Here is a 144,179-nt window from a genome sequence, read left to right as displayed (position 1 = left end):
GGGCTCCCTTTAGGAATGCTATATAGACAGCTCTCCCTGCAAACTTGGGGGTGAGTTTCCTCCAGTGTTAACTCTGAAAAATTCAGGAGGAGAGCATGAGCATTTTAAGACTTACACATAGGCTTTCTGATCTGTGACTCAGATCTGTGTTTAAAAGAGGACTTACTCACTTTAAAAAGAAGTCCATAACCCTAGAATATTCTGATCATCATAGAAGAAGAATTTGCACTGTTCTCACTGAGTAGACATGGAAAATCATTAGTTTTGCTTCTAGGGAAGAATTTAAACAATTGAGAAAGCTATGGATTTTGCAGTCACAGCAGGGAGAAAGTGGAGGAAAAACATTTAAACAAGCAAAATTATTGATGAGAAATGGGCCCCTGTCTGGTTTCTATAACTTAGTTCTTATGACTCATAGATGTTATAAAAAGCACCCTGCCTGAGTCAGAAATTTATTTTGGAGATATTACAGCTGCTCCGTTACTGTTGAAAGGCACTTGTGAAAAAACTGTATATGACTAAAGACTTATATCAGCATTAGAAATGGTCGAGGCCAAGTGTACCCGTTATACTAGCACTTTGGGAGACCAAGGTGGATCACTTGAGGCCAGGAGTTCAAGACCAGCATGGGCAACATGGCAAAACCTTGTCTCTACAAACAAACACTCCCAAAAATAAAAATTAGCCAGGCATGGTAGCACACACCTGTAGTCTCAGCTGCTCAAGAGTCTAAGGTGAGAAATTCACTTGAGCCTGGGAGGTCAAGGCTGCAGTGAGCCATGATTGTGCCACTGGGCAACAGAGTAAGACCCTGTCAAAAAAAAAAAAAAAAGAAAGGAAGGAAGGAAAGAAGGAAGGAAGGAAGGAAGGAAGGTAGGAAGGGAAGGATGGAAGGAAGGAAGGAAGGAAGGAAGGAAGGAAGGAAGGAAGGAAGGAAGGGAAGAAAGAGAGAAATGGTCCAGAAGAAAGTTGAAAGTACAAAACAGAAGTGTGGGCCCTCTGGCTATTATCAATACTCAGAAAACTGCCTATTCAAGAATTAGGCCAATTCCTGTTATATATCCAAGAGCTTGAACTATAGTCAATGGATGTTCTATATTTGTTTAGAATGATTGGTTGAGTGAGGAATTTTTTAAGAATAAGAAGATTTCTTTATGCTCCCAGTGCTTGACAAGCCCCATTTTTATCTCAGGTCTCTAAACAAATTTTAAACGTAGACACAAACAATGGACAATTCATTATAGTATGCTCCATTATAGTACTTGATACAAAGGTAGATAAATCCTGTTCTAAGGAGCAGACAAACAGACCAGGAAAGTTAAAACATACAGCTCTAGGAATTGTGCTTTACTTAAGCCTCAAATGAGACAAATTAGACTATATTAGTTAAGTTAGGAACAATAATATATTCTCATCACATATGAATCTTCTGTAAGCTGTTTTGAAATAGAAGGTTAATAAAAGCTTAGAGGCCTAAGCATTCAATTCTGTTCTGGTATTTTCAACACTTATTAACTATTTTTACTGGAGCCCTTCATATGGGGTTTTCTTAAGACATTTTGGTGGTAGTAGAGGTGGTGAAATTTAAGGCAAAAAAGAAAAACAAGTTGCTATTTCATTATAGGGGTGGGGACAGAACGAGACTGAAGGGGTAGGGACCAGGGGTGAGGAAATGGGGCAGGCAATGACCACTCGTTGAGAACATTTTGGTTAAAAAAATACCAATAGCACACAAATGGAGTAGCTGGGTAGTGTGACTCAGGGAACTCTGTGTGTTGAAGGTTTGACTTAAAACTGCCCAACAGGAAGAGCATGGGGCTGGGGCAGGGTTGGGGGGTGGGAGGCAGAGGCGTTGTGGGGAAACCCTGAAGGCTGAAGATGTCTGGAAGAGGGTGAGTCCCGAGGAAATGAAGTCATGAGATGCAGGGCACGGGTGGAAGCTTTAATCCTGTGATCAGGAAAAAGGAGCAGCTTGTGGGGAAAGGCTTGGTCTTAGAGGCTGGGAACCCAGCACAGGCCTGCGCTGTGTGCCCAACAGACCACCCAAAACGCACTTGGACTCAACTCAAGTGTCTTCCCTTCTGAAGCTCTGTGCCCTTAGAATCCAGTTTGGACCAGGTACGGCAGCTCACACCTATAATCCTAGCACTTTGGGAGGCAGAGGCAGGTAGATTGCTTGAGCCCTGGAGTTCAAGACCAGCCTGGGCAACATGGCGAAGCCCCATCTCTACAAAAAATACTAAAAATTAGCCAGGTGTGCTGTCATGTAGTCCCAGCTACTCAGGAGGCTGAAGTGGGAGGATCACCTGAGTCTGGGGTGGATGAGGCAGCAGTGAGCCATGATCATGCCACTGCACTTCAGCCTGGGTGACAGAGTGAGACCCTATCTCAAAAAGAAGTCAATTTATGCCACATAGATCTGGTCATAAGCTTTTCTCCTTAAGTACTTTATTGCTGTTGTTTGTTTGTTTGTTTGCTTGAGATGGAATCTCACTCTGTCGCCAGGCTGGAGTGCAGTGGCACAGTATCAGCTCACTGCAGCCTCCACCTCCCGGGTTCAAGCAATCCTCCTGCCTCAGCCTCCCAAGTAACTGGGACTACAGGCGCACGTCACCACGCCCAGCTAATTTTTGTATTTTTAGTAGAGACGGGGTTTCACTGTGTTGGCCAGGATGGTCTCGATCTCCTGACCTCAGGATCCACCTGCCTCGGCCTCCCAGAGTGCTGGGATTATAGTGTGAGCCACCGTGCCCAGCCCATTGTTTTTAAATTATAAAGTCTAAACCTGCCAGCTAGCATATGAAGCCCAGTCCTGTTTCTCACCATTTTCCTCTAACCAATCCCACTCACTATGCTGTGGCCTCCCAGTGGTTTCGGAGTGTGGTCCCTGGACTAGCAACATGAGTATCACCTGAGAACTTGTTTAAAATGCAAAGTTTCAGGCCCCACTTTAGATTTAATGAATCAGACACTCTGGAGGAGGGATCCAGCAATCTGCTTCTTAACAAGGCTTCCAGGGCCTTCAGGTGCAGGCTTAAGTTTGAGAACCACTGGGCAGATTCTGCTGAACTACTGGCTCTTCCCTGCGCTCCACTGTAGGACATCTCCATGCCTTTGCGCATGCTGTTCTCTCTGACCAAAAGTCTTTTCTCCCTTCCACTCCTTTTTTTAAAAGTTAAATCAAGGATTATTCCCTCTATAATTCATTTCCTGTTCAGCTCTTTCTTTCCTGATTATGGTGACTGCCGCTGTCACCTTTGCATCCACAGAAACCAGTGAAAATGTCTATCATTCATATGCCATGCTTTGTTGTCCTCATGGTTTATGTGTCTGCTTCCTCAAAAGACAGCAAGCTCCCCAAGGTAGTGACCATATTTGTCCTGGCACAGTGCTGGAGCTCAGAAAATGTTTGTTGAGTTGACGTGTTACTGAAAAGCAAAGTGCAGAGAGGGGAGGGAAGAAAAGGGAAAATGAAGAGTGTGCAAACGATCAACGACTACCACAATTAGAAAAGCTGGCACTGATTGAGTTCTATCTGTGTGCTAGGTTCTGTGCTAATGCTTCACAGGGACTGTGTCATTTTAATCTTCCCAACAATTCTGTAGGTTTGATTATCCTCAATTAACAAGAGATGGAAATTAAGGCATAGAGAAATTATAGAATGTACCCAAGTTGCCCCTCGGTGTACACAGTAGAGCCAAGATTCACACACACGGTTTTCCTCCAGAGTCTATGCTTTTTCTGTTTTTTGTTTGTTTGTTTGTTTTGTTTTGTTTTGTTTTGTTTCGCTTTTTGAGGCAGGGTCTCACTCTGTAGCCCAGGCTAGAGTGCATCGGCATGATCATGGTTCACTGCAGCCTTAACCTCCTGAGCTCAAGTGATCCTCTTGCCTCAGTTTCCCAAGCAGGTAGGACCACAGGTGCCACCACACCTGGCTAATCTTTAAATTATTTGCAGAGAAGGGGTCTCACTTTGTTGCCCAGGCTGATCTCAAACTCCTGGCCTCAAGTGATCCTCCTGCCTCTGTCTCCCAAAGTGGTGGTGTTATATGAGATAGAAAGAAATTATGTAGGTAGACAGTTAGGGTAAAGTGAGTCCCAGCAGAAAACTTTCCTTCTAACAAAAAGCAGCTCAGAAATAGCTCCCTTTCTAACCTCATGCAGTTCAAAGAAATCACTTCTAACAAAGAACAGCCTGAAAGATCAGGCTGTAAAAACACAGATAAACAACTCAGGCTCAGAAGGAGATGGGGAGTCTCCTAGGTAATCACCAAACATCACGCTTATACAATGGACCCCAATAAAAACAGTGGGCCTTAATAAGCACATTCCTTTCCTTTTAGGCACCCTAAGATAGGGAAGCTAAAAGTGGACTGGGGGCAGACGCCTGCAACTGCAGGAAGATGTCTGGGAACAGACACAGAAATTCTCCCTCCCAGATAAGCAAAACAAAGCAGCACAAAGCAGCACAGACTGAGTCTGCCTACATGATCAAGGAGTGAGGTGAGAGCTGATAGAAAACTCTGCTCTATGTACATAGCACACCTGGTTCCAACTAAATCTTTGGGCCTCAGTAAGATAAGACACCCCCTCCTCACTAGCCCATTTATAAAAACCCTGACATTTTTACTACAACTTGGCAACCCACTCAGGATCCCTCTCTGTGACAGAGAGCTGTTCTTTCCTTTTGCCTATTAAACTCCTGCTCCAATCTCCATCTGTGTGTGTGTCTGCGACTTCAATTTCCTTGGCCATGAGACCAAGAACCTTGCTATTTACCCCAGACAATGAGGCTGCTTCATTTGGGGGGACCGTCCGGGATTTGAAGGTGAAATCATTGGAATGGTGAGTAAAGGAATGGACTCTCTGCTTTCATTTCTGAGGCTTCTCGTCCCCAGTTTTTATAATCCCAGTTTTTATAATAGAACTATAAAAAAAATCGGGCATCTGTCAGCTAATTAACGAGTCACAAGGGCTAGCCGCCAGTCTTAAAGACACAGATGTGAAGCTTGCTGGGGAGGACTTAGTCAATCCTCCAGTGCCCTCAGGGTGCTAGGAATGTTGGCTCTGTCCAAACCAGTTTCCTCTCACGGAGAACTTTGCCATTACATGGGGCTGGAATAGGTCCTGGGGCAACTGAGGATTTCTGGCCAGGGCTACACCCTGGTGTTGTCCAAAGGCTCCTGGACTGACACCAGCCTCCGACTGCCTGACTGGGTGTCGGCCACAAGATTGCCAAGCTTTCCTATTGCAAATCTTATTTTCCTCCTTTCCTTTCCGAGGTCACCATGTCTCCCATCCCCTCTCTGTACGCAATGCTACGGGAGTTTTTACAGCCCAGGGAAATAATTCAGTTAGGCAGGCTTAGCAACCACCTTAGCAACCAGGAATGCAGGTCAAGGGGATTGCCGTTTTTGTGACTTTCTACCGACGGGGATTTCATGATCCAGATCTGAAAGACTATTTAACTCCTAATGATAGCACTTCCTGGGGTTGGGCAGAAGGTTATCTCCCCACCAATGAACATCCCTCTCTCCACGTAGGCCCTTTCTTTTCCCATGTGAAGAACCAGCACTACCCAGCCAGACTGGATAGTCCCTCTATGAGGCGAATTAACTCTCTCCTGCTAGGAGGCATGCTGTAGGAATGGCCTGCCACATGTCAGACTTCCCTCTCCGTCCGTGTGGAGGTCAAGTTACTGCCTGGTATTTCAAAGCTTGCAACGCCACCTAGTGGAATAGGAATCCTCTCCATCGGCAACCTCCTTTGCCCTTTGCCAAAAGCCTCTAGCTTTCCACTTTTTCTCCCTTTTACATCCCTCTAAAAGAGATCAAACCTTATGTCCCTCTGAGAGCGGGAGAACTCTGCTTTCAGCAGTGAGGAAAAAATGTCCTCCAAAACCAAATTTTAGTCTCAATAATCTTTCCATTAGCAGGAAGACTGCCATTTGACACATATTCTCTTGAGACATCTGTTCTGCTTGCAACTAGTATTTCATCTAAATAGAAAGGGGATTTTATGTTTGGAAGTTAACTGGAACGACCATCTAAAAATAAATTCTCTAGTCCGGTCCATAATAGCAGACTATAAAGCTCAGCCCAGTACACTCCCTCCATTAAGGGGCCTTGCTGAAATGCAACTGTTACATAATCTCTTCCCATACTCATCCATCAAGGAGCCACACAGATCACACAATCTGAGAGGTCAAAGGGCAATTATCAGGCAGAGGACTAAGGTCACATAGGTAAGCGTGACTATCCCCATTACTTAGCTCCTCTGGGACCATGGTTTGAGGGTCATGCCTGCAACCATGGGGAGGCACCCACTGTGCTGGGACCCAGGGATCGAGGAGAGAGAACAGTCAGGGGGACACTCCCACTGTCGTCCCCTCCACCCTGGGTCACACCAAAAAGAACAAGGAGACTGAGGGATGCTTCTCCTCTTGTCTCTTTTCCAGGATGGGTAACAAGCCATTTTGGCTTGCACTCTGCTGGAGTACATTTTGAATTCCTTTGACACCCAAACTCTGAAGAAAAAGCGGCTCATTTTCTGTTGCACAAGGGTGTGGCCTTCTTACCCCCTCAGCAGTGAACAGACCTGGCCAGCTAAAGGGAACCTTAACTTTAATCTTATCCAGCAATTAGATCTCTTCTGTAGATGGAAGGGCAAATGGTCCAAGATTCTCTATGTGCAGGTTTCCTTTGTCCTGCGAGACAACCCAGACCTTTGCAAGCATTGCACAACCGACTCAGCCCTTTTAGCAATCGTATCAGACAGGTCTGTGGAGAGTAGTTCCCCTAAGTCAGAAGAGCAAGTTTTGGAGGAGCCATTAGAGGCCACTTCTAAGTGCCCCAGTCCTTCCAGTCCCCTTTATCCAGGGCCCCCTCTAACTGCACCATCAGCTCCTCCAGCTCCACCATCTCCAAAGCTCCCCACTGCCCCGGCTTCACTCCTACCCCTACAAGAAATGCCATATGGAAGGGGCACCATTAAGGTACTTATTCCCTTCTCATTGCAGAACCTTAGGCAGATAAATGGGCTGATTTCTTGATAACCTTAATAGATACATAGAGGCCTTCCAAAATTTAACTGAAGTGTTTGACCTCACATGGAGGGATGTTGTGCTGTTTCTCAGCCAAACCCTCACTGCAGCTGAAAAGCAGACAGCTCTGCAAGCAGCAGAAAAGTTCGGAGATGAACATGTTCCCTATAGTAGACCAAAAAGGAGAAGGGGAGATAAGGAAGGTGAGGAAATAACAGAAAAACCATTCTCAATAGGGAGAGAGGCTATACCTCTTGACAATCCTGACTGGAATCCCTGTGACCCCATAGATGAATGGAAAAGGAAATACTTTTTAATGTGCATATCAGAGGGCCTAAGAAGGACTAGGACCAAACCTTTTAATTACTCTAATCTGTCCTTATTGAATCAGAAACCAGATAAAAATCTCCCTACCTTTTTGGAAAGGCTGAGAGAAGCTTTAATAAAACACACCTCCCTGTCTTCCAATTCAACAAAAAACAGGTTCATTACTCAGGTAGCCCCTGACATCAAAAGGAAGTTGCTGAAACAGACCATATCTAAAAATCTTTCTAGTTTTTCTCACTCTCAAGTTGAAACTTTGCAGTATGTAAATGCCATTCTCCTCTGTGCCCCAATCAAGGAAGTCTCAGGAAGGCACTAAGACTCTCCTCAATTTCTTAGCTAAAAGGGAGTATAGAATCTCAAAATCTAAAGCTCAGCTCTGTCAAACTTCAGCAAAGTACCTAGGCCTAATCTTATCAGAAGTGTGGGGCATCGGTCAGAGTGGTGAAAAAACTACAGGGAAAGGACACAAAACTTCTGAAAGGTCAGAAGTTTCTGCAGAGCCCCAGGGGAGAATGGCTGAAGGCAGCTGTTCTATAACCCTGAGGCAGAGGGCAAGGAGTAGGTACAAGCGAGTGTGGGGGAATTTATCTTAAACTGGTTTGTTTACTTACATTGACCAGGAACTGACCGTGGATCATCCCCATGTAACATTCCCTGAAAGGGGAACAATAAATATTAATTACCTGCAGGTTGTGTTGGCTCCAGGTTTTTGGCATTGTGCCTGCACTGAATAAAAGCAAGCAGCTCCAGCTTCTCGGGGCTGCTGTCTGGCCACTGGAGCCAGGCAGTCACCTAGCTGCTGCTACACTGCATACCTGTGTCTGAGTACTCATTTCATCCATCGGCCAGGGTCTGTGGGACAGACACGGCACAGAAGGAACCAGAGTACCAGATGAGGAAAGGATTAACCCCGTTTCCTTTAACAGTTAAGAAAATTATTGGGCATTACTGAATTTTGCAAAATGTGGGCACCAGGGTATGGTGAAATAGCTCATCCTTTGTACCAACTCATAAAAGAAACTCAAGCAGCTCCCTAACTTGGGAACCTAAAACACAAAAGCCTTAAACCAGCTAAAGCAAGCCTTGCTTAAAGCACCAGTTGTCAGCCTTCCCATAGGGAAGGCATTTAATCTTTACGTATATTAGAAAGGAAGAAAATAGCCCTAGGAGTTTTGACTAAGACTGGAGGTCCAGCTCTACAGCCAATGGGTTAACAATGGGGAAAAACTTAACTGTTTAACTCCACACAATATAACAAAACTACTGTCCTCTAAGGAAAGTCTCTGGCTAACAGACAATTGCCTCCTCAAATATCAAGCTTTGATGCTAAAGGGATCTGCAGCCCAGTTGAAAACCTGTCCCTTCCTGAGCCCAGCTACTTTCTCCCAGAGAAAACTAGAGAACCTAAACATGATTGTGAACAAGTAGTGGTGCAAACTGGGGGAAAAATGGTAAGAATCACTGTTTATCTTCACTGTAAAGTTTTATTTGTGGAAAAGGATTTTCCTAAAGAGCACTCAGCTTAATTCAAAGTGGATATCAAACCTATGGGTATATTTAAAAGGCCTTTATGTTTTTCCCTTTATAGATCTTGTTTTCCTGGAAAAGGTCTTTTTTTTCTCAGTCAACTGAATTCCTTTTTTCACTGTGTCTTACCACTCTTGGTGCATGCATGAAAGACCCTAGAATGACTTCTGGTGGCCTGGGACTCCTTGGGAAAACAGAAAAGGTGCCACAAATCCCATTTTGGGAAAAATCTGTTTTCCTCATGGAACCCCTGGAATTAAAGGTGAATAAGTAGTTCTCAAAATCTATCTTTGTATTCCAGCTTTGCTTGTTTATTAGGCCCTGGAAACTGTATTCTTAGCTCTGTTCTTACAGGGTCTCATCAGGAGGCCAATAATACAATTGAGAAATTAGCAAATGAAAAATTTTATAACCACTGGATATTTTTCTGTTTGTCTGTGTGGTTATATATGTGTTATGTGTGTAATGTCTGTTTGAAAAGAGCTCTAATTAATTGGCCTAAGAAAAATAAGCACTTAAATAAAATATTTTTAAAGAAAAAGTAAAAGCTGTGGTACCTTTCAGTTCATACAACTTTAATCTTCAAAAATAAAAACAGTCTTAGAAACTATTGGTAAAATACAAATATCTTCAGGGTGTAAAAATGTGATCTAAATTATGCAGGTCAGATACTACATTTGATAAATGTTTTAAGGTTGTAACTGCTTTTTTAGCCTTTAAAAATTGTCAACTTGCCTGCTTCACAATTGGTAAGGCCTGGGAACATACCTAAGTAACCATGCCCCTAACGATGCTGAAAGCAGTCAAATTTTATCTGCATCTAGCACATAATTAAAACAATCTACCAGGTTTTACATCAAAGTTAAAAATTGCTAAGTGTTACCATTATGACATGTAATGAGACTACTGAACATGGATTTGCATGCAAGGTGTATAAAAAAAATAATAAAAGCTGTTTTTAATTAAAGATAAGAAGGCATGGAAATGTACATTTTGCCTAGAAATAAAGGATTGTCTTAAATAAAATAAAGCAGAAGGTTTAAGCAAATTGTAAAAAGATTGTAAAAACTAATCTTGCAAAGGAAACTATGTGTATGAACATATTAATTAATTTCAAAGGGGTATTATATAGTTTTATAAATTAAGGATTAAAATACAAGCACAAGGTTTTCTTAAAATGCTTATCTACTCTTTAGCAAAATTTGTAGAGGGTCATAAAAGGTTTGTGTAAATCTCACCTCATGGTCAAACTGGTTAAGATTGAATAGGATTGTCTATAAAGTTTCATTAAAAATCAGGGTTAACATTAATAGCAAACAAATGCAAGGGTGAAATTTAACATTCTCTCTTGAATAGGATTTTCATGTAATAGAAAGGGCTGATGAATGGTTTTTGCTTTTTCAAATTTTTGACTCATAATTTTGGCAAAACAAAAAACTTACGGTAATCTAATATCAAGTGTTTTAAATTTTGGATATATTTAACAGGCTTCCCAAAATCAAACTTTAGTTTCAAGGTTGTCTTTCCTAGCCCCTAGCTTTTGGTTCCGCACAGGGCTCCTGGACATCCAGAAGAGAGGTAAATAGGACTATTTAACTTGTTTAGGTACACGGAATTGCCAAAATGATGTCTAATACTCTTCAGGTTATATTTTAGGGAATAATATTAACATATGTTCCAAAACTGTATGGAATGTCTAAGGTTCTAGTGTCTGAATAATACATGCTATTAATCACAATTAAGGTTGTTATGTTAGGTTATTGTAAGCCACAGAAATAACCAAATTTGTCAATCATGTTCTTGACTGTAACCACCCTGGACATTTTGTCATTTACAAACAATTGTTGTCTTGTTTGAATCTTTTTCTTAAAAAAAAAAAATAGTTTTTAGTGGCAGGGCGCAGTGGCTCACGCTTGTAATCCCCGCACTTTGGGAGGCTGAGGCGGGCGGATCACGAGGTCAGGAGATCAAGACCATGGTGAAACCCCGTCTCTACTAAAAATACAAAAAATTAGCCGGGCATGGTGGTGGGTGCCTGTAGTCCCAGCTACTCGGAGAGGCTCAGGCAGGAGAATGGCATGAACCCGGGAGGCGGAGCTTGCAGTGAGCCGAGATTGCACCACTGCACTGCAGCCTGGGTGACAGAGCAAGACTCCGTCTCAAAAAAAAAAAAAAAAATTTCTAATCAGCTGTGGAACTTAAATAGGTGCTCTTAAATGCAGGTTTTTGGTTAAAAAAATGTATAGGACTCATACAAAGCTGAAATGTTTATGAATAACAAGCAGACCAAGAGTTAATGGAATGGACTGAACTAATAGGAAACTAAAGCAATATTCTTGATTTATGCTTGTAACACTGGTGATCCTTATTTTGTTTTTCAGAGTCAAGGAAACTTTCTTAAACGCCTTTAAGAACTCAGTAAGCTATACTCCTGTAAACAAGGTTTGGAGCATGTTTGTTTCTCTCTGCCTAGTTCCCCTAGAATTTGGAAACTAGTTATACGTATTCTTGAATTACAACTATACAGTTATTTGCATCAGTGCAACAAGAATCCATTTTCTTTTGCAACAAAACACAATTGGAAAAACTGGTTGTTTTTCCAAGGCTTTGACTGCAAGGCTTTGACTTGCAGAGCCAATGAAAGCCCTTTGGGAAAACTGGCTGCATACCTTGTCTACACAGTCTCTGTACAGTGTTCCTGACCTGTGGTGAGTAAAGAATGTCACTTTCTAACAGGCCTGGAAACCCCATGCTCCTGGAACCTCAAGAAGAAAGAAGTTTATCCAGCTCACAGGTATTTGAGGGTACAAACTCATGGCTATGCTTGGCTTCAAAAAGTCCTATCCAAGATTCCTTGTGGAACAGAGTTCTATCAAAGCCAATCAAATACATAGAGGTAATTATTCTTGCTGCACTTTTTGCAGATGATCAGGCCAAGTATAGGACTAAAGTTTATTTTGCAACCAGCTCAGTCCTATCATAAGTTGTTTTTCATAAAAATGAGAACTGGAGAGAGAGAAATTATGTTCCAAACTTATTGTACATCTGTGATATAGTTTGGCTCTATGTCCCCACCCAAATCTCATCTTGAATTATACTCCCAGAATTGTGGGAAGGACCCAGTGGGAGATAATTGAATCATGGGAGCAGTTTCACCCATACTGTTCTCATGGTAGTAGACAAGTCTCATGAGATCTGATGGTTTGATAAAGGGAAACCTGTTTTCCTTGGCTCTCATTTCTCTCTTGCCACCACCATGTAAGACGTGCCTTTTGCCTTCCACCATGATTGTGAGGCCTTCCTAGCCACATGGAACTGTAAGTCCATTAAACCTTCTTCTTTTGTAAATTGCCCAGTCTTGGGTATGTCTTTATCAGCAGCATGAAAATGGACTAATACAATCTGTCATTGACTTCTAGTCTCATTAGTTGTTTTTAAGTTCTTGCCAACATTTTAAACTAATCATACTTATTCCTGTAAACCAATCATCAATCTCCAGCTGTGGCTCAAAGGAGACAGAAAGGAATGGGTAATGTAAAACTCTGGAACAATGTTCTAGTTCTGGGCACTTATCCTACAAATCCTGCCAGGTAACCTATAACCCTGAGGTTTCCTTTTTTGGCGGGGAAAGTAAGACCAAGGAAGCTAAACAAAGCCAAGCCCCATATACCCACTTACAACAGCACAACCCATCTAAATGGCTCACAGGTATCAAACAAACTCCGTTGTCATGGTTATGGCCTATAGTGCCTCACTAATAATGGTAGTCATATATATTTGGACTCTATATTCTAAACCTCCTTGTAAAGTTTCTCTTCTCACCTAGAAACCATCAAGCTTCAGACGGTGCTGCAAACAGAGCCAAAAATGAAACCACCCTTCTACCAGGGACCCTTAGATTGACCCCAGGAGAAGCCCTAGCTGCTGTTCCCATACCACGCCCTCTCCAGCCGGAAGTAGCCAGAAGAAGTTGTTGCCCAATTCCCCCTAACAGCAGTTAGGGATTCCATTCCTGAGGGAGAAACATGTTATACAAGACAGACAGAATTTATCTAGGTAGACAGTTAGGGTAAAGTGAGTCCCAGCAGAAACTTTTCTTCTAACAAAGAGCAGCTCAGAAATAGCTCCCTTTCTAACCTCATGCCATTCAAAGAAATCACTTCTCTTCTGACAAAGAACAGCCTGAAAGATCAGGCTGTAAAAACAGATAAACAACTCGGGCACAGAAAGAGAGGGGGAGTCCCCTGGGTAATCACCAAGCTTCACACTCCTACAATGGACCCCAGTAAAACCCATGGGCCTTAATAAGCACATTCCTTTCCCTTTAGGCACACTAAGATAGGGAAACTAAAAGCGGATTGTGGGGAGATGCCTGCAGCTGCAGGAAGATGTCTGGGAACAGACATAGAAACTCTCCCTCCCAGATAAGCAAAACAAAGCAGCACAAAGCAGCAAGGACTGAGTCTGCCTCTGTGATCAAGGAATGAGGTAAGAACTGATAGAAAACTCTGCTCTATGCACATAGCACACCTGGTCCCAAGCAAGTCTTCGGGCCTTAGGAAGACAAGACACCCCCCCTCTTTTTTTTTTTTTTTTTAAGACAGAGTCTTGCTCTGTTGCCAGGCTGGAGTGCAGTGGCATGATCTCGGCTCACTGCAACTTCTGCCTCCCAGGTTCAAGCAATTCTCCTGCCTCAGCCTTCCAAGTAGCTGGGACTACAGGCATGCGCCACCACATCCAGCTAATTTTTGTATTTTTAGTAGAGACAGTGTTTCATCATATTGGCCAGGATGGTCTCGATCTCTTGACCTCGTGATCAGCCTGCCTCAGCCTCCCAAAGTGCTAAGATTACAGGTGTGAGCCACTGTGCCTGGCCAACCCTGACATTTTTACTAAAACTTAGCAACCTGCTCTGGACCGCTGTCTGTGATAGAGAGCTGTTCTTTCCTTTTGCCTATTAAACTCCTGCTCCAATCTCACTCTGTGTGTGTCTGTGACCTCAATTTCCTTGACCGTGAGACCAAGAACCTTGGTATTTACCCCAGACAACGAGGCTCCTTCAGTGAGATTAGAGGCATGAGCTACCACGTGGCCAGAGTCTACATACTGTTAACCCTCTGGTCTAAGAAAGGAGGCAGCTTTGGAGCCATTATCAATATTCACGAGTTCTACAAACATTGCCTCAGCAACTCCACCTTGCCAGACTGAGAATACGAATAGAAATGCAGAAAGGGTCAGATGCAATGACAGCTGCTTATATTCCTGTTCTCAAGGAGGGCACATTTTATCAGGAAAGAGAGATCTGTAATCAATAAATATGATTCCTCTAAGAATGTTAACCAAAGATTGTTCAAAGTGCTACTCAGAGCCAGCAGCAACCAGGATGGATTTGCTTTGCTAGGGATGATGTTGGATTTGGATATTGAAAGAGTAGCATAAGCTCACAAAGCAGAGAAAGGAGGGAGGGAGGAAGATAAGATTCAGGGCAGAAGGAAATGCAGAAATGACTTAAAGGAAGCCTTACCATCTTGGCAAGTCTGGCAAAGAATGACTTGTCTCATGAGGCTGGATTGAGGGATGTTTGCCAGACACTCTGGATCGAGTCACTCAACATCTGTTCCCAGTGTTTTGCCTGTTCTACAGATCTAGAAATAAAGCCACATTTCCAGAATTCCTTGAAGCTATGGTTCTGGATGTGATTCTGCCAAACAGATATGCTTTGCAAGGCCTACCAGTCTGTGGTATGCAGGGGCAGAATAGTTATTTAAATTATCACTTGCAGGCCAGGCATGGTGGTTCATGCCTGTAATCCCAGCACTACGGGAGGCCGAGGAGGCTGGATCACCTGAGGTCAGGAATTTGAGACCAGCCTGGCCAACATGCGGAAACCCCGTCTCTACTAAAAATACAAAAATTAGCCAGGAGTGGTGGCAGGTGCCTGTAATCCCAGCTACTCAGGAAGCTGAGGCAGGAGAATCTCTGGAACCCAGGAGCCAGAAGTTGCAATGAGCCAAGATCACACCATTGCACTCCAGCCTGGGCAAGAAGAGTGAAACTCCATCTCAAAATAAATAAATTATCACTTGTAGGCAACTGGGAGAAAAAGTATCCATGGAAATCAAAACGTTGGAAGGCCAAGTGGCTATGGTAATAAATCTTCATGGCAAGAGTGAAGAATTCAAAGATTGTGGGGTTGGCTAGCTTCTTGAATTCTTATGAACATAAAGAAAGAAAAACATAAGCATGGAGTGACCTGTAGCATCCCAGATCTGGTACCAAATTCTGTGTCAATTAAGATTAGGCACAGCAGCAAGGGACAGATACTCAGAATAACAGTGGCTTGACCAAGTTAGAGGTCTATTTCTGTTATGGAAACACCAGGGGTTCAGTCTAGGTCCTGCTGCACAGAAAGCCAATCACTGAGATGATAAGTATTGCCAAGGAAGAAGGCTTTAATCAGGTGCTGCAGCCAAGTTATGAGAGCTCAGTCTCAAATCCATCTCCCTGACTGACTAAATCTAGGGGCTTACATAGCAAGGAAGATATTTAACAATGTTTAAGAAAACAAGACCTAGGGAGGGGCAAGGAGACATCTGATGTCAGTTCTCTGATACTTTTTTGAGAGGCCTGAAGGTCCTTTCCTGAGGAGGGAACTCAGATAAAACAAATGCAAATTTCAAGCTAGGGGCCATTTCTATGTTTATCCCAAAACAACTGTTTATGGAACTATTGGGCCCGTTTCATTTCTCACAGAAAGTTCCAGAGGTAGGTAGTCAGGCTGTGGCAGTTCTGCTCCATAGTACCTTCCAGCTTGCTGCTTCTCCTTCCTTTGGGTGTGATCCTCATGTTCATAGTCCAAGATGGTAGCCATCATGTCCGTATTCCAGGCTATAGGATGGAGAAGGGAGCAAACAAAAAGGGAGGGCAAAGGACATGTGTTTGCTCCCTCCTGAAAAAGTTCTTGGAAACTCTCACATGATACTTCTGTTTACATTCCACTGTACAGAACTTTGTCACCTGGCCACATCTAACTGCAAAAGAGAGTAGGATATGTAATCAACAATCATTATTTTAATCAGGAAGATGAAGAGAATGTAAAATTGGGAGGCAATCATAGGATGCATGGTAGAGAGTATCAGAGGAGGTAGCTGGGATGATGGGCACCAGATGGGAAAGGACTTGATATGACAAGCCAAGGTGTTTGGACTTTATCCTACTGGCAATTAAGAATCATCAGATAGGTTTAAACAGCAGAGAGATACAACTGAGCTGTTTTACTGCCATCTCTCTGACAGCTACATGAACGGGTTCTGGTGGAGTAATACCAGCCCCAGAGACCTGTTAGAAAGCAGTTACCCCAAAATGACAGTTTCTTCAATAAATGGTGCTGGGGAAGCTGGATATCCACATGCAGAAGAATGAAACTAGACCCCTGTTTCTCACCATATAAAAAAATCAACTCAAAATGGATTGAAGATGTAAATGGAAGATCTAAAACTATAAAACTACTAGAGTAAAACATAGGGGAAATGCTTCATGACATTGGTCTGGGCAAGAATTTTTTGGATAGAACCTCTAAAGCACAGGCAACAAAAGCAAAAATAGACAAATGGGATTACATTAAACTGTAAAGAGGCAACCTACAAAATTGGAAAAAAATGTCTGCAAACTATGCACTGGTGTAATGGGTTAATATTCAGAATATGTAAGAAATTCAATCCCAGCACTTTGGGAGGCCAAGGTGGGTGGATCACCTGAAGTTAGGAGATCGAGACCAGCCTGGCCAACGTGGTGAAACCCCGTCTCTACTAAAAATGCAAAAATTAGCTGGGTGTGGTGGTGGGCACCTGTAATCCCAGCTACTCGGGAGGCTGAGGTAGAAGAATTGCTTGAACCCAGGAGACGGAGGTTGCAGTGAGCCAAGATCACACCACTGCACTCCAGCCTGGGTGACAAGAGCGAGACTCCATCTCAAAAAAAAAAAAAAGAACAGAATATGTAAGAAATTCAAACAACTCAACAGCAAAAAAAAAAAAAAAAAAAAAAAGCCCATATAATCCAATCGAAAATGGGAATAAGACCTGAATAGACATTTCTCAAAAGAAGACGTATATATATATATGAAAAAATGCTCAACATCAGTAATCATTAGGGAAATGCAAATGAAAACCACAATGAGATACCACTGCACCCCAGTTAGAATGGCAAAAAAAAAAAAAGACAAAAAATAACAATTACTGTTGAGGATGTGAAGAAAGGGGAACTCATATGCTGTTGGTGGGAATGTAAATTAGCATAGCCACTATGGAAAACAATATGGAAGTTCCTTAAAAAATTAAAAATAGGACTGCCATATGGTTCATCAATTCCACTACTGGATATATATCCAAAGGAATTGAAATCAATAAGTCAAAAGAGATATGGGTACTCCCATGTTCACTGCAGCACTATAGTAAGGGCTTAGCACAATAGCCAAGAGATGAAATCAAGCTAAGTATCCATCAGTGCATGAATGGATAAAGAACATGTGAGATATCTATATATCTATATATCTATATCCATATATATGCAATACTATTCAGTCATAAAAAGGGACAAAATCCTGTCATTTGCAACAGCGTGGATGAACCTGGAGGACATCATGTTAAGTGAAATAAGCCAAGCACAGAAAGACAAATGATCTCACTCACATGTGGAATCTATAAAAGCTGATCTCATAGAAGCAGAGGGTAGAACAATGGTGACCGAAGGCTCCAGAGGGGATGTTACAGTTAGATGGGAAAACTAACTTCTGGTGTTCTATACATAGAAGGGTGACTATAGCTAATAACAATCATAATTGCCTTGTACATTGCAAGATACCTAGGAAAGACCTTGAAAGTTATCACAAGAAAATGATAAAGGTTTGAGGTGATGGACAACTATTCTGATTTGATCATTACATAATATACACATGTATTGAAACATTACACTGTGCCCACAGACATGTAAACTTATTATCAATTATAAGTAAAAATTTTTAATGGAAACAAAAAAGCAGTTGCCCTAGTCCAGGTGAGAAGTGAGGAGAGCCTGAAATAGGGCAGTGACAATGGGATGGAAGCAAGAGAATGGAAGGGTGAGATATGCTAGGGTAGGAGGGGACAGACTTTGGTGACCATTAGACAATGGAGGTGAAAGAAGAGTGTGGCGTTTAGGCTGACACCAGCATTTTTGACTTGAGCAGTTTGGTAAATGACACTGCTACTAACCAAAATAAAGGAATCAGAGAGTAAAGAAGGCTGCCAATAGCAAGCAGAATGTGATTAGTTTGATTTGGAATATGTTGAGTTTAAAGGGCTTGTTGTGTGGAAGATGTTTGGTGAGCAGAAAAATACATGTGTCTGGAGCACTGAAGAGAAGTCAGGGCTGGAGGTACCAATTTAGGAGGTGTGTGGCTCTAAGTGACAGCTGCAGCCACAAGTCTGAGATGGCCTGACCTAGAAAAGAATGAGGGAACAGAGTCACGGATGAAGCCTACGGAAGAACTAATGTTGTGTGAATCTTCTGCGAGTCCTTTCTGATGGAAGGTTCTTTGAGAAGCGCAGTTCAAGAAATCTGAGGCTGCAAATGCATGCCATTCCCCCAGACATCCAGGACCTGGATCAAAGATTTCCATTTCAAGACAAGATAAAACCGCTAAAAGGTTTTTCTTTCCCTGGTTGAAATACTTTAACACCAACTAATTTCAAGTTTGGAAAGAAGGTCATATGTAAGATTGAAGTTGTTATTTCTAATCTGTAATACAGTAGAGCCTGTGCCCAGAAAACCTCCTGCCTGTCTCATCATCCAGGGAACTTCCTTGTATTTATTCTACCAGGCCTGCGGGCGGGACAATGTCAGCAGGTTGAGATATGAGCTATGCATTGCAGGCATTGACAGATCAGGAGAGCTCTCCTACAAACCGCATGCCCTTCTTAATTGCTTTTAAGGCATGGGAAAATGAATGTTGTCCTAGTATCTGATTCAGTTTTGAAAAGGTTAAAAAAATTGTTTGTATATAGTACTCCTTTCATTTCAATTGATTCTTATTGTGCTTCCCCTCAACTCATTTAAGTTGTGGCTAGTACAACCCACCTTCAAAGCATTGCTTTCTTGAAATTCAATGATTATAATTTGGAAGAGACTTTAGGCCAAAGAGTATGATATCAAAATTCTCAGTTCTTTGGGTGGTCACTAGCAGAGTGCCTTCAACAGACAAAAATCCAAGTAAAAAGACCTTCAGTTATAATACCTAGAAAGTACTGTAAAATTCAACAGAAAAAAAAAATCTCATCTAAAATTAAATGGTAGTATACATGTCTAAATTAGAAAGTGTGGTTGCAGGATTAGTATAAGATCCTAGAATTAGTAGGAATTCAGCCAAATATCTAACATTTCTCACCTCAGTGTTCTTGATACTGTTCACTGATACTCAGCATCATGGCCCTAAAATGTTAGACTGGTTCCCATCAAATAAAGATACAATTATCATCACTGGGCTGTAGTGACTAAGCCAGGCAAATAGGCAAAATGCAAGTCGGTAACATTTTCATTTTGGAAAAATGAAAAATTAAGGAAAATATGGCAAAATATTCTATAAGGTGATTTTCTTTTTTAAGAGGCAGTCCTTTTTTCTGAGATCATGTCCATTTCTTGTGGTCTACATGTCTTTCTTTTGTAAAAAGAGTAGTGCCAGTAGATGGCAGGTTCCTAACAATTTCATTTGACAAACCAAAAGCTGGCATACCATTGCCGATTCCTACAGTTGTTTTGGAATTTTACTTGTTGGTGAAATGTTAAAGTCTGAGAAAGTCCCTGGTGTAATGGCTCCCTGCTGCTGATCATACTGGCCCGATGAAGTAGATACTCTCCAGGAAGTTACTAGAAATGGCTGATCTGCAGGGAATGAAAGGCTTACACAGGGCTCTTGTTTGTTTGCTCCCTCTGTTACCAAAATGTTAAGCATTTTAATTTACCTTTAAAATTGTGATTTAAAAATACATGTATTTAAAATAAGTCACTTACATGTACAAAGTCAAACCAGAACACTCCTGCCCAGCAGCACACCCAGGGGAGTCTCTCAGGCTTTGCACACACGCTTCTCACAAATGCCCCAGTGTAGGCTTTGGTTTAGGGTTCCATGTGCTAAGAATACAGCATCAAAGGCTTTTCTGCTGGGAAGGAAAGGAAGAGACTTGTAATATCTATATAGCTCCCAAAGACAAAAAGACTCTAGGTTGATTAGAACAAGCTTCAAACCAGAACTTGGGTTTTCTGCCTTCAAAAATCAAAGAAAATTTTCAAAATTGCTTTTGTAGACTCAAAAAGAAACAACGTGGCCGGGCACAGTGGCTCATGCCTGTAATTCCAGCACTTCGGGAGGCCAAGGCGGGCAGATCACTTGAGGTCAGGAGTTTGAGACCAGCCTGGCTAACATGGCGAAACCCCGTCTCTACTAAAAATACAAACATTAGCTGGGCGTTGTGGTGGGCGCCCGTAGTCCCAGCTACTCCGGAGGCTGAGGCAGGAGAATCACTTGAACCCGGGAGGCGGAGTTCGCACCTGCCAAGATTGGAGATCATGCTCCTGCACTCCAGCCTGGGCAACAAAGCAAGACTCCATCTCGAAAAAACAAGAACAAAAACAAAAACAAAAAACAAAACAAAACAGAAAAAAACAAGACAGAAAGAATGCCCCTTTGTAAAGGTTTTTTTAATCCACAGAGACTTGATAGCATCACCATTGTGTTTGTTATTTCCCAGAAGCCAGCAGGGAACGTTCTCTGATTAATCTGCTCCTGGAGCTGGTACAAACACAGGAAGTAGCCAAGGGCATTATAGTCATTAGTCACTGAGATACAAACCTTTTCAGTTCTGTTACCCAGGGGACCTAAAGTGCTGCTTGGTGTAGGTGGGAGATGATGAATCTCTCCGTGCACGATAAAACGACTCAGAGCTGCCACCCGGAGTTAGTCTGTTTATGTAGAATGACGACAGCCCCAAGAGTAGATGGGATTTAAAAATAGTAACAATTCTCCCCCAACCCCAAATACACCATTTCTGAATGTTGTGGAACATTCAGGAAACAAGAATCATTCATAATTCTACCCCTAGAAGTTACCAATGTTAACATTTTGATTAATACTGTAAACAGAAAAATCAAAGTCTGTAAAATATCTCAGAGAGGCTTAGTCAAGCCAGTATGAGTAACCTCCGCCCCCGGAAAACACAACCCAAGAAGCCTTGAGTAAGTGGTCCCGAGGCAGCCGCATGTGTTTGGTTTTATACATTTCAGGAGGGCAGGAGTTACAGGCGAAGATAGAAATCAATACAGGGCACACATACATTCGTTCAGCAGAAAAGGCAGGCTATCTTGAAGCAGGGGGCTTACAGATGTAAGCAGGGGTTTTATAGATTATAGGCAGATTCAGAGATTTTTAAAATTTGCATTAGAGGAGTAAGGCTCTAAAATTTGGAGTCAGCAGAAAGGACTGAGTTTTTTATTTTTATTTATTTATTTATTTGAGACGGAGTCTTGCTCTGTTGCCCGGCTGGAGTGCAGTAGCACAATATCGGCTCACTCCAACCTCCGCCTCCCGGGTTCAAGCAATTCTCCTGCCTCAGCCTCCTAAACAGCTGGGACTACAGGCGCTTGCCACCACGCCCAGCTAATTTTTGTATTTTTAGTACAGACAGGGTTTCACCATGTTGGCCAGGATGGTCTCGATCTCTTGACCTCATGATCCGTCTGCCTCGGCCTCCCAAAGTGCTGGGATTACAGGCGTGAGCCACCGCTCCCGGCCGAGGACTGATTTTTTAAATATACACGTTATTTGAAATTTTCACAACTACATATTATTATGTATTATCTCCCTCCCTCCCTTTCTCCCTCCGTCCCTCCCTCCGTCCCTCTCTCCTCCTCCCTCCCTCCCTCCCTTTCTCCCTCCCTCCCTTTCTCCCTCCCTCCTTCCCTCCCGTCCGTCCTTCCTTTCTTTTTTGCAAAACCAGTGCAATCACTCTTGGGGTCTTGGGGGCAATGGGATCACGTCAGTCTCAGGCGCTCCCCTGGGCGCGCGCTGGGTGAACAAGCCGCCTCCGGGCGATGGTGGAGCTCCAGCGGGGAGGTTCTGGGCGCAGGAGGCCGGCCAAGAGGATTCCGCGGCAGCCCGGGCCTGCCCCGGGCTACTGGGATCCCACCTCGCGCTCGGCGAGGCGGGCCCGCGGCGCCCTCCGCAAGGAAGCGGGTGGCGCACGCATGCTGGGCGCTCCAGTATTTGTGGCGGGGTGCGCTTCTGGTTAGGGTAACATCTCCACCCCCGCTTCACAGCGTACAGGGTGCCTTCCACTCTGCGCTGGCTCTCCCGCGGCCCTGGGAGGGCTTCCGTCCTCCACCGGAGAGGACGCTGAGAATCGCCGTTCCTGGCGAAGGGCGAGAACGCACCGGGGCCCGGCTCCATAGCGCCCTCTGCCGGGGCCGAGGGGCGGGGCACGCGGGCGGCCGAGCGGGCGGACAGGGAGGGCCTCAGATCCACCCATCCCCGCGGGAGGGGCTGCCAGCCTGGGTCAGCCACGCGTGGCTTCCTGAGACTGGGTTATGGCTATTTCCCACCTCCTTGCCTCTCCCTCCTTATTTCCCTCCACCTGTGTGTGTGTGTGTGTGTGTGTGTGTGTGTGTGTGTGTGTGTGTGTGTGTGTGTTTCTAAAGCAAAAACAATTATTTTTTTCTACTCTCCAAAGTAACGCTTATACATTATAAAAATTTTTTGGGGCGGGGAGAAAACACAGAAATCATAAAAAAAAGAAATATCTTTAATCTCATCATTCAGAGATAAACACATGTTTATGATATGTTCTCCTAGTGTCTTTTTCTATACACAATTATATATCATGCTAAGTATATATTTAAACCAACTAGGCAATGCTGTTGAGGACTCAGGCCCTGTGTCAAACTGGCTCCTTTGAAGAGAACACAGAACGGCCAAATGGCAGGGAGTAGGGGCTCCCTGGCCTTAAAAACGGGGCCTTGCTGCTTCTTGGTTTGATAAACTGCTCTGGTTAGCAAGGAAGCTTGTCTTTTCCTCCTCAGCTGGGGGTGCCATAAGCTGAAGTTACCCCTTGGCTGGGGGTAAGTAGGTGGCGGTGGTCAGTGGGTCCCCGGAGGAAGAAAACTTGGTCTCAAAGTTCACTTTCATAACTAGAAGGCTCGGGCCAGACGCGGTGGCTCACACCTGTAATCTCAGCACTTTGGGAAGCCGAAGGGGGGAGGATCACTTGAGGTCAGTAGTTCAAGACCAGCCTGGCCAACATGGTGAAACCCCATCTCTACTAAAAATACAAAAAATTAGCTGGGCTTGATGGTGGGCGCCTGTAATCCCAGCTACTCGGGAGGCTGAGGCAGGAGAATCGCTTGAACCTGGGAGGCAGAGGTTGCAGTGAGCCAAGATTGTGCCATTGCACTCCAGCCTGGGCAACAAGAGTGAAACAGCGTCTCAAAATAAAAAAATAAAAAACTGGAATGCTCAGACAGAGTATTTCATCGTATGATGGAACTTCAGCCCCCATCCCAACCCCTGGACCCATGCATCTTCCTGCTGAGTTTCACTGACTATGTGCCTCCCTCCTAGGCTGTGAGTTCCCGACTAGGGGAACAGTCTGGGCCTTTGCACCTTTTTCCTTCACCTGGCAGAGTGCTGAAGTCTCTTTGGTCACTGTCTTTGTCTTTTTTTTTTCCTCCACACAAACACTCTTTCATATAGTCATGTTTCTGATTTGCCAATGTCACCTCAGATAAGCACACAGGCTAAACAAAAACAATGTGTTTGCTTTGCACATGCAGTGTCAAAACAATGCATCCCTATTCCTTCCAGCTAGATTGGGTCCCCTAAGTGACACTCTTCCTCATGGAAATTCTGAACCTGCCCCTTTCTGCAGGATGTGGTTAGAGTTTGGATTACAGTCATTGATTTGGGAGTGGTGTATCTACTTCACTGTTTATATGATGCATCTTAGGCTCTGCCTCTCTCTCTCTCTCTCTCTCTCTCTCTCTGTCTCTCTCCTTCTTTCCTCCCTCTGTCTGGTCATCTGCAGCCTGATGGAGGCTGAGGCAGAGAGAAGAGCCTGTAGGAAAAAACCCATCTGTGGTGGTGACGATGATGTGATGTGTGGAGACACAAAGTCAAATTCTCCAATCTTTCTATCCCCATGAAATGAAGTCTTTAGTGAGATCAGCATTGCTCAGCAATGCTTAGTAGAGTATATTTTCCTGTGTGGAAGCATGAGGAAGGGGTACATTCCCCTTCCGCTTGGTAAAAATAAAGGCATCAGGAAGTATTGGGTTGGTGCAAACATAATTGCAGTTCTTGCCATTAAAAGTAGTGGCCAAAACCACAATTAATTTTACACCAACCTAATACAAACCAGCACCTGGGTGACACTGGTAAGACTGGTGGACTATGCCTGGTCTGGCCAGTTTGCCTTTTTTATAGAGTCAGCGAGTGGGGTAGAAAGTCTGCAGTATTCAGTTAAAGGCCCAAGTTCTTCTTAGGCTACTTATTAGCTATGTGCTTCTGAGTAAATTACCTAACCTCGCTTAAGCTTAGTTTGCTCATCCCAAAAGGAAATAAAAATATTACCTGACAGTTATGTTTCCTGATTGCTGTGGGATTCAAATGAGCTAGAAGGAGGGAAGTTGTTGCCTTGAAGCTGCATTAGTAAATTTTCTAAACTTGATAGCATTACACCTCCTTACGTTTGATTCTCCCAAGCCTTCTGGGTAGCTTGATGGAGGAGACATGACAGAGCCTGACTGCACGTAGTGGCAGTAACTCACACTTGCCCAGATTTTGAACTGGAATCATCTTTATTGCAGTTGAAAAACTAGGCTTAGAGAGTTTGAACAACTTGCCCAAAGGAACACAGCTTGGCCATGAAAGGGCCAGTACCAGAATGTAGCACCTAAGACTTTTAGATGGTCCCTCCACCATCTCCAATAGAAGATGGGAAAGGAGTGTTCCTTGGGATTGCCCAGGGCATGACTGTCCCCTTGCAAGGGACACAGAGAAATGGGTGGAAGATGTCAGATTCTTCAGTGTTCACTAGTGGGAGGGTGAGCCCATTATTCTCTATGCACTTAGAATCTTTTTCTCTTTAATAATGTTCTTCACATGCCATAACAAAGCTGAATATGCACTTAGAAGGCTTTTGAAAATTTTATAGAGTGAAATTTCAAAATGGACAACTTAATAGGCTGCTTTTATGTTAAATGAGTCACTTAAGATACAAGTTTTCTCTACAGTTCTCAGACCTGGCGGGATGATTCTCTCTCTCAGGGACTGTTTAGAGAGAAATACTCTGACCTGAACCTCTGTAACTATTAATTGACCAGTTTGATGTGCAATACTTTCTGGTGCAGCTTTATTTACCAGTTTCAAAGCCTAAGCGCTGAGCTGAGTGGGGACACAGAAGCAGTTTTTAAGACTTGGGTACTTATACTTGACCCCATAGAAGATGGTTATCTAATTCTGACCTGGCTGAGCAACCAGTATGAATTTTTCCATTAAGTCACATAGTTTACATCTTGCCTCGGTCTTTTTTTTTTTTGCCGGGGGGATGGGGTGGGGCGGTGGTTTCCCTCTTGTTTCCCAGGCTGGAGTGCAGTGGCGCAATCTCGGCTCACCACAACCTCCGCCTCCCAGGTTCAAGCAATTCTCCTTCCTCAGCCTCCTGAGTAGCTGGGATTACAGGCACCCACCACCACACCTGGCTAATTTTGTGTTTTTAGTAGAGACAGGGTTTCTCCATGTTGGTCAGGCTGGTCTCAAACTCCCGACCTCAGGTGATCTGCCTGCCTTGGCCTCCCAAAGAGTTGGGATTACAGGCGTGAGCCACCATGCCCGGCCACATCTTGCCTTATTCTTATTTGTGCATTTCTTGGCTGTTTAAAAAGTATACACTCAAACGTAAGAGAATTGCATCCCTCCTGTTACCCTAATTTGGCCATGTTATCCTAAAGGGCAAGGGCAGAGTCACCCCTTCTAGGATCAAACTGGACTGCAAGGACACCTATCCTCTGGTGCCCCCACACCCAAATTTCTCTTGGGTTACACATGAGTGAAGAAAGATAGGCCCTCCAAGCTTGAAAATAAGAAGCAGGAACATTTAGAGATGACTTTTGAGGACAGGATAAGGTGAAATAGCTCACCTAAAGGCAGAACTTTCATATTAGGATTTATTCTTCTCTTTTGCCCAGGTGCAGAGGATGATAAACAGCTTTCTCACTGCCCGTGCTGTGTTCATTGTGTTCAGGGGTGAGTCTTGCAGGCTGTGGCTCCTGTGACTATGAGCACCGCTCAAGGACCAGTTTGGACACCCAGCCACTGGGAATAGAGCTCAAGCCACCATGCAGTTAATTGCTGTAGCTGAACCAATATATCCAGACAAAATGAACTATCTAAGATGATGTTCATGTGCACACAGGCACACACCATGCTGTCCCCGAGGGATAGCCCTTTTGCCGTAGGCTTCTTTGAGAACCCCTTTTCCAAGCTCCCTTTCTCACTGCAGTTGGTGACAGTGGGGGAAAAGAACTTTGTGGGGCCAAGGACATCATGCACATGATCCTGTCCTCAGGGAGAGAAGAAAATGAGGCTCCTAGAGCAAGCCCCGCCAAACTGAGCCAGTGCTAGCTCCGTTTACCCAGATATTAAGTTAAACCAATTATATGGTACAATAATTCATCTTCTGAAAATTCACTCTCAGCCTTGGGGAGCTGCGAATAGGATTTCTCCAATGGTTATTGTTGAAGGAGAGAGCCTTCTTCTCTCCAGTAGGTATGAGCAGAGCAAAAGTAGGTAGGGCCTGGAAGCAGCATTTTCAGAGCTTCTACTATCTCTCCTGCCGTCAGCACTACTGCCCCCATTCCCCTCACTTTCCTTTGTAGTTTATTAGGGAAAAAAGGGGTTTCTCAGAAGGTGGACATACATGCACAGGCAGCTTCCAGAAAGCACTCAATGCAAACCTAATATTCTGATTTGGGGTACCTCATGTCTGATCACCCTCCCCCAGCCAGGGTCAGGCAGCAATGGGTTAAGCTAACTATTTTCTGCAGGAATTCCAGGAGAAACACTTTAGACAACTCCTTCCAAACCTCAATGAGAAGAATATCCTGGGACTTCAATGCGGAAGTAATCAATTTCAACCTGCAGGTAAAAAGCTGCTATGGTTTGAATGTGTCCCCTAAAAGTTTTGTGTTGGAAACCTAATCCCTCTGTTCTCATAAATCGATTAATGGTGGCTCCGCTCTCATGAATGCATGGAAGTCACCATCGTGGGAGTGGCTTTCTTGCCCTCTTAGCATGTCATGCCCTCTGCTGTGTTTTGATGCAGCAGGAAGGTCCTCACGGATGCCAGTGCCATATTCTTGGACTTCCCAGTTTCCAGAACTGTGAGCTAAATATACTTTTTTTCTTCATAAATTACCCAGTCTGTGGTATTCTGTTATAGCAACAGAAAACGGACTAAAACAAGAGCCATCCAGTTCTGGAGAAAACCAACACCAGCAATCCATCAGTAGCCTGTGATCCAGGGATATGTGAGATGTAGAGTTACTTCATTGCCATTACCATGGTCTCTGAGGTGGTGAGCTCTGGGCTCCTACAGGACTACTGCAGTGGGTCACTTCTGTCTCTTGTTTTTTGTTTTGTTTTTATTGAGTGGGTCATTTCTTGATAGCAGTCTTGCATCTCAGGTGAGTGTTTTTTTCCTCCAGTCCTCACCTGGTGATGTTTATGTGCACAGCACATATCTTGCATGCTAATAGTTAGACCATACCTATCTCTCTCAAAAAACAAAACACAAAAACAATGAATAAACTGCAATTGTGTGGGAATAACAGTAAGGATATGCTTGAATTGGGCCTAAATCACATTAGAAAAATAATGCATTCACAAGCATTAATACTGTATTGTAGTTAATTTCCTGCCATACAGCTGTGGGTGAGAACCACTGGCCTGGTCCATGGGATTGGGCTTCTGCTCAGATGCTGTGAGGACTAGAACCTGAACATCGCCTGAAGTCCTCACCACTTCCATTGCCAACTCCATCTCCTAGTGGAATGAACCCTTTGCTTCGTATTTCCAAATGCCGGTTGGCATCCTATACTGCAGATTGGGAGGGCCACATTGCCAATGCACTTTCAGCGATTTGTTACAGACCTCAAAGCAAATGCAATGAAAATTTCATATTTCAAAGTCCATTTAACTTACAATTAAAGAGCTTCACCTAACCTCCAATTGGAAGTGATTAATTTGGAATGTAATGACATCCTAAATGACACATATTAAGCCAAGAACCTAATTCTATAAACACCTTCCAAACAATAAGTATGTTCAATTAAAATGATACGTTCATGGAAAGATGTTGGTATTAGGCAGAACCTATCTGTGTGAAAGGACATTTTTGAGGACGAAATATGTAAAATCTCATTGCAAGTTGACATTAACCAATGAAGATTTGCAATTAATTTTGATGGTAGAGAAAACGAACTTTAAAACTGATTACTGTTATTTTGTTATGAATTTCATCAATAAGAAAATTGTGGAAATTTGTTTTCTCTCTTGTTATGTAAGTAACTACATTAATATTCTTGATTTTACCTCTGGGTTAGCAAAGCTTAAATATTTATTATCTGGCTCCTGAGAGAAAAAGCTTGCTAACCCAGCTGTAGTCTAATGTATCCTATGTACCTGGAACTGTGTCTACCATATAGTAGACACTCTGTAAACATTCATTGTATGACTCCGTTCTGAAATACATAATAAAAGAGACTAAACATTAGGAATCAGAATGCTTCTTTAACAATTTTAAGTAAATGATATTCTTATTGTAACAATTTTTCAAGAGGTCTAGAGATGTAATCTAAACACTGTCAGTAGCACTAGGGTTCACTTTATATATTTTATTATTTTAAGACATAATCAGCTGGACATAAATCATAAATAACAGCTTTTCAGAAAAACAAGCCAAGTATATTTAATGTATACATTGAGCATAAAACAGTTTCATAAACTTTAAAATGTTAAAATATTCACACACTTATAAATAGATATATAGATATACATTAGTGTGTGTGTATATGTATGTATGTATATACATGAACAAAAAATTAGGAAGTCAGATGATATTCCACATGTTCTCTGCAGTTTGGGAATAACCTTTAAGTCCAGGTAAAATAACTATCCCCGAGTCATCTAAGGACAGGAGCTGCAGTGCCAGGAGAATAAGAGTTTGTCTTGTCCCTCATCTAAGCCAAGGAAGAGGCTGTATATTCCATGTGATCGGAGTCCCCTCCACTTCCCAGAACTTGGCTGGGGAGGAAGTACTTATTAATAAACAAGCATATTATATATTATGTTAGAAATGATCATTACAATAGGAAAAAAGATAAAGCAGAGAAAGGTAAAGGGATATCAGGAATGTCAGGGGTTGGGGGGTTGGTTTGCAATTTGAAGTAGGGTGGTCAGGGTAGGCCTTATTGAAAAGTAGTAAAGACTTGAAGTAGAAAAAATATAAATGGCTAGTGGAAATGGGAAAAAAAATCTTCAAGTTCAGTAGTAAAAGAAAAAAAAGACAAGAAGAACAAGAGAATATTTTATTTATAAAACCAGCAAAGGTAACAACATAAAAAATACCCAATAGTTCCATCGTTAGTGCTAGTGGAAGCATGAATTAATAACATTCTTTCTGAGGATCATTTGACAAAACAGAACAAAAGCCTTAAAATATGCATATTTCTTGGTTTAACAATTCCAATTTCAGGAATTTATCCTAATCAAATAAATAAGCAAGTATGCAAAGACATATTCTTTAAAAATCTTTATTGTCTAACTAGGAAAAATTAAACAATTATTAACCATTCATGCAGTGGACCACCAAGCAACAACTAATAATGACGTAGATCTATATGTATTGACCTAAAAGATCCCCACTAAACGTGTGTGTGTGTGTGTGTGTGTGTGTGTGTGTCTGTGTGTGTGAAACCCCCTGGAAACTCTCTGGATACATGCAGGGTGATTCGCCTATATTTTTAAAGTTTTCTTCATGGAATATGGAAATACCATGGGTCGAAAGCAAATGCCATTTGGGGATAAGACTGCCATGCAAAGGACCTTGGACTTCCTGCAAGAGAGAAGAGGGTCATTGCTAGGAGACTCCCCGCATGGTGTCCATGAACATGGAGCCCTGAAACCATGTAGTTTCTGAGGAATGAGCCAACGTTGACATGGTCCTGGCCCACTGGGTGTTGTTCACTCTGTTGATTACTTTTAGAAATTACTTTAGGTAAATGCCATGCTTGACAGTTGGTCTTTAATTTTAAACACAAGCTGCCATTGGTTTGCTTTGATTATTCCACGATTTCAATCACTTTCCCAAAAGTTTGTCTTCCTTAATTTTCCTATATCAACCAGATGAAGGTGTTCACAGAGGGAAACTCAGAAGAGTGTATTAACAATAGCTCTGTCAACAAGTTGGCCGTTAGACACATTTATAAGGGATCCTGATGATCCAGGAAAGGATCCTGTGCTAACTGATGGGTCCCAAGGGTTCTGATTTTTGCTCTGCCTTACCGGGCCTCTCAGGTTCACAAGAGTTCTCAGAACAAATCCTTCAAGAGCCAATCCTTCAAGATGGATCCCAAGTACCTAACTGGGCCAAAATTTCAAAGAGAGCCAAGTGGCCAGGCCATTTGCTGACTACAGCTCATATACTCAGAGTTTCCCTGGAAACCCCCAACCTCAGTTTAACAGTGGGGCTTTCAGAGCTCACCTAAAGCAGCCAATCAGAGCTCATCTGAAAGAACCAATTAGGGCTCAGTTCTATCCACTAATCAGAATGCAGCTGCATCAACCAATCAGAACTAAGCAAATTTAAAGCCTTCATTTGCATAAAATGGACCTGATTGGGAACCTGAGCATGAACTTTTACTATAAAACCAGGATCCTCCCTTTGTTCTCTGGAAAGTAACTGGTTTACACAGAACGTTTGTGAACTGTTCCTGAATGAAGTCTTTCTTCCAAATTTCTTTTCAGAGAACTTTTGTTCACAGATCCATGCCAGGGCAGCTATGCTTTTATTCGATTCACCCAATGGGGCACATGCCAGCTAAATTAGGCTCCTCCCCTAAAATCTAGCCCAAGATAATGAAATGTGGAGATTAACTTAAAATTAATTATGGGGCGGGGGCAGGTGTGGTGGCTCACACCTGTAATCCCAGCACTTTGTGGAATCCCAAAGGAGCCCGAGGCAAGCAGATTGCTTGAGCCCAGGAGTTTGAGACCAGCTTGAGCAACATAGTGAAACCCCCTCTCTACAAAGAATTTTTAAAAATTAGTTGGGCACAGTGGTTTGCGCCAGTGAACCCACTGGGGTGGTCCCAGGAAGCTGAGGTGGGAGGATCTCCTGAACCTGGGCTGGTTGAGGTTGCAGTGAGCCGGGATCGCACCACTGCACTACAGCCTGCGTGACAGAATGAGACCATGTCTCAAAAATAAAAATAAAATTAATTCTGGGGGTAAAGATATCATCATATCAAACAGTAAACTCCATGAAAAGACTGAAATCAACGTGCTCGCCTGGCAAACCTCTAAATGACAGGCAGGAATAGTGGTGCAGTTTGTATTTTGTGAGCTCTGTCCTTTCTACTTCAGAAAGGATTTCCAATGACAATAGAGATGACTTAAAATACCAAAAGGATCAATATTCTAGAGAGTTGGCACATGAAATAGGGAAGGCTGACTCAAGAGGGCTGATTCTCGCTCCCTAACTAGTCCACACCCTTTGAGTGGGCCAAGAGAATACAGCAAATGTGATGGAATGGACATGGTTACGTATGTGATGGACATGTCCATGATTGCCGGCATGGGATTGCATACATAAGATGGTAGGATGTGTCTTGTTGGAGTCTCTTGTTGCTGGCTTTGGCAAAGCAAGCCAAAATGTGTGGGCCACTTCTGTGGGCATAGTCAAGTGGCAAGGAATTGTGGGTGACCTCTAGGATCTGAGGGCAGCTCCCCCACCCCACCGCACCGCATAGCTAGAGATAAACTGAAGCCCTCCATTCTACAGCTGCAAAGAACCGGATTTTGCAAACAACCTAGGTGAGCTTGGAAGCAGGGTCTTTCCCATGGAGCCTCAGTGGACACCACAGCCTGGGCTGACATCCTGATTGAAGCCTTGTGAGATCCCCCCGAGCAGTGGACCCAGGTAAGCTGTGTACAGGCTGCTGACCCACAGGAACTGTGAAATAATGTGTTATTATAAGCCTCCAAGTTTGTGGTAACTTGTTAATGCTGCAATAGAAAAGGAATATAGTGAACTATGGGGAAATGAAAGCTCCAGAAAAGGTATAGGTGCATTGAGATAAACAGATGGTTAATTAAGTCAACATCACTATGCTATAGGGAAATGCAGTTTTAATTTTATCTTGGGGTCTTTGACTTTCTTTTCTGTGTTCACATAGCATTTTTTAACATGCTACACCTCACATGGTAACTATTTTAGTGTCTGTTTCACCAAACTAAGTTTCTTAATAATAGCAACCATATCATGGAAAAGAGGATGGAATTTAATGACAACAAAAAAAGTATTCCTATGAGTACTGTTAGAAAATAAGTTGCTTTCGCTTAATGGAAATAGAGTGTTTTCCCTTTAAATATTCTTTCTGGGTCCACTAGTAGAGCTGTGAAGTCCACTACGAAAGCCTAAGTACCCGCGGCTACTGAGGCCTTGAAAGGTGGCTGGTCTGAACTGAGATGTGCTGTAAGTATAAAATATACACTGGATTTCGAAGATTGAGTATGAAAAAAATGTAAAATCAGCTGGTAATTTTACGTTGATTATAGTTTGAAATGATAATAGTTTAGATATATTGGGTTAGATAAAACCTATTATTAAAATGAATTCCACCTGCTTAATTTTACCTTTTTTAACATGGCTCATAAAAAATGGAAACTTACCTGTGTTGACAGTGTGGCATGTCTGACAACAGGTGATCTAAATGGTCAGGTCCTGGCTGAGCCACAGCTACAGTCACTTGGGCATGGGGACCCAGGATTTTCCATGGCAGGTCACCATCGTGCCAGAAGAGCTGTTTCTGAAGCAAAGAAGCATCAGTTCAATACAAATCCAGCAACAGCTGTCCATTCAACATCCCAACCAAAATTTTTCTCTCTCAGCCTCACACATGTTCTACCATGGTTTAGGTGGATACCAGAGTCCTGATCTTTCAGGTGTACTTCTGATCTTAAATATCAATTTTGCCCTATCATTCTGATGAAATACACATGTCTGATGAAATTTTTGAATAAGAACATATATGCTTACTTTTCTATGTCACAGAGCACGTTGGGTTTTTAATAATCTATAGATGAGTTAATTCTATTTTTTCTCTCTTTTTAGCTCCAGGCATTTTTTTAAAGTTTTAATTTTAAAAAGGCACAGAGAAACCTAGATTTTGGAGGCCCAATTCATATTGCATTTCTTGCAGAAAGCCTTTTTAGACTAGTATAACCAGGAGATATTACACTCAAGCTGCTATGAACAATTAACTTTTTGGTAGGTTACACATGACTATTATCACCGTCCTCTAAGGACCAAAATGTCAAAGCCAATAGTGGACTTTGGCTGCCAGCAGAAACTTGTTCTAGATATGACAGCCGCCCAGCACTACCGATGATGAGACACACCAATCAGAGCGTGGTTACTGAACAGCTGGAGACTGCTGTTGGTCTCTCCCCAAGCTCTCCAGGGAGCGCTACAGGGTTTCCCCACAGGCCCACATTCACCCAACATGGCTGTGAGCTGCCGAGGGACACCACCAATGATGGCAGTACAGACTCATCATTAGCAGTTTGCCAGGGGTCCAGTTTTAGTTCTTCTTCCTGGGATAATTCACCCATTATCTAGAACTAACCTGATTAAAATAATGCTAGTGCCTCTGTCCATTTTCTTGATATTAATAATGGTAGGGATGAATAAACCTTCATGTCAATTAAATGTAGAAAACAGAAATGAATTCTTCCTGAGGTCCAGCTTAGTCATGTGTATGATGGCAAAAGATTTGCCTTCCAATAAGGGCAATACATTGAGTCCTACAATGGATCTCAACTCTGAAACTAATTTTCAGTTAGGATATACTTTCCAATTTCCTGAAAAGCATGCATATGTCAGAAAGGTTCCCAGTATAAAAGTGTATTTTCCCAGATGGCTCATGAGGGACCACGTGCTCAGCTTGGAGAGAAAGAGGAAATTTACAAAAGCATAAAACATGGTTCTGTTTTTCTCAGGGACCTTAGTTAAGGCAGCAAAATAAACTCATATAGCAAATGCAAATGAAAGAACTTCATACCCACACATCCAAACATCAGGACTGGTGCATTAGTCTCCTAAGAGCCCTTCTTGCCCTCAGATCTGTTTCCCTTAGGTCATTCTCAGAACTGCCAAGTGGATTATTATTTAAAATGTGAGTCATCTTTTTACTCCTCTGTATTACACCCTTCAGTGTTTCTAGGAAATGCCTTCAGGATAATGCCCCAGCTCCCCTTCAGGGATCAGATTCCAGATTTTCTTGCCGGCCTGGTGTCTGGTCCCCTGCTTTGCCCTTTATGCTACCCAAAACCCCACTGTGAGTGGTGCCCTGGACATATCCCTCCTGGTTCACTCCTACTTATCCTTTAAGATACAGCTCAGGACACACAACCATCCTCCCACTCTCATGAGGGACTGAGGAATTCCCCTCCGCTGCACTCTCTCCAGGGAGATACCCACTCAAGACACAATCAATTACCTGGGTGTCTCCTTTTATACTGAGTTCATGAGGGCTCAGGACACAGCAGGTGCTCAATAAATAATGGTTAAATTAACTTAGGAAATGCAGAGGAACCCTCCTTAAAGTTACTAATGACCACAACACTGCCAGCTTTTTCTATATATTGTTTTCTTTATAACATTTGGACTTTCTTGGAATTCTCTCCTTCCTAAGGGTGGCTTTTTTCTTTTTTTTTTTGAGATGGGGTCTTGCTCTGTCACCCAGGCTGGAGTGCAGTGGTGCTATCACCACTGCACTGCAGCCTCAACCTGATCTCCTGGGCTCAGGTGATCCCCGCTTCAGCCTTCTGAGTAACTGGGACTACAAGCACACCACCATGCCTAGCTAATTTTTGTAATTTTTATAGAGGGAGGGTTTCACTATGTTGTCCAGGCTTGTCTCAAACTCCTGGGCTCAAGTGATCCACCTGCCTCAGCCTCCCAAAGTGCTGGGATTACAGACAAGAACCACCATGCCTGGCCTTGATCTCTTCTTGATATTGACTCTCGACTCTCTGTCTCTTCACTCCATAAAAGAGCCTTTGCTTCCATATTTGCCTTTTCTTTTCTTTTCTCTTCTTTCTTTCTCAAGTAGAGACAGGGTCTCACTCTGTTGGCCAGGCTGGAGTGCAGTGGTGTGCTCATAGCTCACTGCTGCCTTGAACTCCTGGGCTCAAGCAAACTTTCTGCCTCAGTTTCCCAAGTAGCTGGGACTATAGGCACATGCCACCATGCCTGCACATTTGATTTTTGAATGCCAGTGATATCCAAGTCTCTACCTTCTGCTTCTCATTCTACCATCTATCTCTTTTTTTGTGACCTCATATATGCCCCTAGCTTCAATAGCCACTTATGTATTGGCTGTCAGATCTCAGTAATAGCCACTTATGTGTTGGCTCTTAGATCTCAATATCTATCCCAGACCTCTCTGTTGAGCTCCAAACTTATATATCCAATTGCCAACAGTAGGCATTCACATGGGTAGGCACTGCATACGTACCTGAGGACCCCTAATAAAAACCCAAGTTCATCCACGGGAACTTGAATGGCTCAGAGACCCTTAAATTCAACATGTCCAGAACAATTCATTATCCCTGTGTTAGGGGTCCCTAAGGTCACCCTTAAGCTTGATGAACTCACATGAACTAGAAGGACTCACAGGACTCAGAAAAGCTGTTATACTCGTGGTCATGATTTGTTACCGCAAAAGGATACAGATTAAAATCAGCAAAGGGGCAGGCACCTGAGAAAAGTCTTGGAGAAAGCAAGCACAAACTTCCAGGTATCCTCTCCCAGTGGAGTCGCAGCAATATGTGACAATACATGTGAAGTGTTGCCACAGAAGTTCACCCAAGACTTGGTGCTCAGGATTTTTATTGTTTTTATTGGGGGTTATCAGGTAGGTATGCAGTGCCTACCCAGGTGACTGATCTCAGCTACTCAGACTCCAGCCCACAGGCGAAAAAGGCATTCACCATAAATCACATTGTTAGGATAAACTTACCTAGTCACACCGGTACAGCATGGCCCAAGGCCTCAGGCATGCAAAAGCACTCTTAGCAGGCAGAATGTGTAAGACTCAGAGGTCATTTTCCAATCCTGAAGACAGACCTTTGCTGGGGTTAACAGACAGGCAACCCAGGTCTGCTGACTAGGCTATTTCCTGCTCAATCCCCTAAAGCTGTTCTTCTGTAAGCCCTTTCATCCACCGCTATCTGAGCCAGAGATTGTTTTACTTAACACCGGCATCCAATCAGAGTCTAGCTGTAGGACCATGCCTTCCTCTCAATCACTTCTTTTTTTTTTTTTTTTTTTTTTTTTTTTTTTTTGAGACGGAGTCTCGCTCTGTCGCCCAGGCTGGAGTGCAGTGGTGCAGTCTCGGCTCACTGCAAGCTCCGCCTCCCGGGTTCACGCCATTCTCCTGCCTCAGCCTCTCCAAGTAGCTGGGACTACAGGCGCCCACCACCACGCCCAGCTAATTTTTTGTATTTTTAGTAGAGACGGGGTTTCACCGTGGTCTCGATCTCCTGACCTCGTGATCCGCCCACCTCGGCCTCCCAAAGTGCTGGCATTACAAGCGTGAGCCACCGCGCCCAGCCTCCTCTCAATCACTTCTTGCTTGGATTACTGCAACCTGGTCTCATCTCCATTTTGCTTTCTTTTCGGCAATTCTCCATATGGAATTAGAATTGTGATAAATGCTGTGACAGAAGGATATGCAGTTAAAGCGTTTGTAATAAATGCTTTCATAAAGGGATACTCACAATGCTATGACAAGGAGAGAGAGGAAACACTCTGGGTCACAGTTGTGCTTGACCAAGTACATCACTAAGCCTTCAGGTTAAATATAAAACTTCTTGAATCTGAGACCCTTTAACCTGGCTCCTCTCTACCCCTCCCACCGGTCTCCCACACCCTTCACTTTGTTCATACGAAACCGTTTGTAATTTCCCTGAAGGTCATTTGGTTTCATACCTCTGACCTTGTATGTTCTGTTCCCTCTATCTATACTGTTCACTCTTCAATACTTAGCTCAAGCATCCTCTCTGACCTCCTATTCCGCAGGCTAAACATGCTTCTCCCCCTCTTCCCTGCCTCAGAGCCCTCCAAAACCTTTATTGGAGCACTTACTCGGGTGCCTTAAGTGACCCATTGGCTTGTTTCCCCCAGGAGTTTGTTAGTTTCTGAGGACAATGGCCAAGTCACCTTCCATGTTAGAATCCCAGCACCTAGCATAGCAATCCTAATAAGTACTCAATAAACATTTCCTAATGAATAAAAGGGAGAAAGTTCAATTCTGAGAGCAGAGTCGTGACTGCCTCCCTACAGAGTCAGAAAAAGCTTTATAGATGTAAGAACCATTTAAGCTGATATTAAAGGAAAATAAAATTTCATCAATTTTTTATTTGTGCATAACCAAAACTTAATTGAAAAACACCAAAATAGGAGATCACTGCTGCATACCTTACAAAATCAAACACACTTACTTACCTTGGTAGATAAACCAGAATTACTGAACTTACGATAAGGCTTTCTGGGACATAACACAAATTCAGGATGTTGTGTGGATCATTAGTGTTGCTTTCTTCTAAATGAACACTCTTCTGTGAGCTTGGTGTTTCGTCCTGTAGGCTGGCACAACACTGTTGAATAACCTACACAAAGATCCACTGTCTAAATGTAACTGCCAAATGGGTCCATTTTGCCCACTGCCTGTATAGAACCAATTTATCAAGACAGAGGCACTGCAACAAAGAAAGAGTTTAATTCACACAGAGGCAGCTGAACAGGATACTGGAGTCTTATTGTTACCCAAATCAGCATCCCTGAAAATTTGGAGGCTAGGGTTTTTCAAGGATGGTTTGGCAGGCAAGGGAATGGGTGCTGCTGATTGGTTGGGGGTGCAATCAGAGGGGTGTGCAGCTTGCTTCTTGGTGGGGCCACAGGACTGGTTGGCGGGTCCAAGTGGAGCCATGGTAGTCAGAAATACAAAAGCCTGAAAAGACATCTCAAAAGACCAATCTTAGGTTCTACAATAGTGATGTTATCTGCAGGAGTGACTGGGGGAAGTTGCAAATATTGTGACCTCCAGAATAATGGCTAGTAATTGTTTAGGTCTACACCTTAGGAGAGTTCGTGCTCCTCTCATCCACCTAACCTGGTGGTCTTTCATTTGCTTTACAAAGGTGGTTTAGTTTTGGGGAAGGGCTGTTATCATTTAAACTATAAATTTCTCCCCAAGTTAGCTTGGCCCAAGCCCAGGAATGACAAAGGCAGTCTGGAGATTCAAGTCAAGATGGGAGTTGGTTAGATCATAGATCCCTTTCACTGTCATTGTTTTTTCATTGTTATAATTTTTGCAAGGATGGTTTCATAGGCATGGCTGAAAAACATGGTAATCTTGTGGCAACTAGGACATGTTATATCCACAAAGTAAGAATTTGAACGTTTCACTGGCCATTTCTTTTCTTTTCCTTTTCCAAGGATGGATGCAGTAAATCTCTAGCCAAAGGCATGTTGATCCTTTCTCAAGGTCAGCCCGTCCAGACCTGTCAGGCAACACCCCTGGTGAGCAGCATGCAATCAGGCACTTGCAAGTTGATCAGATTCAGTAGAAAATGTGCTATGAAATGATTCCTGGTGTTCACATGCCCTCTTCACCACGTATTAGCTCTGTGGCGCTGGGCAAGTTTACCTTTCTTTGCATCAGTTTTCTCGTCTATAAAGTGAGTATAACAATAGCTTCTGCATAGAGAATTGTTGCGAAAAGTCAAAGAAATGGCTTATTAAGGCTTAGTGTGGTGCCTTCCACAGCAAGGGCTTGATGTATTTTTGATGGTTGTTTTTAATTTTTAAACTATCTGTCCCTCAAATAATAGTTTGTTACAGAGGTGTAGAATCAGGAAAGCTGGCATGGAATTTTGAAAGGCTATCAGCAGTCAGCATATGATAAGTGGAGGGACAAAAGGCGCTCTTTTTCATCAGCTCTGCTTTAATACAACATGTATATCCCTAAAATCCATGTTTTGCAGAATTATAGTAAAAATCACAGGACCTATGGGGAAAATGGAGTTAGGTTCACAGCATTAAAAAATTTCATCAGGGCCAGGCATGGTGGTTCACGCCTTTAATCCCAGCACTTTGGGAGGCCGAGGCAGGTGAATCACGAGGCCAGGAGATCAAGACCATCCTGGCTAACATGGTGAAACCCTGTCTCTACTAAAAATACAAAAAAATAGCCAGGTGTGGTGGCGGGCACCTGTAGTCCCAGCTACTCGGGAGGCTGAGGCAGGAGAATGGCATGAACCCAGAAGGCGGAGCTCGCAGTGAGCCGAGATCACACCACTGCACTCCGGCCTGGGCGACAGAGTGAGACTCCATCAAAAAAAAAAAAAAAAAAAAAATTCATCACTGACTCGTTAAAAAATATCCTAATAAAAAATGGTAGCAGAGTTTTATACATGTTAAGTGGTTAAGAAATGCATGAACAATACCATAAACATGATACTTTACCTTGAAAAAAACTGGAAGTTAGCTTGTGGAAGTAGGGGTTGGAAAGGTTGCAGCTTGTATACTGTGAAGTGGTGGAAGGAGAGTTGTCTGAAATCCCAGGGGAAAATTGTAATGTCAGCTAAGGATGAGTATTGTTTATAATATACATGGGAAACTGAGATAGATGGTAGTGTGAGTGGTGGTGAATATCCAAATTACTGATGGGTCTGCAGCAACCTAAATTCTTGCTTCCTCAGAAGAAAGAACTTGACAGAGGGGCTTAAGGCAGAAAAAGAGACTGAGGCAAGTTTCAGAGCAGGAGTGGAAGTTTATTAAAAAGCTTTACAGCAGGGAAGAAAGGAAAGTACACATGGAAGAGACACAAGCAGGCGACTTGAAGGATAAGTGCGACATTTGACCTTTTGACTAGGGGTTGAATATGCTGGCATACTTCCGGGGTCTTGCGTCCCTTTTCCCATAATTCTTCCCTTAGTGCGGGCTGCTTGCACGCACAGTGCCCTCCTTGTGCTTGGGAGGTGAGCATGCACAGTGTGTTTAGGAAGTTGTATGCATGCTCACCTGAGGCTTTCTTCCCTCTTCTAGTGAAATGCCCCTGGGAGGCCATACTCCATTCTGTCTCTTAATGCATACGTTCAAGCTCACTCATCCAATTTCTGAGATTTTATTGGAAGCTGATTGCCAACTTCAAGTGTTTTTAATCTGTTTGGGAGATTGCCTCTCCCTGGTGCCTGCAATCACTTATCACGTTAGTGTGACAACTGTGAACCATCAGGAAATTCCCTCTCCTAGGCCTGGCTGCCAATGATCATTTTTAGAGAGGCAGTGTGGTAACTGCCATACCATTACCTGACAGTCGCCTGACCATCCTGGTGGGTGGTGGGGGAGCCCTCTCCTGCCCTGCTCATGCCTACCTATCTACTGTAACAGTAGACATTTGAGATGTATATTTGTTTTGTGTGTTACTGTTTAGTTTGGATCAGTTGGGCACAGTTTTCTGCATTCACTTAGTGTTTCTTACTAACAGAATCACACATAAGAAAACACAAATTTTGCATTATGCTCAAATTGTTCCCTAATATGTCAACTGCACTGAGAAAAACTTGTGCTTTTTTACATGGTGTTTATGAGTGTTATAGTAGAGCTGACTATATTAGGTTAGACCACAACTTGATTTCATCTTTTAGAAACTATACCTGAGGCATGAATTAAAGGAAGTAGCTTTGTAGGGATTAGGGTTTGTGAACCCAAAAATATCTGAGATAGGTATCAATTTAGAAAGTTTATTTTGCCAAAGTTAAGGACAGGCCCATGACATAACTTGAGGAGGTCCTGATGACATGTGCCCAAAGTGGTCTGGGTGTGACTTGCTTTTACACTTTTTAAGAAGACATAATACATCAATCAATGCCTGTAAGATGTATATTGGTTCAATCTGGAAAGGTGGGACAACGTGAAGCAGTGGCTCCCAGGTCAGAGGTAGATTTAAAAATTTTCTGATTGGCAATTTGTTGAATGAGTTATTTTATTTTATTCTACTTATTTTATTTTATTTTATTTATTTTATATTTTTGAGACAGAGTCTCTCTCTGTCACCCAGGCTGGAGTGCAATGGTGCAATCTCGGCTCACTGCAACCTCCGCCTCCTGGGTTCAAGCGATTCTCCTGCCTCAGCCTCCTGAGTAGCTGAGATTACAGGTGCGCACCACCATGTCCAGCTAATTTTTGTATATTTTTTAGTAGAGATGGGGTTTCACTATGTTGGTCAGGCTAGTCTCAAACTCCTGACATCATGATCCACCCACCTCAGCCTCCCAAAGTGCTGGGATTACAGGCGTGAGCCACCACGGCCAGCCTGAATGAGTTATTATATAAAGACTTGGAATCAATACAAAGAAATGTATGGGTTATGATGATAAGGGGCTGTGGAAACCAATGTTTTATCATACAGCCTCCAGGTAACAGCCTTTAGGGAGCATAGGTTGTAAATGTCTCTTATAAGACTTAAAGTCTGTGTTGATATTAATGCTGGTTAGCTTTTCCTGAATTCCAAGAGGAAGGAGGGTATAATCAGGCATGTCTGACCCTTCCTTCCCATCATGGCCTGAACTAGTTTTTCAGGTTAACTTTGGAATGCCCTTGGCTGAGAGAAGGGGCCCATTCAAATAGTTGGGGGGCCTTAGGATTTTATTTTGGGTTTACAGGTTCAACAATCAAAACTCAAGTCAGAGTTATGCTTACTTGGACAGGGCTTCCACTATACACAGGGTGATCATTTGTCCCAATTTCCACTGTGGTACAGGCCTAATCATGAATAGCTCCCCATTTCACTATCAAAAGTTTCTCATTTGGGTAACAATTTATAGTTACTCAAGCTATAATTAGTGAATCCCAGTTATACAGTGCTTGGGGGTCTGCAAAACAGAAGGCTACCAAGTCCAGAGAAACAGATTGTTGAGTCAACAGGAACGTGCACCTCCAGATTTTGGGAAACCACACCACAAGCAACTGTGTCTCCGATGTACACCCCTTTCTGGCCCTCACTGCCAAGGCCAGAACCTGCCTCTGAGATCTACCATAGTCTTTTCACTCCTTATCGAAGAATTTCAATTAAAAGCATTCATAAGGCCAGGCGTGGCGGCTCATGCCTGTAATCCCAGCACTTTGGGAGGCTGAGGCGGGCAGATCACTTGAGGTCAGGAGTTTGAGACTAGCCTTGCCAACATGGAGAATCCCTGTCTCTACTAAAAATACAAAACTTAGCTGGGCATGGTGGTGCATGCATGAAATCCCAGTTACTTGGGAGGTTGAGGCAGAAGAATTGCTTGAACACGGGAGGCAGAGGTTGCGGTGAGCTGAGGTCACGCCACTGCACTCCAGCCTGGGCGACAGAGTAAGACTGTCTCCACAACAACAAAAAGCATTTATGAGTTGTTTCCTACGATATTTGCCCTTGATAAAAATGAAGACAAGTGCTTCGGAAATAAAAAGGCAATGTGATTTTTAAAATTCCAGTGAAAATTTTTCATGGTTTAAGATCAAAATAGCTTCTTTAGAACATATGTGCCAAGGCTTTGTGTGGCTAGTTATTGTATTTCTAGTTTTCTTTGGGGCATTAACACAGAATCTGAAAAACTGTTTGGAAAAGTTTCATTTCACTGAGATCTAATTGATAGAGATTTTCCTTATTTATTTTTTATTTATTTATTTTTGAGACGAAGTCTCGCTCTTGTCCCCGAGGCTGTAGTACAATGGCGTGATCTCGGCTCACTGCAACCTCCGACTCCTGGGTTCAAGCAATTCTCCTGCCTCAGCCTCCCGAGTTGCTGGGATTACAGGCGCCTGCCACCACGCCCGGCTAATTTTTGTATTTTTAGTAGAGAATGGAGTTTCACCATGTTGGCCAGGCTGGTTTCAAACTCCTGACCTCAGGTGATCTGCCTGCCTTGGCCTCTCAAAGTACTGGGATTACAGCTGTGAGCCACCGCACCCAGCCTTCCTTATTATTTAATACCTCTTTGCTTAAAAGGAATAACATTACAAAACCAAATCAACTAGTTATTAAGGTAAAAGATTTTCAAGATAAAAGAAACTAAAAGTGGTTAGAAATTAAATTGATATTCCACAAAAGCTTTATACTCTTGGGTGACTATGAAAATTGCATTTCATTGCGCCTTTCACTAATTAAAAATGTGAAATACAAGTTTGGTTTGAAATAATAGTTCTGGGCTGAGAATTACAGAAGAAAAAATTCTCAAGGTAGGGTAAATAAATTACAGCATGTTACAGTCAGGTAAAAACTATACTTAGAGGTTAACAAAACCAGCCATAGTAGTCATGGCTAAGCACTAGCAGAGTCTAATCCTAGGGAACTCAGCCATCTGATCCTACGCCTGGCTGGGATGAACAATTGACCACCTCGGTTTAGACATCATATATAATAGAAAGTTGGATCCAAAAGCCAGAATGGAGGGTAGGTTCTTGTTATCAGTTTTAGGGTTCTAGGGAATATGCAAATGTTTATTTTCTAATGAGTACGCTGGGGTGGGGTATGGTTTGCTTTAATAGAACACTGTAAACAGGAATGAAACTGTCATGACAGACCAGAAACAAGAAACTCTATCTAAATGCAGATGCAACAGGGAAACTAGAAAATATCCAGCTGCCCTACATCAGCCATTTTCCTTCTAAAACTGAGTAAAAATATTCACGTTCTTTAATTCTACTATTTTATTTTTCATGATAAAATGTCTGCAAAAGGTGACTGAACCTTTTGGACAAAATGAAGTATTTCTGGTCACTGTGACTGTAGCTACAGTGGGACACGGCACACAAACTGCCAAGAATGAACAAAATGGCAGGGCAGAAAAATACAGGCTGGCCAGAGGCGGTGGCTCACGTCTGTAATCCCAACCCTTTGGGAGGCCAAGCGGGGCGGGTCACTTGAGCCTGGGAGTTCGAGACCAGCCTGTCCAACATGGTGAGACCCCATCTCTATAAAAAATACAAAAAACTAGCCAGGTTTGGTGGCGCACATCTGTAGTCCCAGCTACTTGGAAGCCTGTGGTAGGAGGACTGCTTGAGCCCAAGAGAGCAAGGCTGAAGTGAGACAAGAGGGCGCCACTGCACTCCAGCCTGGGTGACACTGTCTCATACACACACAAATTGCAGGTGATCTAGACATATCTTCAGATTACTCAATGGCCTTTAGAGTATCATAAACTACTAAATTAGCTATTTCAGTGAAATCCTTAATATCTTAATTGCAAAAAGGTAGTGGTCCAACCCTGAATAGATCTGCCATGGTAACCAATCACAAAAAAATGAGGCCAAGTCTTGCACACGGACCAAATGATCACTACTTTTGATGTAAATTATAGGGGGCAGCTAATGGGTGAAGAATTTCACTTAGAAAGCCCTACAAGCAGGCACTGCAGCAGTGTGGGAAAAGGTGGAAATTTAGCAAACCTAAGATATGGGTTAAAGTCTGGTCTTATCACTTAATAGCAGTTATGTGACCTTGGGTTCATTATTTAACACTTGAGTCTGTTATCAACTCTAAAAATAGGAAGGTTAAGATTCCCTGACAGTTGAAAAATAAAAGTGTTCTGCATACTCTAAGATATTTTAATAATTAAAGAGTAAAACTACCATTTGAACATTCAGAAACTTGTATTATAAAAAGGTTAGAAAGTGTGAGAAGCTTTAAAATACATTCCTCCCAAAAATTAAGAATATTTGCTTTAATAATCAGCAATAAACCCCTCGCAGAGTAATATGCATGGACGAAACATCTAGCATCAACTACATTCGGTAGCAGACTGTAAGTGCTCACCAAATAGCTACATGTTCTATACCTCCCAGTCTTGTTTGCAGTGAGGCTGTAGGTGGAAGGCATGTCTCTTTCAGGTCTGGCCCTTAAAAATATCCTACACCATCTGCTAGTCTGCTCGCTCTCTGATTCGGCAATGTTGGAGACCATGCGTTCCAGATGGCATAGCTAAAAATGGAGGATTGCCCAGTCCACACTGGACATTTCATGAGCATAAATTTTATTAAGCCACACCGACTTAATGTTTAATTGCAGCATTACCTACTCTATCATGATACTCTATATGCAAGGAGTTGAGATAGGGTTGGAAATACACATGCATAAAGATTCATGGCAAGGTTCCTACCCTCTTGAGAAAGAGGAGTTTTAGGATTCTAACCCCAAATTTATAGTCCATTCATTCCAGTAAAGAAATGTGTTAAGTTTCATCAGTATTTTATATTTCTCATCAACAAATATTCTGTGCTGTTAAGCATTATACTAGGTACATGTATTTCTGAAGCTCAAATATATGAATGAGGTGCATCTTTATCAGGAGCTTCATATGTCACTGACATTACAGTACTTCCTGAGCTCTCAGGAATCCATTATTTGTAAACGTTCAAAAAAACCTCAGTCATTTGATTTTATATATATCAAATAATTTAATCAATATCCACCCACTCTAATTTACATCCAGCTTGAAAAACACTGTATTTAGAAAAAGGATTAGAGTGATTTCATTATCCTTATCTGCATGGACCAAATCTTTGGGAATGCTTTTTCTACTAGATAATAATACATGTTCTTGAGGAGAGAAAATCCTACGCTGCTTTGCAGGTCAACATTTTGATTGTAGAAAACAAAATCTAGCAAACAATAGTTACTGTTACATAGTATTTCACAAAAGAAATAATGCTAAGACTTATAAATGGAAGCCTAGCCACGTTACTGTTAAGAAACCAATGTGGCCTGGAGCAGACCCATCAGTCCATGTTTTATGAACAGACTGAATGTGTCACTAGCATCCACCACTGTTTATTACAATGTAGGTTTAATAGTTGGTCTTCCACTCAGCTCAGATTCTCAATAGCAGACACTGTACTTATTTGTCTTCGTATCGCCAAGGACTGGAAAGTAGTAGTAAGCCTTGACATACAGCAGGTACTTCATAAACGCTTATCAAAAGACTGAAAAAGGACAAAAATAGGGAAAAGTATATTTACTAGACTTCCATAATCCATACTTTAAATCCAATCTAGAAATAACGTGACTTATATTAGGCAATATACTTTGAAGATTTGTACAACAGCGTTATCACAGCAGGGTCTGGCTAACTCACAAATGTAGCGTACATGCTGCAAAAAACATCTCTCCTGGAGTCCCAGGGGCTTTCAAATGTTCCACCAGGGGCAGTCAAGACTAGATTCACGGTGCTCTCTTCATCATGCGCACGAAATGTGTTTTCCCATAACACCGTATTATCACAACTCTATGAACAATTCTGGTTAGCTAAGGTAGGCAGTATAGAACTCTTTCCAAATAACAGTATTTCAATTATGCCATGTAAGTAAACAATTTGCTGTGAACTGTCCTGTGTATCTAATCATTTAATACATTGCTTCTATAAGAAAATACTATTTGTTAAATTTTAGTCATAATTTAATATCATTGTTTCTCATCATAGACTGCAGATGCAAACATTTAATAGTGAACAAAATGTTTATCTCAATTTTTGACATTTTTATGCTTTGAAAATTCAGAATGGATCAAAACAAATGAAGTACAAAATATTTCAGATTTACATAGTGATAAACAAGAAAGCACTTAAGATTATCAGGAGGACTTACAAATGGAAGTACATTCTAGAACCATCATCTATCATGGCTAAATGTGAGATTAGCACAGCTGTATTATTTGTACATTGCAAACACCTAGAAAGAGATGGGAAACAAAATCCTAGGAGTTTTGTGTGTGGAGTCCCGGGTTTTCCAACAGACATCATTCCAACATTCTGAGATTAGGGTGACTGGGGATCATTTTGGAGTTGGAATGTTCAACAAAAGTGATGTTGTTAGGTAAAATGTACAACTTCTGGATCTATGCAGACATCGAAGGTGCAACGAGTCTGGCTTTTACTCTGCTGTTTCTTTCACACTTTAGATTTTAAAGTTAAGTCTCAAGGAATTTTTCTTTCCAGTTTGAGAACTCAACTCACTTTAAAATGGAAACACACAACAAAAAACAGATGCTGCTTTCTAGAACTCCATTGTCATGAAATATAGTATTTGCTAAAATAAGAGATCTACATTAAAAATCAGAGTGCTTATTTCTTGCAAAGTACACCGTGGAAAACCCTGGGGGGGAAATTCTTGACAAATGTATCCATTAACTGTATTTAAAATTTGATTGCCTTTTTTGACCATGTTATTGCTAAATAGCAAAACAAACAAAAACAAAAACAACAACAAAAAGCCTATATCCCAGCTAGATTTCTTCCTTTAGAATATGGTAGTGTCTTCGATATTTTGTACAATGTGTAGTACTTTAAATAGTAAAGAAGTGACCATGCATCAAGCTGAAGGTAGTGAGTGACTAATGCTCAAGAGCTAGCTCTTTAAAACTATAAATATGGTTACTATATTATGAGTATATCCACTAATGTCTCATAAGATACTCTTAATTATATCCTATCAGCCCTGAAAAAATGGCTGCTGCTATGCAACTCCAAAGAGTTACATAGTTACGTATAGTGAATGGATAACACAAATAGGTGATTTTTTTTCTTTTTTTTTTTAATAATATGAATTTAAAATAGCCACAAACAGGGTGAGTGCATGTAAGTGGCTGAACTGCCAGTACAGGGGAAGGTAAATGGGCCTAAACTACGATACCTAGCAAGGGTTGGATTTGTGCAGGCTTCTATGTACAGAGACAAGCAGGGTTAGGCACTTAAAGCTTTTTGATGAAAATCCTGGGAAAGAGCTGAGCCTACATTTATTATTATTACTATCAAAACAACAACATACTTTTCATGAAGAAACATGCATCAGAAACATTACAGGGACTGAAGAGAGCCTAAGAGTTTTCTGAAAATGAAATGACGTTTTTCCAGAGTATCATCTCAATTATAAAATTTGATGGTTTTACATTATCGTATTTCTTTAGTGGTAAATACCTCATTAAAAAATTATTAAAAAATTATTGACAATACAAAGCCCTAGTTAGTATACAGATATTACTATACTGGTACCCATCTCGTAAGGAAAATATCACCATCTAGATATCTTAAATATCTTCTATCATCCAATATCCTAAACCAATTTCTTAAATTGTTTTATTCAAAGGTACTTTTGTTGTCTTGCCCCTATTCCTCTATCATCAATAGTCCTTTTAAAAATTATAATATCCTACATATACAAAATAAAAATCTAATGTCATAAAAATCTCAAAAATGTAATGTTAGTAGTGTTGGTTATCTAAAGAACTCAGCTTCATGGAATACCTTTCAATATTTATTGCCCAGATGTATTAAAAAGAATTCTTAAATGTAATGCATCAATGGTCCTAATACATCTGTAAACAGAATACCACTAAAAAAATTTTACTGGCATGAAATACTATACTTATGGTTGTGTGAAACTTTTAAATCTTAAAGCCTCTTAACATAATCATGTATATCTATGTACAAAACATACATAAATTTCACTTTATTTAAAACATATGAAAGAGGTAATTTCAAATCACACTAAACATAATAAATATAGAACTCACTTTGTTAAAAATCTACAGTATACATTCAAGTAAAGGCTAAACTTCCAATGCCAACTATATTTGAGACAAAATTAAACATTTACAATAATCAGTTTCCTAAAAGTGCTATTTTTAATACCTATAAGAGGAAACTCATTCTAGTGCTTTTGTTTCCATCCAAACATCTATACATTCCTTTATTCACAGAACCAGATGCTTCTGTTACTAAAAATACATATCCAAAGCTTTTATATCCTTTTAAATAGATTTAAGATTTCAACTCTTTGGGGGAAGACAGGGAAGTCCAAACAAACAACTTAGACCATCTGAAGTTATTAGAGATAATTGACTTTATTATCTCTAACTGACACCCTGTTTCAACTTAGATGTGAAATTTGATGAACACGTTAATGAAAAGAAATTCCAGTCCACATGTCTAAGGTAAGTCATCTTTTTCTACATGAGAATTTGTGTAGCTCAAGGAGCATCCACTATAGCAACCTTCCTGTGATCCAGGTCTTGATGCTACACTCCATTTTTGATTTGTACATTCTCCTCCAACCTGATTTGGTTTAATTTCTTCAGCAGTTATATTCAGTACATTGATTGAACTGTTGGGAAAAGAAAGGCAGATCTTAGTGACTATCCTCTCCTTTTATACTTTAACCTCATAATGTGGCAATCTTAAAAAAAATTAAGTTCCTTTTAATTCTAAAAATCTAGGCCAAAAATCTAATTTAAAAATTTACTTGGAAAAAAAAAAAAAAAAAAACAGCTGGAAGCAGTGGCTCACACCTGTAATCCTAGCACTTTGGGAGGCTGAGGCAGCCGAACTGCTTGAGCCCAGGAATTCAGGACTAGCCTGAGTAACATGGTGAAACCCTGTCTCTACAAAAAATTAGCTGGGAGTAGTAGTGCATGCCTAGTTTAATCATTTGTACAAGGGATTCTGATGACCAAATTACTATAAATTTATTTACCAATACTTATAGTAATTCGGTCATCAGAATCCCTGTACAAATGATCAAACTAAGTTTTTTAAGTAACTTATGCACAAGTCTCCTTGCCTGGAATCTAAGGCACAGCCTTTATATAAAATTCCATTCTACAGTGAAGGCACAGCCTTTATGTAAAATTCCATTCTACAGTGAAGGAACAATGAGGATGTTGCAGAAATCAGCTACAAATACTCCTAATTATTTCGTTGTAATATTAATATAAACTGAGATCCAAAATGCTTCAGGAGCAAGAGAACCAAGTTTATCAAATAATTTAAAATGTGAAGAACCAAGTGAGGATGCACAGCTTCTCTGTTAGTTATAAAACTTTTTTCTGTTTGTTTTATTCTTAGAGGCTAGTTAACAATGAATACCTTGAATTCCTTTAAGCTCCAAAATTGTTTCTATGCCACTGATGTTGTTTAGTGGAGCACTCAGAAACAAAAAAAGCATGTTTATATTTGTTTACATATATTTTTATTTTTATAGTCTTGTCACTAAATGTTTTTAAGTGCTTTACATATATTAACATTTAACTTGCAACACCCTATGATTCAGGTACTAAATGCTGAACTTTATTAAACATAAAACAATGTCTTCAAGAAATATTTATGTCAAATATTTCACAACTAAAAACAATGATGTAAAAAGCTAAATATTTAAAATATACAAAAACAATTGAGATAACTATGTTATGCTATCTCTTAGATATAAAATGCATTATTTGTGAATGGTGGCTAGAATTTGCATGTATATCTATACAGATAGTTCTGATTGGTCAAATTTGGAAGTTTGAATCATATTCTATGTAAGAAAATACTATAAGCTTACACATTATCTTTTGATTGTAAAATAAATAAACTTTCACTTCCCATATTAAACTCATCTACTGGTCTAACTTCAAAATAGATCCCAAATCCAAGCATTCCTTCCTTCACATTATGACCCTAGTCCAATTACCATCGTCTTTCATTTCCACTCCAATAGTGCCTCCTAACTGGATTTCCTGGTTTATATTACGGACTCCTACGATCTGTTTTCAATAGTATAAAACAGTAATCCTTTTAAAACTTAAGACTTTTTTTCACTCTCTTGCTTAAAACTAATGTTTTTTCTATTCCCCTTAGAACAATATTTGACCTACAAATGCACACTAAAATATTCTGTAAATGAAATCCCAGATGGGTTGGGGCTGGGGTGGAGAGAGCAAGGAGAGTGGGATTATATATGAACAATATTGATCATGAGTTAATAACTGCTGAACCTGAGTCATAGGTACATATGGGTTCATGATGTTATCCTCTCTGTATATTTGAACTTTTACATCTCTCCATCCTCATCTCACACCTCTAGGTCTTGGTCACCATTGCAAATGTATGAGGTGTGTCCCACCTCAGGGTCCCTAAACTTGGCTGAAGTGCTCTTATCTAGCTCTTTTTCATCCCCTCTAACATTTACTTGGAGTCCTAATCCCCCCACCTCTTAAAAGTCAACTACAACTTGTTCTCCTCCTTCTTTTAAAAGCCTCCTTTCTTGTTTTAAACTCCATCTATTTCATAATTCTTGGCCCAAGGGCCAGCTGGCTTCTTCCACACTTAGTTCCACTCCAGTCTCTAACACAGGCCGAGTTTGCTTCAGCTCTGTTTCCCAAGGCCATTGTCTCCTACTTTTAATTAAGAGCAAAGAGATTACCACCATACTTTCCAACTTACCCCTCTGATCTTTTCTATTCCTCTCTGTCTTACTAGGAATGTTCTACCTGCTTCCTCTGCTGCGTTTAAAACTAGTCTTGGAATTGGCACTGAAGCAGAGTATTGATCTTATCTTAGAAAATGATATAATAACTTGAGATACAGGAAAATACCAAAATGTAGCAATTAAGAGCAACATATGGGTTTCCCAGGGTGGAGAGCCATGTTTTTTTACACTGTCATCCTTGGGCACAAATCTTTTTCACTCAACAGGTACAGGCTTTTCTCAGTTCTTTGCCCTTCAACAACAATAAAATGGGCATGCCGGAAAAAAATGTTAAGATATATACTCTACAAAAACTGTCAAAACAATATCCTACTATTTAACACAATTAAAGTGCTTAAAATATTAACTCCTATAATTAAGACTACATTCTAAATTGTATCTTAAATGTGAAATAAAAAGACACACATCATATGATTTACCTCCAAGAAGACAAGGAACAGATCTACTTGTTCACTATTGTATTTCCAGCATCTAGCACAGTGTCTGTATACACTGGACACTCAATATTTGCAGAATGAATAAATCATCTACTAAATTCCTCTCCAAAATCTCTATTGTTGCTAATACTACAGACATGCCACCTTCCCCTTAGCAGTGCAACTTTAGCAATTTTTAGAAATACGTGAAAAGATCACCTATAGACAAATACCTATGTTCAGATACGCAGGAACGTGTCTGGCAAAAGTCTGTAGTGGAAGGTGAAGCAGGAAGAGATTTAGTAAGTTTAGACATGCAAACTGGAGACCCATTAGACACACTGTGAGGCTTCTTTTGCGGTTGCCTCGAGTGCACTATAAGATTGTCCCAATCAGAACCTGTTGTAAAACAAGGAAGGGAAAAAGGCAGTACATATGGTGAGGCATTAAATATAGTGAAGGTAAATCATCAGGATGATTCATCTGCAGTTCTGAGTGAGGTAAGAGATGGAACAAATTCAAATTAATATAATTAATCTTGCTATCTTTGTTGCATAGTCCACACATGTTTAAAAGGATCTTTTTTTTTTTTTTTTTTTTTGAGATGGAGTCTTGCTCTGTCGCCCAGGCTGGAGTGCAGTGGCGCGATCTTGCCTCACTGCAAGCTCCACCTCCTAGGTTCATGCCATTCTCCTTCCTCAGCCTCCCGAGTAGCTGGGACTACAGGGGCCCGCCGCCATGCCTGGCTAATTTTTTTGTATTTTTAGTACAGACGGGGTTTCACTGTGTTAGCCAGGATGGTCTCGATCTCCTGACTTTGTGATCCACCTGCCTCGGCCTCCCAAAGCGCTGGGATTACAGGCGTGAGCCACCGTGCCCGGCCAAAAGGATCTAGTTTTAAAAATATTTCTAGGCTGGATGGGGTGGCTCACACCTGTAATCCTAGCACTTTGGGAAGGTGAGGCAGAATGACTGCTTAAGCCAGGAGCTTGAGACCAGCCTGGGTAGTATAGTGAGGGCTTGTCTCTACAAAAAAGTTTTTAAAATTATCTGGGTACGGTGGTGTGTGCCTATAGTCTCAGCTACTCAGGAGGCTGAGGCAAGGAGGATTGCCTGAGCCCAGGATGCTGAGGCTGCAGAGAGCCGAGATGCACTCCAGCCTGGGTGACAGAGCAAGACTACATCTTGAAAAAAAATTCTCGATGTAAATTTTCAAAAACTTCACATTATTACAAACTCACAACAAAAGTTACTTTGGGTATGCACAGTCCCCCTCTCATCCTCACTTTGACTACAGTAAATAAAATATTAAAGTTGATTTTTAGGCCAAGCGCAGTGGCTCATGCCTATAATCCCAGCACTTTGGGAGGCTGAGATGGGTGGATCACCTGAGGTCAGGAGTTCAAGACCAGCCTGGCCAATATGGTAAAAACCCGTCTCTACTAAAAATACAAAAACTAGCCAGGCGTGGTGGCACATGCCTGTAATCCCAGCTACTCAGGAGGCTGAGACAAGATAATTGCGTGAAGCCGGGAGGCAGAGGTTGCAGTGAGCCAAGGTCACGTCACTCACTGCACTCCAACCTGGGTGACACAGCAAGACTCCGTCTCAAAAACAAACAAACAAAAAGTTGACTTTTAGTTATAATTAGAGAGCTCTAATTGGTGATTTCCAAAGTCTTGTATTAATAATATGTATTTTGTAATATGTAAATAATTTTATTTATATGCATGTTCAAATTAAAGAGTTTATGAAGTACTCACTTCCTGAGAAGGCACTGAAAAGTTTCACATTTTCTGAGTTCTGGTGGTCAAAGGTAGTCATATTTAAAAACTGCTGCTTTAACCAACTGGCTCTTTCTTCTTCAAATGCCTTTCTCTACCATAAACAACCAAAGAAATAATGATCAATATTTCAACATCCACACAGTTGCCATTTCACATGATTGCTCTAGCTATCTTTGTTTGCTGTCTGGCTATCTATTCGTACTTCTTATGTCAAATGAGTTAACCTAAAAAACTAAGAATAATTTCTGCACTCGTCTGTAATCCCAGTATTTTGGGAGGCTGAGGGTTGGTGGAGCACTTGAGCTGAGGAGTTCCAGATCAGCCTAGGCAACATGGCAAAACCCTGTCTCTACACAAAATACAAACATTAGCTGGGCATGGTGGCACAGGACTACAGTCTCAGCTACTTGGGAGGCTGGGGAGGGAGGATGGCTAGAGCCTGGGAAGTTGAAGCTGAAGTGAGCCGAGATAGCACCACTGCACTCCAGCCTAGGTGACACGGCAAGACCGCATCTCAAAAAAAAAAAAAAAAAAAAAAAAAAAAAAAGCCAGGCGCAGTGGCTCATGCCTGTAATCCCAGCATTTTAGGAGGACAAGGTGGGCAGATCACAGGTCAGGAGTTTGAGACCAGCCTGGCCAACATGGTGAAGCCCCATCTCTACTAAAAATACAAAATTTAGCCGGGCATGGTGGTGCGCGCCTGTAATCCCAGCTACTCAGGAGGCTGAGGCAGGAGAATCGCTTGAACCCAGGCGGCAGGGGTTGCAGTGAGCTGAGATCGCAACCCTGCACTCCTGCCTGGGTGACAGAGCGAGGCTCCATCTCAAAAAGCAAAACAAGGCCGGGCGCGGTGGCTCATGCCTGTAATCCCAGCACTTTGGGAGGCTGAGGCAGGTGGATCACGAGGTCAGGCGATCAAGACCATCCTGGCTAACACGGTGAAACCCCATCTCTACTAAAAATAAAAAAAATAAAAAAAAATTAGCCAGGTGTGGTGGCGGGTGCCTGTAGTCCCAGCTACTCAGGAGGCTGAGGCAGGAGAATGGCATGAACCCAGGAGGCAGAGCTTGCAGTGAGCCGAGATCATGCCACTGCACTCCAGCCTGGGCAACACAGCAAGACTCCATCTCAAAAAAAAAAAAAGCAAAACAAAACAAAAAAAAACTAAGAAAAATTTCACTTAAGAAAAAATTACATTTAAAAAACAGAAATTCATCTGTTTTACCCAATAAACCAACCATCATTGTCTTCATATTAAGTTCAAATAAACAATGCAAAAAATGGAACAGATTAGCATAACTTTTGAACATACAAAACAATATAAAATTACAAATAAAAGAAAAACAATCTATATTGTAAATTAGTCACTTGAAAAAAAGAACCTATGACTTCATCAAGCATTTCTCTCATCCTCTAGCCATCTACTAGTACTGGTAGCCACCATCACTAAACCACAAGAGGGCATAGGCAAATTATGTCAAACCTCCCCCTTCTGAACAGCTGATGAATCCTAAACTAAATTCTCCATCAGCCCTCAGGTCTTGCATGCTTCCCTCCCATCCCTCACTATGCCCACTGTCCTAGTGACCAGATGGAGAAAGATTCTCATGCAGGGAAAGGCACCTGGCAACTGGGAGCAATATGCAAAGTAGCAAGAGTATCTCTTGGAGTGATGTGGGGGATACGGGCTCGGAAACAGGTAGGAGACAATGCTAGTGCAAATGTTGTTCCCTGAAGATAGCTACCGATGAAACAGACGTTCACATTGTGAACTGAGGAAATCCACGTCAGCTACTTAAAACAAGCAACACAGTCTTTCATTCATAAATACTGATACAGAATCATGCATCACCAAACATTCGAGAAAACTAATATAGAAAAAAGGTCGAGATAAATAGAAAACTGACCATGGATAACAGATACTTCAAGAGATGAAAGAAATCTTTTTAAAAAATGTAACACATATTATCAGATAGATTAATAAACATCTGTAAAATATCATCATGCTATATAAAGAAAAGCAAAAATTAGGACATTAGAAAATTTTAAAGATAAATTCTGAAACAAAAACTCAGTGGCTAAAGCAAATAATAAAACTGGCCCTGAAAGGCCAGTTTCATGATCTCTAAGATAAAGGTAAGAGAATATCCCAGAATTGAGAACAAAAGTCAACCTGTAGATATATATTCAGAAGGCCAAATGTGTGTCTAACAAAAGTTCCAGAACACAGAGAAGTCAAAGAAGGAAAAAATAAAGGAGAAAATTTTCCTAAATTAAAGAAATACAGAGTCTTTAGGATGAAAGGAACTCTCTAGACATATCCTGGTAAAATTTCCAAACTTTAAGAAAAGAAAATAACCAAAGCTTCCACAGAGGGAGATAGAAAACAAAACACAGTTATCTACAAAGTAACACAGGTATATTACAATCAGGCTTCTCATCAGTAAAACTAAACACTAGGAGAAATGGAATAATTCAAAGTTTTGAGGGAAAAAAAATTGGAATCTAAATTCTATACCCAGCCAAACCAATCAAGTATGAATATATTTTTGACTATTCCAGAATTCAGAATGTTTATAGCTCAAGCACTATTTATAAAAAAAAATTACTCAAGAAGGTAATACAGCAAATTGAATAGAACCCAAGAAAGAAAGTAACATGAGATATAAGAAACATGGCAGCTGAATCTGATTCAGGAAATCACAAAGGAAGCTACAGAGAAAGTCAAAGAATTCACTAGATAGATTCTCTGGGTGGCAAAGTCTTAATAATACAGAATATTTTCTGTGTCCAAACATATTTGGTTATAGAATAATATTTACATAATTGTAATGTTATCAATTTTCTTTCCTGGTTTTCCAACTTTTAAGTCTCAAGTTTAGACAAAGTACTTATATCTGGATTGTATTAGAGGAAAAACTATGAATGTGATCACAACGAAAAATAATATCACAAAAATTGCAAAGTAGTAAAGCAAGAGAAGTACAACAAGGGTAACTACAAGAAAGTCCTCAGCTTTCACTGCAGGGATGAACTGATACTGACTGAAGCTGAACAACCATGAAATGGAAGCTTTTTATTATTTCCTTAAAGCAAAAAAAACAGGCAAGCAGAAGAACAAGAGGAACAATATTATGAAAACATGAGATGTGAATGAGGAAGGGTGTAGGTAGGAGGTACAATAAGGACACAGAATTCCTTATCTTTCATAGCAGGGAATCAATAAACTGATAAATAAGAAAACTTGAAATACATTAAAAGTTAAAACAGTACTTCCTAGAAGAATTTCCAACAGATACTTTTAACAGCAGTTACCTCTCAGGAATGAAACTGGGGATGAGAAAGGAGGATACTTTCTTACTTTGTAGCTTTTTTTATGAGTTTTGTTGATTTCTTTTTTTTAACCATGTTCAGGACATTACTGCTACAGTTTTTGAAGGCGGAATATGTAGATGACATAAGTAAAAAAAAAGAAGCTGTAGAGCATATATATAACAATGATGGATTGGAGAGAAGAGAACTTAATGTTTTTATTATACTTCCTTTTTAAACAGCAAATGTAGTCTTGGTTGCACTGTCTTCTGACACCACACCTACTGACAGTGGATGAATGATGGATACCCAAGAGATTTCTTGTGTAAAACACTTAGGAGAAAGCCAATCTGAAAGCAGTAATAAACGCTTACAGTGTTTTTTTTTTTTTTTTTTTAAGTTCAATTCTCAAATCTGGTAAGGGGAAATGATCCCATTCTATATGCTCAGCCTCCCTTTCATTTCAAATTATTTATGAGATCACCAGTAAATATTTTAGAAAATAAGTAAATAGCAAGAAACAAAAGGAGACCTTAGAAGCATTCTACTGAGGCCCACCCACCCCTAGTATTTTCAAAAGCACTACAATTGTTTAAAATACCTCCAATCCCAGGCGAATAGCGGCTTCTGTAAAGCTTCGTCTCTCTCTCTCAAAATTCTTTTTCTGCTCTTTAAAAAGGGTCCATTCTTCTTTGAGGCGTTCCTTTTCTTCCAACAAATAACAGTCTCGTAATAGTGAAGTGGTATCATCATCACATGCAGTAGCGAGCTGCTGCTATTAAAATTTAAAACATAGTAAGTTCCTGAGGGACCCTGCAACACTCCAACAAGTTGAAATGAAAGCCAGGGAAGGCTGGTCAAACTTCAGGGCAGGAATAGAAATTGTTAAGAATCAAAAAGTCAAATGAGAATTCTCATTTCCCAAAAGCTATTACCCCAACTAGCAAAGTACGGACTATTTAAGGAGTGATACACAATGTATCTGTTAGCAGGGAACACACACTAGAAAACTGTCAAATACCAGGGCCTTATGAAAAAAGGAATACAAATCTGGTAAGGTTCAGCACAATTCTGGCTTTTCATGGAGAACAGCTTTAAAAGGCAATTTATATTCACCTGTAAAAGCTGTTGCTGAGTTTTAATCATTTCTTTACACTGCTGAATTTCTAACTCAAGTTTTTCAGTTTCTTGTTCATGGTCTTGTCGTGAGATTACATCTTCATCGTTAAAACCTTCCAGGTGTACCTTTGAAACTAAGACAAAATCCGCAAGTTGACATAGGTCTTATAGCCACCACTTAGTTTACAGTGTTTTGCACCTATCTTTAAAACAAGGGCTCTCAGAACTTTTTTCTAGAATTTTATAGGTTTTCTAAAAAGTAGTTATGTCCTTAGACTTTTTAAAATTTCATAAGCTATAACAAAATTAAATTTATACTATTTTAACATTATAAAAAATGTTTAAGAAGCAAAGCAACTACAGGAGTTCATGACAATTATACATTTGTACAATTTTAAGACTAAATGATATGCTTACAAACAGAGCTCTATTGCCAACAATTTGTAATCCATATTTATTCAAGATTATGTCCTAATTAAAAACAAAGTGGCCATATTCAGAGAAGAGAAAAATAAAATCATGTTTTTGTTGACACTGCTTCAAAGATCAATGAAGTGTCACAAATCTTGCTCTCAAATATTAAATTCAACAAATACGAAGTCCAAACATACTTGCTATTTGCTAATAGACAGCATGGACTCAAATGAACAAAATCTCGTGTATATTCATTTTGGTGCTGTAATAATTTTGCTGATTGCTCTTTACTAATACTTAACACAATGGCACTTAGTTCATATTTTGACAATTTAAATTTTTCTTTAAATAGGCTTCATTTACTGAGCAGAAATCTTCATTTTCCTAATTTAAAAGCATTCAAATTTTACCAAGTAGAAAATATTAAGAATATATTCATCAACGTAGAACTATATATAAGGGTAATAGTTAAGTGAAAAAAGCACACTAAAGAAAAATACAGGTAATATTCAATTTTTAAAATTAAAAAAATAAGTATCTTTCAAATCCACAGAGGAAAGTATAGAAAAATATGCACCAAACTGTTAAGTGTTATATGTATGGAATGGAGACCTGGATATTCTACTTTACATACTTCCAAATTAATATTCTGCATTAAACATCTATTATTTTAAAAATAATTTTAAGTGAATTACTAGGAACACAGTAATCTGCAAGCATCTAGAAATAAGCAAAAGGTTCCTATCTATATTATGATAAATATTTCTTGATTTTTGACAGTCAGTAAAAGAGACTCAGTTTTCTCTCTTTTTTTTGGGGGGGGGGAACAGGTGGTGTTTGGTTACATGAATAAGATCTTTAGTGGTGATTTCTGAGATTTTGGTGCACCCATCACCCAAGCAGTGTACACTATACCCAATGTGTAGTCTTTTATCCCGACTCAGTTATCTTTATTCGACTGTATACTGCATCCAGGGCAGATGGATCCATGATGTCCTCTTTTCAAACATTCACTCTGAGACCAAAGTGTATTTTTCTCAGTGAAGTTCAAACCTCACATATAAATGTATGTAAAATCTCGGCTGTGCACTGTGGCTCACACCTCTAATCCAGACACTCTGGGGAAGCCAAGGCAGGTGAATCACTTGAGGCCAGGAGTTCGAGATAAGCCTGGCCAACACAGCAAAACCTCATCTCTACTAAAAACATACCAAAAAATTAGCTGGCTGCAATGCGCACCTATAGTCCTAGCTACTCAGGAGGCTGAGGCAGGAGAAATAACTTGAACCTAGGAGGCGGAGGTTACAGTGAGCCAAGATTGCACCACTACACTCCAGCCTGGGTGACCGAGCAAGGTTCTGTCTCAAAAAGTAAAATAAAATAAAATAAAATGAAAAAATAAATGTATGCAAAATCTTGCTAACCACCAAACTGAAGTATAGTACTTTAGCTCTGAGCCTATAATGTGGCTTGCTAAGTGACTAAAAATCAACACCTTACCAAATGTCACAACTCACTTTACATGCATAGAAGCAGTGATTACCTTGGTTATCAAGTTTTTCTACATGACTTTTCAAAATTCTCCACTGTTTTCTGATGCTGTTTGTAAGCTGCTCTCTCACAGTTTCACAGGAAAGGTCCCACATACTCTCTCTGCTTAGTTCCCCGGCATCTTCTTCCACATCAGAAATAACCTACAAGTGGAGAGATGAAGAGGAAAGGCTAGTACCTTACAATGGCTTTAGATGCTCAGGCAAGTAGTCTTCAGTTTGATTGCCAGAGGGAGCTGCATCAAAATCGTTTCTGTGCTGTGTCTTATGCATATATGACCCAGTATTTAAATGTCTTGAAAAAAAAAAAATGATGAGACTCCTAAATTCAGCTCTCTCTAAACCTGAATTTGAATCCAAATACAGTTAATGACAAGAGTCATGAAGCTGTCTGAGAAGGAGATATCACTACCTGTCTAATGTGTTGGATGTTTTCACATGTTATTTAACCCTCAGCTCATTACAATGTGGGAAAACCGAGGCTTAGAGAAGCAGCATTGCAACTAAGAGGCAGAACTGATATTTGACATCAGATCAGCTTGTTTCTAATCCTAGGCTGCTTAAAGAAATGCACTTGTGAAATAATCTCTGAAGTATTTAATAAAAGCAACTGTTAATTCTATTTTCCTCATATACTTTTTTATACAACTGAAGATACTTTTCTTTGTATTCTGCCAAAACACGAAATCATAAAGAAGTAGCAAACTTTACTGATATATGATCATACAGAATCAAAGCAGGATAAAGAATATGGGAAAACAATACTAAAATGGAAATATGTCATAATAACCCACATCTACATAAAGTAGTTCTAATTTGTCATTAATATTCAGGAAGGTAGAGAGATATACTTCACTAATTTGAACAATAAAAATCTTGCTGGGGAAAAAAGGAAGATAAAAGATGAAAAGAAAGAAGGGATGATTCGACTGCTCGCACATGCAGATCAGCAGGATGAGGGAGCGACTGAGTCTGAAGAATTCTATCAGTAGCTGAGGTCAGCAATGGGCTAGCAGAGGTCAGAGTCTCTGAGACGGAGCAGACAGGGGAATGGCCCAGGATCCGGCTCATGGTGATTCTAGCCCCTGCCAATCCTGAAAAGCTACTTGCCAGTAACTTTTCCAAGGAAGCACCACTTCTCTTCTGAACATTTTAAAGCCTATTAGAATACTACCAATCTGTTAGAAAAATTATTGGCTGGGCACGGTGGCTCACGCCTGTATGTAATCCCAGCACTTTGGGAGGCTGAGGTGGGTGGATCACGAGGTCAAGAGATCGAGACCATCCTGGCCAACATGGTGAAACCCCATCTCTACTAAAAATACAAAAATTAGCTGGGCATGGTGGTGCATGCCTGTAGTTCCAGCTACTCAGGAGGCTGAGGCAGGAGAATTGCTTGAACCCAGGAGGCAGAGGTTGCAGTGAGCTGAGATGTCACCACAGCACTCCAGCCTGGCAACAGAGCGAGACTCCGTCTCAAAAAAAAAAAAAAAAAAAAAAAGAATAATTATTGCACATTTCTCAGATTGAACAGAACTCTGTAACCACAAAATGAAAATAAAAAATTCGGCTGGGCACAGTGGCTCACGCCTGTAATCCCAACACTTTGTGAGGCCAAGGTGGGATGACTGCTTAAGCCCAGGAGTTCGAGACCAGCCTGGGGAACAAGACCCTGCCTCTAAAAAACCAGAAAACAAAACAACAAACTCATTTTACCTGAATTTTGGTATATATTTTACAAGTAAGTAGGTCAAATAATAAATGAAACATCGATGCTACCTAGGCATTCCAACATTACATCTTATTTCTCTTGCTATAATGCTTCAAAAATCTTTCCCTACAAAAATTAAAGAGAAAAGGGAGCTAGAAAAATGGATCTTTTAAACCTAGAATATATATTTAAGAGATCATTGTCCACTTAAACATGTGAATTACGAAGAATTACACAGGATACTACCCACTGGCTGAGTAATGGGGGTGAGGAGGGTTTAATGGAGAAAGACCTCCCTGACTTACCACATACTTTTGCTAACTGAAATCTGGTGATGAGATGTTAAGGTTGGACCAAAAACTGAAGACGCTGCAGTAGTAACGGACACTATGTTAACCTTGAAGAAATACTAGTGAATGTTAAGAACTGATTAGAAGTGACAGAGTTTGAGATAAAAGGTTAACTACATGTAAGAGGTCAAGCAGGCCTCAAAACGGAGAATGTAAAAGACATTCGGGAATTCGAGACCAGCCTGACCAACATGGAGAAACCCCGTCTCTACTAAAAATACAAAATTGGCCTTGCGTGGTGGTGCACGCCTGTAATCTCAGCTACTCTGGAGACTGAGGCAGGAGAATCGCTTGAACCAGAGAGGCGGAGATCGCAGGGAAGTGAGATGGTGCCATTGCACTCTAGCCTGGGCAACAAGAGGAAAACTCCATCTCAAAAAGGCCAGACGCAGTGGCTCACGCCTGTAATCCCAGCACTTTGGGAGGCTGAGGCGGGCGGATCACGAGGTCAGGAGATTGAGACCATCCTGGCTAACATGGTGAAACCCCGTCTCTACTAAAATACAAAAAGAAAAAAAAAATTAGCCAGGCATGGTGGCGGGTGCCTATAGTCCCAGCTACTCAGGAGGTTGAGGCAGGGGAATCACTTGAACTCGGGAGGCAGAGGTTGCAGCGAGCCGAGATTGTGCCACTGCACTCCAGCCTGGCAACAGAGTGAGACTCTGTCTCTTAAAAAAAAAAAAAAAAAAAAAAAAAAAAAAAAGAATATTTAGGTATTTAGGTAATATTTTTTTAAAAAATGGTAAGTAGAAAAAAAGGTAAGTGCTGGGATGGGCTTATCAGCTGGACTGATTTGTGATACCACAAAATAAATAATCCTCAAATACAGGTTTAAAAAATAAGTTCTGGTATCTTGCTGTTAACTAGCATTTTCCATCAACATTATTTTCAGATTTTTATCACTAATGTGAACTTGCTGAAACCTACGATTTTAACTTATATGTAAAGCAATTAAGTAAAATGAACTATGTGATTTTTTTTTTCAGACCTCTGCATATATTACTCCCGTTCTCTGGAATGCTCTCTCCATGTTTTTTTTTTTTTTTTTTTTAACCTCAAAAATACTTTCTAAGAAGCAGTGAAAATGTCACTTTCTCTGTGATGCCTTGATTGCCATAACTATTCTGTTCTGCACATTGTACCACCTTATTACAGCACCTAACACATGTAATAATCACTTCTCCACGTCTGTCTCTCCCAAAAAGAGCTTCTTGAGGGAAAAAGTCAAAATCTTTTTAGCCTTTCCTTTCCAGAGACTAGAACATAAAGAACACTCAATAAACTTATAAACTGACTATTTGGTTCCCAAAGTTAACAAAAGTTTCACTCTGTGAAAAGTAGAGTACATAATACTAAAACGAGTGAAAGGATATTTGACATAGTGGTTATGATAGTGAGCCTTGGAGTGAGAAACTTGGATTCAAATCCTAGCACTGTCATGTGTGATACTGGGCTACTAAGTATTATGCCTTAGTTTCCTTATCTATAAAATGGGGATATTTATAGTACCTAAATCATCAAATTATAATATATGAAATAATCTCATATGTTATGAGGAATATTATAAAATGAGACATTGCTTATAAAGCACTTCTTACAGTGCTTGACATGTATTAATTCCCCGGAAAATCATTTCCAGCATTTTTCAGGGAATGTCTGAAAATACATAGGAACAGTCTTTTTAGTTGTCACAGTAACTGAAAGTAGCATAGCAGTGAGTGTCCTATTCAAAATACCAATAGTGTCCCCATTGAGAATGCCTACCACGTGTTTTAATTATTCTTATTAGCAATCTGAAGACTATATTAGAGAGGAAAGAGCCACTTACAGTTCCTGTACTATCATCTACTCTTTCTCTAGGTTTCTTCTTTTGGGGAGAAAGAAGAGAAATCATTTCCTTTTTCATTTGTTGAAGAACCTTCTTAAGTTCTGCATTTTCCATTAGGATTTGTTTCTGACGATATTCATAATCATTCAAGAGAATTTTATACATTTCATCTTCATTCCTGAGAAAGAAACTGTCAGTATGAAAATGCAGGATAGAAGGAAGTCTGATCACATTTATCAGTTTAAACTGGACTTTACCTGGCTTCAGTTTTACCAGTCCTCCAGGAGCCTCTTTTTCCATCAGCTCTCCCGACATAATTCAAAATGTCCATAGCTACAAACATGAACACATAAAATTAATTCTTACCATACATGCTTAAGCGTCTAAAACTCTAATGCACTCTATACACATAAGTGGTGAAAGTGAACCTGGTATATAGGTTGGGATTTGGGCTTAAACAGCCTAATTTTCGAGTTTCTAGTTCCACCACTTGTAAGCAATGAGATCTCCACACGTTATTTAACTGTTAAGCCTGTTTCTTCTTGGACACTGGGAATAACAAAAGTATCTACCAAAGAGTTGTTGAGAAGACAAAGAAACAACTGTTAAAGCACCCAACACAGTAGAGTGAACACAGTATCTGACGCACAGTAAGTACTTAATAAATGTTACTTTATCATTATTAATTTCATTATCAGGGTTGGCTGATAATGGCCCACAGGCTGGCTGCCTGATTTTGTAAATAAAGCTTTATGGGAACACAGCCACATCTACTTGTTTATATACTGCCTATGGCTACTTTTCCTGTTACAATGGCAGAGATAAGTAGGTGCAACAAATAAGTCGTAGATCCCATAAAGCTGAAAATGTTTACTATATGGATCTACACAGAAAAAGTCTGCCATGCCCTGTTAACATTAACATCATCATTTTCATCAAAGGAGTCAAAGCCCCTGATAGTAGTAATATCTTCTGCTGCAGGTGGACATGGAAACATTTGGCATAAGAAGGAAATAAGAGTAAATTATTGTAATCTTAGAGTTAATAAAATCATTATGAAACTGTCACTTCCGATTGGACCAGGAAAACAGCCAGACCCCTATAATGGAAAAGCTCTGTTTCCAGAACTAAATCCTTAATAAACTTCTCTGTGTTACATTTTATACTTCAGCATTTCATCCTGCTTTTTAATTTTTTTTTCCTTCATGAACGAACATGAGGTTAACTAAACTTAAAAACTAATGATTCTCCAAATGAGTAAGATTAACTCAGGATACCTAAAGATTTCCAATCTTAACTGCGCATTACTGAATCTTCATTTCTATTTTTCAACAATTTAAAAAATAAAGTATTCAGATACCTCCAACAGCTCTGCTGCAGAATGACAGCGATGCAGTCAATATTAAACTGCTTGCTGACAGCAGGCAGAGTCTACCCCATGACAGCCTGAAACGTACGCTCATTGCCCGGTTTTCAAATCTAAGGTAAGACAGTTTGGGGGTGTCACGGTATAATGTATGTTAGAGGACTACCTATAGTCACTTGGAAACCACTCTTCAATAAATAAATACACACACTTCTTGTGTCTCGTATATATACCAGGCCAGCAAAACTGTATTGTAAAGCTCTACTTTCGTGTTTCTTTGCTTTTTAATTTACACTATCTACTTGAAATTATCCACATATTTGGATGAAATGGCTTAAAGTTTTGAAAAAGACTATTAGGAAAAAAGTATACCTTAGACACACACACATGCCTAACTTTTATAGTCCATCCTTTTGACTAGCTGCTCCAAAAACGTACAGCTAAACTTACTTAAAGGAACTCAAACTGACATTAACGATTTGGTCTGATGAAAAATTTTATGAGGTTTACTCTAAAATACTTCTTTTGATAATCAGAAACTGACACTGATTTTTAATATTATCATCAGTTCTTTGCTATGGAAAATTAGAATGTCCTCTGGCTTAGTTTTCCTCTATGGATTAATTCTACACCGGTCATGTTAAAAAATACATGCAATTAAATAAAGCAAGGCAAAATGACTTATTTTCCACTAACCAGTTGTCTAAATTTTATATAAACAAACACCACCGAAAATCAATTGTATAAAGCATGAAAATAACATTTCATGAGTTACTGTGTTCAATCCGTTTACAATTATTTCTAAGCATAGTATTAGCTTATTTATTCTCTTAGTTGATCTTTGACAGCTGTTTACCTATTTTCTTATCTTTCTTGTTCATAACAAGTTGATGCAGACGTTCCTTCAGTTTATTATATTCACGTTCTTTTCTCTTCATATCATGATTATATTGAGTAGCTCGACTTGCAATGATATTTTGTAATTTTTGTACCTGAAAAAGGCATTTGCTATTATAAGTCCAGTTACAATTCACAAATTTGAAAGAGAAAAATCCTAAAATTCATCTCCCCATATAGCTTTTAAAATCGTAGGATGATTCTTCCTTATTTGTAACCAGTAGAAACCACTTTTTAAAATATTATATGAATCACATAAAGCTTTTTTAATTCTGAAATTTCCAGAAGTGCTAATTTTCTAAATTATCTCCTATACCTTTTACCTTACATATAGACTCTGATCATTTAAAAACCAGATATTCTTATGGAAGTATTAAAATGATTAAAGCTTCATCTGAGATAAACAGAATTCATCTGATCATTTTTAGTGAACTCCTTGTATTACTGACTTACAATCACTTATACTTTTTATTAATCCGTGACAAAGTGAATTAAGCCTGTGACACATGGCAGCAGGTAAGCAGGCTCGTTTTTCTAATTAAAAACAATTCTCAAATAAGAGTAAGTCCAAACAGCAGAATAATCCAGTCCAAATATTTGCTGAGTATCTACTACGTGCCAGACACTGCTGTTCAAAATTTAGATCTATTACAGTTTCTGAGGCAGCTCCTGATAGAGTACGTCCTGTTCTTTTATAAAGCCATTTGCAATCCCTGCTAGGGATTAACATGATTAACTTAATCCCTACCGAAGATGAACTGTATTCAAATCATTTAAATGTAATCAACAGATCTAGTCAAAATTGTCTGTGAACTCAAGGAAACATGTATAAGCAACCTTACAGTTTAAATACTAATTACCTACTAAATATACTACTAAATAAACAAATCTATCTAAACCACTCCAGGGCTCTTTAAAGAAATACACTCCTCAGAAGTCTTTAATTATAGTTAAAACAACATATAAAATACTGAAACTAAGTATTATATTTTTATAGTTATTACATGGTCGGGGTCATACTTTAGAGCAATAAAAACATAATGGTTTCCTCCTACACAAATTAAAAAATAGTATTTTGAAATGCATCAGGGCTATAGGTCCAAGTAACCACTAAAGTAGAAATTAGAATTCTGCTAAGTAACCACTAAAGCAGAAATTAGAATTGTATCTTTTGTGTCAGAAATTAGATTTTTAATGTGAACTGCTTCTGCGCCCATTTAATGAAGAAACTGCTTGACTAGATGAACAATGTCAATATTTAAGACAGTGCATGCAAGAAGGGGCACCTCAGCCATCACGTACAGGTACAGCAGAGAATAAAAGATCTACATTTAAAGCACTCTTGTGCCTAAGAAAAAGTGACAGTGAACATGAGTCCAGGAAGGGCAGTCCAGGACACTGGCTGTTACCAGCTATGAACTAATATCTAAGCCAAATGGAACCACTGGGGGCGGGGACTGTGGTGGAGAGGGTTCCTGACCTTCCAGTTAAATACTATACACAAAGGTCCACCATATCAATTTGGGGAAAAATGAATAAATGGTTCTTTCTTTTTTCAGGTAAAGTGGCTCTTATGGTCATCTCATATTACAAAGAAAACAAAAATTCACTTAAACTTCATCTGCAATAACTGACAACTCACCTCATCTTTCTCATTCTTTAGTAGCTGATGCAAATTCCTGTTCTTACATTGTAACTGTCTGTCTCTTTCCTGAAGCCCAATCATTTCCCTCCTGGAGGTTTCCAGTTGTTCCTAAAACATTTATATGCAATTTTGCTTAAAATTAATAAAGGATTTAGAATAAGTGAATCCTTAAAAGATCAGTAACAAGAAGTTATACATCCTAGTGTTTATTAGTCAAAATCAAATGTTAGTGGCACATGAAATGTTTATTTAAAGGAATTATTACAAAGCACACTATAAAATTATAACATTTAAACTTACACATCAAATGTTAATTTACATATCAAATTTTGTACATATATATAAAAGTGCTTCAAAATGGATCCCTGGAAAGAGCATCACTCCATGATGCTGCCCCTGAATATTTTTAAAGTTTATTTTTAATACTTTTTAACACTTCTATACCACACTTTTGAAGATCTCTTCAAGTACAGCAATGTCATCATCCTTCGAGAGTGTACTTGGCTTTGAAAAAGAAGCAAAAGTGATTTGGAGCTAAGTCTGAAGAAAAAGATGGGTGACCAAGCAAAGTGGCAACACGTCAAGTCACAGAAATGGGACTTCTGTGTGACACCACTTCTCCCTGCAAGTGGTAAAGTCTCTGAAGGTACTTCCCAGAGAGGAATGGCAGCAAAACCAGGAGACAAGATGCTCCTTTTCAGCTTATCACATCTGAGGAACTGTGCTGAGTTCTGCATGAGGCCACCCATATGGAATATTTTTTAAATTGTACTAATATTTTTACAAAATTCAAAAGCCAATCAAATTATGTCATAACCGACCATAAATAATAACTTGCACAATTTCTGTAAGAACAGATCTCAAGAAGATACAGAAAACGTAGGAGTACAACCTGGATAACTCTAAGGTTGTCAATTTTTGGCACCCTTTTTTTTGAATGTGTAAAACTTACTACTAGGGTAGATCAGTTGGCATGACATAACTTACAGGTACTAGGCCAGGTGATACGTAGCATATACGTCAAATCGGAAATTCACTCAGCATGATTATCAACACTTTACCTGAACTCAGCATCACCCCTGAACATCTGCACACACCCGTCCTTCCTTTCTTAGTGAATCACATCGCCATCCTCAGTAACTCAAGGCAGAGACCTGAATTGGGTCTTGAATCCATGACCCCTATTCTCCAAATTCAATTTTTCATAAAATCCTACCCATTCTACTTCCTAAGTGTTCGTCAGATCTCAATCTTACTTACTATCCCCATTAGCACTACCTTAGTTCAAGTCCAAAGCCTCAGCAAAGGGTCGCTAACAGGCATCCTTATCACCAGGGCTTTCTGAGCCCCCTAACTCCATCCCAAATACAAGTCTGCAATTCCCCTATAATTTCTCCACCCCACTGCCAGAATATTTACACATTGTCTTCCTCCTGTTTACAACTCCTCAGTGCTGCCCTGTTTTTGTACAATTCCTTTTACACCATCTGGAGATGAGGCTCCAGCCTTACCTCATACCACTCTTCATACCCATCGCAGCCCTGACAGAGATATTTGTGGTTCCTCTAAAGTGCAGTGATCTCTTATGCTGCTACACATTTATACAAGTCATATACTCTGCCTAGAATGACATTTCCAAACACTAGCAAATTTCTACTCATTCTTCCAATCTCAGATCAGGTGTTACCTCTCCGTGAAGCTTTCCCTTGCTTCCTACCCCAAGAACAATTAATGAAGCAAATAGTTATGTTTCAATATGTCTCCTTTCCCTGGACTGCAATCTCCTCGTGAACTAGGACTGGGGTTTCACTCATCTTTGAAACTTAGTGCCGAGCACATACTCAATAAATTTTGTTCAACAAGTTAGATTAATCATAAGCTAGATCTAGAAACTTTTCCAGAGAGATTGGCAACTTTCCCCATTGAATACACATTTCTGTACATAGTTGACCCAAAATAACAAGATTCTGGCCCAGGTCAAATCCCATATTAGAAGACATCCTGAAGAAACAGTCTCTGCTCTGGGTAGTCCTAATAAATGGGACCACTCCTTGAAGGAAAGGCTCAATAGCCTCCGATCACCAACATATCATAATGATTTACTAGCTACCTGTAAGACATGTGGCCAAGGGTTACAACTCTGGATCAGCCCAATCCTTAATAAGACCTTCCATAGGTCTATCTGATCTGGATTAAAGTAGCATCCATAACTCATAACCTTTTCACAAGCCTGGGGGGCACCAACTACCCTCTCCAATCTACCACAGTTCCCTAGTCAGCCGAGACACATAGCCGGATCATCTCTACCCCTTAGGAATATGATGCACAAAAGCCTAAAAACATTATTAAGAGAAAACACACTTTTATCATTGTGTATGAACCAAGAAGATAACATGAGACAGCATTATCAATGACAGGCTGGTAGGCACAGGTGCTCGTAAAGAGCAAAGATGTCTCTAAACCAATCCCCAAGTGTTTCTAGTGTTCCCATGTAGGCCAACTCTATGCCACATCATTATAGCACATTTCCTGCTAGGGGATTTTTAAATATTCTATAGACAGGTCCTATTATTCCCTCACAGAGCTCAAAGATTCAAGATTCTGAGTGGGGTTTTTTTTTATTGTTTTCTTAGATGGCGTGGGGTGGGGGAGGATGTACACAAAGAAAAATAAGGAAAAGTAAACAGGCATGGACCGACAGATGAAAAACTAAAAGGAAGCTGATCATCTGACAGTATGCAAATGCAAAGGCTTTGATTTTCACAAATAACAAAACCCAATATAGAACTGTATATTTAGGAAAAAATTTGACTTGGATTGATTTATATTACATCCTTAATACACAACTATAAGTCCCGACCACCCCATGATTTTGAACACCTTCTTCCCTTCTCCTTGGATAAACATTTTTAAAATAAAAATGAAAACATAAAAGGAAGAAAAAGAAAGAAATCAAAACAGAAATCAGTATCAAATATTCTACATTTTAAAGTTAGTAGGTTCTACGGTCCTGTGAAAAATACTTCCTTTTTTTTTAAGAGAAAAGCAAGTTTACTATAGCATTTTTCTATAGTCTTTTCCAGAGACCCAGGGCTTCTAAGAGAAGTTATCTAGTCTGCTTTAATTATTGAGCCTTAGCTCATCTGGCATCATAGATGCCTCAATAATATTTTTCTTGGAATTAACTTGTGCAGCCTCTTACAGTAAGACTTTTAAATGAAGCATACACTTTCTTAACCAAGATTGGATGGGGTGACAGAATTGTTATTTTATTTTCCCAGAGCATAAATATTTCCTAATCTAACTTTTTACAGATTTGGCAAGTCATTAAACAGGTCAAAAAATTAATGCCTTCAATATACTGTAGGTATTAGGAAGCAGATGTTTGTAAATTATAAGTTCACTTTTACTTACCTGTTTAAAAAGAAAACCCTAAAGCTTAAGAAAACCCTGAAATATTTAATAAAGTCAGTAAAAATTTATAGTACTCAATTATATAATTATGGCATTAAAATACAGATCTGCAATTTCTACCTTAAGTTTTGAGTAGCAGCTCTGTAGATGGTCCATATCACTTCCCAGCTTCAAATTCTGTGTCTCCACATTTTCCTGAGCTAGAAGGTTCTTCCGCTGAAGCACAAGCAGCTCATTCATACAATTTAAAACAGCTACTATATTTAACTCTCTCTTTGTCTCTTTACCTTTGGATTCTTCATATAATGAAGGAAAACCAAAAGTAGTCAATTCCTGGTAGGAGAAAATGTTTTCTTAAAGTTGGTTACAGTTGAGGAGATACTGGTCAGAGGATACAAACTTTCAGTTAGATAGGAAGAATAAGTTCAATAGATCTATTGTAAAACAGTGACCTCAGCTAATAACTATGTACTATATTCCTGAAATTGCTGAGCGAGTAAATTCTCACCACAAAAAATGATATCAGTATGTGAGGTATGCACACTGAGCCATTTCACAATGTGTACTCTGAAACATCATGTTGAACATGACAAATATATACAATTTTTGTCAAAAATTAAAAATAAATGTGAATTATTTTAAAAGGTTGGTTACTGGACAACTTAGTAAAAAAAAAATCAAAAGACAGAAATCTTTTCTTAGAAAAATAGAAAACTATCTTGAAATAGTTAAGAAAATGTTCAATATCCCAAAGGACAAAGAGTTAAGAGGACGCGGCTCTTTTAGCCTCTGCTATAAATTTGTGACATGGAGCAAAGCACTTGGGTTTCTGCATCCATAAAGTGATGACTGGACTCTCAGTGGAGGAGCCCCTGGGACAATGAGGAGGCCAAGCTGCTCCAAACAAAAAAGTTAGACTTGCTATCTCTAGATAAGATAATCACCAGGGTTCTCTGAAAATCTAAGTCTCAGGGGCACTACATAAACAACAAACTTGTGTTTGACAAATGTTTTTCTCATAATTTTGATACATTCTATTATATAACATGATTTATGCTATTGTTTTTTACAAAAACATGTTACCTGATCAAGATATGAAATACTCTGTTCAACATTATCTTCTGTGCAGAAGGCACTGAAAAAACTGTGCACATTTTTTGATAAAGGTATTGAAGAACATAGCACTTGCTGTGAGTATAAACTTGATGGAGACATCTTTGTTTCTGAGGTATATTGAGAGATAGTTTTGCTTTCTGAAAGAATAAAAGGCACTTATATAAATAATTTAGAAAAACTTATGTAAAGCTAACATAATCTCCATTACTAAAGACTTTGAATTACATATATACACATAAACATAGATATAATTATAATACATACATACATATTTTAAGGTTATTTTCAAATTAGGGCAAAGCCTCTTTATGAAAATGATATACTTTTTTTTCCAAAAAGATACAAATAACGTGGTGTTTTCAGTAGACATGAAAATAAGTATTTTATAACCATTTGTCTCTCTTTGGTCACATCTTCAACATCTGCAGTAATTATCTTATATTTTCACTGAAAAATTCACCTTTACAGTTTCTGCTTTAGTTTACAATTATTTAGACTTAATTACCTGAAGACAGACCTGGATCTGTGACAGTCATCCAATCTCCCATAGCAATCTCTAGAGCCAGGATACCTGAGGAGCTAGTTCAGCAGTTAAACATTGAGTCCAGCTGCTGTCACTCTTCTATGTAGGCATCGCCTTAAAAAGCAGATTATAGAATAATGGCATCTAATTTAAAATATGAAAGCCAATGTACACCCAACGCTTAAGAATTAGTTGTATGTGCTTCAAAACAGAAGGATTTTGCAATAGCTATTCCCATGCACAGATATAGAACATGGTGTGTGTATATACACAGAAATATAAATAATATGTAAGGATCAAGGTTAAAGGCTTCCTAAGTTCTACTGAGTTATTCATATTACTTTATATACAAGATACATGGTACATGATTTGACTCAACATACATCTAAGGTATAGCATTGTACTAAGTAATATTTCCATATTATATCCTCTAAAATAAAATACAATTACTTATATAGATGAGATGATGAAAAACTTCTTCTTGGCCAGCATTTCCATTTTTGTTTGTTTTTACCAACTATATTGGCAAAACTTGTAAATTACAATTCCAAGTGTTGGCAAAGATGTAGAGAAATGAAACTTCCATATACTCTCTCCAGATTATAGCAATTTACACTACTACCAAGAAAGCTGACAATATGTATCAAGTCTTAAAAATGAAAATATATTTTGATCCAGAAAATCTACTTCTAAAAGATTATCCTAATAAAATGTGTATAAAGATTAATCTAAAATTTGTTACTCACAATATCAAAAAACCAAAAATAATGTGTTTATGTTTCCATAGAAGAATGAGTAAATAAATATATTTATACAGCATTTAAACGTAACTGTGTGGAATTAGGATGGCTAACAAACAGCCAAAACTACAAATGAATGGCATGGACTAAGTATAAGACACCTTTTCTGTTTTCATTTTTTTGTAGAGACAATGGAAGAGAAATATTTCTCCATCATAAGAAAAACAATTCAAATGAAATTGTAAGTGGCAACTGGCAATTGATTTCAAGGTCGGGGGAAGAGGAGGAAGGGTGAAGACTGCAGGCAGCCTGGGGAACACATGTCAATACTGTGGACAGCTGCTTCTCGGCTACAATAAATTGTGGTCAAGGGGAAAGCGGTTGTGTTGATCTTTGATGTTTTTATGAGATACTGGAACTCTGGATTTGTATGTGAAGTCTCCCAATTTTAAAATGTTAGTAGCTAATTAAAAAAAAAAAAAAAACTATGTATTAAGTTATCCTGTGGGAAAGGGGAGTGGCTACAGAGGGAAATGAGTGAGCCTTCTGGGGTGCCAAAACTTTTTACATCTTGATCTGAGATGTGGTTACACTGGTATACACAAGTTCAATTCATCAAGTTGTACACTTAAGATCTGTGCACTTGACTGTAAGTTATACCTCAAACAACAGCACTATGTAATAAGCCAAATAAAATGTGTCTTTAGGCCAGATCTGGACTGTGGATCAAGAGTTCACAACCATTGTTCTGAATATTTAAGACTGTGGTAAAATATTCAAAATACAGTGTTAAATGAAAATGTAGGCCGGCTACAGTGGCTCATGCCTGTAATCACAGCACTTTGGGCGGCTGAGGTGGGTGAATCACTTGAGGTCAGGAGTTTGAGACCAGTCTGGCCAACATAGTGAAACTCCCGTCTCTACTGAAAATACAAAACTTAACAGGCGTGGTGGCATGCATCTGTAATCCCAGCTACTCAAGAGGCTGAGGCAGAAGAATCCCTTGAACCCGGGAGGCAGAGGCTGCACTGAGCTGAGATCGTGCCACTGCACTCCAGTCTGGGCGACAGAGTGAGACTCCATCTCAAAAAGAAAAAAGAAATTTATATTCATCCAATAAATACTAATTGACCTCCTACTATGTGCTACTACATTTTTCTAGGCACAGGGGAGCCCATGTTCTCAAGAAGTGAAGTTCATATTCTGATGGAGGTAGAAATAAATACTAAACAAGTGAGCAACAACTTAACAGAGTGATAACTAAAAAGAAAATAAAACATAGTAATATGAGAGACTTTTAAGGTAGGGAGCATTTAGATCAGTGAGAAAACCTCCACTGAAACAGTGACATCTGAAGTGAAACTTAAATGATACAGAGTCAGCCACAAGAAAATCAACGGCCAGAGCAGCCCAGGTGAAGGAAACAGCAGATACAAAGACTTACGACGGATATTAATGTGTTAACGATGAAAAACAGAGAGGCCAGTATAATTGAAGCACAGTAAGCAAGGCTACAGCGTAGGAAGTCAGATTTCCTCTAAACTGCAATGAAAATCTATTGATGTGTTTCTTGCAGGCAGGAAAGTAGCATGTTCTCTTTTATGCTTTAAGAAAGATTACTGTGGCTACTCTGTGAGTAGACTATAGGTAGGCAATTGTAAAAGCTGGAAGCAATCAGGAGGCTACTACAATAGTTCAGGCAAGACGACCAGTGTTAAAGTACAGTTCTAACAGTGGAAGCAGAAACAGGCAGATGAATTAGGGATGTGTTCTGGAGACAGAACCTTCAGGACTCAAAGATGGATTGAAATGCGGGCAAAAAAGAAACGAAGGATGATTTATAAGTTGTAGAGAAGCATATAATAAATACTAACACAGAAGATGTTGTGTGCCATATTACATGTTATGATGTTACACACACACTCACATACACAGGAGGTAATTCAGTCTGGCAATGGTCTTTTGCCACTTTTCTACTCATGTGCTTGGTAAGGAAGGGCACCTTGAACTATTTTGTTCTTCCCACTGTCCTTAAATGGGTATCAGCAACAGGATGAGAAGGATAAAGACTGAGTCGTACCAACTAAGAAAGACACTGATTTTACTTTTGGCTTTCTGAGATAATCACTGTAAGTAAAACAGAATCCAAGGGACAATGAACCTATTCTAATAGAATTCTGCTTTGGGTAAATTCCTTAACCTCTCTGAGCCATAGTTTCTTCACAGATAAATTACCATAACAGTGAAGAATACCTCCTAAGTTTCCCAAGAGATAAGGTATAATGTACTTATCCCAAGAGATAAATCATATTTAGCACACTGCTTGGCATAGAAGACACACGTAAGCTAATATTAATCATCATCATCATTATCTAGACACAGGGCTATTTGGTACAAATGACAGGCTTCTAAAATCTGTAACAAAATGCACCGCTGCTCTTAATAAAGGTTCAACACATATTCTTAAATGATCTAGAGACAGATATCTTTATAAAGACACAGTAGGCAGTGAGCTAATTTCATAATCAACTGGTTGGGGGGAAGAAACAAGGTCAGAAGAAAACAGTAATAGGCACCTTTCCAATTTCTTTGTGTTCTTGTTAAGGTATTTTTAAGTAAGACAATAGTGCCTTAAGTGTCTTTTCTCCTCATACAGAAAGAACACCAAAATGTGTCTATTATATATCCATTCTTTAAAATTGTAAATTAAGTCAGTTACTCTCTCTGAATTTAGCTCTCCTGTGTCTATAGATTAGACAGTGAATTGTTCCCTGCCCTATTAATACAAACAAACTTTGTAAAATGTTTACAATGAAAACCAAAACCCCATTTTGAAGTCCTACGAAACAAAAAACTTAACTAACAGTATATGATTTCACACAATCTAAAAGTTTCCATGAATCCTCTTCTGTTCAATGATGTACCAATTACATGCTAGGAGACTTGTGATAAAAGAAAAGTTACCTGACCAGTTTTTCCAAGAAAGGGGACTTACGACTCTTTATCAATACATACCCTAAAACTAACCAGTGAATTTAAGCATATTATTGTATTTCAGCTCAAATATAGTCAAAACTGCATTGCTGAAGGTTGCAAAGCATTTTTTATGAAGATGTTAAGCTAAGTCAATGTTAATTTCAAAAGCAAAAGAAAAAGGTAACAGAACCATATCTGTTTTGCATAAATATAATACCATCACAAGCCCATTTCAATCTGAAAGCATCAAATGCAACCAAGAAGGACTCCATTACAAAGTCAGTGCAGGAACACGTTCATATTATAGATTAATCAAATAATAGTAAGCCATTATATAGTGGACATGATTATTCCTCACAACTGAAGAACAAACTTAGTTATTCTAGCACTGTTACCACAGTTACCTTAGGAGAAAAAAGTAAGCAGTGATTCATGTTTTAGTTCAAGTAATTTGTAACCTAAAATACTCTCTATTAATATGATTGGTTAGAGTATGTGAAAGGCATGTAAGTCTTGGGACCCCAAAATCACTAAGCCAAAGGGAAAAGTCAAGCTGGGAACTGCATCAGGCAAACCTGCCTCCCATTTTATTCCTAAATAAAACAACTACAAAGATTAAAAAGCTACATTTGTCCAAAATTCCTTGTGGGCCTCAAGATTTTTACCCTAAAACAGTTCTGTTGGATTTCACTCTTGCAGTGTAAATCGATAGCTTATTTTCCAACGTGTGGGACAAAGGACAGAACTCAAAGTTATCCCTCTGCTTACCTGAGACAAATGCACATCTGATTGCTTCCTATGCCCTATTATTTACGTAAAAACACAGATTCAATGAACCAGACTAAGGCCTAAGTGGCTATTCCTCTACTTTCCTCTAACATTTAAATTGCGTATTCAGTGAAAGGCTGATCAAAGACCCAAAAGAATGCAACCTTTCATCTCATCTACCTGGGTCCTGGAAGCCCCCGCCCCCCTTTCCCTTCCACTTTAAGTTGTCCCACCTTTCCAGACTGAACCAATTAATGTACATCTTACACATACTGACTGATGTCTCATGTCTCCCTAAAATGTATAAAACCAAGCTGTGCCCCAACCATCTTGGACACATGTCGTCAGGTCCTCCTGAGGCTGTGTCACAGATGTGTCCTTAACCTTGGCAAAATAAACTTTCTAAATTGAGACCTGTCTCAGATACAGCTACCCAAATTCCAAGATGGATCAAATTCATAAGTGAATTTTATGAGCAAAACTTGAAGATTAAATAATTTAAATATCTTGTAAAAGGCATTTCATTCATTTAAGATTGTCAAGGAACAATCTTGAAATACATCAAAGCAAGAGTATAAAGTAATCCATAAATAAGAGACATAGTTTTGTTCATTAGTGGTAAGTAACATGTATATAGCCATCTAATAAACTTCCGTGTTCAAACTACTTCTCAACATAGATTCCAATCAATGTCTTTATACTGTAATAGAAAATCTTATAATAATTTTAGTACAAGGGTTACCTTACTACTTTTGAAGTAGTAAGTACTTTTTAAGTATTAGTACTCTGTCTTCCCTATATGTCACTGTGGGTTGCAAAGTACCAATGCCATACACTTCAGGTATAAAATAAGAAAGGGAACTCTGGTCTTTTCTGGATAAAATCATGCAGAGCTTAAATCTATCATTCCTCATGTCCAAGTGTTTTCTCTTTTGCTTTCTGTATTATAGATAGGAACTAGGGCTCAGAGAGATCAACAGGTTTGCCCAAGGTCACATTTCTAATTGGCTGTGAAGCCAGGAAACAAATCTGATTTCAAAACTCTATGCTCTTTTCTTTTTTTTTTTTTTTTTTTGAAACAGAGTCTCGCTCTGTCACCCAGGCTGGAGTACAATGGCGCAATCTCAGATCACTGCTACCTCTGCTTCCCGGGTTCAAGCGATTGTCTTGCCTCAGCCTTCTGAGTAGCTGGGATTACAGGCGGGTGCCTAGCTAATTTTTGTATTTTTAGTAGAGATGGTGTTTCACCATGTTGGTCAGGCTGGTCTCGAACTCCTGAATTCAAGTCATCTGCCTGCCTCAGCCTTCCAAAGTGCTGGGATTATAGGCGTGAGCCACCACACACAGTCAACTCTGTGCTCTTTTCATTCTATCACTATTCAACCTTTCAACTTTGTACACATAAATCTCTATCGTGCATGCACATCCAACTGAAAATAGAATATAATCAAATGATTTCCACTGTTTATTTAGAAGACTGTGTTCTTATAATTCACTTTAAATGAGTCCATTCAGAGCATACAATTCTCACTGGAACTTATATATTAATTAAGTTGAGGCATACTTGTAAAATTGGTCTCTGCTTGGCCACAAACGATAGCTTTGTTCTTGTTTATACTTCTCTATCGTAAATGTTAACACAATATTGAAACTAACTTTATAGACCTTTAGCAAAAACATCTTGTTTTTTCTGGTTAATCACATCTGTTTTTTCCATCAGTAAAGTTCCTTGGCTAGCTCATCTTTTTCCTTCTACCCCAAAGACGAAGAGGTTCTCAATACACAACAATACCTTGCAGAACTTTGGGTAAGCAGTCTCTAGGATGGCTCTCAGTTACTTCTGCCTCCTGGCGGACACGCCCTTGGGTTATTCTGTTCCTTGAGTATGGGCTAGATTCACTGACTAGTTTTCAACAAACAGAATATAGCAGAAGTGAAGGGATTTCACTTCCAAAATTAGGTTATAAAAAGGCTGTGGCTTCCATTTAAGGTTTTTTTTTTTTTTAATTGTTGCCCTCTTAGATCCCTCTTCCTGGGGAAAACAAGCCATCACGTTGTAAGCAACTCTATGAGAGGTCCGTGTGGCAAGGAACTGATGTCTGAGGTGGACAGGACCTGAGGCCTGCCAAAAGCCATACGAGTGAGTTTAGAACTAGATTTTACCTCAGTCAAACCCTGAGATGACTGCAGCCCTGTCCAACACCTTGGCAGCCTAGTCAGACACCCTGAGCCAGAGCACCCAGCTACGCTGCGCTCAGATTCCTGACTCATATGTTCTAAGCTGGCTGTTGAAGCTGCTAAATTTCGGAGTAATTTGTTATGAAGCAATAGATAACTCATACAAGTTTTTAAGTATGTATATTAAATATATATAAATTTCTTGAGACATTTCTTAGTCCCTTCTAAAACTTAAACCATAATTTACTGAAACATAACTAAAAATGATGCCATACACTACAAATGCCACTGATCAGGTTTTTAACAATGATATCATCCAGTATTACAATTAATCATTCTATATTATTATGGTTAGATGCCTTCCCGACTGGTTTATGAACTTCTAGAGGGCAGGGAATGTCTGCATCTTTGTAGCCAACAGTACCTGAAACACAGCAGGGGCTCAGTAAATGTTTACAATATGAACCGAGTCCCACTTGTGGCACACTCACTTCAGCCTCTGTGCCTCCACCTGTGCTTTCTTCTTGCACCTATCTCAAAACTAATGCTTTTGCAAAACAGTGCACAACCGCCGTCCCCATCCCATAACCTTCTCCAACTACTCCAGCCCACAAAGCTCAATCTCTAAGCCCTCCATATACTTATTGGTTTGTTTCACTTTCCCAGCCACACTCTCAAGTACCACACATTTTACATTTCTGTATCCCCTCCCTCACACTAAGCTTAAAGGATGGCATAATCAATGAATACTCAAATAACTGATAACAAATTAACGTGTTCATTCTGGCAGGTAGATAGGTGGAGAAAGGAAAAGAGCAATGGAAAAGTAGCAAAAGAAGAGTCAATCCTCTAGAGAAAAGAATTACTCTCAATTCCCATTTGTCTTGTCCTCTTCACCCCCAAATCTCTGCAGCTACAAACTGAAAGAGAGCTCTGCAGAAACACAGTATTCCGATTACAAGATTTCCCTCACAAAGTACACTACTTTAAGTGTTCTTTTCAAGCTCACTTGAAATTCAAACTTGAGAAGGTGCAATTCCCTACCTACTCAGAATTCTAAAACAATTTCAGTCGACAGAAAATAATAGCTTTCCATTATAGAGGGACATGGTAACTTTACACCATCTGGGCTTCTAAATATTGCACAGAATTTTTCACAAATAGAGCTAACTGAAGTCTTTGCTAAAATCTCACAAGTTAGAGTTACCACACTGTTGGGTTAAGATAAAACTAAGTCATTTAACAGTAGTCCTATTTTACAAATTCAGTCCTAAAACTTAAGAATTTAGTTATCAGTATTGACTCTTAAAAACTAGATATATTACAATTATTTAAAACTGTAATACCACCTTCAACTATGATTTTGTTATAAAGGAGACTATAGCTTTGAATTCCATTAGAAATATCTCTGCACCTTAAAATTGTTCAGATGTGCACATCAGTACAGAAACATATTAAGTACAACCTCTTAGAAAATCTACTCTTTATGAATTTAAAATCTAAATTATTTCTTCTGAGTGGTGTCATTTTCTAGATATTTTCCACAGACATGAACTCTTCCTCATAAATTTATATACACATGAATGGTACCAACTCAAAAACTGATATTAATAATGTGCCTTCCTGATGTTTTGTGGCCAATAGAGGATTTATAGCTGGAAAGTACAGTGCAAACAATGCAAGCCTCAGAGGCCCAGGTCAACAGACTGAGTCATATCTTGATGAAGACACTTATTTCCAAGATGCTCTCTTTAAGATGGTTTCCTCACCTGTAAAATGGGGTGATGATAATCTACTTCTTAAGGTTGTGGGTATTTAATGGAATAAGAGGTGGAAAACTAAGTACACTGTAACTAGGACATAGGGTACTGGTTTAACAACACATGTGCCAGGAGCTACTCTAAATACTTTACGCATATAATTAAGTCAATCTTCACAAGAGTCCTAATGCTCTTCCTCCCCTCAAGCTGCTTTTTCAAACCGAACAAGCATTCTCTTCTTTACCACCTCACCTGAAACTAAATTATAATCAAATAATTATGCCAACTGAATAACTGGAATGGGAACTACACAAAAGCAGACAAAATATTAAATTCTGTATGTAGCAATTCAAAAAAATTTTGAAAAATCTAGCAAATACATTGCCAGGCTTTCCCTGCACTGCCATCCCTTCTCTTTGTGCTTCTAGAACACTTAACATGAACTGTATTACAGCACAGCTCTAACAGGAATAAAATTTCTCTCCCATCACAACTAAGTTCTTGTTTGGCAGGCTTGTCAGCATATTCTCTGTACCCCACTTCGGGAACAGGCATCATCACTCACCCAAGGTTGGAGCCCAGTCAAGACTGCTGAATGAATGTCCAAGTTCAAGGATGTATTAGTGTAAGGTTTGCTGCTGTTTTAGTATGATAGACAAGTCAACACTTTGTCCATGCTGCAATTTAGAAGGGCTTTCAATGTAATCTTGATTGGTAACAGCTCAGAGAAGGAGCAAGGTGATTCAGGGTAGGAATCAAGAGCATGGCAATTTAGAAACAGTGTATCAGTTTCAAATTCTTCCAACGTACACACAGGAATAGCAGCAATCATATTCTTAGACGATTATTAAGAAAAAAGAAAAAAAAGAGGCACTTTTAGAAGTCTATCACCTTTTAAGGTTAAAAGTCAGTTAAGTCCAAATCAAATTTTAAAATTACTATTTATTGGTATTTCACTCCTCAAATAATGAAATGGTAATAATATCTACTAAAGGCATTGGAAATAACAAAGAAACCAAACATAATTAATAAATCTACTCATCGTTTTTTCAGTGATTTAGCCCAAATTCAATCATTGGTTATAGTTGTCAATGTGTGGTCCTGGGACCAGCAGCATCAACATCACCTGGGAACTCATTAAAAATGCAAATTATCAAGTGCCACTCCAGACCTACAGATTCAGAAACTTTAGTGGTGGGAGAACCTCCATGTAATTCTGACACAAAGTTTGAGAATCACTGCTGTGTTCTATAGAATGTGGTTCAGTATACATTAGTATTCTATTTATATGCACTTTCAATTACAGAACACCAAAAAGGAATTCTTATCTAAGGGTCCTACAAAATGGATTCCAAGAATGATGTAAAAGTGTTCCAAAGCACTAAATGGAGGCTGAAAATAAGTCCTAGGGAACGCCTGGCTAAGCAGCTTATTAAACCTTGGAGGATGGGGGGAAACTCTGAAAAATAAATAGTTCATCAGCTGAATATTCATGTATCCTATTCACATACTCTACAGCCCATCGAGTCCACTTCTAGTGAAACCCAACAGAAACTCTTGCCTACGTATGCCAGGAGGTGTGCACGTCTACAGCAGCATTCTTCACAATGGCGAGTAGCACAAGATTATCACCCTGGAAACAAGCCATATACCACCAACAGGAGAATGGATAAATTATGCCATAAGCACAAAATGGAATATTATGCAGTAATCAGAAAACTTCAGTGACACATAATATAAATTTCAGTATTATAAAATGAAAAAATTTTCAGAAAATAGGGCATGTAATATATACAGTTTTAAATTATGTGATGCAATAAAACTATAATTTAAAAGACACCGAGAGAATGACGAATACAGGATTCAGTAAATAGCTGCCTCAGGTGAGGGACAGAGGAAAAAGGAATGGAGAGGCCCATACGGTTATGCACAGGGTCAGGTGGTGCTTACTGTATTATTAAAACTATAAATGGACCAATTAAACAAATGTGTCATGAGCCAAGGAATATAAACTAATTCTTTACACCTGAAGTCCTTTAAAATGTTTTAAATACATATATATATAATGTTCCTCAAATATTTCAAACAATTCTAAATTCTACCCAGTCAGTTTGACTGTGGAGGCACCAAGAGCCCTGGGTCCTTGGCCTTACTGCCAACTCAGGGGTTAAAATGTTTTGGGTCCCAAAACCCAAAGCCAATGACCCTCTTCCTTTAAAAGTACAAGAACAGGCAATTTGGGCGAGAGTTTCAGAGGATCTATGAAGCCATCCATTTGCAAAGGATCCATGGATGGCAAGTTAATAACTCCTGTACTAGCTAATTATGTGGAACTGGTAGGAGAGAAGCTGATGAACTCAAGAACATCTAATGTATGCCAGATGGGGCTCCATCAGCTGTTATCACTTAATCCTCACACTAGCCCTAGGAAGGAGTAAAGATAGCACTGGTTTGTTGATGGAAGAAACTGAGGCAACAGATTAGGTAACTTACAGTTACAAACCTGGAAGACAAAAATAAAATCCAGCTATTTAACCTGGAAAGACTAAAAGCTAGCTATTTATGATTCCAAAGCCTCACAGGCCTGGTTTCCTCCTGACACTCAACAAATATGCTGAGCAAATGATATCAATTCTCTGAGCCTATCGCCTCATTATAAAACAACATGGCTAATGATGGGTTGTACTTACAGATTCTTTCTATGAGTTGGCTTGCTTTTATAGTCTAGATCCTATGCAGGGGGATATTCCTAAAATTTGGCTAAAGAGAATAAAATCGAAGGCTACAGAATAGAGAATAAAATAAAATAGGAAAGCATAACCAGATTACAATTAACAGGCAAATGAAAAGTATAGGCAGTGGCTGGAACCCATCTTAAATTTTAAGTATCTACTGGACACTATTTAGGCTCTATATACTATTTTAAAATTATTTAGTCCTACAATTCTTTTAGAACAATATTTCTCTACAAATCTCCTCCAAACTTAATGCTTGAAAAATAAGTTCTATTTGTAGCACCATGGCACAAAAATATATTCTCAGTGCTGACTGTATGCCAAGAACTACACATGAAGTAATTTAAATACTTTTTTGCTTTTTATCTTCTTTTTTTTTTTTTTTACAAAAAGCATACGATACTTTCATAATCTGAAAATAAAAAACCCTTGAGACAGATATTACAGTAAACCAGGCAATTAATGGTCAGGGACCAGCTGGCTGACTTAGTCAGTGACTGAGGATAGTGAAGAACAGGTAAGAAATAATTCAGGACATGGTGACAACTAGACAAAAGGGAGTCATCTACTCTCTCATGTAAAAACCTGTCTTTGGCACTTGACAGATAATAGTGTCATTTAGGTAAGGGAACAGAGGAGTAAAGTTAGTACTGGGTTCGGGCAAACGTGTGGAGATAATGAGCTTTGTGTAGCTTACTGGGTTTGGAGATGCCCTCGTAAGACATTCACATGGGGATAAACTCTAAGCCTAGAACTCACATCAGAGCACATTTAGATAGATGAATTCATAAAGAAAAAAGGGGCAGGAGAACAAATCCCGAAGAACATCAACATAAGTGAAGGAGACCCAGACGCAAGAGATACAAAGAGATGGGGCAATGGACTTCAGGAAAGCCAAGGGAGAATTTTAAAGAGAAAGGGTGACACACAGCAGCAAATGCCATAGAACGGGCAGGTTTTGAATTTAAAAAACGTGTTGAATTTGGTGATTGGTGACTTAATGACAAAGCTGAGGGGTAAAAATGAAAATCAGACTTCAGAAAGATGATCACCAAATAAGAAAAGGAAAACCACTTGTTCAAGAATCTTAGTTTAAAAGAATGTTTCTCTGAATGTAGAGGCTTTATGAGATGCTCATTGATAGATCAAGCATGACAAAAAAAAAATCCTGTCTTTAAAGTCTGTTCTTACTCAATTACAGCATTTTTATATCAAGTAGAAATATTAAGTGCTCAGTAAGTATGAGCTATTTTTCCAGCCATTGTTCTGGATACTAACCTATTTTTCTAATCACACCCCTACGAAGCAGGTATTGTTATTATCCTTCACAAATGCGACAACCAGGGCACAAGATCACATAGCTAGTAGTATGGTAGATCAAACCGAAAATGTGACTCAAGAGAATATGAGAAAAGGATATGTTTGAAACAAGAGTTAAAAGATGAGAACTGTAAAGATTGCTCTGAATGTTTAACTGCTTGTAGTTTAATTTCTATTTAAAAACTTATTTTTGCTAATTTGAAAGACTATTTCTTCTCTCATCTCAGAATCCTACATTGCTAGGGTCTGACATTTTTATGTCTGACACCCAGATTCTGTACTGCATTATAACTGTGTTATTTCTCCTACTGAACTGCAGGTTGCTTCAAAATGGGGAAGCATCTTATTTAATTTGTATCCCTATTCTTCTAGTCTTAAAAGTAGAAGATACTTAAGAAAGGTTTGTTGTATAATTATTTCTGCTTTTCTAGAGTTTCTGAGGGCTTCAGCAAAATATACTTCAAGTCTAATTGCTGTGTGGGACGCCAGTCTTTCAGATATTATTTGGACTATACTCAATACATTTTGGATCACTCAAATTACTGATTTTGGTGGAAATATCCTTCTAAAGTAAAAATCAAATATAATTCCCCTTCATAAAATCTTCTGCAGGTTCCCTGTAACCTACTGGCCAACGTTCACAGCACTGTTCTACAGCCTTATTAATATGGCAACCCCACCCCGGTCCAACTCTACCAAGCCACCTGTAACTCAACTGTACACTGCTGCAGAATGCACCGGCTGCTTGATGAACTCCACTGCCTCTGCCAGACACAGTTGAAATTCTCCTTCTTTTTGAAAGCCTTCCTATATCTGTTTTTTGTGAGTTTTTTTTGCTCCCTCCCTCGCTATGCTGATAATTTCCAAAATACAAATTCCTCAAGGCAACACTCATCTTTTTATCCTCAGGTCAGGCAAGTAGCAGCTTACTAGGCGTTTAATGAATGTTTATTGAAAGAATTATTAAAGAATAATTCAGTAAACCTGCTGGTACTACACAAAACATTGGCCCACAATTAAAAGGCAAGATTCTAGGATGTTTTTCATTACTAATAATGAATGGTGCATTTCTCTATTCTATCTCATCCCATAAACTCATGAATTCAAGATAACTTGTCCCTTCACTACTAGCTAACCATATCACCATTACCAAAGCCACAAAACAAACCCACATCGTATCAAAACCTCTTTGCGTCATGAGCAAATGGTGAAACCAATAAGGCATATTCACAGCTATTGTAAAAGATATGGAAAAAATAACTTAAAAATCTTTGAAATCGATCCAATTTAAGCATGTTAAATGAATTAAAATCACACAATTTGGGGGCGGTGTCTTTTCATGCACCTAATTTCTCTAGGGGCATACTACATAGAAGGCACTCAAACGCCTACTTTATAAAACCAGTGTCACGGCCTGCTTTGGCCAAAAAGCTCACTGTTAAGTACTAGGAGATCCCAAGCATATAACTGGACACTGTGCTGGACTTGAGGTCTTTAGCAAACAATTTCAGCGTAACATTTTAGTTTTCTCGTGTATCTGCCTCATTATGTTTAGAACATAATGTGCTTTAACAAGTCTTGCAACAAGGCACAATGTGTTATGAGGAGATCTCCACATTTCATCCTAGAATAACTAAGTCTTCACAGTTATCTTCAAGCTGCCTCACCCATGTTACGTAATCCATGAGCTTTTTATCTTCCCTGTACAGCTGGGGAAAGAGAAGAGAAGGAAGAGCACAAAATGAGTTGGCCTAAGAGGTTCAGCCAGTCACTAAAAGAGCCTTCGTTTTAATTATCGGTTCCTAACCCTCTTCTCAAAGAACCATTTTGTTTGAAAAACTTTCATTGACAGCAGGCAGAACAGAGTGTTAAATTAGCTATTAGCTTTCCTTACTTGTTTAGTGTGAATGAATAACCTAAGCTTCCTAGGCCTGTAGGTTGATAGTGTTAGGATAAGACATTTGATGGATCAAGTTTTGCCGACTGGATCCAAATTCATAAATCTACCTCTAACTTCTAAATTTCAAGATAGCTTGACGTAAACTTTAAAGGCATTTCTTTTCTCTCCAAATTTCTAATTCTTTACAAATTTTATTCACTCTCCTAAATGAGTCAACTCATACCAACCTTTCTAGTTCAGGATCAAGCTGTAGGACCACCAGAATTTTCTTCTACCCCACAGTAAGCCAAACCCCCATGAACCATGAAAGGTTCCATGACATCCATCACCCACAGCTAACTCTACACCTTGACTCTAATCTGAATTGTCAGGGAGCCCAGGAAGCCTCCACCCTTACACTTCTAAATCACCTTCTTTTCTAATCCTCAACCTATTACAGCGTCCAGAAAAGAGAAATCTCAATTCTCTCAGATTCAAGAACTTTATCAGCGTTGCCAGTAACGGCAGTTTGGCATTTACAACTATGGGCCCTGAAACTGGGTAATAATCTAAAGATTCCCGTATTACACGTGCAGACAGCAAATTAGTACATTCTATGTCCTGGGCCCAAGCGATTTGCCTAACTGGGCAATTAGCATAGGCTCAAAAAATGTGCAGGGAGCTCACAATTTAGTTTACTGTCGTTGACTATAAAATTCTAAACCAAAGTATTTTCACACATGCCTGCCTCTTGGATGATGTAAATTCTTCCCCTAGACTTTTTACTAGACCACTATCGGGGTTCTCTTCCACTGCAGCGGCCACCCAATAACTCGTTTTAAAGCCTGCCTCTTGCGGCTGCACTAGCAAGTCGCCAAACCCCGCATGCCCCACGGCCGCTGCTGAGACTCTGCAGCCCCAAATCGGCCATCCCCTCCTCCCCCACGTCTCCGCGCTGCTCGTCCCCCCACGCCAGGCGCCAACCTGGCTCCATCCCAGAGAGGGTTTGGGGCTCCCCGGGTCAGAGCGCTCCGCGGGAGCAGCTCTGCCAACGCCAGCGAGAGCGGTCCCGGGGCCAGTACCTACCTCCCACCTCCTCCTCCAGGCGCGGCCCGGGTCGACGCTCGCCCGCACCCTGCAACGGCCCCAACAGCCGCGCGGAGCCTCCCGCCGAGCAGCGGGGCGCTAAGCCAGGTGCCGGCTCTCACCTCCGCGCGCGCCCGCCCCTTGCCGGCGCCCACCCCCGCCCGCCTGCCCCTCCCCGGCGGGGCGCGTCACAATCCCCGACGCGAGGCGCTGCTGCTCACCGTCACGGCCCCCGGGAGCGGCGGGGAGTCACCGCTCGGCGTCCTAGCCCGGCTCCCGCAGCCCGCGGGCCAGCAGCGCCTCGCAGCGCCTCCCGCCCGCGGCTCCTCCTCCGCCACGGGCTCCCGCCTTCCCCGCCCCTTGCAGCCGCCTCCCGGCCTCCGCAGGTTTCCGAGGTTCCCACCCCGCCCCCGCGCGCCGGCGCCGCAGGCCCCGCCGCCTCCCATTGGCTCCGCCAGTTGCTAGGCGATGAACAACCGTGGCCTGCATTGGTCGGGTGGGGGCCTCGGTAGTCTCCTCCTCACCTCCAAAAAACCCGGAGAAAAAGAAGACCTTATCCCTGGAGTCCGCGCGCGCTGCGGGCGCAGCTGCGGCTGCGGCACCTGTTACGCCCAGTGATTCACCCGGCCGTTCCCTGCTCCTCGCCCCCGCCTGACGCCTGCAGCCTGCAGCGTCCGGGGCCGGGGCTCTGCGGGGGCCGGGACTCTGCAGGGACCGGGGTCGTGGCTACTTTAGACCACGTTTTCCGAGCCCCACTGAACCCCAACACCCAGCCTAGCAGCAAAAGTGAAGCTTCCAGGAGAGCCACGTGCGTTTGCCAAAGTGGAGAAATAAACTGCCGGCACCTAGAATTAGGTCAGGCCCAAGGGACGGGAGGTTCAAGCGTTGGGAGTCGTGGATGCAAACAATCCAGCCGGGAGAAAGTTACATGTAAAATTAGGGCGAAGAAATGGAACTGGGCAGAAGACCGCGGGCAAAGGAAAGACTAAGAAATGGCATTCGTGAACTCAGTTTATGCAAAAATGTCTTACACCCACTCGACAAAGTATGTGCAATGAAAATATGCCTGCTGCACCCGCGGCCAGGGTCAGGCTGTCTCCTCCCTGGTTTCGTGGCAGCCTAAAATTCACTAGGGAAGAAAAGAGGCCAGAGAAAGGAAGGAGATCAGATGGAGAAATCACAGGCATATAGGTTACACAAAGATGTTCTTTGATTTTTGTTTTGTTTAGTTTTGGTGAAGCCAAGGGATTTATTCAAAAGGCGAAAAACAAGTTTGGTGTTTTAAGGAGACTCCTGAGAGCACTTTGAAACCAAAACAGTATGAGTGAAGATACTCACTGAAAAACAAGAGCGGGAGGAATGTCCACCTCCCAGTTTGCATGCACGTATCCCCAATCCTGGATGAAAGATCAAGGCCAGAAGAAGCAGAAGAAGAACGCCACGGTGACAACTTCAGGGCCCAAAGAAATCCTCCTCTTTTCCTTTGGCCTAAGCAATCAGAGGCCTGTCTAGCTGCCGTTGAGCCCAGGTGGCCTTACCATTAACAGTTATATTTTTAAAAGGTTTGAGTCAAGCTTAGTTGAGCTCTGGGAAGTTTAGCTCCGACCTCAGCAACCCCGCGTAGGAATAAGATCTGCCTGAATAAACCAGCGGTCTCAATCTTTTGGTCTCAAGACCGCTTTCCACTTGTAAAATTATTGAGAGCCCCAAGAACTTTTGTTTATGTGGGTTACAGCTATTAATATTAAAACAGAAATTTAAAAATAGCTATTTTTAAAAATAATAATGAATAAAGATAAAAATGTCAAATAGCACATTTTAGTTAAAAATAACTATTTTCAAAAAATTAGTAAAAAGAATGGTGTTACTTTAAAATTTTGCCCATATCTTTAATGTCTTGCTTAATAGAAGGCATTTGGATTTTCATATCTGTTTGTGCATTCAATCTGTTGTGCTATTTCAGGTAGCCTCTGGAAAAGTCTACTGTGCACTCATAATGAGAGTGAAAAAGGCAAATAATAGTATTATAATAAAAATAGTTTTGACTTTGCAGACTCCCTGGAAGGGTCTTGGAAACTTGCCTCCCCAAGGTTTAGCAGATCTTTGAGAACCACTGGTCTAAACCTCTTGGTACTCTGTCCCTCTTTGTTAACCAATAACCGGTTGAGGGGCTAAAAATATGACCTAATTCTGCTCAGTCCATACTGGGGAGTGGGGGATGAGGAGCCTCAGGGGAAGGATTTTATCCTGACAGCCTAAGGGCAAGTTTTTTCCTTGTTGCCTTGGACATCCTCCAGTGAGCCAGACATGTTTGGAGCTGTGGCAGCATATTCTGCAACCACGAGAGAAAAGCAAGAAAAATACACGTGTACCTTGTTTTATACTTCAATTTATTGCACTTTACAGGTACTGTATTTTTTTCAAATAAATTAAAGGTTTGTTGCTCAACCCTGCATTGAGCAAGTCTAGTGGCACCATTTTTTCTAAGAGCATGTGTTCACTTGGTGTCTGTCACATTTTGGTAATTTTTGAAATATTTCAGACTTTTCCGTTAAATATGGCGATCTGTGATGTCACTATTGTATAATTTTGGGGTGCTGCAAACTGCACCCTTATAAGACAGCCAATTAAATGTATGTGTTGACTGCTCCACTGACTGGCTGATCATCTCTCTCCCTCTCCTTGGGCCTCCCTACTTCCTAAGACACAGCAATATTAAAATTAGGGCAATAAATAACCCTACAGTGGCCTCCAAGTGTTCAAGTGAAGGGAAGAGTCACCTATCTCTCACTTTAAATCAAAGGCTAGAAATGATTAAGCTTAGTGAGGAAGGCATCTTGAAAGCCGAGATAGGCAGAAAGCTAGACCTATTGTTCCAGTTAGCCAAGTTATAAATGCACAGAAAAAGTTCTTGAAAGAAATTAAAAGTCCTCCTCCCTTGAACACAGGCATGAAAAGAAAGTGAAACTGCCTTATTGCTGATAAGTAGAAAGTTTGAGTGGTCTGGATAAGACATCAAACCAGCCACAGCATTCCTTTAAGCAAAAGCCTATCCAGAGCAAGGCCCTAATTCTTCAGTTCTATGAAGGCTGAGAGAAATGAGGAAGCTTCATTTAAAAAGTTTGAGGCTAGCAGAGTTTGGTTCATGAGGTTTAAGGAAAGAAGCCATCTCCATCACATGAAAGTGCAAAGTGAAGCAGCAAGTGCCGATGTAGAAGCTGCAGCAATTTATCTAGAAGATCTAATTGATGAAGGTGGCTACACTAAACAGATTTTCAGTGTAGACCAAAAGAAAGCCTTCTATTCGAAGAATATGCCACATAGAACTTTTCTAGCTAAAGAGGAGAAGTCCCTGCCTGGCTTCAAAGGACAGGCTGACTCTTGTTAGGGGCTAATGCCAACTGCTGACTTTTTATTTTTATTTTTTATTTTTTGACACAGGGTCTCAATGTGTTGCTCACGCTGAAGTGCAGTGGTGCGATCACGGCTCACTGCAGCCTCAAGTGATCCTCAACCAATCCTCCCACCTTAGCCTCCCAAGTAGCTGGGACTACAGGCACACACCACCATGCCCAGCTAATTTTTGTATTTTTTGTAGAGACAGGGTTTACCATGTTGCCCAGGCTGGTCTCAAACTCCTGAGCTCAAATGCTCCACCTCCCTCAGCCTCCCAAAGTGCTATGAGCCACTATGCCCGGCCCCAGCTACTGACTTTAAGTTGGAGGTAATGCTCATTTGCCATTCCAAAGATCCTAGGGCACTTAAGAAATATCTAAATTGACTTTGCCTGAGTTCTATCAATGGAACAAAAAGGCCTGGCTGACAGCACAGCTGTTCACAGCATGGTCTGTGAACATTTTAATTTAAGTCCACTGTTGAGACCTGTGACTCAGAAAAAAAGATTACTTTCAAAATCTCACTGCTCGTTGATAATGCACCTGGTTACCCAAGAGCTTTGCCTGCTAACATAAGATCTATTCTGCAGCCCGTGGATAAAGGAGTAATTTTGGCTTTCAAGTGTTATTTGAGAAATACATTTCATAAGGCTGTGTCTTCCATAGATAGTGATTCCTCTGATGGAACTGGGCAAAGTAAATTGAAAACCTGGAAAGGATTCACCATTCTAGATGCCATTAAGAACATTCATGGGCATGGAAGGAGGTCAAAATATATCAACATTAAGAGGAGTTTGGCCAGGCGCGGTGGCTCACGCTTGTAATCCCAGCACTTCGGGAGGCCGAGGCGGGCGGACCACGAGGTCAGGAGATCGAGACCACGGTGAAACCCCGTCTCTACTAAAAAATACAAAAAATTAGCCGGGCGTGGTGGCGGGTGCCTGTAGTCCCAGCTACTCGGAGAGGCTGAGGCAGGAGAATGGTGTGAACCCGGGAGGTGGAGCTTGCAGTGAGCCGAGATTGTGCCACTGCACTCCAGCCTGGGCGACAGAGCGAGACTCCATCTCAAAAAAAAAAAAAAAAGGAGTTTGGAAGAAGTTGATTAAAACCCTCATATAGGACTTTGAGGAGTTCAAGACTTCAGTGGAAGAAGTGACTGGAGATGTGGTAGACATAGCAAGAAAACTAGAACCAGAAGTGGAGCCTGAAGATGTGACTGAATTGCTTCAATCTCATGATAAAACTTGAACAGATGAAGAGCTACTTCGTATGGGTGAACAAAGAAAGTGGTATCTTGAGGGGGAATCTACTCTTGGTGAAGATGCTGTGAACGTTCTTCAAATGACAACAAAGGATTTAGAATATTCCATAAACTTAAACTGATGAGCAGCAGGGTTTCAGAGGATTGACTCCAATTTTGAAAGAAGCTGTACTGTGGGTAAAATGCTATCAGAAAACGTTGCATGATACAAAAATATTTTGTGAAAGGAAGAGTCAATCAATGTGGCAAACTTCACCGCATTATTTTAAGAAGTTGCCACAGCCACCCCAGCCCTCCGCAGCCACCATCCTGATCAGTCAGCAGCCACCAACATCAAGGCAAGACCCTCCACTAGCAGAGATGATAACTCGCTGAAGGCTTCAAGATTGTTTTCGATGGTTAGCATTTTTTAGCAATGAAGCATTTTTCAATTAAAATATGTACATTGTTTTTAAAGACATAATGCTATTGCATACTAATAGACGATAGTATAGTATAAAATAACTTTTATATGGACTGGGAAGCCAAAATACTATGTGACACCCTTTATTGTGATATTTGCTTAATTGCTGTGGTCTGGAACCGAACCTGCACTACCTCTAAGGTGTGCCTGTACAGAAAAGGCAACCCCAAGCCCAGATGTTACTGAGTGGCTACATTAGCCTAGCTTGGCTCTGTATATCTCTCCACTGCATATCATGTGAGACAGTAAATGGCCTACTGCTTAAACCATTGTAGGCTTAAGCCTAAGAACATTTTTAGCCCAGGACTAAAAGAAATTGGGTTTGATGGAACTTTACTATGGTAAGTGTATTAGGCCATTCTTGCATTGCTGTAAAGAAATACCTGAGACTGGGTAGTTTATGAAGAAAAGCGGTTGAATTGACTCCTGGTTCTGCAGGCTGTGCAGGAAGCATGACACTGGCATCTGCTTCTAGGGAGGCCTCAAGAATCTCCAGTCATGGCAGTAGGTGAAGTGGGAGCAGGCACCTCATGGCAAAAGTAGAAGCAAGAAAGAAAGACAGCAAGGTGCCACACACTTTTAAGCAGCCAGATCTCATGAGGAGTCACTATTCTCATGGAGGACAGCCCCAAGGAGATGATGTTAAACCATTCATGAGAAACCCCCCCATGATCCAGTCACCTCCCACCAGGCCCCACCTCCAATACTGGGAATTACAATTCAACATAATACTGGGCAGGGACACATATCCGCACTGTATCAGAAAGGAAAGATAAGATATGAAAATTTTATTTTTAAAATGCTTACTTTGCTTTCCACTTTTTTTTAGCAAAATTAAAAGGATGTGACTATGAAATGCTGCTGTTGTGGTTTTCCAAAACATATCAAAACTCCCACCCTTGCTCCTCTGTAGTCTATTTATATCACAGTGGGCAGAGTAATTCCCTTAAAATGTGAGATCCTGTCACTTCTCTTCTTTGGCTCCCCTAACTCAATGTTAAAGCTAAAGTGCTAACCATGGCTGCAAGGCTCTTACGACCTTACCTTCACCACCTTACCTCTCTGACTCCATGTCCTACAATCTGTCAACCATTCAACTAAGCACTCGACCAACCACTAGCCACCTCACTGTTCCTCAATTTTGCCAAGCACATTCCTGCCTCAGGACCTCTATTTGAATGTTCATCCCCTTAGCATCTGTATTACTTACGTCTTCCCTTTAGAATCTGCTCAAATGTCGCCATCTTGGTAAGGGCCAACCTGACAACATTGTTTAAAATCGGAACTCCCTTCCAGCTTTCCAAATTTCTCGTACTTTGCTCCTATACAATCTTAAACCATGATAGATCCTTTACTTATTTTGATTGTTCATTTGGTCTGTCTCCCTCCGCTAGAATATAAACTCAGCAGGAAAATAAATTTCCTCTACTTGGTTCATTAATGTATCCTCAGTGCCTGAAACAGTGCCTGATGCTTTGTGGTTGGTACTCAATAATTATTTGGTGACTAAATTTATAAATTCAAATAAATGTTTTTCATTTCAAAGTAAGCACTTTATTAGGCTGTATACATATTCCAATGTATACATATTCAAAAGGTATCACATCATTATTTACTGAATTTGTTGAAAATAATGCTTTCCTTTGAGTGGAGTTGCAAGGTTAAAAAAAGAAAGAAAATAATTATTTTTTAAGAATAAATCTGATTTCTGGGACAATGCAAAAGTCATGCAAGAGCCAAATCTGATCTGGAGCAAAATGTTAAAATCCCAAACCTGTTTTCCTGCTAAGTTACTGCATTTGAGTGGGAAAGGAAAGGTAAAAGAACACCAAGTGTTTGATTTTTCTAAGAGGCAGTAAACCAACTCTGAGCATAATTTCAAAGAGGAGTTCTAAAAATGTACACCAATAACTAGTTGCAGAATAAGTACTATATGTCACCATTTTTGTTTTTAAAAATAGAAATATTTATTTCTATATGCCTGTGTGTATGTGTGAATGAATTTCTTCCAACCTGTCTGAAGACTTCCATTTTTGCCCCCATTACATTAGAGGCATCTTTCAAAAGTGAAAATCAAATTCTGATTCCCCTTCCCCATTTAAGAACTTTCAATGGCCTCTCATTGTGTTTAGTAACTTCCCACCTAGCCCTCCCTGGCGTGATCTGGCCCCTGTTCCCCATCCTCCTTTCAGAACTCTCACTTTGGCCACAAAGTGCCAACCATAGAGGCAGCCTTTTCAGTTCCCTTGGCTCCTTGTACTTGCCATTCAGTCTGCCTCGAAGGCTCTTCCCATAAAGATTCAAGACTGATTCTGTTTTTTAATCATTCAGATCCCACCTCCATATATAAAGAAACCTTCTGAGGCTTGGTTTTATTTATGTTTTAGTTGTTTCCTTGCTGTGATCTTTCTCCTTCAACTAAAACATAAGCCCTCTGAAGGGAGGGTTCTTTTTGGTCATGTTTGCCTCTGTAGCCCCAGCTCTTCAGTGCCTGAGATAATGATGAGATTGAGGGCCAAAAAGATGAAGAGCTGACACCTCATCAGAAACCACGGAGGCCAGAGCCCGTGGAATGACATATTCGAGATGCTGAAAAAAAAAAAAGTTAACCAACACCTTCTAGCAAAACCATACCTCAAGAACAAAGGAGATATTAACACATCCCCAGATAAACAAAAACAGAATTTGTTGGTAGCAGAGCTGCCCGACAAGAGCTTCTAATGCAAGTCAATCAGGCTGAAATGAAAGGACACTAAGCAGTAACTTGAACCCATACAAAGAACTAAAGAGCACAGGTAAAGATAACTACACAGGTAAATATTAAAAAGGCTGGACATGACAGCTGATGCCTGTAATCCAAGCACTTTGAAAGGCTGAGGCAGGAGGATTGCTTGAGCCCAGGAGTTTGAGGCTACAGTGAGCTATGATTGTGCACTGCATTCCAGCCTGGGCAACAGAGCAAGGCCTCGTATCAAAATAACAACAATAGTAATAATAATGGTGAGATTGGGAGGAAGGCAGAAAGGAGCAAAGGAACATTTGTCTTACATTTTATTAACTTGTTATATGAATTTTTGTAAGTATGTAGTATAGTGATCTTAAAATATTTTAATTTTGCTGTAATAAATAGGCTCTGATTTTAATATGCATTAAGCTAATGACCCACCCTTTATTCTACTCATATGTTTTCCTCAGGAACAAGTGTTTCAAATACCCTAGCCAGCATTCAGGCCACAGTGCTTCTACTAACATGCATATTCAGATTTGGATAATAATGGGCCAATTTATAAAGGCTTTCTTCTGTAATGCATACCATCTGGGTTATTTCAATAGGAGCAACAATTTCTGGATCTGGTAGAGAACATTTCCTGTTAGGGCCTTATGCTGTTAACAGATGAGAATATGGGCTGAGTCACCTCTGCTTAACGGCCCCACTTTTATTAATTCTGTGTTCTGGCCAGGACTACTTTTCCAGAAATAACAGAATGGATAAACAAAGTCTTTCTGAATACTGTGCTAGGCACTTTCATATCCATGGCTTCATTTTATTAGCAAGACCAACTTCAGGCTGTTTGTAATTTACTACAAAACAGTATGGGGCAGAGTCCAAGGGCCAGTAGACTCCAGAGTCTTCTCAGTGGGCTAGAATTATCAGGGAGTGCTCCATTGAAGAGAAAAATCTAGACCAGGGCCTTGGGGCAATCTTGACTCTGCAAGCTTCACAATAGTTCTGTGAGTTAAAAAAGCTTCGAGACCAGAGTGCCAGCTCTGCTTTCTGACTTCTAAAACATGGCCTTAAACTTAGCTGGGATTGAGTGACTCCTCTGACTATCTTAGTGAATTTCTGCATCATGCTGCATTTCCAAAGATGATTCATTTCTAGCTAATCCCTTTGGATTTGGGCCAGTAGTAGTAGTAGTTGAAATGACAGTATGTGCCACTTACAAAGTGCTGGCTGAGTTTGCAGGAAAAACAGACCACTGCTGTTCACTCTTCCTCCCACCTCCAGCCAGGTGAAAATCTCCAGAAAAGGAAACTGTCCCTCCTTCGTCCTGCCATTTCCCCACCCCACTACCACCCAACCCTGTCATACACAAACACACAGATCAGCAGACAAATGCCTGGGTGTTCCATTCTCCTGGGTGTTACGTTCTTCGTACTTGAGATTTTTGACTGATCTGCTGAGTGTTTTGCCCCATGACTTCTTCTAAAAGGACTCTTTTTGAGTAAGAACACCTGATGATTTTATCAAGAGCTAACACATTAGTTCCCAACTCTCCAAATGTCCCAAAAGTGATTTATTAGTTTTAAATATGACGTGAAATTTGATTATGCATAAATTAAACAGTTGATAAGGTATTATCATAGAAAGGTGGTCAGGTACCAAAGAGAGTAGTTTTCAAACTGTATTCCCAAGAGAGAAATACATCACCTTTAGTAAATGCAGTGTGCACATATGCAAAGCATGGGTGCACACACACACACACACACACATGCACGCACACATGATAGGTAATCGTTTTAAGGATTTAGGTGGACTGTCCAAAATTCTGATATAACATTTCAACCATGTTAACCCAAGTTCTTGACATAAACTCATCTTCATCAGTATCCAACAATACCAAGTATCATAAAACTTTCATAGATTTACGGAAAACTTGTGGGGTCTCATCACACAGCCTATAACATTTCACTTTTTAAAAAATCACCAGCAAACATACCACTTCTCGGGTCTCTCCTCCAACTATTTGTGTTTGCTCAATTCCCTCTTCCTTTCCAGTACACACACACACACACACACACACACACACACATACACACACACAGCTAACTTTGCTGACTCCAGAGTCAGCCTCTAAACCTTTCTCACAGAGAGCAATTTAGCTCAGTCTACTCTTCTAAAGTTGCAAATTTAAACCCAGAGTCTTATTCAGCCAACAAAGTTTGCTCTAAAAAAAATGGGGGACTATAATTGACCCAAAATGTCTTCCAGTTATACTGAAGTCTCTTTAAAAACTACAGAACACAAAGATCCAGCATTAATTTGAATAATCTTAATTGATTTAGTTCTGTACCTAAGCACCTTTTTATTTCACATAGTTCTAGTTTCCCTCTTCCTGTTTAAAATTGATCTCACTGGTTTAATAAATATTTATTGATTACTGTGTGTCAAGCACTGAGGAATATAAGGAAAGAAAAGATCTCTGCCCAAAACAGGAAACTCAGTCTCCTAGGACAGAATAGTGAAAGTGTAAGTATTGCAGAGAAGAAGTAGAGTGTGCCATGTGCACATAAGTCAGACTGCCTAGACAAATCAGCTCAGCCACCTGGATCCATGTTGATAGCACTGAGCTCCCGAACCAACATGGGGCCACCTTCCTCTGGGTATTCTGTTTAGTAAACAATAAAGGCTTTGAGTTCTAAAACACTACTAGGTTGTCTGTTACTTGCAGCCAAAAGCATCCCTGATAGTACACTGAAAAAAGGACATTCATGAAGGGACCTGAGGCTATGATACTTCATTTCATTGGTACAAATATGCTTAAGTGTCACGGATGGAAACAGTCAAGTGAGCAAAAAAAGTCAGTGAGAAATGAAGTATATAAATTATTACAGAGCACTGCATGAATGGAAAATTTAAATAAGAAACAGGAAATATGTGGGGCTCTTTATGCTTTATATTATCAGCATATATCTAAGATATGAACATTTTTCTGAATCATATCTTCTTTCTTTGCTAATTATGCCAGACAAAATATGTTGATAAATACAACTTTTCACAAAATGATTTTTTCCTTTCTGAACTTTTCAGGCCACAGCACTATGTTTTCTTGCTAGTACTTGCTTTATGTAATAGATATTTTCCAGGAAAAGTCATGTGTAAATAATGTACTTATAAATCAAATCATATTCTAAATGTACTAGCAAAGCTAGATGTTTAAAAGAAAACTATGGTAAGTCTTTTTGCATGATGAATAACACCTTCGTAGAACACAGTCTCTTTATCATTTATCTATTCTATAAGATCATATTTTAATATGCTGGATTTCCTTTCTTTCCTTACCATTATTTAAAATGTGCAATTATTAGGCCGGGCGCGGTGGCTCACGCTTGTAATCCCAGCACTTTGGGAGGCCGAGGAGGGCGGATCATGAGGTCAGGAGATCGAGACCACGGTGAAACCCCGTCTCTACTAAAAAAAAAAAAATACAAAAAGTTAGCCGGGCGTGGTGGTGGGTGCCTGTAGTCCCAGCTACTCGGAGAGGCTGAGGCAGGAGAATGGCGTGAACCCAGGAGGCGGAGCTTGCAGTGAGCCAAGATTGCGCCACTGCACTCCAGCCTGGGCGACAGAGCGAGACTCCACCTCAAAAAAAAAAAAAAAAAAATTAAAAAAAAAATAATAAAATGTGCAATTATTTTAATATAGAGTTTTCTGTAATGCGAATCACACTACAGAAGGCTAAGATGTTGCAAACAGTTCATATGTTTTTATTCTGTAATTCTCAATTTAATTTTTATCTTGTTTATAAATTTCCATTTGCTTTCACTATTTATATTTCACTAGGCAAAGTTTCTTTTTCTGCATTCTCAGTAAAGAAGAAATCTGAAGGCTTGATTCCTGATGGATTACACTTTCTGCTTTGTAAACCTTTATCAATAATGTCATCAAATTGAAATGTAGTGGAATAGAATCCTCTATGTTCTGAGTAAAACACCCACATAAAATTTTAGATTTGAAAAACTTTGATGTCAATTAAAATATAATATGTTTTTAAATAACAGTTTAAGACTTAAATCTTATATAAGTCTGCCTGTCCCTTTAAGAAACAAAATCACTCCTGCTTGCTGGGCTGTCTTGGATTTATTTTATCTTAGCAGCTGTTCCTGAAGTTGATGTTATTCAGATGCGGGTTTTTAAGCTCTTTGTTGTGTTTTTCAGCTTACTGTATATGCTATCAAACATACAACCCAGATGTAGAATGAGGTGGGGAAGGGAACAGCTAGAAATGCCGGAAAAAATAAAATAATATTGGGAAAAGGACCTCTAATTTTCATTTAATAAAACAGTTGAACATGATCTGCTTGAAGCCCCAGTAAAAGCTGCAAGGCAAAACCCCTGAACCTCTAAGCACCAAAAGTTGGATGATATATTTAGTAGTAAGTGTGTGTGTGGGGGGAGGTGGGGGTTGGGGAGAAGTATCTGAAATGAAATAATGGAAATTTCTGTGGTTATAAAAGGTAAGGAAAGAACACAGGGAACACTTTTGCTACTTTGGAAATAAGCATACTATAAATTTTGCTTAACATATGCTACTTTGATCTAGAAAGAATAATTTTACAACTTATACACCTCTTATATCATTTATTTTTGTTTCATTTATTTTTCAAGAGGCAGGATAACGCAGTCCTTAACAGTGGAAACTCTGGGTAAGAATATTGGCTCTGCCACATACTTATAGTGGAACTTTATACCTTTTTGTTTAGTTTACAAATTAAAGCATTTAGCTTAGGTAATAGCAAAGTACATATCAAACTTATGTGGGGGTTATTGTCCTAATTTTTATGTCATACATAATCATTTCCTTGTACTAATGTGATGACTTATTGCATGATTACTAATTGTCAAGCACTGCTCTAAGTGCTTTACATATTAGCTCATTTAATCCTCACAATAACCTTCTTAGGTATCATTATTGCTTTGATTTCCAGATGAGGAATTTAACAGGGAGAGGTTAAATAATTTGCACAAGATTATATATATATAGTTAGTTAATTTCCGAGCTAGGATTTACCGAGCTCACCTCTTAACCACCATGTCATTACCAATCTGTTTAGGACTGCTTAATCTCTTTTGCTGTCTGTCATTTTTATTCAAAAGATGATGATTAAGAAACGGACATCTTCAAACTGGGATAAACCTGCACTTCCCCGCAGCTCCCAACCCCCAGCCCCTCCCCCAAGATACATGAAGACTCTCCTCCAGTGGCGCAGAGCAGGATAGTTTCAAGAGAATCAATTCCATGCCCTTGATCCTTTTCTACACTTTCCTAAAACCGATCTGCCTGAGAATGTGCATGTGGTCTCCATTCCATTCCCCTTTCACAATGGCCATTTCCCACTTGGCAAAAAGTCATTCTTCTCACAGATCCCACATCTTACGATGGTGTATTGTCCCAGGTGCACACAATATGGCAAAGTAGAAGCCTGTGCGGGCATTGAGAAAGAGAATGCCTATGATGACTGGGCAGCAAAATTGCCACCTGATAGAGCATTAGAAATAATGTAAATAATCTATCATTGCATGATATTTGGCATATAATTGAAAGGAATTCACAGAATTGAGTAACGCTGCTACAACAAGTTTCTCCCATTCCCATCTACTCAATTTCCATGAACAAAGTACCTTAGCATGTATATCTACAAAGACAGAGTCAAACCCATGAATACGACTGGGGAGGAGCTTTGTTTCCTTCTAGCTATAAATAATACTCATCCATCACCACCTTGGAAAAGAAAAAGTTCCTTCCATATAATCAATGCATACACTTTTATTTTTCGTTTAAATATACTTGTTAATTTATAATATAGTTACTGTTTGATCAATTGTATATTACTAATAATTATAAGGATAACTCCACCCAGAGATACTTTTAACACCTCAATCTTTAGAGTCACAAGAAAGTAAAATTATATAAATATGTAGTCATAGTGTCTGTTGTGAAGAATGACACACTGATCAATAAAAATTTATCAAGCATGAAAATGTCAACATGATAACATTCTGTGGGGAAAATGCAGTGAAAATGTGAGTTCAAGAAGAAAAGGGAACAATGCAAATTTTCTGACTGTGAAAGAAGAACTGGTTCATGTATATTTAAAATGAATAATGTTGGGTAACAAATCACCGTGGGATTTAGATTCTTCAGGATAAATTTAAAAGAGTGAGCTAACAGCTTTATTTTAAAATATCATGAATTGCAATATGCTGGAAATAACACCCTTTGCGAACTTGTGATGAAAAATTATCCTGTAGGTGGCAATAAAAAATGTGGAAGGGATGCAAGGTTTTCCAAGGTTTCTCAGAGCAGCATTTGGGCAAAAATGTTTGAAGACCACTGATCTTGAAGACCACAGAAGATCTCCACAGGACGCTTAAAATCTAGTCCAGATAATTATTAACACAAACATTTTACATAGAAAAACATAGATCCCATGTGAAATAAAATGCTATTGGTTTCTGCTTTGAATGCCCAAGGAATTCAGCCAAATGCTTACAAATGAGAACTGGGCTTTGAGCTGTGGCAACCACTTTTTCCTGTGCTATCATTTTATCTCTTCAGTCACTGTGTATAGCTATGTCTACCACATTGTGAGTTTCGGGAACACAATGACACAAACACAGCCTTTAAGATAAAGAAAAGTGCCACAAGATTTCCATGTAAATTCCCTGTCAGTATAAGCCTGGCCTGTAAGCTATTTGAGATATATGCTTTCCTAACTCCAGTTTAGGACCCAAGACCTGATACATGAAATTGTTCCTTGGAGGTTAAACTGGCAGTTTACTGGAATTGGAAATTTCCTGACAATCCAGAGCCCTGGGACAAAATAAGTAGATATAATAGGCGTCATATCTGCTATCTTAGAGTGACCATCTTATAACTTACCCTAGTACAAAAATTGGACTCTGGAAAGTTTGGGTTCTCATTTAATGCTGCTAACTAGTTGTGAAATCATTAGTAAATAACTTTTATGGGCTTCATTTTCTTTTTCTGTGAAATAAATGTGAATACTTACATTTATTTTGCTTCCCTTCTGCACAGAAACTCTATTTGTTCACGAATTCAACAAATCTCTATGAGCCCTTCCTCTGTACTGGCACTGTGCAAGGGGCTGGAGATTCCAAATTGAGTTAGACAAAGTCTCTTCCCTCAAGGAGCCTCTGGGCTGTGAGGATGGTAGGACTGCTTGCTTGTTTGCAGATACTTAACGATATCAAGTGATAAACGCTGCCACGGAGCTGTGTGGAGGGCATGATGGTAGCTCAGTGGAGATGAGCATCAAGGTAGAGAAGACTTACAGAGGAGGAAACACTTGATTCTATCTTTCTAGGCGTCTATTTAATGCTTAAGTTTTTTTTCAATTCCATTGCTTAAAAAAATGAAGTAATACGTTCGTAGAGTATAAAATTCAAAATGTACAAAAGGACATGCTGTGAGAAGCTTCTCTTCTACCCCTCACCAAGCCGCCCAGTTTCTCTTCTCAGGAACAGCCAGGAGTGTCTGTTTCTTGTATATTCTTTCAGGGACTTGAATTATTTCTTAAAAGAATGTATACAAGGTACTCAAATGAAAAAGAGGAAGCTGAGCATTGCAGACAAAGAGAACAGCATGAGACTGTTGGGGAGCGGGACCCATGAGGCTGAAGGCAGTGAGAGAGTCCTCTCCAGGAGGGGCCTTACCGTGCTAAGGAATTTGGATCTGATCCTGAAGCATTAGGAAAGCCATTACTGGATTTAGAGCAGAGGAGCTGCCTGATGAAATTCATGATTTACAAGGAACACTCTGGTAGAAATGTGAAGAATGGATTGGAGAGAGGCGAGATCAGTGAGAGAGACCAGTTAGGAGGCAATTGTAATAGCCCAAGGAAGAACTAAGGAGGACTTAAATCAAGACAGAAGTGGTGTGCATTGGAAGGGGGGCCAACTCTGGTTGTTAAGGAAGAAGGATGAACAGCATTTTTGGATCAACTGGATTCCAATGAATTTAATTCCTGTTCTCTCCTTATCTAAGAATTGCCTAAGAGTCACGTGCTAAGAATAATCAGAATTAATTGCCCTCTCCCTTTAAGCAGTCACCAAGGCACCCACTCTTGTCTTAAATATCTATCTCAGTGACCTAAGCCTCCCAGGTCAAATTTCATCACTCAAATCTCTATTCCCCTCTGTCATCAGAAAAACCCCTCCAACCACACTCCTCTCTAAACAGTTCCTTCACCTTGCAGCTCGAAAGGAAACTTTCCCCTGAGCACTGGGAATTCCCTGCAGTGGTGGCCAGTTTTCTCTCACCTGTCACTTCCCACTGGGCCAAAGGTGATGCAGATGTCTTCCCCACTCCTCACTGTCACTTCCAAACTGCTGTCCCTTGCTTGCCCTCCCCCATCGGGTCCTTTGCCACTCATGCCATCAACCTGCTCCTCCCTACAGGCCTCCTGGCTGTAGCCCTCCCCTGTCCTCCTGATCACTACTACACATTTCTTGGAAATGTCAACACCAGGTTTATTGTCTTTCTCTCTTGCATTCTTTTGTCATTATTCCTGGTGATTTCAGTATCTACACAGATGGCCCATTCAAGCCCACGGCTTCTCCATTCCTCTATCTCTTTATTCCAGTGCATCTGGTCTTCTACCATTCCCCTTCAGCCACCATCCTCCATGGTTAGCTGCAGACCTTGTCACTTACAACAATTGCATTCTCTCACTTATATTAGTTTCAAGCATCTCATTTGTATATTTTCAGCTCATGCTTGTACCCCAGCTCAAAAAATTCTTTTACTCCACTAGGTACCTTTTTCATGTGACTCCTGACCCTGAAGGGGATAGGGGTTTAAGTGATGAAATAAGGTCACTGAGATAAATATTTAAGACAAGACCGGGTGCCCTGGTGGCTGCTTAAAGGGAAGGGGGCAATTAATTCTGATTATTCTTGGCACTTGATTCTTAGGCAATTCTTAGGAAAGGAGAGAACAGGAATTAAATTCATTGGCATCCAATTGATCCAAAAATGATTTTCACTGTTTATCTCCATCCCTCAAAACCCATTCTCTCCTTGCCTGGCTTAGATTCCATGATCCTTTATATAATCACTCCTTCAAATATGCTCTTACCTTTCTTGGCCCTGTAATATCTCATTATGTTATTCTGAAAAAAGTCCCAACTCTGGTAATAGTTCCATCTCTACCTTCTGTGCTCCTTCTCCTGAGAATCTAAATGTGTCTCAGGAGAAACATGGTTACGCTGACCTCAAACATTAAGTCAGCCCTCAATGCTGCTTGGTGATCCTTCAGCATTTTCCTAGTCAATTTATTCTTTGACTCTCCCAGACTATTTCATTCCTCCTCCAAACTCCATTACCCTCCTCATCAATTATGAATCTTATTTCTCTTAGAAATATATAAGCAACAGAAGAGGCTCTTAGCATCACATCTACCCCCTTCTTTCCTCTCTTCCTCTATCCACACTCTGCTTTTCCTTCTGCTGCAATGGATGAGCTGCTCACCTTTCTGCCTAAAACCATCAACTTCACTTGTGCACAGGATGCCACCTCTTTATCTCACTCCCATTGTTACCCATTGCTTTCCTATATTATATGTTCAAATTTTTATCTCTCAGTTGCATCATTCCCACTAGCAAATCAACATCATTTAAAAAAAGCCTACCTTAACTCCATAGCTCCTCCAACTACCACATCATTTTTCTGCTTCTCTTTATAGAAAAACTCCTTAAAAGATTGTCAATGCTCAGTGACTCCACTTCTTTACATTCCACCATGGAAACCTCTTTTGTCAAGTTCATGTTACCAAATCAAATGATCAGTCATAGGTCCTCATCTTCTCATCTTACTCAGTGAGTGACACAGTTGAAACAATTTTTTCACTTGATTTACATACCCCAGCAATCTCCTGTTTTCCTCTTTTCTCATTGGCCATTCTTCTGTTTCTCTTGCTCATTCTTATTCTTTGACCACTAAAGTTTGGAGTATACAGTAGACACACTCTAAGGTGAGCCTCAATGAATCATGCCTTGTATAATACACACCCCTTGAATGTAAGTAGAACTTGTGTCTTGCTTCTAGCCAATAAAATATGGCAACAGGGGAGGGACTTTGCAGATATAATTAAGGTCCCAAATCAATTGAATTTGAGTTGACTAAAAGGAGATTATCCTGAGTGGGGCCTGAACGTAATTCTTTTCTAAGAATTGTAGCTTAAATTCTTTTTAGGTGTAAGCTCAGGGGCTATTTTTATGGTGGGATGGGAGATGGGTGAGGATAAGCTGGGATAGAGCGTTTGAAGAAGTGATAAGGGTTTAGAATAGCTGTTGTAAAGAATGAGTTTCACAGGAATGCCAAGTCCTTATAGCAGTGGTCTACATGGAATATCTGGCATCCTCTAAGTAGTTAAAATTCCTAGGCTTTTACAGTAAAGAAAGTAATAAATGGTGGCTTAATTAAATACAAGTTATCAAATTCCTCAACTTGAACCATTTTAAAGGTTGTAGGTTATGTCCTTTAACTTGGCAAATAAACTAAACCCTTATATACAAATTATTTTTGTAACATAAACCTTTCTATTGCAGTTTATCTTTCACTATGATCCTTCCAGCCCTGATGGTATCCAAAGTACCTATCCTTCAAGCTTGGACTTGAAGGCAAACAAGGCTTGGTTATTGAAGGCAGAGGAAAAAGGAACTCAGAGCAGTGAGAGGAGCATGAATAAAGGCTGGTAGCGACAGCTCTGCTTGCATTAGTCAGAATTCCTTCTGTTGTAGGTGTCAGGAATTCAACTTAAACCAACTTAAGCAAAAATTGAAATTGGATTTCAAAACTGGGAACACTAGAGATGGATCTGGCCTTAGGCATGATTGGATCTAGGATTTCAAACAGTGTCACTGGGACCCCATGCAGTAGGACTGCCCTTACACTCTGGCAAGCAAGGCCCCTCTGCTGAGCCATGAGCCTCAGGGAGTCCTGTCACTTGGACCTCCTTTGACACATTTCTCAAGTCTTCCTTTGAACTAGCAGTTCCAATGGGGCAGAGTACCCTGGGCTAAGACCAGATACCATATGCATCCCAGCTGCTGGAAGCATCTTCATCAAAATGTTTTAAGTCCTCTCTGTGACTGGCCAGTAGAGTTACCTGAACCTGGATTAGGACCCAAGTGGGCCCCTTTCCCTGTTTTGTGCTTTTGGGGTGGTCTCAAATCTGCTATCCTGTGTGTGGAGTCAAACAGATGCCCCAAGAAGCTCTAGGACTCATACTCCTAGGGTCATCCTCTGGTTCTGAGGCTGGGCCCCAGTTCCAGGAAGGCAGCCTGATGAGAATCATTCCCATTGGCCAGAGTGTTAATTCTTTTGTGAGATTGTGTGAGATTGGGCTGCCAGAATGATACTGACACACTGACTTTGGATGACGCTCAGCCACTTCAGACAAGATGAATTCAGGTCTTTGGGGTACTAACAACTCAAGTTAACCCTTAGCTTGAGCTGCACATGTGGGCCCTTGGGTCACCTGTTGTCCATCCAAGTTTCAGCCACAGTGCTGCTTTTAGGTTATAGTACTTGAGGGTGACTTGGTGATGGCAGACATCCTTTACCTTGTGTCCCCACCACTGGCACCCAGGGCAGTCATCCCACCCTCTCTGCTGACTCCATACTTTGGGTCAGGCAATCCTCCAGGGTGACCATGCCTCTTCTCTGAGTACTTTTGAGATAATTACCATGCAAAGCCATTGGATCATTCGGATCAATGTCCACACTTGCCCCAAGTTGATAAGGGCTGTGCTCTTCTAAGTCAGTCTTAAGCTGTGCTAGACTAAGGACATGCATTCCTTGTGAAAATGAGACCACACTTATCTTCTACTCCATGAGTTCATTGCCTATCCCCTGTTGTCAGAAGTATATGGAGGACATGGGTGTGGTCAAGATAGAAAGAGGTCACATTCTACAAATGGAGTAATTATGTCCAAAAGAACTCAAGAGAAAATGTAGTTGAAATATGTGCTGTTATGTTTATGCTTTAAAGTTACAAATAGTAAGTTTAACATGAGAAGAAAAACAAGTGATCATTCATATTTTCCTGCATACACTGGTTAAGACTTGTGTTTGTGGCCATCATGCATGAAGCACAGTAACCAGCTCTGAGAGAGTCATTGGAAGTCACTCTTCATGTGTGGCACCATGGATGATGCAGCTTAATGAGCAATAATGCAATTAGCATTAAGTAAATTGTATTGGGAAACTTGCAGGGGCCAGAACATCTATATCCGTCCAGTACAAATGAGGTCCTAAAGAGCCATGACAGTGTGAGTAATGAGAGCACGGTCACCTTTTTCTCATAGTAGAAGAAGTACTATTAGTGAGGAACAGTGCATTCAGAAATAACAAAGATGAAGCCATGATTCCTGAACCTAAGCAGAAAAGATGGTATCTGTACACTACAAAGACTCTTCATGTAAACAGATTGGACCATAAACAAATACAAAAGTACTTCTTCTCTACCCAGTATTCTAAATCTTCAGCAATAAACTTCTATACCTTACATGGGCCCAAGAATTTTGTAAAACATGTTTGGATCCAGTTATTTATATAAACAAGGGTCCTGCAAAAATTCTTTGCCTGAATTCTCTGTCTCCATCTCTTACATGTGCCTCCTTCGGTACATTTGGCCTCATTCTGTCCTGCAGACAAGATTTCTCCATAAGGCAGGGTCCATAAGGCAGGGAGTGTGGATGCAAGTGTGGCTCTTGGGTTATATCTTAATGAGAGATGAGAATGATATCTATTCCAGAAAATTCTGGAAGACACTGATTGTTTCAGTGGGGGGGATGTGCCCACTCCTTGAATCAATTATTGTGTCCGGAGGAATGTGATCAACAACTAACCTAGCTTGGATCACCTACTAAAATCCTCTGCCAGAGGCAGCATTAACATACTTGACCGTCCCACCAGAACCATATGGAGTAAAGGAGGAGCGGTTGAGGGACTAGTGCTGTTTCCAAAGTAAAAGGGATGCAGGACAAAGGAAAACAACAGATGCACCTACTAAAGTTCCTAACGTGGAATAGGAACCTGGAAAAGTGGGTGGCAGACAAATCCCAGAAGACATGATTGTAGTATGTTTAGATTACAATGTATTTCATAACTAAAGTGGAGTTGGTGAAATAAATTAAAATGCCCTGTCCAATCATCTATAAAGTTCATAAAATAGTATTAAGCAAAGGCTCTATAAAGTAAAACTTAGGAAATGATAAAAGGAGTCTAAGTTTTATGTTCCAAACTGGCAACACATGAGACACCTACCCAAATCAGAACAATATGATTAATACTCTTTGCTTTTCATTTTTACAAGAAATAAACCTTTAAATTCACCTTCACACTTTCCTGAAAACCTAGTTTAGAAAATCAAACACACCAATGCATTCAAAGTTATTCAAACAAGCATGGCCTTAAGAAGCAAAAATAAGTATTTGAAGTTTTTATCTATACAGAAAATTTTGCTATATCATTTATTTAGTGTAAGATTAATTGTTGATAATAAAATGTCTTTTTAAAAAAACTATGCATAAAAAGCAAAACAAACAAAATAAATAACACAGGAAACTCTGTAAACCCTGCTGAAGGTTTTGAGAGGCTAAGTTTTCAGAACTGCTGTTTGCATTTCTAAAATATGATGAACTATTTATAATCCCAACATTTCCAGAATTCAGCATATTTAAATCCTGCTAACTGACTTTACAAGCCAAGGGATTTAAGCTAGAACTGCAAGCAACATGGATAGAATAGTCAAACGCAGACCAGATGGCTCTTTAATGCAAGTGAAGTAGGCTGGTGGTAATGAAGTGTTATCTAAGGATTGGGAAAAAAAAAACACACACACACACACACACACTTCAAAAATATCTCTCTTATTCAAGAGTGCCTGAAAATCCACCTTTAGCAAATGGGGAAGGCAAAGGACATATGTTGCTTTTTGCCTGCCCAGCATCTATTCCTCCTAGTGGTAACAAATCCAGTTTTGTTTTTCCTTAGGAAAGCTCCTTTCTCCAGCTCTTCTTCTCTTTTTCTTTTTTCTTTTCTTTTTTTTTTTTTTAAAGAAACTATGTTGCCGAGGCTGGTCTTGAACTCCTGGCCTCAAACCATCCTCTCACTTTGGCCTCCTGAAGTGCTGGGATTACAGGCCTAAGTCACTGCATTTGGCCCTTCCAGCTTTTCTTGAAGCAATTAAGTGTAGTTAATTCTGATGCTAAATTTGGAAGTGGGCATCATGAGAGGTAGTCTTGACCAATCAGAGAACAGCATCTTTCTGGCCTCAGCAAATGCTTAATGGGCAGACATATAATCCTGTTGTGGGATTATGGATGGAGGGACTGAGAAAGAGACAATACTCCTTCCCTGGGAAAGCTAGCAGCAAGAGTGATATAAGCTTGGTTTGCCAGGGCTGTTCCCCCTTCTCCCCACCCACTCACTTAGATGAACCACTGTGGTGATGGGATTGGGGAAGCGCCTTTGTAGGCTTCTGCCTAGGCCTTAGAGTCAACCAACATGGCTCCCCAGTGACATTTTCTAGCCCTCTTAGATAACTAAGGATGATTCATTGACGTCTGTAAAGCACTAACTTCCATGTTTTCCAAACAAATCCTAAAATACATGTTTCAGGAGAACCATGTTACCCTATGTAAATGTGTGGTATTAATATTGCTGCTAATCCTCACACAAGAGGGAAAAAGAGATATCCATTTGTAAGGAATCCCTGGAATTTCCTTATTTGTATCAGTCCTCTTGGAAAGAAGCTAAATGGACATTTCATATTTTCCCATTACAAAAGTAGAATATAAATACTGAATTTACTGTATATACAGTAAAGAAGTTCTGTATATTGGAAAGGTCTCAGAGCATTGTAATCAACAAGGACCTTTGAAACAAATCCATTTTGTTCCATCTTGGAAGTCTTCCATAGTGACTGACAAAGCCAACAGTGGGAAGAAAGGCATGTTAAGATTATTTGTCTGAGTTTATGTCTCTTCTCCCTCGTTTCCAAATCTGGCAAGGTTCTAGAAGAAACCATCTACAGTGTGAGGGGAGGTGGCTTAACAGTGGGCCCATCATATAAATGTTTAGGAGTAGAATGACATGAGTTTGTGCATATGTTTTGCTACTTCCGTTCCTACCTTCCCCCAAATCACTTACTGTACACCTCCATTGAGATAGAGGATACTGTGTGACAGATAGTGCCCTAGGCCTCACGGATATAGCAACAAAAAAGACAGATAAAATTCTTATCTGGTGGAACTTATACTTTCTGTTGAATGCTACAGGGAGAAAACAAACAAATCAACCAACAAGGCAACTTCAGGTGGTAATCATAGTAGGAAGAAAGTAAAATAAGGTGTGTGATAAAGAATGATGACCATGTGAGATACTTCAGGTAGGGTGGTCATTATAAAATTTCAGGGCACAGCACTCTAGGCAGAGGGTACAGCAAGTGCAAAGGCCAGAAGCCAGAACAAACTTGGCGTGTTCAGGGCATGGGAGAAGATCAGTGAGGGAGTATGTAGTGGTTTCCCATTGCTGCTCAAATAATCAGAAACTTAGTAGCTTAAGTAACACACATTTGGGCAGGGCGTGGTGGCTAACGCCTGTAATCCCAGCATCTATTCCTCCTTTGGGAGGCCGAGGTGGGTGGATCATGAGGTCAGGAGTTCAAGACCAGCCTGGCCAATATGGTGAAACCCTGTTTCTACTACAAATACAAAAATTAGCTGGGCGTGGCCAGGCACGGTGGTTCATGCCTGTAATCCCAGCACTTTGGGAGGCCGAGGCGGGGGGATCACGAGATCAGGAGATTGAGACTATCCTGGCTAACATGGTGAAACCCGTCTCTACTAAAAAATACAAAAAATTAGCCGGGCATAGTGGTGGGCGCCCGTAGTGTCAGCTACTCGGGAGGCTGAGGCAGGCGAATGGCGTGAACCCGGGAGGCGGAGCTTGCAGTGAGCCGAGATTGCACCACTGCACTCCAGCCTGGGCGACAGAGCAAGACTCCATCTCAAAAAAAAAAATAATAATAATAATTAGCTGGGCGTGGTGGAGGGTGCCTGTAATTCGAGTTACTCGGGAGATTGAGGCAGAGAATTGCTTGAACCTGGTAGGTAGAGGTTGCAATGAGCTGAGATCCTGACACTGCACTCCAGCCTGGGCAACAGAGCAAGACTCTATCTCAAAATAAATAAATAAATAAATAAAAATTTAAAAATAACACACATTTATTATCTTACAGTTCTGGAAATGAGAAGTCCAAAATGGGTTTCCCTGGGCTGAATTCAGGGTGTCAACAGGGCCATGCTCCCTCCACAGACTCTAGGGAGAATCCCCTTTCTTGCCTTTCCTAGCATCTACAAGCTACCTGCATTCCTTGGCTTTGGCCCATTCCTCCGTCATCAAAACCAGCAGTGTTGCAGCTTCACATTTCTGTGACTGCCCCCTCTCTGCCCTCTTCTTTTCCTCAGAAGGACCCCTGTGGCTACACTGGGCCCATCCAGATAATCCAGGATAATCTCCCCACCTCAAGTTCCTTAATTTAAACAAATCTGCCCCATTTGCCATGTAAAGTAACAGGTTCCAGAGATTAGAATGTGGACATTTTGGCGAGGCTATTATTCTAACTATCACAGAGTATGAAGGAGAAAAGTGGTGGGGAGTTGGAGCTTTAGTTGGCTAAGTGAGAGGGGAAGCCATCAGGGCAGGTACTTGATCTGCTATACATTTTTAACACAATCACTCTGAATGTAGTGTGGATAATGGAAGTAGTGATGCCAATGAGGGAGCAAGGAGACCAATTAGGAGGCTTTTGCTGCGGGTTCAAGGGAGAGATGATGGGGGCCTACCCTTTGGGAGAGCTGCTTGGCTTCTCTGTGGCTCAGAAGACTTATCATAAAATAAAGTTAATATTGCAGGGCAGTATTGAGTTAGCAACAATCCATGTCAAAGATTCAGTGTAGTACTTAATTCCAAATAGTGCTTAAGAAATGATAGCTATTACTTTTATTATGCTTTAAAAGTTAAGTTCTAATAAAGAATTTGAGCATTTAAGAAGTAGAAGAAATCTTCAGAATTAAGAAAATGAAACCCAGAGAGGAAAAGCAACTTGCCTAAGGATACCTCGTAGTTAGCAGACAGCGATCAAACAGAGCATCACAGACAAGTAAGGAGAAAGGGCCACTTTCTGTCCTTACAATAACCAGGAAAGGAAATTCAGAGCTCAGCGGGAAGGGACTCGGGGAGGCTGATACCATGTAGCCATTAAGCAAAAGACTTGCGGTAGGGAGGGATGTACAGATGGCACCCAAAGACCTAGTTTTAAATCCTATTACTTATTGGATATGTGATTTGGAGCAAGTCAGTTAATCGCCCTTTACCTCATTAATTTCTCTTAAAAAGGGGCACGACAGCACACTCCCCAGGTTGTCATGAAGTTAAAATGAGAAAATATAAGATAGAGCATTTTGTAAACTGCCAAGGCTATGAAGTCAATTATTATTATGCCTCTCCTCCCAGTAGCCTACTTTCCATTCCCTCAAACCTTTAAAGGCATGGGGACATGCTTCTTTTTTCAGTTGTGTAGCAAATCTCCTCTTTTCACAGGATTTTTTCCTGAGTGACAGCCTTCTGATGCTCCTGTCTAGATAATGGTTCCAGCTGTGTTCACCAGTTTCTACTTCTGAGTACATCATTATTTCCCTTCAAAAGTTGACATCCAAATGCAAAATATGCTTTCTCCAGTAATATGGTTCTGGGTTTTCATTCTCCAAGTTTTTTTTTTTGCTTGCAAATTCATTTATTATAACGGAACTCAGAGGCAATAAAAATAACTGTACTCTTCAAAAAGATAGAATAGATTTGAAGCTATATGCAACTGGGAATTATTTATAGCAAAGTCAGTTTAAGGATGTATTTAGCTAACTAGCATATCTGTGTCTTACACAATAGAGTTTGGAGGGGTCTTAGAGAGCATTAGAGATGACAGAGTTTTCAGGCCAAACAAATGGATATAAGCCAGTGCTGCTGTCACCCGAAAGGCCAAAGCTAAAATAGTAATATTGCCTTTCACTGTTCCCACACATGAGCTACAATAATGCCAGCTTGTGGATGGCTGATCTGATTAGTAAACTGCAACTACCGGCTCTGAATACAACATGGCACTCTCCCTCCTCCACCTGTTTGTTTTCAAGAGTTCACAGCTGTGAGTATATCAAATGCTGTCTAGCATTAGGCCTACCTTGTTTCTCCCAGGGGAGGGTCCACTGGTCTGTCTTCTCTATGGAGGCCTGAATGGAACTAAGCCAGCCATTCAATACATCTAATCAGATGAAAGTCTATTCCCTGAGGGATGACCTCAATCCCACAGTGAATGAAGAACGGATCAGCATATCATGGATCCCAGGGCACCAGGCATTGTCTGGTAAACAAAAAGAAATTAGAAACACAGGGGTAGGACACAAAAGCCAAGACAGATTAATGCTTTATGTATGTTAATGTTTATTTTGTCTAAATAAAGGTTTTTGAGACAAGTGGTGAGTCCCTGTGAATAAATGTCTGGTTAGACTACAGTGTGGGATGGAAAGGGAGAATGCTTGTTCAACAGAACCTGTGAGATTTAGATTTCACAGGTGAAAGCTCTAGAATAATTAAAAATAAAGCAGACTTCCTCCTACCACCAAACCTGTGTTGTACAACTGGTCTTGTTTTTAGGCAGGGCTCCATTATATTGCAGGCATATGTACAGCTGAAAGGATGAAGAAAACAGACACAAAAAAATGAGACTAAAGATTAGCAGTAACTCAGGAATCAACAGTGGCCAGGGGAGGATGCTAAATGATATACGAAGATCAACAAAACTCAGAATGTAGAAAATTTTGCAGGACAGATGACCTAGACTTTTCAATAAATAAAATGCAAGAAAAAATTAAAAGAGGAAAGGAAACCTACAGAATAAAAGGGACACAAGAGACGTATCAATCAGATGGAATAAGTGGACCAAGTCTGGATCTTGACTTGAAAAAATAAGTGTTAAAAAATCCATGAGACAACTCAAAATGGATTAAAGATTTAGAAATGTAAGGCCTGAAACTATAAAACTCCTAGAAAAAAAACATAGGGAAAAACTACTTGATTTTAGTCTGAGCAATGATTTTTTGGATATGATACCAAAAGTACAGGCAACAAAAACAAAAATAAACAAAGGTAACTACATCAAACTAAAAAGCTTCTGCACAACAAAAGAAACAATAAACAAAATGAAAAAGCAACCTACAGAATGGGATAAAATATTTGTAAACTCTATATCTGACAAGTGGCAAATATTGAAAACATAAGGAATGTATACAACTCAATAGCAAAAAAACAAATAGACCAATTAAAAAATGGGCAAAAGATGCCCAGGCGCGGTAGCTCACGCCTGTAATCCCAGCACTTTGGGAGGCCCAGGCGGGCGGATCACGAGGTCAGGAGATCAAGACCATCCTGGCTAACACGGTGAAACCCCATCTCTAAAAAATGCAAAAAAGTAGCCGGGCGTGGTGGTGGGCGCCGGTAGTCCCAGCTACTCAGGAGGCTGAGGCAGGAGAATGGCGTGAACCCGGGAGGCAGAGGAGCTTGCAGTGAGCCGAGATAGCGCCACTGCACTCCGGCCTGGGTGACAGAGCTAGATTCCATCTCAAAAAAAAAAAAAAAAAAGGGCAAAAGATCGTAATAGACATTTTTCTAAAGAAGACATGCTAATGGCAGCATGTGTATGAAAAGGTGCTCAACATGACTAATCATCAGGGAAATGCAAATCATAACCACAATGACATATCACCTCACATCGGTTAGGAAGGTTATTACAAAAAAAGACAAAAGATAACACGTGTTGACAGTGGTGTACAGAAAATAAAACCCATTTACATCATTGATGGGAATGTAAGGCTATGGTTGTTATGGAAAACAGTATGGAAGTTCCACAAAAAATTAAAAATAGAACTACCATATGATCCAGCAATTCCACTACCAGGTGTATATCCAAAGGATATGAAATTAGTATCTCGAAAAGACATCTGCACCCACAAGTTCATTGCAGCATAATTCACAATAGCCAAAATATGGAAAATCCTAAGTGTCCATCTACAGATGAATCAATAAAGAAAATACAGTACACATGATCAGTGGAATATTATTCAGCCAGAAGGAAAAGAAAATTCTGCCATCTGTGACAACACGGATAAACCTGGAGGACATTATACTAAGTAAAATGCACTGGACACAAAAAGACTAATACTGTATGATCTTGCTTATATATGGAACCTATAGTCAAGCCCACAGAGGCAGAGAGTTGAATGGTGGTTGCCAGGGACTGGAAGTTGGGGAAAATAGGGAGATATTGGTTAAAGGGTAAAAACTTGCAGTTATAAGATGAATAAGTTCTGAGAATATAATGTACAGCATGGTGAATATAGTTAATACTAGTGTATTTTATACTAGAAATTTGCTAAGAAAATAGATCTGCAGTGTTCTTACTATTACCCCCAAAATTAACTAAATCAACTGTAGTAATCACTTCATGATACATACATATATCGAATCATCACATTATACACCTTAAATATATACAGCGTTTGTAAATTATACCCCAATAAAGCTGGGGAAATAAATTCAAGAGAACTTTGGGAAGATTTGAACACTGGATATTTGACAAAATTAAGCCATATTTCTTAGAGACATATATTGAATATTTATAGATACAATGATATAATATGCAGGATTTGGTTTAAAATATGAAACATGATTGTCCATAGTTGATCATTATTAAGGCTGGGAGATGGATACATGGGGATTCTTTATACTATCCTCCTTACTCCTTACTTTTGTATATGGTTACAATTTTACATAATAAAAATTTTTTAAATGATCAGGCTTTGAATAATAAAACAGAAATTATAAATACTTTATAGTATTTTTAAGTATTTTTGTATAAGGATACTACAAAGGTCAAATCAAAGTTTATGAACAGAGAAGCTCTTTTCTAAATGAGTTAATACACATAGAGCACTTAAGATGCTGGGTCCACTACATGCTGAGTGCTCGGGAAGGTTAACCATTGTTATTATTTTCTTTAATGTAATGCATCTAAATCTTGATCTACAAACACAAGTATATAAGAAATGGAACTTTATTTTTCTACAATTAGACATAATCCCTTTTTCAAGCCCACTTTCTCCTAGGGTGGTAGGAAAAAAACCTCAGTCAATTCCAGGATTCTCCTGAACTTTTACCTGTAATTGTATCTAAATTGCAAGAGGCTTCTAAAGCTCCAAGGGTTGGACTTGGAGGTATGTGGGGAAGTCTAACTGATCCTCAAAGTCTTCTGTTCGCATTTGCCATCTGCTGAGACATCCGTTATCCCATATGACCCACTCACCTGCGTGTTCTCCCTTTCTCCCATCTTTGGGTTGGATGGGTCACTAATCTACTTCTAGGCCGATCTCTGGCCCTGGGGAGTCTTCTGCTCCTGTCACAGTGATGCTTCCATGAGATACTCCAGGGTCATTTTTTCTCTGCGTTTTCCCCACTCTCTGAGGCTCCATCTGGGAAACAAGACACTGATTTCTACTCCTTTAGAACCTCACAAACATAGGCTAGATTTTGCCCTTTCGTTTCCCTCCACTGCTTCCAGTCCAGGCTGAGCCCAGAGAACTGGAGCAGGGCCTCCTTTCTTTCAGACCCAACAACAATGATTTCTCACGTACCTTCCATTTCCCCTCAACACTACGTTCTCTTCCAACCAGGGAAGCCCGTGTTCTTATTCAGCTGTTTTCCCTCACCTATTTTTCTGAGCCCTTTAAAAACCCAAAAACCAGGAAAAAGGTGCCTTTTTCTCTGCTTTCTCTTATTATATCCCTTCTTCAAGGCAATGATTAGAAAAGGAGTAGCTGACTACGAGGGGAAAGGAAATGATGGGGGAATATGTCCTTAAAATATTTCAATTATTCCTCCTTCCATTCCAACAATGCATGAGTGGAAAAAAGTACACAGCTGAGTTACTTAACCTTATTCAAACTCCCATAATTAGTTTAGGCAGCCTGGCTATGTTTCAGAACGTCCGGAATGAAGATCATATTGAATGTCTCCCCTCACTCAGCCCCTGAAAGAACAGATAAAATCTCCATTGTAGGTTTACAGCTACAAAGATTTCCACTTCAAAATTTTCCAAAAACACATAAATTCGATTCCAGTAGAACTCATAAAAGCTAGTAAGCTTAGATCAAGAAAAATGTGGCCAGATAACATTCACCAGCTGCTGCATTTTGAGTTTTAGTTGAAGTGTTCAAGTTTTCAGGAAAGTCCCTCCTCCCTCCATTCGTGCCTTTTTAAAAGATGAAATAGAAGCTAGTGAAAGTAAATTTTAATGCGTTTAGCTCTGGATTGTCCCATCCTGCTGCACATTTGGATCTCATGTCATGCTAGCAGTTGCATTCATTTTTCCATTCATGCATTCACTAAATATTTAGTGAGTATGTGTTAGGACTGTGCTGAGAACTCACAGTCACAACTAAGCATGCGGCAGTTTGCTTCTTCTTAAATATATTTTGGGCTTGTTTCCCAATCCAACTTGACCAGTCTATGGAAATGAATTTGAAAAACCATTAAACTATTAAATGCTTTGGCCAGAAACATGAGTTATTAGAGCTAAGAAATGTGTCATCAGAAAACATGATTAAGAAAAAAAAGCATTAATAGTGGCTTTCAGCCGAACAGGCAGAGAGCGGAATGAAAAGGCCTTTTATTAATGTGTAACTGTGCGAATGAAGCACGGTGGTGAGAGTGCTTTGTGCCATCTGAGTATCAGGTTAAATGCCACTGCATTATTACTGGTCTAATGAATTTTAAAAGTATCATTCTAAAGCAAATCTAGTGAGCAACAAAGATAAGGAAATTCTGCTGCCACAGCTGAAAACATTGCCACCACCAAGGCACTTTCTAAACCAGCATATGCTCAGAATGGATTACACTTTGCACTCATTGGAAACTCCCTCCTCAAAACAAACATCTCTTTGAACTTGCAGTTCTTAACCCAAGTTAAAGACTAAGAAAAAAAGCACTAATTGTAATCTAACAGTTCGGGGACCAAAAGGCCAGGTGTTCGCCTTAATTCACAGTGTCATGCATAGTTCACTGAAAGTTAACTATTCGATGTTACATTTTTTCCCTTAAAAATCCTGTATTTTTTCCACCAAAATCGAAAGCTGAAGCTCTCTTTGTTAAGTTTCTAGCAATTAGTAATAATTATGGGGCTGGCCTACTGCCAGCTGTATCAGATCATTGGCTAAAAAGAAAGGTTCCCTTATAGAAGTTGCTGGGTTGTTTTATTATTTATAGAATAGTTAAGGGGTCAAAGCTATTTCCATATGAAATCTAAATAAAGTGGGTGTTCAGATGAGCTCCTATCTGGAGATTAGTGACTTTGAAGACGCAATATACAAAAGAGAAATAAGAAGAAATATCCTCTCTCAAATATTTAATGAGCAGTTACAGTATAAGGATGAACCCTATTTCACACACTACACTTCTATTTAAACCACAATTTTGTGATAAAAGCCACGTCTGTACAAATCTACATGAGAAGTGGTAAAAATGAAGAAAGAAACAGTTTCTTCAACTAAGAGCCATAAAATACCTCACTATGGTGTTTGTAAGTTATCAGGAACCATGACTCAGTCTGCACCAATAGAAACCAGACTTTGTGATAGAAGAGAGGTTTGCTGACTCAGAGTCTTCCTGTCTCCCTCAAATTAGGCCCTCTGCCTCAAAGTCCCAGGGCTTCATCTACAGATCAAACTGGTAATTCTTAGGTAACACTGTACAAAGGGTTAGTAATAAAAGGTGAGATAATTATAACCTTAAATCCAATGCACGTTATTTGACAAAGGATATTGAAGGATAGTAGGTAGTGCAGAGGGTCAGTGGTGGAGGCTATCCTTGTAGAGTCAGAAGCAAAGCTCAAACCACATGATAGGGGCTACTCTGGAGAAGACACCATAGCTCATACTAATAGGGATAGGACTAGATGCCAAGAGCTCTGCCATGACTGCTCTTTAAACATGGGATGTTTCCAACCCCACCTTCACCAATAGATCCTTTCTTCACTGTACCTACGTTTCATTTTACTCACTTCTAAATAAGAGGTGTGCACAGTGTGAACCCCAAATATCTGAGATACGTCTCAGTTAATTTTAGAAAGTTTATTTACCAAGGTTCAGAATGTGCCCATGACACAGCCTCAGGAGATCCTGACAACATGTGCCCAAGGTCGGGGCACAGCTTGGTTTTATACATTTTAGGGAGACATGAGACATCAATCAATATATGTAAGATGTACATTGGTTCAGACCAGAAAGGTGGGAAAACTCGAAGTGGGGAGGGGGCTTCCAGGTCATAGGTAGATAAGAGACAAATGGTTGCATTCTTTTGAGTTTCTGATTATCCTCTTCAAAGGAAGCAATCAGATGTGTATTTATCTCAGTGAGCAGAAGGGATGACTTTGAGTTCTGTCTCTTTTGTCAACAAGGAAGTTCCTTGTGGACAAATCGCGAGGGAGATCTGTAGCTTTTTTATCTTAGTAGCTATCATTTTAGGGATAGAATGGGAGGCAGGTTTGCCCTAAGCAGTTCCAGCTTGACTCTTCCCTTTCGCTTAGTGATTTTGGGGTCCCAAGATTTATTTTCCTTTCATAGCAGATAGGGCTGAATCAGGGTTACATGCCTGTACCCTAGCTGCAAGGAAGAATAATTTGAGGAAGAGGAAATCAGTATGGAAATTCTACAAACAGTGAGTGAAAGGATGCTAGATGATCATAACCCTGAATAATGCTGACTTTAGTCTACCCCTTGACTGTTCAAAGGTAATATTCAGCTCTCCTTCTATACCAGCATTTCCCAACTCTTCATTTTAAGAGCCAAGAACATGCTCCTCTTCTTCATGTCATATGCTTTTCCTAACAAGAGTCAGGATTTGATCACAACTACTTCCCCCAATTCATACTCAATTATCCCCTCTTCTCTTGCCACCATTAAATAACTGCATGGCTCTCTGTTTTTGTGGGGTTAATTCCTCATTGAGACAGTGGTTTTTTATTGTTTTGATTGTTACTATATCACTTGAAGGCTTTGAAGAGAAATGACAGAAGTCCCTCGAGGAAGAAGGAATTCTGCTTCCAGATTGCCTTCAGACTCAAGATTGCAACATCAATTCTTCCCTGGGTCTTCATCCTGCTGGCCTACAGGATGAAATCTGGCCAACTCCCATGATTGTGTGAGGCAATTCCTTAAAATAAATGCCTCTCTCTTTTCAGCTCATTGGTTCTGTTTCTCTGGAGAACCCTAATACAAGGGAGAAGGGAGGTTGAAAGAGATATTAATAAGTTTCTGGCAGGGAAGTTTCAAGACATAATTTTTAAAAATATATTTTTAAGTGTCCTTTTGTATTTTTTCACTTTAGCCATTCTATTGTTCCAGCTTTTCTTTAAAAGTTTGGCTAAAAAGTTTGATATATCTCTTTCCCCATGCATACCCTTTGTTGGAAAGAAGGGCTGGGTTGTAATTCAAGATTGTAGCCACTGGCTTGAATCTCTCCCAAAGTTTCTTTGGCTCTAGGCTTCCTCGGGTTTCAGTGACCTAGTAGAAAATTATTCTCTCTCTCAGGAAATAAATCTAACAGTCTCCACTTTTCTCCTTATGTCGAGGGTGAATCACTAGAATGTAAGAGACGACCAGATACATTATCAATCATTTATTCCTTTTGTTCCTTCATTTCTTACTGTGCAAGAAATGTAAAGAAGAAATGTAAGAAGCGTAAGGCTTGTAATCCCAGAGGTTAATACGGCTTAGTATCCTAACAGTCGCGTGTTCAAGAAGCACAGCCATGGGGAATTCTACTGTTTTTGGAATTTCTCTAAGAACCTTAAATGGACCCTAACATACATTAACACCTCTTCGAGCCATTTCCCACTACCTCCACCCCACCATGGCTCCAGTGGCTGTCTCCTCAATGTAACCCTCAAAAGGCCTCTATCCTGTAGCATATTATCTCTATGCTTTTAAGCTCTTACTCCAGTACTCATCGTTTATTACTATGCAAATATATGACAAGAGGTGGGGCAATTCCCAAAGAGATCTAGGCTTGGCCAAGGAATCAGCACTGAGCTCCCAGAGGATTCTGATGGGGAAGTGGGGACAGTCCATGAAGAGTGGAGGGAATTGCACTTAAGACAAGCACCAGTGAAGTACCAGTAAATCAGGCTCCCTCCCCTTCTCACCTACTAGCTAATCTCTCAATTCCATCCCTCTCTTCCTATTTTCCACCACAAAAGTCCAAAGAACAAGTTCATCCACAACAGAAATCCCCTCAGTGGGTGGAGAGAGCGGAGAAAGGAAAGGCAGAAATCAAATTCACCATAGCAGGAAGAAAAGAAGTTAAACGTGCAAAAACCTGGGGTATGGGCTGGTAGATGGTACGAAAATTCAAATAGTAAGCATTTTTGTCTAGTTTCCATTCATTCGTTCATTCTTTTTGCTTTCTTAAAAAAAAAAAAAAATTAAGATGCTGTCGTGTTCCAAGGCAGTGGCCTAGGTATTGAGAATTCAGGAATAAATTAAGAGCACAGTCCACGCCCTCATTAACCTCCCTGTGGGTTCCCTGTCACCCAGCCTGGCTGCACCTACTGCGCTTGGGGTGTTTAGCTTAGAATCGCAGAATTGCGCCCCCTGGCGGTTCCCTTTTGCAACAGCGGACACTGGGAGCAGATGACGCTCCCAGCAGCGCTCTGTTAATGGTAGCAGCTTCCCAAATCCCTGGTCCCAGGGCCTGTTCCTGTCAGCAGTTCTCTTAAGGCACCTGTTGACTCTGCACTTTGAGAAATCGATTCCTTTTTAGCGTCAGGGCTGGGCGTTTCGGCATCACCTCCTAGGACACTGCTCACAGTATGTGCTGCCAAAAGGCAACAGCAATGCAGATCAGACCCTTTCCAAAGGTTCTTGCTCAAAGACACTGGAACCGGTTACTCAACTTCAGTACTGTGCAGACGCTTTTACATCCCCTACAACCCCCAGGAGCGTGCCTGCAAAATCCAAGCGAGAAATACTTTAAGTAACCCCTAAATCGATTAAGGTATGCATCAAGTAGCTATTATGGGAAAAGAGAAGTTTTATTTATATACAGTACATAAAATAATTTCCTTTTACATTACTATTAAAATGAAGATAGAAAAAAATGTGGAGAGTTCAAGGGTCACCTAGAATATACCCATGGCCCCCAGATTGACCCTATATTTGAGGAGATGAACCTCACTCCACCCTACAGCATTTCACTCCTAACCATCTCCTGCTGGGCACTCCTGAAGCAAAAGGTGGAGAACTCATGCAACGATGGCTTAGAGCAAGCTTGTCCAACTCATTGCCCGTGAGCCACAGGAGGCCCAGGATGGCTCTGAATGTGGCCCTACACAAATTCGTAAACTTTCTTAAAACATTATGAGACTTTTTTTGTGACTTTTTAAAAGCTAATCAGCTATTGTCAGTGTTATTTTGTGTGTTCTACAAACGTGGAACAGGGAAGCCAAGAAACCGGACACCTCTGGTTTAGAGTGAAGTTTCACGCCCCAAAAGAGTCCTCTCAGGACTGATGTGTACAAAGCTAGGTAACCAGAGAATTGGCAAAAGTGGAGCTTTTCTTTTTTGCTAATTCCCTTCTCCCAACCTCAGAGGGCACAAAGACACTAGACAAATCAAGTACGAGAAACTATCTCATCGTTCTCCAGCTTATGAGTGGCAGACACTGCTAGCAGCCTACCCAGTAGGCTCTGTAGATACCTAGTAGTATCTACTATACATTACTAAGAGATTCTCCATTTTGTTCAAGGTAACAATGTACTCAACTACATTTCCCTTGTAGCTAAGGCTGACTATGGTACAGGGTTTTAGCCTTAGTCTAGGGTTACAAGCAGTGCTGCTGATCAGGGCTTCTGGAAAGCTCTTTAAAGGGCTTAGGCTTAGGAAGTTTTTGCCCTTCACCCTACTCCTTCTTTGGCATGTGGAGGCCATATGATATGGTTTGGATTTGTGTCCCGCCCAAATCTCATTGAATTGTAATCCCCAGTGTTGGAGGAGGGGCCTGGTGGCAGGTGATTGGATCATGGGGATGGACTTGCCCCTTACTGTTCTTGTGATAGTGAGTGAGTTCTCATGAGATCCGGTTGTTTAAAAGTGTGTAGCACCTTCACCTTTCCCTTCCGTCTCTCTTCCTCCTTCTCCAGCCAGGTAGGATGTGCTTGCTTCCCCTTCACCTTCTGCCATGATTGTAAGTTTCCTGAGGCCTCCTCAGCCATGCTTCCTGTACAATCTGCATAACTGTGAGCCAATTAAACTTCTTTTCTTTATAAATTGCCCAGTCTCAGGTAGTTCTTTATAGCAATGCAAAAACTGCCTAATACACTATAGTAGAAGTGGAACTGCTGTCACTTACCAGGGTGTGGCTGTGAGCCTGAAAGCCACATGCTAAGGGTGGCAGGGCACTGAGCCCGAGTCCCTGGTGCTATATGGATCCTTTGTACTGGCCCCAATTGAAATAAGCTATTTCAACAAAACTTGCATGTTATCCTCACAGTGGTATTTCAGGTAATATTTCTGTGAGATGATTCTGAAGCATGTTGAGTTTTCCCTCCTTTGAGACTTACAAGTATTTGGGGCAAATTTGTTATTTTTCTTCTCTATCAAAATGAAAAACAGATCCATATTTCCTGTATCTTACAGTTTTGTTGACATAAAGTAGAATTGATAGTCTAATATATCTAAAGTGGATCATACTGCTTTTTTTTTGTTCACGGGTTTGGATTAGTCAGGACTCTCCAGAGAAACAGAACAAATAGAATGTGGATTTATATAGGAGATTTATTATAAAGAATTGGCTCTTGCAATTATGGAGGCTGGCAAGTCTAAAATCTACACTGTGGGCCAGCAGGGTGGAGACCCGGAAGAGCAAACGTTGCAGTTCCGGGAGGCTAGAGAATTTCCTGTTGGTTGAGGTGGCTGGTCTTTTAATTCTACTCAGGCCCTCATCTGACTGGATGAGGCCCACCCACATTATGGAGGGTGCTCTGCTTATTCAAAGTTCACTGATTTAAATGTTAATCTTATCCAAAAACACCTTCTGAGTTGATACATAAAATTAACTATCTTTGTTTACTTTTTAGGGCAGACTGACTCAGGGATAAATGGAATGTACATATGCAGCCTTGCCAAATCCCTGGAATTATTTATTTTTTCTCTTTAAGAATGAAAACAATATCTAAAACTCATAGCTACCTCTTAATAATAATTATATCACTCTTCGCTTTAAGGAAAGTTAACAGAGATTTCTGAAAGTGCCAATAAAAACTGCATTTATTGAAATTCCCCACTCACCTCAAACCTTGCCAAAATGTCCCTAAATTCCAGAAAGACCAGAGTTTTAAATTGTTACAAACTAAGAGTAAGAATATTCACTATGAAATACAGCAAGGTGCTCCAAGATTTAATTCTGTGCCAGAGGCCTGACATTCTAACTGTGGAATTCAGTAACACACCTCCATTTTCCCTCTCAAAATAATATCTTAAATTAGCATATAGTTTTCTGCCTCTGAGCTCCCAAGTATCCTGGGGGTTTTTGTCATTAGTATACGATCTGGCTAGTCTACCCAAAGAAGCATAATCATGTATTCAAACATCTTTCAAATCCCACCTATTCTACAAAGGATTTGGGACATCTTACAAAAATATTTATGATATGAAAAAAATTTTTAAATAGGACACTTTTTTTTAAACTTCTGTTTTGGTTCGGGAGTACACATGCAGATTTGTTATACAGGTAAATTGCGTGTTGCAGGGGTTTGGTATGTAGACTATTTCATCAACCAGGTAATAAAGATGGTACCCAATAGGTAATTTTCCAATCCTCATCCTCCTTCCACTCTCCATCCTTAAGTAAGCCCCAGTGTCTATTGTTCCCTTCTTTGTGTACATATATACTGATGTTTAGCTCCCTCTTACAAGTAAGAACATGTGGTATTTGGTTTTCTGTTCCTGTGTTAGTTTGCTTAGGATAATAGCCTCCAGCTCCATCCATGTTGCTGTAAAGAACATGATCTCATTCTTTTTTATGGTGATGAAGTATTCCATGGTGTATTTGGACCTCATTTTCTTTATCCAGTCTACTGTTGATGGGCATTTAGATTGATTCCATGTCTTTGCTATTGTGAATAGTGCTGCAACGAACACAGGCTTGCAAGTGTCTTTATGGTAGAATTATTTATATTCCTTTGTGTATATATTCCACAATGGGATTGCTGGGTCAAATGGTAACTCTGTTTTAAGTTCTGTCAGAAATCACCAAACCGTTTTTCACAATGGCTGAACAAATTTACATTCCCACTAGCAGTGTATAAGCTTCCCCTTTTCTCCACAGCCTTGCCATTATTTTTTGACTTTTTAATAGTAGCCATTCTGATTGGTGTCAGATGGCATCTCATGGTGGTTTTGATTTGCATTTCCTAATGATTAGTGATGGTGAGCATTTTTTTCATATGCTTGCTGGCTGCATGTATGTTTTCTTTTGAAAAGTGTTTGTTCGTGTCCTTTGCCCACTTTTGATGGGGTCTTGTTTTTCTTGTAAATTTAAGTTCCTTATAGATGCTGGATATTAGACCTTTGTCAGATAGATAGTTTGTAAACATTTTCTCCCATTCTGTAGGTTGTCTGTTTACTTTGCTGATAGTTTCTTTTACTGTGCAGAAGCTCTTATGTTTAATCAGATCCCATTTGTCAATTTTTGCTTTGGTTGCATTTGCTTTTGGCATCTTCGTCATGAAATCTTTGCCTGTTCCTATGACCAGAATGATATTGCCTGGGTTGCTTTCCAGGGTTTTTACTGTTCGGGGTTTTATATTTAAGTCTTTAATCCATCTTGAGTTAATTTTTGTATATTGTGTAAGGAAGGGGTCCAGTTTCAATCTTCTGCATATGGCTAGTCAGTTATCCCAGAACCATTTATTGAATAGGAAGTCCTTTCCTTATTGTTTGTTTTTATCAGCTTTGCTGAAGATTAGATGGTTGGAGGTGTGCAGCGTTATTTCTGTGCTCTCATGTTCAATTGGCCTATGCATGTTTTTGTACCAGTACCACACTGTTTTGGTTACTAGCCTTGTAGTATAGTTTTAAGTCAGGTAATGTGATGCCTCCAGCTCTGTTGTTTTTGCTTAGGATTGCCCTGTCTATTCGGGCTCTTTTTTTGGTTCCACACGGAGTTTAGAATAGTTTCTTTCTAATTATGTGAAGAATGTCATTGGTAGTTTGATAGGAATAGCATTGAATCTATAAGTTGCTTTGGGCAGTATTGCCGTTTTAACAATGTTATTCTCATTCAGGAGCATGGAATGTTTTTTCATTTGTTTGGTATCTCTTGTTTCTTTGAGCAGTAGTTTGTAATTCTCATTGTAGAGGTCTTTCACCTCCCTGGTTAGCTGTATTCCAAGGTATTTTATTCTTTTTGTGGCTATCATGAATGAGATTGCATTTTTTATTTGGCTCTCAGCTTGGACGTTGGTGTATAGGAGTGCTATTGATTTTTGTACACTGATTTTGTATCCTGAAATTTTGCTGAAGTTATCAGATCAAGGAGCTTTGGGGCAGAGACTATGGGGTTTTCTAGGTATAGAATCGTATCATCTGCAAACAGGAATAGTTTGATTTACTCTCTTCCTATTCAAATGGCTTTTACTTCTTTTTCTTCTGGCCAGGACCTCCAGTACTATATTGAATAGAACTGGTGAGAGAGGGCATCCTTGTCTTGTTCTGGCTTTCAAGGGGAGTGCTTCCAGCTTTTGCCCATTCAATATTATGTTGACTATGGGTTTGTCATATGTAGTTATTATTTTGAGGTATGTTCCTTCAATGCCTAGTTTGTTGAGCGTTTTTAACATGAAGGGATGTTGAATTTTCTCAAAAATCTCTGCCCCCTAGGTTCAAGCAATTCTCCTGCCTCAGTCTCCTGAGTAGCTGGGATTATAGGCACCCACCACCACGCCCAGCTAATTTTTGTATTTTTAGTAGAGACAGGGTTCGCCATGTTGGCCAGGCTGGTCTCAAACTCCTGACCTCAGGTGATCCACCTGCTTCAGCCTCCCAAAGTGCTAGGATTACAGGCATGAGCCACCCGCTCCCAGCCTGGATTTGGTTTTCTAGTATTTTGTTTTATTGTGTCTCTGCCAGGTTTTGGTATCAGGATGATGCTGGCCTCATATAATTAGTTAGGGAGGAGTCCTTCTTTTTCAATTTTTTGAAATAGTTTCAGTAGGATTGGTACCAGCTCTTCTTTATACATCTGGTAGTGTTTGGCTGTGAATCTGTCTGGTCCTGTGCTTTCTTTGGCTGGCAGGCTTTTTATTACTGATTCCATTTTGGAACCCATTATTAGTATCTTCGGGGATTCAGTTTCTTCCTGGTTCAGTCTTGGGAGGTTTTATGTGTCCAGGAATTTATTCATTTCTTCTAGGTTTTCTAGCTTGTGTGCAAAGAAGTGTTCATAGTAGTCTCTGAAGGTTTTTTGTATTTCTGTTGGGTCAGTGGTAATATCCCCTTCGTCATTTCTGATTGTCTTTATTTGAATCTTCTCTCCTTTTTTTCTTTATTAGTCTAGCTGATAGTCTATATATTTTATTAAATTTTTCAAAAAAAAAAACCTCCTGGATTTGTCGATGTTCTGAATGGTTTTTCACATCTCAATTTCCTTTAGTTCAGCTTTGATTTTGGTTATTTCTTTTCTTCTTCTAGCTTTGGGGTTGGTTTGTTCTTGTTATTCTAGTTCCTCTAGTCCTCTCTAGTTCATCTAGTGATGTTAGGCTGTTAATCTGAGATCTTTCTAACTTTTTGATGTGGGCATTTATGCTACAAACTTCCCTCTTAACACTGCCTTAGCTGTGTCCCAGAGATTCTGGTATGTTGTATCTTTGTACTCATTAGTTTCAAAGAATTTCTTGATTCCTGCCTTAATTTCATTATTTACCCAAAAGCCATTCAGGAGCAGGTTGTTTAATTTCCATGGAATATGGTTTTGAGTGATTTTCTTAGTATTGATTTCCATTTTTATTGCATGGTGGTCTGAGAGTGTGATTGGTGTGATTTTTTGTTTTGTTTTGTTTTTTTAATTTTCAGAGGATTGTTTTATGTCTAATTGTGTGGTCAATTTTAGAACATGTGCCATGTACAGATAAGAAGAATGTTTATTCTGCTGTCTTTAGGTAGAGTGTTCTGTGGATATGTATTAGATCCATTTGGTCATGTGTTGAGTTCAGATCCTGAATATCTTTGTTAGTTTTCTGTCTTGATGATCTGTCAGTGGGGTATTGGAGTCTCACTATTATTGTGTGGTTATCTAAGTTTCTTTGTGGGTCTCTAAGAAGTTGCTTTATGAATCTGGGTGCTCCTGTGTTGGGTGCATGTATATTTAGGATAGTTAGTTCTTCTTGTTGAATTGAGCCTTTTACCATTATGTAATGCTCTTCTTTGTCTTTTTTTATCTTTGTTGGTTTAAAGTATGCTCTGTCTAAAATTAGAATAACAACCCCTACTTTTTTCTGTTTTTCATTTGCTTGGTAAATCTTTCTCCATCCCTTTACTTAAAGCCTATCTCATTGCAAGTGAGATGGGTCTCTTAAAGACAGCGTAACATTGGGTCTTGCTTTATCCAACTTGCCTCTCTGTGCCTTTTATTTGGGGATATTTAGTCCATTTACATGCAAGGTTGGTATTGATATGTGTGGATTTGTTCCTGTCATATGTTGTTAGCTGTTTGCGTGGTTGCTTTATAGTATCACTGGTCTATGTACTTAAATGTGTTTTTGTAGTGGCTGGTATTTAGCATTCCCTTCAGGACCTCTTGTAAGGCAAGTCTAGTGGTAACAGAATCTTTTAGCATTTGCTTATCTGAAAATGATCTTATTTCTCTTTTATTTATGAAGCTTAGTTTAGCTGGATATGAAATCTTTGCTGGAAATTTTTTTTTATTTTTATTTTTTTGAGACAGAGTCTCACTGTCACCCAGACTGGAGTGCAGTGGCATGATCTCGGCTCACTGCAAGCTCCACCTCTCGGGTTCACACCATTCTCCTGCCTCAGCCTCCAGAGTAGCTGGGACTACAAGCACCCAACACCAAGCCTGGCTATTTTTTTTTTTTTTTTTGTATTTTTAGTAGAGACGGGATTTTACCATGTTAGCCAGGATGGTTTCGATCTCCTGACCCTGTGATCCGCTCACCTCAACCTCCCAAAGTGCTGGGATTGCAGGCGTGAGCCACCTTGCCCAGCTGGAAATTCTTTTTTTAAAGAATGCTGAATATTTTTCCCCAATCTCTTCTGGCTTATAATGTTTCTGCTGAAAGATCTGCTGTTAGCCTAATGGAGTTTCCTTTATAGGTAACTTACTCCTCTTCTCTAGCTGCCTTTAACATTTTTCTTTCATTTGAACCTTGGAGAATCTGATAACTATGTGTCTTGGGGATAGTCTTTTTGTATAGTATTTCACAGGGGTTCCCTACTAAAAAATAGGTCACTCTTAAGGGTAGGGGGAAAATAAAATCAGAGGGAAGATTAGCAAACAAAATGAAACCCACATATTTTTATATATTTGCTAGAGGTGACCACAATTTTGGCTCCAGTATTTCTGTTTGTTTTTTGTTTCGGCTTTGGTTCCAATACTTCTAGTGGTCAAAGGAAAGTGAGAAACCCAATCAGTTACAGGATTCAGAATTTTCCATAAGATTAAGTAAAAGGGAACAGAAGTGTTCTACAGAAGAACAGTTTTACTTGATTTTGAGTTTCCTAAAGATATGAAATGTTATGGATAATATACTTCATAATGTTCCTACTGAAATATGCACATTTATGATTTTCACACCACTGCTTAAGATAGGGTATCTTAAAGTGGGCCAATTCTGCAGAAAAATAGTCTACAAGGGAGCAAAATGTATGTCACCCTCTGAAGCTTAATCTAGGGTCAAAATTTGACCCTAGAATTGTGGTTTTTTAAAAATTGTACATCTTGGAGACTCTTGAATTTCAGAGGATGCTTCTAGGGCTGCCCTGGTTTTGGGAGCAGGGCTGAGCCTGAGGAATCTAGGCTGTTGTTACCATCTGTTATCCCATTAATACATTTCTAGATTCAGTTTGCTAACATTTTTTGTTGAGGATTTTTTCATCTATACTTATCAGGGATTTTTTTTTTTTCTTGACAGAGTCTCACTCTGTTGCCCATGCTGGAGTGCAGTGGCACAATCTCAGCTCACTGCAACCTCCACCTCCTGGGTTCAAGAGATTCTCCCACCTCAGCCTCCCAAGGAGCTGGGAGTACAGGCATATACCACTACACCTGGCTAATTTTTGTATTTTTAGTAGAGATAGGGTTTTGCCATTTTGGCCAGGCTAGTCTCAAACCGGTGGACTCAAGTGATCAGCCCACCTCGGCCTCCCAAAGTCCTGGGATTACAGTTGGGAGCCACCACACCTGGCCTTATCAGGGATATTGGTCCATAAATGTCTTTGCTTGGAATGTGTTTGCCTGGAGGATGTTGACTTTATACAGTGAATTTGGAAATGTTCTTTCCTCTTGCATTTTCTGGACAAGATTGTGTGAAGTGACTATTATTTCTTCCTTAAATATTTGATAGAATGCCTCATATTTCTCCCTTTTATATCCAAGTCTCACCTGGGTAGGGTTGCCAGATAAAATAAAGAATTTCCAGTTAAAATTGAATTTTCGATAAGCAACAAATAGTTTGAAATATAGTTGTCCTATGCAGTAGTTTAGATATACTTATACTAATAAGTACATCTTGTTATTAATATTATGAATGAAATATTATTCATTGTTTATCTGAAATTAAAATTTAACTTACCCACAAGAATAAAAAGCACGTGTTCACACAAAAACTTGTACATGAGAGTTCATAGTAGTGTTATTCATAATAGCCAAAAGGTGGAAACAATCCAAATGTCTGTCAACTGAGGAATGGATAAACAAAATGTGTTCTACTCATATATATTAGTCAGGGTTTTCCAGAGAAATAGAACCGATAGACACAAAATGTATATGCATATGCAGACTTATTATGAAGAATAATTGACTCATGCAATTAAGGAGGCTGAGAGATCCCATGATCTGCCAGCTACAAGCTGGAGCCCAGGAAACCTGGGCATACAATTCAGTCCAAGTCCAAAGGCCTGAAAACTAGGAAAGCCAATAATGTTTATTTTAGTCCAAGAGCAGGGGAAGATGAGATGAGATGTCCCAGCTCAAGCAATAAAGCAGAATAAAGGAGGAAATTCCTCCTTCCTCCACCTTTTTGTTCTATTCAGGCCTCAATGGATTAGACGATGCCTACTCACATTAGGGAGGGCGATCTCCTTTACTGAGCCCACTGACCCAAATGCTAAACTCATCTGGAAATATCCTCACAGACATACCAGAAATATCTGGCCATCCTCTATAATCTAGTCACATTGACACATAAAAATTGTCCTATGATAAAATGGAATATTATCAGCTGTAGGAAATAATGAAGTACTGATTCATATGGTAACATGAGTGAACCTTGAAAACGTTATACTAAGCCAAAGAAGCCAGACATAAAAGGTCACATATAGAATGATTTCATTTATATGAAATGTCCAGAATAGGCAAATTCATGAAGACAGAAAATAGCTTAGTGTGGTCAGGGGCTGGAGGAAGGAGAGAATGAGGTATAGAGGGTGGGGGTATAGGGTTTCTTTTTGGGGTGATAAAGCATTTTGGAATTAGATAATGGTGATGGCCGCACAACTTACAAATAGTACCGATGAGAGGCAGAAACAGATCTGTACAAATAATGAGAGCCACTGAAGAAGAAAACCAATGCAAGAGAAGAGAACAAATAACAAAAACTATAATTCAAGAAAAAATATTGAAATAAGAAATGATTTAAAAGTACATAATGAAAAAGCACACCATTTACCTGACAATATCAATCCAAGATGACCAGCATGGCATGCTCCAGTAAAATTACTGGACTTTAAAGTAAAAGAAAAAAATCCTTTTGACAGCCAAGCAAAAAAGAGGAAGTGCCTTATAAAAGAAAGGAAATTTGATTATTTTCAGACCTTTCAATAGCAATACTTCATGCCCTAAGAAAATTGAGTAACATATTTAAGGTAAAAAAAGAAAGAAATGTAAGCCAAGAATTTAATATTCAGCAAAACAAATTTCAGTATAAAAGGCACAAGCTGTTATGAACATACAAAAATCCCAGAGAACACTGTTCCCCTGAGCTCTTACTGAGGAATTAACTCAATGTGTGTGAGACAGCCTAAATGACCTGAGAAGTATCAACATATGACTAGGTGGTGAGCACCGAAGGTGTAGAATTAAGACTAAAGAAGAGCTAAGAGGGAGAGAGCATTGTATGTCATGGCTGTATTCTCTGATAGTGTAGATACAGAACAACTTTATATAATGTAAAGAAAGAAAGAAGAATAGGGATAACAGATATAAAAAAAGTTTAACTGTTTTCAGTAATCATAATGAGTAGTGATAGTGTTAGTACTGTCATTCTGAGCCCGCTGTGTATGTAATGTGGGATAAAGCAAATGAGTAAGCATGGCATTTTCTAATTCTATCATCTTTGAGAACCAGAAATCTTACCAGAGAAGAAAGGAGGTTTGAAATCTGTAGTCTTGGTATTTGAATGGAAAATATCAGTATGAATACTAAAGTATTTTATTTTTAAGAAACAATGTGTGTGTGTGTGTGTGTGTGTGTGTGTATGTAAACACTGAAAGTTCCAGACACGATGAACTACCCAGGTACCCATGAACACCCCTAATGCCCAGATTGTGACCTTGAAATATTATTACCTACTTAAAAAAAAAAAAAACCTAGGGCTTCTTGTTTTTGTAGAACTGGATGATTTCAGGTATGGGGCAGGCAATGTCCAAAATGAGCCTGAAACATCTCATGATTGCAGATGGCAAGAAAGCTGTCAAAGACTGTAGGGTCATGTCAGAAAGACTCGGAGCCAATTTGCAAAGGTTCCCACTAGTCAAAAACAAAGACAGTGTGAGATTTAGTGATGATGATAACTACAGTGGGAGAAGGAGGAAGTTCTTACTATTTTTAAGTCACAGCACATGGAGGGATTTGTAGAGTGGCTGACAAAGTTCTTTTCCCTAGATCTGGGTGGTGATTATGAGAGATGACAGCATGCTGGCAGCCCTCGCAGCCCTCGCTCAGTCTCAGTGCCTGCTCAGCCTCGGTGCCCATTCTGGCCAGGCTTGAGGAGCCCTTCAGCCTGCCGCTGCACTGTGAGAGCCCCTTTCTGGGCTGGCCAAGGCCAGAGCCAGCTCCCTCAGCCTGCCAGGAGGTGTGGAGGGAGAGGCAGGGCCGGGAACCAGGGCTGCTGCACCGCACTTGCACCAGCATGAGTTCCGGGTGGGTGTGGGCTTGGCGGGCCCAGCAATCGGAGCTGCCGGCCTGCCAGCCCCAGGCAGTGAGGCGTTTAGCACCTTGGCCAGCAGCTGCTGTGCTCAATTTCTTGCAAGGCCTTAGCTGCCTCCCCGGGGAGCAGGGCTTGGGACCTGCAGCCCTCCATGCCTGAACATCCCCGCCCCCACCGTGGGCTTCTGCGTGGCCGAAGCCTCCCCAGCGAGCGCAGCCCCCTGCTCCACAGCGCCTGGTCCCATCCACTGCCCAAGGGCTGAGGAGTGCCGTCGCACAGCACGGGACCGGCAGGCAGCTCCACCTGTGGCCCCAGTGTGGGATCCACTGGATGAAGCCAGCTGGGCTCCTGAGTCTGGTGGGGACTTGGAGAATCTTTACGTCTAGCTAAGGGATTGTGAATGCACCAGTGGCACTCTATCTAGCTCAAGGTTTGTAAATGCACCAATCAGCACTCTGTGTCTAGCTCAGGGATTGTAAATGCACCAATCAGCACCCTGTCAAAATGGATCAATCAGCTCTCTGTAAAACACAACAATCGGCTCTCTGTAAAATGGACCAATCAGCAGGATGTGGGTGGGGCCAGATAAGAGAATAAAAGCGGACTGCCCCAGCCGGCAGTAGCAACCAGCTGGGGTTGCCTTCCATGTCGTGGGAGCTGTGTTCTTTCGCTCTTTGCAATAATTCTTGCTACTGCTCACTCTTCGGGTCCACGTTGCCTTTATGAGCTGTAACACTCACCGCAAAGGTATGCACCTTCACTCCTGAAGCCAACAAGACCACAAACCCACCAGGAGGAACGAACAACTCCAGACGCGCCGCCTTAAGAGCTGTAACACTCACCGCGAAGGTGTGCAGCTTCACTCCTGAGCCAGCGAGACCACGAACCCACCAGAAGGAAGAAACTCCAAACACCTCCGGAGCAGAAGGAAGGAACTCTGGACACGTGGCCTTTAAGAACTGTAACACTCACCACGAGAGTCCACGGTGTCATTCTTGAAGTCAGTGAGACCAAGAACCCACCAATTCCGGACACCAAAGTTGGAAAGAAATTTTAAATTTAATTTTTATTTAAAATTTATTATTTTATTTTAATATTTACATATATATCAGTCAGTGACTGATATAAGAAAAACAAGTGTTTATCAAAGATAGTTTGAGAAGCACTGAACTAGACTACATTAAAGTTAAGAGATTGTATTCATTATAAGCCACCTTAAAGAGTGAAAAAGTAAGCCACAAAATGGGAGAAAATATTTGCAACACAAAACAAAGGACTAATATGTAAAATACTTGAAGAATTCATTCAAATTAATTTAAAAATGGGCAAAAAAAAAAAAACTTCGAATGGCCACTGCACATAAGAGGAAGTCCCAATGGTCAATGGGCACTTGAAAGAGTTTAATTCATCAAGGAAATAAAAATTAAAACCACAGTGAAAAACCTCACACTCAGATCAGCAAAAACGTAAGCCTGACAATTCTGAATGCTGGTTGAGGGCACAGAAGCTCCCATATATTGCTCCTAATAGTTTTTAAATCAGTGAAAAAAATCGCTTTAGAAAACTCTCTGACATATGCATCTATGAAAGGTTAATATACCCATGCCTTACGAGCCAGCAACTCCACTCCCAGACATGCCACAGGTATTTGACATGGTAAGTCAAATGGCAGGTGCAAAAATTCTCAGAGCAGCAGCATTTTTAATAGCTCCAGATTGAAACAACTCAAACGTATTATTGAGAGGTGACAGCATGCTGGCAGTCCTCACAGCCCTCACTCGCTCTCGGCGCCTCCTCTGCCTGGGCTCCCACTTTGGTGGCACTTGAGGAGCCCTTCAGCCCACCACTGCACTGTGGGAGCCCCTTTCTGGGCTGGCCAAGGCAGGAGCCGGCTCCCTCAGCTTGCAGGGAGGTGTGGAGGGAGAGGCGCGAGCGGGAACTGGGGCTGCGCGGCGCTTGCGGGCCAGCTGGAGTTCTGGGTGGGCGTGGGCTTGGCGGGCCCCCCCCACTCGGAGCAGCCGGCCGGCCCTGCCGGCCCTGGGCAGTGAGGGGCTTAGCACCCAGGCCAGCGGCTGCGGAGGGTGTACTGGGTCCCCCAGCTGTGCCAGCCCACCGGCGCTGCGCTCGATTTCTCACTGGGCCTTAGCTGCCTTCCCACAGGGCAGGGCTCGGGACCTGCAGCCCGCTATGCCTGAGCCTCCCACCCCCTCCATGGGCTCCTGTGTGGCCCGAGCCTCCCCGACGAGCGCCACCCCCTGCTCCACGGCACCCAGTCCCATCGACCACCCAAGGGCTGAGGAGTGCGAGCGCACCGCACAGGACTGGCAGGCAGTTCCACCTGCAGCCCAGGTGCAGGATCCACTGGGTGAAGCCACCTGGGCTCCTGAGTCTGGTGGAGATGTGGAGAACCTTTATGTCTAGCTCAGGGATTGTAAACACACCAATCAGCACCCTGTGTCTAGCTCGAGGTTTGTGGATGCACCAATCAACACTCTGTATCTGGCTGCTCTGGTAGGGCCTTGGAGAACCTTTGTGTCCATACTCTGTATCTAACTGATCTGATGGGGACGTGGAGGACTTTTATGTCTAGCTCAGGGATTGTAAACGCACCAATCAGTGCCCTGTCAAAACAGACCACTTGGCTCTACCAATCAGCAGGACGTGGGTGGGGCCAGATAAGAGAATAAAAGCAGGCTGCCCGAGCCAGCAGTGGCTTCTCGCTCAGGTCCCCTTCCACACTGTGGAAGCTTTGTTCTTTCACTCTTTGCAATAAATCTTGCTACTGCTCACTGTTTGGGTCCACACTGCTTTTATGAGCTGTAACACTCACTGTGAAGGTCTGCAGCTTCACTCCTGAAGCCAGCCAGACCACGAGCCCACCAGAAGGAAGAAACTCCGAACACATCCGAACATCAGAAGGAACAAACAATTCCAGACGCGCCACCTTAAGAGCTGTAACACTCACCACCAGGGTCCACAGCTTCATTCTTGAAGTCAGTGAGACCAAGAACCCACCAATTCCGGACACACTATCACCTGAAGAACGAATGAATTGTAGTATATTCACAACATGGACCACTAAACAGGAATGAAAATGAACAGCTTTGCATGACAACACAGATGAACCTCCCACGCATACTCAGTTGTCATCGGAATTCATCATGGTTCTACCAGAGAAGCAGCAGGATGTTTCAGTGCACAGACTGGTTTATAAATTCAGATATATGTTGCTGCTGGAATGTTCTCGTTCAGAGACTCAACTTCATCTTGGAGCTGAGGTGTTATGAAGAGGAGGTGCATGTTGAAGTCACCGATGAATTCTGGGGCTGGGGGAAATTTCAGATTCTGACTTAGAGTGTATGGCATGAAAGTCAGAGGTTAAGACCAGAACTAAAACCACCAGACCCCTCTGCTGGAGTTCTTGCACTGACACTAATAGGACTGAAAGTGGATGAGACAGAAAGTCTTCCTGCTGTTAGAATTCCCAAGGGGCTAGGCAGAGGGGAGCTGCAGGAACCTAAGGCCCTGGGACAATAGGATTGGCAGAAGCAGATCATGTGCCCAATATCACTTCCCAGAGGTGCCATCTCCTAATGTCAGTGCACTGGGGATTAGGGTACAGCATGTGAATCTGGAGGACATAAACATTCAGTCTATAGCAATATGAGACTAATTTATAAAGTTAGGAAATTTACCCATGTTTCACCCTTCTCTGTCAGCACAAATAATGAAGAGTTAGCAAAGCTGGCTTACAAATGAAAGCTTTTGTCATTCACACAGTTACTGCTTTCCTGCCCTCGGAATCACTACCTATCTTACTGTAGGAGGCATAGAACTCACATTCCCCCAGAAAGCTTCTCCTGCTGGGCCCCACTATAGAGGGAAAAGCTTCAAATTTTGCTTAAAAACTGTATGTGGGAAAAAGGTTCTATTTGGCAACCATATGAAACAAAATGCAAAATGTTATATTTAATTACAAAAGTGAGAATTAACTTTCAGTTGCATCCTCTGTGTTTCTCTGAGGGTTGCAGATTGCTGCTTTTTGTAGCTGGTGTCTATGTGTGATGCACTATTGAGAATAAGCATCTCTCTAACTCAGAAACAGAATGGATAGTCTGCTGTAAATCCTGTTGGTTCACAGTTTGAAAGCTTGTTTTGTGCAGATGTTAATACTAATTTGTGGCTTTAAAAAACTTCTTCCACTACACCAATGTTCCAGTCCAATATCCCCCATGGAGGGCTTTGTCTGTTATATTACTCACCCCGTTAATACCAAGCCTTACCTGACAGCAAGAAACACAGTCCACCTTTGAATATGCTAGAACGCAAGAAGAAAGCAGTCTCTCTTCTGAGTTAGAAAAAGAAAGCTATGCTTCTGAAGAGGAAAATGTATATATATCTCTATTTATAAATAATTGATTTTTACACTGTATGTTTTTTAGACGAAGTCTCACTCTGTCACTCAGGCTGGAGTGCAATGGTGTCATAGTGACTCACTGCAGTCTCAACCTCCTGGGCTCAAGTGATCCTCCTGCCTCAGCCTCCCACATAGCTGGGACCACAGGGGTGCACCAGCACACCCTGCTAATCTTTTGATTTTTTGTGGAGACGGGATCTTACTTTGTTGCCCAGGCTGGTCTTGAACTCCTGGTTTCAAGTGATTCTCCCCCCCTCAGCCTCCCAAAGTGCTGGGATTATAGGTGTGAGCCATCATGCCTGACCTACACTGTATCTATTAATTTTATCAATCAAAATGAATTAAGAATCTGTTTAGTACATTTACCATGCTAGGGTGTTGGAGACATGAACAAAATATGGTCCCCAACTTCAAAGTTCTAAATTGTATGGTGAGGGTTAGTACTTGGCTACTGTGGAGTGATGCGATATAGAACTTTTTACTCATCTTTTCAAATTCCACATTTGTATCTAGACCCATCACTCACGTGAGCATCAGTCTCTTCTTTTAGATTATGAGAAGGGAAAGCATGAACTGAAATTTCCATCCTCTTGCTCCAGCCAGCTATACCCATGAAACATTTTCCTGAGGTATGTTTGTCTAAAGAAGAGCAAATGCAGAAAAGTGGCACCCATTTGGTAGTGGCCCCATGTTCGTGGGCAAGTCAGCATGTGGCCATTTAACTACAATGAAGGAAAGCATTGGGATTTACAGCCATAAGCACTTTCTAAGGAGGATGGTACTTGTTACGTGAAAGGTCTTTTCAGCAGAGCTCTTTCCTGGAAGCTGAGTTTAGACACAGGAGCTGCAGTAAGCTTAATTAACTTGCATAACAGACTGAGAAGAATTAGGAATTCTTTGTGCAAAATTGTGGGGGATGAGATGAAGAGGCAAGTAGAGAGGCCAAGGAGGAAGGAGTTGGAGGATGGGGAAGAGAAGTAAAAAGAGGCTCGGATGCTACACAGGGTGAAATGGCCAGGAAACAGCACCCTCAGTGGTGGAATGGCCGAAAGGTTGCTGTCTGAGAGTCCGTTTGAGGTAGCTGTGTGGTGCAATGAAGGACACCTCATTCCCGAAATCTTCCCTGCCCTGCAGTAAAGTCTGCTACTCATGCCCATGACTTGGGTGAATGGGTATTGGAGTGCGTGGTAGACAGAATAATAGCTTCCAAATGTGTCCTAAGCCCTGGAACTGGTGATTATGTTAGATGGTCTTGCAGTGTGATTAAATTAAGGATCGTGAAGTGGGGAGATTACCCTGGATTACCTGGGTGGGCCCGATGTCATCATAAGGGTCCTCAAAAGTGGAAGAGGAGGCTGAATAAAAGCATTTGAGGGAGATGTGACTTCAGAAGAAAGGCACAGAGAGATGCAACGTTGCTGGCTTTGAGGATGGAGGAAGGGTGGGGGGCAACTCCAGCCCTGGGAAAAGGCAAGGAACCAGATTCTCCCATGGACCCCGCAGAAGGGAAAGCAGCCCTGTGACACTTAAATTTTAGCCCTGGGAGGCTCCTGTTGGACTTTTGACCTCCAGAACTGTAAGGTAATAAATCTGTGTTTTAACCCACTGCGTTTATGGTAATTTGTTACAGCAGCAGTAGAAAACTAATACAGGGTATAAATCAGGGAGAAGAGCTGAGTGCAAAGACAGGAAAATCTAAGTATGATTTAGGGACAGTCATTAGGCCAGAGGGTTGCCGTGGGGGGCATAAGAGAATTTAAAGTCAGGAAGGTCAGTTTGAGTCAGACTGTGGGGAGCCTTACATGAAAGATGAATGAGTTGAGTCACTGTCTTTGGGCCATGGAAAGCCACTGAAAAGTTCAAGGGTGGCGTGACATAAGAAACAGAATTTCAGAAAGGAAGACCAGGGGCGCTCTCTGTAAGGATGCCCATGGCTGCCTGGGGAGACAGAGTAATGGCCCCCAAAGTTGTCCTAAGCCCTGAAATCTGTGATTATGTTGGATGACTTTGCAGGCATGATGGAATTAAGGATGTTGAAGTGGGGAGATTAGCTTGGGTTACCTGAGTGAGACTGATGTCATCTTAAGGGTCCTTAAAAGTGGAAGAGGGGGTCAAAAAAAGCATTTGAGGGAGATGTGACCACAGAAGAAAGGCACAGAGAGATGCAACATTCTAGCTTTGAAGTTGGAGAAAGGGGGCCAACTCCAGCTCTGGAAGAGGCAAGGAAACAGATTCTCCCGTGGACCCCACAGATGTGGCTGAGTCAGGGCAAGTGAACAGGCCCTGGGACTCTCATCCTCACTTCCCCAGGACCCCGGCCTTGTTACCTGTTTCGTGTTCAGGGCTTCCAATTCAGGTTTCATTTGAATAAGGCATTTTGTATTTAAGATAAAATGAAAACAACAAATGAGCACAACTCGGTGCACAGAAAAGTTCAGTATCTTGTTCCAGCTCACCCAGCTATAAGGTGAGAGGACAGGGACTTATTCCCTAGGAATCCTGACTCCCAGTCCTGGACTCTTCTGGTGGAGGGCCAGGGGGACTGGAAAGGGGAATAAATAAGGCCATCCATTAGGTGATCCAGGTATTAATTCCTGGACTATGGAATCTTTGAGCAGGAAAGGAAGGGCCTAGATAGGAAGGACAAGTCCCATGAATCAACATGCCTGGGAGAGCCAATGGACCCAAGAGCACCAGTGCTTCATCCTGAGGCCAGCAGATACTAGTGAGAAACACTACACTAACCTCCTCTCAAGTCCAGTACCCTATAGATGGGAGGAACTGGACACTTTAGAGCTCCAGCATGAAGGAGAATCATATTAGCAGACCCCAAAGAGGACACAATACAAGATGCAGGGAATGCTTTCGAGGGAGGGTCCAGTCTTGGACAAGCAAGAAAATGAATGAAATGATAGAGCAGGAAGCGGAGACCTGGACTTGGGCTTCTGCCAATGATCCCAGAAGAAACACATACAGCCCAATCTATTAACTCCCTCATGACCTCACTTCCAGGAAACTGGGAGAACCACAAACCAATAAGCTCTGTGAGGGCTCAAAATGAATGTTTAGGGCCTGATGGTTCTCTAAGCACACCCTTCAATTGTCAGGGTATTATTTATTAAACAGGAACGCTATAATTACTTGTGCATTATTACAATACACAAAGTGATTTAAGCAGTAAAAAGGGCTTTGAAGAATTAGTAGTTCTTTTGATTCCTATAGTTTTGTGGCTCATGTTCAAAGACATCTTTTGAAAGTATTCAGATTCAAGGGAAAGCTGCAATATCTCTTACCCAGCCTTTTTTTTCTGACTCCAAATCTGCATGCGTTACTGCTTTCTGGACACTCTACTCACGAGCCCCATCCCACCCTCCTACCTGACTTGTTCAAAATCAAAACTCAGCCCCTTTCATTCCCAGTTTGCTCTTCCTCCTCTATTTTGTACCTGGGTAAATTGCCCTTCCACCCATTCAGCAAAATCTGGGGAGTCATCCTCATTCTTTTCTTTCTTGTCCTGTCTCCTACCATCATTCTTCACATCTATGTAACATCCACCACCATGACAATAAATAATAGTGGCAACCCTTTTTTGAGTGCCTATTACATTCTAAGCATCTTAGATATGTTATTGCAAACCCTTACAAATCCTGCAAAATTTGTACTATTCTCATTTTATAAGTCAAAGAGCCTGAGATTCAGAGATATTATTTCTTCAAGGTTCACCTGCAGGTAGGTGGCAGTTGGGGTCAGGATTCAAAACCACATTTCTCTGATTCTAAAGCGTATGCATTTTATATCACACGGGGCTGCATCCAATAGAGCACCAACAGTTCTGCCAAATTTGCCTAAGTCTTGACTAAAATCCACCTACTTCCTTCCCTCCATAGGCTATTTGCTACCTTAGTGTATGCTGTCATTAGTTCTCACCTGGACTGATGGCATAAGCTTTCTCACTTGTCTCTCTGCCTCCAGCCTTGCTGTATTCTCTAGTGGTATATCTGTTAGCTGACTGATCATAAGCAAGTCCCTGTGTGCTCACCCTGAACCTACTGAATCACAGTCCCCAAGCCTTCATGTCAGTCTTAGTAATAAGCACCTCCCCGCAAGCCTTCATGTCAGTCTTAGTAATAAGCACCTCCTGTTGATTCTTATGAGGAGCCTGTACAGCCAAAGGCAGTTCTAAAAAGAAAACTCCAGGCTCAAAACCTTCAGTGGCTCCCATTCACCTACATGATAAATTGAATACTCTTTAATCTGACATTTAAGGGCATTTTATGGTCTGGCTACAACTGGTCTTTGCTAATCATGCTGGCACAAAGAAGTCACTCAGCAAACTGACGCATAGTATGGCAGGCAGAATAATGCGCCCCCAAGATGTCTGTGTCCTAATCCCCAAAACCAGAAAATATGTTACCTTACATGGCAAAAGAGACTTTGCAGATGTGATTGAGTGATGGACTGGAGAAAGGGAGATTATCTTGGGTTATTCAGGTGGTACCAATCTAATCACATGAGTCATTAAAAGCAGAAAATCATTTCTGGTTGTGATCAGTGACAGATACCATCATGAGAGAAGGGTTAGAGAGATAGAATGTAGAAGGATTTGACCTTCATAGCTGATTTTGATAATGAAGAAAGAGGACCATGAGCCAAGGATGTGGTGGCCTCTGGAAGCTGAAAAAGGCAAAGAAATAGATTCTTCCCTAGAGTTTCTAGAAAGTAGTGCAGCCCTGCCAATACCCTGATTTTAGCTCATGTTGAGCTTTTGACCTAAAGAGCTGTAAAATAATA

The 144,179-nt window shown here is 40.5% G+C and overlaps 1 protein-coding gene and 2 long non-coding RNA genes across 6 annotated transcripts in view; all 3 read right to left on the bottom strand.

Moving 5' to 3' along the window:
* Window positions 1-20,264, bottom strand: part of LOC115837665 — a 23,032-nt gene extending 2,768 nt beyond the window's left edge. The window contains exons 1-3 of one of the 2 annotated variants that reach the window (XR_004032727.1): window positions 20,176-20,264; window positions 19,942-20,087; window positions 15,347-15,926 (exon numbers count right to left, since the gene is read on the bottom strand). This is a non-coding gene — a long non-coding RNA (uncharacterized LOC115837665). Of the gene's footprint in view, window positions 1-15,346; window positions 15,927-19,941 lie in introns of those variants that run through there. The other variant, XR_004032728.1, reaches the window with a different exon arrangement.
* A 9,281-nt stretch (window positions 20,265-29,545) lies between these two features.
* Window positions 29,546-36,368, bottom strand: LOC100588686. The gene is made up of 3 exons (XR_001114241.2): window positions 36,280-36,368; window positions 32,927-33,063; window positions 29,546-32,207 (listed from the first exon to the last, which is right to left on the bottom strand). It is a non-coding gene; the product is annotated as an uncharacterized LOC100588686 (long non-coding RNA).
* A 9,377-nt stretch (window positions 36,369-45,745) lies between these two features.
* On the bottom strand, window positions 45,746-88,900 carry SSX2IP (SSX family member 2 interacting protein). Of its 3 annotated transcripts, none has more exons than XM_003260268.4 (14): window positions 88,717-88,900; window positions 73,036-73,167; window positions 72,498-72,667; window positions 71,535-71,747; window positions 67,998-68,108; window positions 66,315-66,450; window positions 64,350-64,425; window positions 64,093-64,270; window positions 60,197-60,347; window positions 58,237-58,373; window positions 57,722-57,895; window positions 53,785-53,899; window positions 52,255-52,420; window positions 45,746-49,460 (listed from the first exon to the last, which is right to left on the bottom strand). In XM_003260268.4, the coding sequence occupies exons 2-14, from the start codon at window positions 73,076-73,078 to the stop codon at window positions 49,286-49,288; spliced, it is 1,845 nt and encodes a 614-aa protein (XP_003260316.2). In that variant the 5' UTR covers window positions 73,079-73,167; window positions 88,717-88,900; the 3' UTR covers window positions 45,746-49,285. The 3 variants fall into 3 exon arrangements, with proteins under 3 accessions (XP_003260316.2, XP_012356031.2, XP_030680990.1); XM_012500577.2 differs by lacking the exon at window positions 88,717-88,900 and adding an exon at window positions 88,496-88,655; XM_030825130.1 differs by lacking the exon at window positions 88,717-88,900 and adding an exon at window positions 88,496-88,655 and having other exon boundaries at window positions 57,722-57,892.
* Between the last annotated feature and the right edge of the window lie 55,279 nt (window positions 88,901-144,179).

Source organism: Nomascus leucogenys, chromosome 12 (assembly GCF_006542625.1).
Source record: "Nomascus leucogenys isolate Asia chromosome 12, Asia_NLE_v1, whole genome shotgun sequence".
In the NCBI taxonomy this organism is placed as follows: domain Eukaryota; kingdom Metazoa; phylum Chordata; class Mammalia; order Primates; family Hylobatidae; genus Nomascus; species Nomascus leucogenys.
This window is presented reverse-complemented; position numbering and strand designations above follow the sequence as displayed.

Excerpts from the sequence above, each read along its gene's own strand:
- SSX2IP (XM_003260268.4), bottom strand. The coding sequence starts at position 73,078 with ATGGGAGATTGGATGACTGTCACAGATCCAGGTCTGTCTTCAG. Across the intron at positions 68,109-71,534 it reads GCTGCTACTCAAAACTTAAG|GAACAACTGGAAACCTCCAG; the intron begins GTAGAAATTGCA and ends TAAATGTTTTAG. Across the intron at positions 52,421-53,784 it reads TTTCAGTGCCTTCTCAGGAA|GTTCTGATTGGGACAATCTT; the intron begins GTGAGTACTTCA and ends GTTTTACAACAG.